This window comes from Adiantum capillus-veneris, chromosome 11, assembly GCF_014529385.1.
Source record: "Adiantum capillus-veneris isolate H3 chromosome 11, ASM1452938v2, whole genome shotgun sequence".
Classification (NCBI taxonomy): domain Eukaryota; kingdom Viridiplantae; phylum Streptophyta; class Polypodiopsida; order Polypodiales; family Pteridaceae; genus Adiantum; species Adiantum capillus-veneris.
In genome coordinates this window covers 98,758,236-98,902,414 of record NC_140941.1, presented here as the reverse complement: position 1 = coordinate 98,902,414, position 144,179 = coordinate 98,758,236, and the positions used below count along the sequence as shown (strand labels likewise).

The 144,179-nt window shown below is 42.7% G+C and overlaps 1 protein-coding gene across 1 annotated transcript; it reads left to right on the top strand.

Moving 5' to 3' along the window:
- The first annotated feature begins 61,444 nt into the window (after positions 1-61,444).
- On the top strand, positions 61,445-132,472 carry LOC147447717 (actin protein 2/3 complex subunit-like protein). Its single transcript, XM_086523431.1, has 12 exons — positions 61,445-61,744; positions 61,823-62,015; positions 98,024-98,086; positions 98,173-98,281; positions 118,278-118,382; positions 118,467-118,531; positions 118,606-118,714; positions 120,492-120,570; positions 131,093-131,281; positions 131,388-131,511; positions 131,808-132,035; positions 132,137-132,472. Exons 1-12 carry the CDS (start codon positions 61,647-61,649, stop codon positions 132,209-132,211), a joined length of 1,437 nt encoding a protein of 478 aa, XP_086379557.1. The 5' UTR covers positions 61,445-61,646; the 3' UTR covers positions 132,212-132,472.
- Positions 132,473-144,179: the final 11,707 nt, after the last annotated feature.

Genomic DNA, 144,179 nt, shown 5'->3' with positions numbered 1-144,179 from the left:
GCTATCTAACTAGGCGTTATGCTTTTTGTTGCTCTCTCCACCCAAGCACTCTTGTTATTCTCATTAGGAAGCTATTCTACTGAAATGCTCACTATGTTCATGCTATTTTCCACTGCAGACAAGTTACTAGACCATTAAATGTTACAGAGAAAGAGAGAAAGAGAGAGAACACAAGCGAATCTTTAAATGCCCCATTCAAATGGAACATGCAAGCCATAAATTTATGCTATCAAAAATTTGGGTATACCAGAAATGACTCGGTAGAAGCATTGAACCTTGCGTGGGATTGACCGGTCCACCCATTCACATTTGCTCCTACTACGGATAGAGAGAATTTCACTTCATCGAGAGCAAGCCAGAACACCTCCAACTTACATGATACATACATAAGTCGAGGCCTGCACACACACACACACACACACACACACACACACACACACACACACACACACACACACACACACACACACACACACACACACACACACAAGTGGAGGGTGAAATAGAGTGCATAGACGACACAAAACCACAATCTTAACCATAAGGTATCTTCAACCCTTGATCATAAACCTTAGTTCTCATTGAATCCAACTCCCACACTTAGAGTTTTGACTATACTCACTGTAGTCAACCAAGCCAATACGCATGACCTTCAAAGATCAAATTTTTATGCATAAAAAGAAAGATCTGACCGCAACTAAACATAATCTCAAATCACCAATTGAGAAGTGTTTAACCATAACCAAGTGGTCTACATGACCGCACCTCACCCCCCTTGCACATAGAGTCAGATTTGACGTAGAGGGTGGAAAGAAGTAGATACATGCACATGAGACATCCACATCTATCTTTTGAGGTTACATGCATGATATAACATCATCACACAACGTTAACCATGATGCAAAATAGCTCCGTAGCTTTGATCAATTATATGCCATAATTTCACATGTAGGTTCAAATTAACTTTTTCCTATTTTTGAATGCACATACGACATACAAGAGGAAGTGTTTGACCTTATAACAATGCATCGAGCTCAGCCCTATAACATAAACTATCACCTTGTCACATTAGCTCACTCATATATGACTCGTGCCAATAACCGTGACATGAAAAGAAAGTTCTTTTATGCAAAACTACCCATACAGTTTGGGTTGGCTACCGTACATCCACACATAAGATTATGTACATAAAACACATGAAATCAACTCACCATAAATCCATAATATATATAAATAAATAAATAAATAAATATATATATATATAAATCTCTCACCAAACCCTTGACTCTATATGGTGCCCCTCCTAGGTAGCACCCCTACACGTATAGGTAATCAATCCTGTACAAAGAACGATCGCACTCATGAAGTGAAAACGGTGCTCTAAATATACAACTATAAGCATGTCTAATAAGGTCCTTGATTTGGTTCAATGGGTTTACCCATCCAATAAGTCTATATAGTGGCTCTCCAAGGAGCTTGGGGGTCCAAAATATTGAATGTAGAATGGATATTAAGCTATATTTTGACCATAACTCTTCACAAAAGAGGAATTTCACACACACATACATGAGAAAAATCTCTAAATGGTGTGGTAAAGGTTTGATTCAAAGGACTCAACTTAATTCATAAGGGTTTAGGAGATAGGGCCAAAATACTATCCCTATCGCTTACATGACGTGAAAACAAAGAGTTTTTTTAGTGTACCTACTTGACCATAAACACACCGTGTGCATATATTAGCATACTAAACATGATCATACAAGCATGGATCATTGTCATACAATTTGGCAAGCCCATACATGCCTATGTATACAAAAAGGTAACTACCAAGAGCGTAATTTCCATACACGTGACGGAAAAAAAAGTAGATAGAGAAAGAGACGGTGGCTATGAGAGCTACATAGAGGATTCCGCCACGAAGTTGACATAGAGCATGTATACCGTGAAAAGAGAAGAGAATATAGTAAGAGAGTAGAGAGAGATGGTTCTTCTTTTTCTTCTTCTTCCCGCGCAGGAGACAAAGGTTCTTATAGAGATGGTGATGAAGAGCTTGCACCACCTCCTTATAATACATACGTAGAGTTTCACTGTATTCTATGCAATCAACAACACCAAAAATTGAGTACTAGTACCCCTTATATAGTTTACTTGCATGCTGAAATGTGTCCCTTTCATCTGCATGCTAAAATGTGTCCCAAGCCAAAACATGGCACCTTCTCTCTTGCTACAAATAGCCCCTGCTTTTGGGAAAGCTCCAGTCTTTTCTAAAAACATGTTTTTTGCTTCTGGAAGTGAACTATGGCAGCACATTTCAGCTTTCCTGCATTAATCCACTCAGTAAAATGGTATCTGAGCAACTATTGAAATTGTAAGTGCACTAGACGGCACCGCAGCGCCTCAATATAATCACGCCACTTACCATATTGCCTTGACGTACTTATAATGCCACTTGTTATAAAAATAATCTTCATAAAAGTTTTGTTCAATCCCAATCCTCCATCGTATGTTCGTTTTTCACTTATACATTGACTAAAGAATCTATTTAGGTCTAGACAATATTAAAAGCACCTTGCTTTTCAAAAACGCCAAAAAAGCTTCTAAAACAGCGTTAACAATTTTGCTATAAAAAGAAAATGAAATTGAACCACGGCTTCACCTAGCACCTGAACTAAGAAACAAACCTACTTTTCATCAAATAGCACAAAACGCGCAAAAAGCACTCAAGAAGAAAATTTTCACAAAATTGAACCTTAGCGTCCTTGGACCTTAGCAAAATTTTCCAAAATTGATCCAAGTGTTTGGGTGACCTACTAGAACATGAAAACGACCTTGCTTTCCACTTTAAAACCTCCCATCATTGCACAACAAGCATTTTAGACCAAAAATAAAGTAACGTACGCTGGAAATCATTTTTCTTATTTTTAAAAGAGACCCAAAAATTGGGGATCTTACAAGTTGACAAATCGAGTCTCATCTCAGCTCCAGGCCAACTAAGGAATTGTATAACATGCCAAGGGAAAGGCACGCACATTGCTCATTGCTTCGATTATATTTGCAAGCATTTGAGTGGTATCACTTGATCTATTTGAAGCTTTTGACCATTTTCTATCAAGGCCTCCATTTGGCCTCTATGCTTCACCTTAGCATGCCATACTTAGAGGAGCATTTTGTCCTAATCTAAGGAGTAAATGCACAAAGTTTCAAGGCTTGGACTTCATCCTACAAGGAGCTATCCCGCCACCTTCTTGAGTCTGTTCATTGCAAAGAAGCCATTTGTTTAAATCAATTCTAATCGATTTTTGCTTCAATAAAATCTTTAAAATAATCATCTCGACTATCTACAGAGGCACAAAGGTTTTGCTCCAAAGAATTAGAAATCTCTCTTGTGTACTATTGATTATCACCAAAGCTTAGCTTGCATAAGGAGTCTCAAATAATCTATTTAACTCCCTCTGTTGGCCACAATACTACGTCTATCTGTCATCATTTTGGTCTGAACATTGTGGCATGATGTGGGTCCCATGCACCTTGAGACTGATTGAGAAATTTGCTCCTTCTTAGGTGCCCTTCCATTGAAATATTAATGCTCTATATGTATTAGGCAAGTTCTCACCATTCCTTGGTTCTCTATGCAGCATTGTTCTTCGTGGTTAAAGCTTGATTACTATTTATATCTGGTTTAATTAAACTCTAGGGGAAACCACCTTCTTTTCCTTTAAATCTACTATTGACATGTGGAAGAATATAGCTATGTGCTTGATGTGGTGGTCCTGACCTAAAAGTGTTGTTTATTCCTGCATAACTAGAACTATTATAAAGGATGACTTGTTTTAGTTCGTTACTAGTTTATATATTTGAAAAAAACATAGGAGAAAGATTACAAATGACTTGAACTTGCACTTTGAAACTAGATACATTCTGCCATTTTATATTTTACAGATAAATTTTTTGCCATATACTATTAGAGTATGCCTATAAAGGTTTGACATGCTCTATCATGTGGTTTTTTAGGTTCTAGATTTTTTGGCACACTTACTCCCTTGGGGGTAGTACTTGGGGCTTACTCCCTTGGGGTAGTACTTGGGATGTTTGGCATTCCTTCTGATAAACCTTTTTAATTGATACCTTCAGTTCTGTTGAGCCTACTTTAGTGATAGATATTGCAAATGCTGGCTAGTGCTAGGTTTCTAACGATAAGATAAATCTCTAACCTAATTTACATTGGTATCTTATAAAGAATGTGGGATTAGTTGGGCTCCTAAATTTTTTAAAGTTTTGATTGTGTGGCACTTTTTAGCTGACCTTTTTAGCTAAAATTTGAAACGTTCCTCGAGTTAGACTGAACATTAGGCTTTTACCCATAAAAAGAGCCAGCATCTGTTTGGGTTACTTAATGCTTTACTTGTCCCAAGATAGTAGTTATTCAGGTAATTGGTTGACTTTTCCAATCAAACTGGACTCCGATCTGTGATATGATTATGTTTAATTTAGTAAGTAGCTGGTTCATCGATGGATGACGAGTTTGAATGGTTGTTTGGTTGGCTTAATTATCAAGGTTACATGTAAAAAAACTTGAATTGGCTACTTATGCTGAATATTTGTTCAAAACACTTGCATCAAATGAAAATTAGCTTTCAGCTTTTGATACAAAGCAGGAGGATGTGGCTTTTAAGACCAGATTGTTAGTCTCTTTATGAGTGTCTATTGGTACCATTTGGCATGCATTGTGACTTTACTTTAAAAACGGACATTTTAAACATATAACCTTAAGTAGAAGTAGTATGGATAATCCAAGACTATATTGAATGATTAAACAAACTTGTTTAGACTTAATTTAATTAATAGTAGGTATGCCACTTGAATCAAAAGGGGGTGATGGCCTTCTAATCCACATAACAAAAGTTAACTATTACATTTTTTAATGTAAAAAAAGATGCATTACCTATTTGGTTTTTAATCCAAAAAGTTACACCGTGTTATAAAAACAATATTTAAAAAGATATATATCTTTAACACTTGGATTAGAAGGGGTGGTGGCCTTCTCGTCAAAATAAATTCACTGTAAAATTAAGGGGAACTTTGGACATTTGGGTTAGAAGTGGTGGTGGGGCCTCGTGATTACTTTTTTTCAAAATAGGTGGAAACACTCCTTTTGGTTTAAATACTTACTCTTTGATGGTGTGTCAGTCTCCCAAAAACTTTGCATTACTTACCCTTGTTTTTTCTAGTACACATTTCAAACAAGCTGACTGCTCGTATGAGGGTTATCCATGGCCCTCTGAAACAAGCAAAGACAATGGAAAATATTTTGCAATACTTAGAGGACCACCCTTTAGATAAAACCCCCCTCCTCCTAGAACTAGGTCTTTTCTGGATAGAAAAGCAAAAAGCAAAAAGATCACTTATCCCAAGTAAATACAATATAATCTCTCACTCTTTTGTTTCACACATTATCCCTTTTCCAAGGGCTTGAGTTAGCTTCAAAACCTCTTTTTGTTGCAAGATCCCTTGTTCTTTGATATATTAGCAATCTAGATGCTTTGCAACTTATATATGATTCTACCCTAGCAACCGACAAGAAGTCTTCTATCTTACACATGTACTCCTTCAATGATTAGATCAAGATTTTGGCTACTCTTGATAAAGATCTTGAGGATGGTGTTGCTATGATCTCACAATACATTACACAACTACCTGTATTAGCCCAGCAATATAATCAAGATCTTGCTCAATTCTCTTCTTTTGGTGCTGAACTTGCCAATTTTCTCAAAAAATTATGTGGGCTTAATCTTGCTTTTGTTAGTACTCCAGCTACCCTTATTGTCCCACAAAATGGTGGCATCTTCTATAGTGATAATGCTACTAGGAAGCTTTTAAAAAAATCCAAAATAATTAATGTACTCTCAATGACTCCACCCTTCTGGAAATGGTTCCAAAGTTCTCTAAAGTTTTCCCCTTTGTACTGGTTTAACAAATCAAAGTAGAGTCTTTTGGAGTGGACCGTTAACTTTGGATTTTCCCTAACAAATCTTTTTCAGCACCCATACTCAATGAAACCTGGGTATACCTTGCTAACCTACCAACATCTACTGTTGAAGACTGTCATCTCAAGATTCTTAAAGGTGTCTAGTTTGTGGACAAAGGAGATCTTATAAAGTCCCCTTTCAAACTCAATTTTGTTGATCAAGCTACATGTGCCTCTAATGCTAGCCTCTATATTTGCATAAAAGGGAATATGGAGTTTGTGAAGAGAAATCCCGAATTCTACATTGAATCAATCTGGAATGTCTATCACCCTACTTAACATGTGCTTGCAAATTTCTTGACCGAAAGGCAGCTTGTGATTCTAGCATTACGTGATTTGACCATGCTATCTGGTACATTCTTAATCATTTGGAACAACTCTTCCATGAGAAACCTGTAGACTTCAACTTGTTTGTTATTTTCTCTTAGGTTTTTGATTTTCCCTTGTTATTTCCCAGATTTCTTTCAATGTCTTCAAAAGCTTGATGCTCGACATCCTCAAGGAACTCAAATATGGTGAACCTAGCACCTATCTTACCAGTTAGGCCAACTAAAAAGTGGTCAAAATAGCTAGAGGTCTACTTAAACCATGTATTGAAGATGATATTTCTCCATCTCTTAAAAGGCCAAATTCACTAACTACTTCCAACAACTCTTTTACGTCTTTTCTAACTCCTGGCACTTCTACTAGCTTTAATAGAGGGAAATCTCGTAGTTTTACTAGAGGGAAAGGAAGGAGTGCCCCTATTAGACACCTCCTTGACATGTAGCTTATTTTGGTGTGCAGGTTATTTTTGGCCCTTGTGGAAGAAAGACAATTTTCAGCAAAACTTCAGCGATAGATCGGATATATGTACATTGTCTATACTATAATGAACCCTTGACTAGTTTCCTCCACCAAAGTCTATCTTTTGTGAATGTTTTTATATAGTTTTTGGTAACCATAACATGTTGAAAAATGTCATGATAGTTGGACTTATCATCAGCTTATTAAGAAACTTATTTACAACATAAAATTTTTACGAGAATAAGACACTTGGATTAGAAGGGTTTATGGCATTCTGATAAACAATTAACCTAATTAAATAAATATCCTTAAAAATTTGGGATACTTATTAGTAACTTTGTTTATAACCTATAAATCTCACTTGGATCTAAAAGGAGTGATGACATTCTTTTGATCACAAGTTAAAACAAATCTAAAAGGAATTAAAAGAGACACACCTTGCACCTAATCTGACGAGTAACAACTTTAAGATTGTTAAAAAGACTAGTAATAGCCTCATATCAATTGTCTTTTGAGAATGGTTATTCACAATGTTTTTTTGGATAGTAGGTCTAAGTTAAAAAGGTTCTAAGTAGGACATGGATAAAAACTGATAGGGCTCGTCGACACCTATAATAGGTATTCAAGTCTAAAAAAATTGTTGTCTTGTTTATATGGATGCAGGTGAGGACTCTATCTTTACTTATGATCTTTTTGGCTTAGCTGTTGTCTGTCATTGATTCACCTATCCTCTTTCACTCTCTGAATCAAGTAGTCCCGATTATCCTCTGTACAAGAAAGCTTGAATGCTACCTCATTCTTACTTTAATGTGCAAAAATGAATCAAACACTGAGTTATTTTTATGCTACTCCTTGTCCCTTGTCTAAAGCCAACTGTCTTTTGAACTGCTATGTTCTTTTGTGTATATGTTTTAGTTTAAAAACAAAAACACACACATCCTAAACACAAGGTTCTCTTAGTTTTATGGAAGATCAAGACGCCAGCTTTAGATATTTATACGACTTTAGAGCTATGATGGACCCACTATCTATAATTCTTGTTTAGGTTGATTGGTGTTAGGGTGTCCATCTTAGATTTTAGTTTTAGATTCTTGCTCATGGCTATCATAGTCTTTGGACTTTGCCGATTTTAGATTTGCAGGTTTATCCATGCTTACTTACCTTGGCTCTGATTGGTATTTCATATACACATTAATGACAAGATGACTGCTCACATGAGAGTCATCCATGACCCACTGAAACATGAAAAGACTATGGAAAAATTATCATTTCTTACTAGAAATATGCTTGCAAATCCCTCAACCCAAAGGCCTCCTGTGATTTAGCACCACGTGGTTTGATGATGCTATTTGGTACATTCTCAATCATTTGGAACAACTCTTTCCTAACAAATCGATAGACTTTCATTTATCTCTTTTTTCTCTTGGCTTGGTGGACATGCTAAATCCCTTGTAGTTGCTAAGATTGTTTTCAATGCCTTTCAAAGCTTGACGATTGACATTCTCAAAGACATCAGGCACATATCTCACCACCTATGCCAACTATAAAAGTGTTAAAATTGCTACTAGATTATGCAAACCCTTTGTTGAGGATGATGATTCTTCATCTCTCAAAAGACCCAACTCACTAACCACCACTAATAGCTCTTTTACATCCTTCCTAACACCTGGCACTTCTTCTATCTTTAATAGAGGAAAGTCTCCTGTTTCACTAGTGGTAGAGGAGGGAGCACCCCTATTCGACACCTCCTTGACATCTAACCTATTCTAATATGCATGTAATTTTTTGGCCCTTGCGGGACGAAGTGTATTTCCAGCAAATCCTCTACGGTAGATTGTATGTATGTCCACTGTTTATACGACAATGAGCTCCTCGATTGGTTTCACCCAAATCTATCTTTTGTGAATGTATTGATATAATTTTTAGTAACCATAACTTGTTAGAATATGTCATCATTAGGATGGACATATCATCAGCCTATGAAGAATTTGATTTATAGAAATGACTTTTTAAGGAACAATGTTATTCCAAAATGTTATTTTTTGGAGTATGATATTTTTTGTAGAGACTTTGGTGGTTTGGGTAAGCATGTTTGCACTTGTGATCTTGGAGCTATTAATGATCCTACAGTTCAGAGGATCCTACATTCTATTTTCCCCAAAAATCCTTACCTTGCCCTTCAGTTTTACTTAGCTATTTGACTAAGCTAGTCAACACTCTTCGACTGGAGAAGACAATCCTACTAGAATTAACCAAACTGGTTAAACAATGTTTTTTCAGAAATTTTATCTCGAGTCACATAACTAGTTATCTACTGATAGCACTTGGATTACACTTGACTTTAGCCTAAAATTTCAAAAACTCTCACATAAGTGGTTTATTGATGGTCTACACAATGCCGCTAATTGTGCTACTCTTATATGGAAAACCCTTGCATGGAAGGCTTCTCACTTACAAGTAGTTGGGGACGAATTTACCCTACTGAACTTGTCTCCTAATGATGCCACTACTATTATCACTAATCATTGTAGTAGTCTTGGATATTCTCTTGAGGAAGTCAAATTACCCGTGTTATTCCTAACTTATAAACACCACAAATATAAATTCCGATGACTTTGGATGCTTTGAATGGTATCTTTACAAGTATTACTAAGGACATTACTTTATGCTTGGATCTCGTATTAACTGAGTTTGAATTAGTTTGGGCAAAAAAACAGAAAGTATGTTTGGATTTTCTTAAGATCCACTACAATCCATTTTGGCCTGTAAAAAAGCTTTACAGAAGTAACACTCAACCTCCTCAAACAAATTTTCCTTTCTCTATTGACATTACTCAATGTTACAAAAACATTCCCCTCAATGGTGATATTGGGTTAAAAAACATTTTGAAAGAAATGATCATAATGCTAAACTGAGACGTCTATCTCACATTTCTCTTGCAAATAAACCCAGATGGATTAAGAAGGCTAACACAACATATATTGCTCACTTTGGTGAGAAGAAGCTATATGACTTTATTTCATGACTTCTTGATGATTGTTTTGTGCATTTTGGTGGCAATTGCTATAACCAAAGCCTTGGTATTCCAATGGGCTTTTCTTGCTCATCCCTTATGTGTAACCTATACCTAGCTTACTTTGAGTATGAATGATTTCTTAAAACCATGGAAAAACAAAACAAATACCACAAACTTTCCCTCTTCACTCATACCTATAGATATATGGATGATATTCTATTAAGCCTTAATAATAGATCCTTTCACAACAAATCAGATCTATATATCTAAAATGCCTCACAATAGAACCAACTCTGGGTAACGGTTTTGATACTCCTTTTGGATTCTTTTCCACCTCTATACAATTCTTGAACTTCTCAATTTTGTTACACAACCCCCACAATGGTAACTTGGATCCCCAATTTATTTGAAAAAGGGATAACGTGAATACCTCCACTATAGAGTTTATAAAAAAGAAAAGTAATTGACCACCTAAAGTTGCACTAAATTCTTGTATCAATTTACTCTACATGATTTTGTATTCCTCTTTTGATAGCTTCATTGCATGGGAAAATATCTATCGTCTCATTAACAAATATTACCTCAATGGTTTCAAAAGAGTCAACCTAATTAACACCATCACTAAAGCTATCTCACGTAACAATTGGTCTAACTTAAGAATTAATCATTCTAATCTCATCACATTAATTAGGGAGTAGGCCCATACTCAATGGGCCTACTGCTGATGCATTGAGTATGGTGTCTGGGTTAGGGTGGGCGCGCGTGCACGCACACACACACACAAACGTCACTTTTTGTTATGGCTCATTTTTTAAAATTGGACATGACCCTGATAACACACACACACACACACACACACATATCACTCTATCCTAGCAGAGTGTTGGAACCTTGGTTCCTTAGCTTGATACAATCTGTGGTCTTGGAACCTCTAGTGGTAGAAACTACCTCTCAACACAGCTAGTCTTTTTCCCCAAGTAAGTGGATGGGAGCAAACCCTTAAGGACTATTTAGCTACCATGACTAGGTGCACACATGGTTCTCCTACCGAGTAGATTTTGGGATTCATCTCGCTTTGAAATAGCAACTAATGGAACCCCCTTCTTAACCAATTCCCCAATAAAATGGTGGGAACTTAAAACTTAAATGGAATTATTGGCCACTATCATGTTCAAGTACATCTCATTTATCAGTGGGCTCCCCACAATGGGGCAGAGTAATGGACCGCCTGATTTGGCCTTGCAGTGATTGTATCTCCCTCTTTGTCCCCCCTACACCAACACCCTTTGCCCCTTGCAAGCTATGTAGCTCGCACACCCATTCAAACCTGAGGCGCTCAAAGTCGTGCTACTGTGTGATAATTTCACATCCCTCTCTTTCTCTCTCCTACCTGGGCCTCTACCTACTAACCCGTGTGCGTTGCTAACTATCTTGGTTCCTCACCCAATCTTGTAAGCGGCTTACGGGGGATTATCTGCTCACTTAAAACGTTGGCAAGACCTCCTGGAGCTACTATAAATTGAGGTGAGGGATGCCCTTGCCCCTCACTTAGCCTTGATCGCATTGTGTCTATCTAGGAAAGAGAGTTTGAGGGCATTTTTTGTTGTCTGGCATACTGTGTGGTTGGATTGCTAAACTACTTGCATTTATGGAGCTTCTCAAGCAAGGCAGAGCCTCTCAGGTTGGAGATTAACGTTGTGTGTTTTTTCTCATGTAGGATGTTTCTCTGGTTTACCATACCCTTAATCAGCTACGTTTTATTAACCCATCACTTTGGTTTGAATGGTAATGACCTACTCTCTGATGTTGAAGAGGTTTTTTTCTCTCCTCATAAATATGTTTTCTATTGCCTGGGAGGATCGTTAATGAGGTTCTTTGACCGTTGTAAATGAACTTCTTGGTCTAGCTACTGCATACTGTTGGTATTTCAAATGGTTAGCTTTGACGTTGATATCACTTTAATGTCATGACTGGCTATGATCTATCGATGCTAGATAAAAAATAGATAAATAAAATCTTTAAAAAGGAGGGACACTTCAGATGTTTTTTTTGGAATACCTTGAAAGTGATTGAGTAAGTGTAAGCTCCTTCTCATGGTATTGATTATTGATTATTAAAGAAAATTTTTTACAAACGTAGGGACTAAAGTGACTATGGAAGCTGATTGCTTTCTTGATTGATTATATGCTACTTCCTTTGGGTTGGATGAACAACCTTTAAAAACCAAAACTTTGGGGTTGTTTCTCATAAATAGTGGTTATGGTCACCTTAAAATTATGTTCTTAGCCGTATACTACACAATCCTTGAAACATACTACACTCGTTGTATATTTGATGTGTATAAAAGTTATTCATGTCAGTATTTTTTTGTAAGCTTAATCCAATGCTGCTTATTTGTGTCATGATACGGAAAGATTTTGTGTTCTTACAATCACATTTCAAAAAAAACCCTTCAAATTCTTTTTGTGACTCATACAAACACTCAAAATTATTGCTCACAGTTGGTCTTTCTTTCTATGTTTTAAAAATGGCAAGCCTGACTACTTCGATTTTTTTACATAGAACTAATTTGAGGATCAAGAAAATGGGAAGTTTTCAGCTTTGTATTGTTATCTTAGTTCTATAATACACTCAATAGGGTTGTCCATTATCACACATAAATGGTTATGTCTGCCTTAAAAAAGTTGACTTTGGAAATCATTGAGCACTCAAAAGTATTGTCTGGTTTGAAACGTCATACAACTTATAAACTTTGACCTTTGAATACTTGAAGTGGCTCAACAAGAAAAAGCTTCACAAACACAAAACTTTATGGGACAAAAATAGGGATAAGACACTTGGATTAGAAGGGGTAATGGCCTTTGATCAGAACTTAATCTAATTGAATAAATATCCTTAAAAAATTGGGATACTTAGTAACCTTATTTATAACCTATAAATCTCACTTGGATCTAAAAGGAGTGATGACCTTTTTTTTAATCACAAGTTAAAACAAATCTAAAAAGAATTAAAACAAACACACCTTGCACTTAATCTGATGTGCAATGACTTTAAGATTGTACAAAAGGCAAGTGATAGCCTCATATCAATTGATTTGTGAGAATGGATATTCACAACTATTTTTTTGGATAGTAGGTATAAGTTTAAAAAGGTTTTAAGTAGGACAAGGATAACAACTGATAGGTTTCATCGACACGTGGAATACGTATTCAAGGCTAACAAATATGTTGTCTTGTTTATATGGATGCAGGTGAGGACTCTATCTTTACTTAGGATCTTTTTGGCTTAGTTGTTGTACGTCATTGATTCACCTATCCTCTTTCATTCTTTGAATCAAGTAGTCCTGATTATTCTCTATACAAAAAAACTTGAATGATACCTCATTCTTACTTTAATGTGCAAAAATGGATCAAAGACTGAGTCGTTTTTGTGCTACTCCTTGTCCCTTGTCTAAAGTCAACTGTCTTTTGAACTGTTATGTTCTTTTGTGTATATGTATTCATGTAAAAGTAGCAACACACACACACACACACATACACTTTAGTGATTGCTGATGAAATATTTTCCCTTGAAAATACCTCTACCCTCCACTTCCATTTTTTGATGCATTTTCACCTTATCTCATTGATCTCTTCTTTATAGTAGCTTCAATTTTGGAATGGGCACATACACACAATTGTCATATGGTTTGGGCAGGTGTGCGCACACACACACACACACACAAACTTTGCTGATGAAGTATTTTCCCTTGAAAATTCCTTTGCCTTCCACTTACATTTTTTGATACATTTGCACGTGTGTGTGTGTGTGTGTGTGTGTGTGTGTTTGCACGTGTGCGTGCGTGCACGCGCGCACACACACACACACACACACACACACACACTTTGTTGATGAAGTATTCTTCTTGAAAATTCCTTTGCCCCTTCCACTTACATTTTTTTGATAAATTTGCACCTTATCTCATTGATTTCTTCCCTATAGTAGCTTTAATTTCTAATTGGGCACATACACACAAATGTCATATGGTGACTATAGAGTGGTCACTTTGATAGCCATCTCCCTTGAAAGCTTTCTCTTAACACCTAGATTATCTTGGCCTCATAACCCCATACAATCTATGGGAGTAATTAATGGCTCTTACCCCATAGCATAAAAACCTTAGATGTTGGTGGGACACATCTCCTAACCAAGTTCTTCCCCCCTTATGTGTGACCCTCCCCTTAAAGTGATTAATTCTATCCATCACTCTTATGTGTGACCCCCCCCCCCCCCCTTAAGTGATTAATTATACCCATCACTCTGCCTAGCGTGGCATTTATTCTGGCCCGCTTCCTTTTGTTGGTTTCAAGCAATCGTAATGTTGCTTTCTCTTCTTTGCTTATCGACCAACCCTGCAGATCTGTCATTCTATTGTACCATACCCCCCTCTCTCTTCCCCTAGCCCACGTGTTTGTGTTTCTCACTTGATCCTTCTCTTTGCCTCTCCCCTGTAACTTTGTATGGGCCGGTCTACAGGTCTATAGTTCTTCTAAGGCTCTAGCCCCTGCTACCTCAAATTGCCTCCGGATTCTCTGTTGAAGGCTGTGTAACTTTAATGGTGGTGGATGTGGATGTGGATGTGCTCTACCTGCACCTATATAAATAGGCGCAGGTGGTCGATGTTGATGTGCTCTACCTGCGCCTATATAAAATAGGTGAGGGTGGTTTTTTCCCTCACTTAGCCTTGAATAACCTGTGAGAGAGGGTTGTTGGGTTGCTTGCTATTCTACATACTCCAATATGGAAATGGCTGAGAAATTGAAGGCTTCACAGGTTGGTGATGAACCACCTGTAGTGGTATTTTTGTTTAAACAAATTACTCTAGCTTTGTTGCTTGATCTGATGTCTTTGATAATTTGCATAGTAGACATTTTAGGGATTTGCTTATTGATTTTTTAAATATTATAATTCTTTGGGGGCTTAACCTATAAATCTTTGAATATTGGCAGTAGCATCTGCTTAATAAATTCCTAGCATTATAAATGATTGTTTATCTCATGGATTTTACTGTAACAACCTTTGGTATTGCTATACATTTGTTATCAAAGGGGTAGAATTCCATCGAGAATCTATGAATTGCAAGTCTCAAATAATCTATATAACTTCCTCTGTTGGCCACAATGCTACGTCTATCTATCATTATTTTGGATTAAACGATGTGACCTTGGTCCTATGCACCTCGAGATTGATTGAGAAATATGCTCCTTCTCAGGTGCCCTTTTGGTGAAAAAGTTAATAAAAATTGGCCTAACAAAGTCAACTTGAGATTAAATGCATTGTCAAGCCAAATAAAGCATCAAACATCCAAGCTTTGTGGATTACCATTAACAAATTATAATGTAGCCCTTAAGACATATGAAGTCAATATAAATAAAAAAATAAAAAAATATATATATATACACACAGAGAGAGAGAGAGAGAGTTCATCTTACAAAACAAAGATGGGAAATTTCTTCTAAAGAATTTCAATGTTTTCCAAAGTGGCATCTTCTTCATGTCTATCTTCCACATGTCTAGCACTTGATGTTTGACATCATGTCGTGTGCATAACTTATGAGAATTCATAATTTGTTCAAGTTCATACGGTAAGCTAGGAGGTTCAAGGAAGTCAACCAAGAAATCTTGATGAACAACATTGTCATCCCAATGTAAGCAATGTTGTAAACCATGTGCCTTTGTGGTTCTAAGTGTGTTCTCACACATCACTACATGCCAAAAATTAAAAGGTATTCCTAATCGCTTCAAAGAAATTAAAAGGTATTCCTAATTCAAAGATTCTCTCAACAACAACAAAAACGATGTGCTAGTCTATAGCACATAGCAACAGGCAATGATGAAGCTCATAAATTTGCAACAGTATTACCTGGGCAGGACGGATACAACATTGAGAGAGAGAGAGAGAGAGAGAGAGAGAGAGAGAGAGAGAGAGAGAGAGAGGACACTTTGAAGAGAAGAAAACACTAAAGGGAAATAAAAGGAGGAGAAACACCTCTTTATATGGACAGAAAAGGTCTTTTGACTTTTCACCTTCATATGTCTTTTGACTTTTCACTTTCCTGTGTCTTTTCATTTCCTAAACTCACCCTTAACTTATGCACTTAATATGTTTTGAAAGAAATTTTATTTTTCTGAGATTGGGGAGACCTAATGCCATGGGAACAAATTCCCTGTAGGAATGATGCAATGAACATTAGCTAACACTCATGTTGTTGGGGAGGGGCCAACATGGCTGATACCAGGTAATACACCCATCTCTTCATGTTTATCTTTAATTTTATATACAAAATGAATAAGGGAGTAGCTCATAACATTAGAGCTACTCCAACCCAATGTGTGTGCTCTTTTTCTTCTTTCACCTTCCCACACATGCACAAGCATAAGGAAAACCCGCCTAATAACTTGTATCAAAGTTGGCTCCCCGCGCCCGAGCCCAACCTCCTGATCCCCCTCCCACACCATGCATGTAGTTCCCCAAAGAGCGGCTAAGGATCAAGCTTGAGATGGTATATGTAGGTGAATTGGCATCTACAGGAGTATCCAATAGCGCATTATTGAGTAGCAGAGAGGAGTCGAGTAGCAAGGAATGAGTTAGGTAGAGCGAATCAACCCGATGAATTGAAGTTGGCTAAACTTTGGGCAAGGACAGATCAAGGCAATAAATAAACAAGGCAGCAATTAGGATCTATACCAGACAAGCAGAGCAAGCAAAAGGATCTCTTCAAAAATCGATAGGAAAGAGAAATTTTTTGCTTTAGAGTGTGGTTGTCCACACACACACACACGCATTGTGATTTTTGAATCGGGCTAAAGGCACCGGATCGTGCAAGGGTAGCGTTTTCCTTTCACAAAAGGTGGGCATTGAGGTCTTCATTACATAATGTAGCACTGCATTAGGGAAAATCGAGCAGTACAAAAAATCAAGCTTCTGCTTTAAAATTGAAAACAACAGTAGACCTACAGAAATTGGACAACCTTGGAGCATTGAAAGTGAGCTGAAGCAAGAGTGCACACACATACACATGCACACTTGCTCTCTTGGTAGAGAGAGAAGAGAAGTTTTCTCTTCGATGCGTACATGTCTCCGGTCAGCGGCCTCTTTGAGCATTGCAAAGCCCAACCTTGGCATCAAGCATTTCTGCTCAACAAGGGTACACACAACACACTTTTTCTTTTACATATCTCTAGTTGACAGCCTCTTTGAGCATCGCAAAGCCCGACCTCGGCAAGGATACATTTTTCCTCGCAAGGGTACACACACACACACACACACACACACAGGTCATGTATAAAGACTACTCTTTCTTAGACATCCTTAGACAAGGAGGCCTCTTCATTGGTAGCATCTAGCTTCCCAAGACCTCAAATTGAGAGAGAGCGTTATAGACTCTCCTCTAGCACGCATGGCTCGGCTCCAGTGTAGTCTCCTTGATGACTACCTCTGCATAGACTTCTTCCCCGACAACACACATTGACACTTCAGCTTGGCATAGACTATCCTTGAAATTTTCACAACATGCAACCCCCATCATTGGCTAGTGTGCTTGCATATGTACACACATACACATACTCTGACTTTTGCCTTTATTTTGGCTTTGAGCATCGGTGTTTTTAGGACTTTCGTTCGATGGTGGAAGTCAGCATTATATTCTAGTCTACACGGACAACATGCTTTCTCATAGCAGGTTTATAGGAGGGATTTTGAGCCCACATATATCTACTCTCTTTGTGGCCTGACTCATTTCAATGATAGGCTTTGATGTACATGCACCTATCTCCAGGTTTCAGACACATGCACGTACAGGGTCTTCTTATGCATTTTTGGTAGTATTTTTGATACTAGTAGTTTGTTATACACTGACATATGCATCTTTGTTTAGCACTTAGAAGCTCTTTTGAGAGCATGTATCCCCATAGGATCTTATCTGTTGTTTGCATCAGTTCTTGGTGCCTATTTGTGCACTTGCCGCTTTTAAGACTCAGATCAAAAGATCCCTTTTTGAGAATATGGCTAGTGTTTTGTGTCTGCTTAGCCTTTTGGAGGGTCTCGCGTGAGGTTTCATTGATTTGGGGTATTCTTGAATGTTGAGATACCTTCAGTGATACATGTTGTTGGAGTTCCCATTTCGGTACCCTCGCCATAGGTTATGTATTTGTTGATGGGATATTTTCCTTGCCGCCATGTATGGTAGTTGTTTGTTATTGATAATTGATAGTTTATGCCTATATTTTCTCTCTTGAGTTAATTTTATGCATTTTAAGCATCATTTGGGTCAAGTTTTCACTCCTTGTACAAAGGAGACTCTATTGACTTTTTTCTGTCATTTTATGATGCTTTGAGCACCGCTTTGGCTTGAGATTTCACCATTCTTACAAGGGAGGTTTTGCCAAATCTCAATAGGCTTTCTCACCATAACTTTTGGCATTCTCACCGTACTGCTCAACTCTTGCAAAAATGGCCTCTTTTGCTGGAGAAGGACATTTGCAGTATTAGAAAGTTCGATGGCACAAATTTTTCTATGTCGAAACAACAAATCCAGGCTGTGCTAACCCAAAAAAATCAATCGGAGCCAATATTTGAGTGTGAAGAGGGAGATGGCTATACAAAAGTGTGATGCAAGATTCCAGATGTAAAATTCAGGTCCACTATTCGCTTACGCTTAGCCGATTCTATTTCACCATAGCGGGTGAAGTTATTGCTAAATTCGTATGGGACAAGTTGTTAGTGAAGAGTTTGATATCTTCTGGTCAGCTTGACAACTTGGATTACACAACCACATTTGGAAATGGTTCATGGTCAATCAAGAAGGGAAATCTTGTGATTTGAAGGGGTCAAAAGCATGGAACGCTTTAGGTGTCAACATCAATAAGTGAACCTAACAAGCAAACGTGCTAGTCTCTATAAGTGATCACCAACACCAAGATAGAAAAATCTACTTATGTCCTTTCTCACAACTCTCGTGGTCATGACACTCTTCAATTACTAGAGGATTTGAATAGCCACAAAACTTTATGGGAAGCTATATTAGGACTAAGGGAACAAGTCTACATATTCTAATAGCATTCCAACAAGGCACAAAAATCACGATACATCACTTACTAGGTCATAAAACCTGCAACATAACTGCTCAAACAAGTCGCCCTAAGGTCTAATAACACTCTCTTATTGTCAAAATGTCATAAAACATTGATTTAAGCACTCAAAATTGAAGATAAGTTTTGTAGACATGATGTCAGAAACCACGATAGAACTTGAAATGCTTACACTTAAATGAAAGAGTAAGAGAAGAGGAACACAATGCAAGTTTTAGAATTTGAGTTAGACTACCCAATCATGAGATATGTTAATTACAAGTTTGAAATGAGTAGCTTCTTGACTGTATGTACCATAGAGATCCTTTTTTTTAATCCCAAAAATGTCCTTTCAAAATAGAGTTATTACCTATTATATCTAGGGCTTTCGAAAATGACCAATGGTCGGCTACTTTGAGCCTTACGTACATAAAAAGACTTTACATCTCAAAACTCATTAGCTATAGGATCAAAATTTACATAGCTCATGTACATTGTTCCCAAAAAAATAAGGGACAATCTATCAAAAACTTGGTTTTGAAATGTATGTCCGACTAAGAGGGTGCTCGTAAACTGTACTGGCCAAACACTCCCCCTTTCCTAGCCAATGTACATCCTCGTGCATGTTGAACAAAATCATCAATAGTTCTCAAACTGTCACTTTTTCAAGGACTTCAGCACATTGTTATATTTTGTTGCTCTTGCCATGATGTCCGCCTTGAAAGATAGATCTATGAGAGGGCTATTGAGTAGTGTGCATTGGTAGGCCACATGTCGTGCTTGTAGCTCCTTTGTAAATGGATTGAAAATGTTTAGATCCATCTCAAAAATCTTATCATGAATGCCCTTCAAAGGTTTGCATGTAGTGTGAAGGCAAGAACATGATGCATGCATACATTCCTATGATGACATTCTTGGATGGTGCCTCTTGCACATCCCAACTATTGCAGTGGTGCCTTCAAGAAAGACTACCCATGGATGCCCTGCTCTGTCAATGTCAATGAAAGCTTCTATGCAAGTGATTATCATCTATGCTATTTTGCATATCATCTGGCATGTCAGATCTAGCACATCTCGTAGCATTGTTATTGTAGCCCTGAGAGTGTGTAACATATATGCTTCTATGGGTTTGGTGTTCTATTTTGGATTTGTGAGGACATGGTAATTTGGCACCATCTTTCTTCTGCTCTTCCACACTGCGTAGGTCTCCCAGGACCACCTTCTAGGGATTGGACAATAAGTAGGTTTGATCCTTAGATGTTGTGGTGCCTTTTTGTAGATGGTTTCACATTGAGTCCACGTGTCAAACCATCTCTTCTATATAGTGGCTGGCTCTCAAGGATGAGTAGTACTTGTTCTTTTATGACTGCAACTCCTTCATTATCTTCGTGTGCATTTAGCTCTAAAGTTGAAAGTACTTCTTTTTCCATAAGATAGCTTCTTGCTTCATTAAGAGTAGTGCTAGCATGTTGTGGCCCAAGCTTTTAATTTTCTCATCTAGTTGGATCATTAACAATGTTGCAGAGTCCAAAACCTTGAGCACATACTCCATGTATTCTTTAGCTACTTTGTTAGGCATGTCTACTATCCATCGCTTAAGATCATCTCAAGCGTCCACTTATGGTCGGTCTTCATACAAATCATGAATTTCTCCCTTGATTAAAGTACCAAGTAGGTTTGTAAAGGGAAATTGGTCAGCACTTTCAAACTCTAATTGTATGGTTTTGGTGATAGGTACATGTGCAGGTACTTGGGAAGTGCCTCCCAAATCCACAACTTTGGCTTTCAATTCTCAAGCATGCAACTTAGCTTGTGCAGTCAAATCTGCCTTTGCTTTAGCAAGCTATTCCTAAAACTCTTTAAATTGTTTCTCTTTCTGGGCATTGGTCGTTGTAAGCATGCCAACCATCAATTGTCGCATTTGCAACTTCTCTTGTTTCAACTCTGGCTTGAGTGCTTTAAGTTCATCGAAATTTGTTGTCGAAGGAGAGAAGCAGATGCTGCTGGTGTCACATCTTGATTGGCAGGGAGAGTAGAGAGGGTATGCTTCACAACATCATATGAGGCACATAGCTTTGAATACTTCCTCCTCTCCTTTTCCAATTGCTCTTCAATTTGTCCCACTCTGCTTGAAAATGGATTTATCAACCATGGCTGAACCCCCTAATGATGTCATGGATGACACCACTCCTCCTTCTTGCTCCTTGTTTTTATTTTCTTGTTTTAGTTGCTCTCTGGTTTTTTGCAGCTTAATTTTTAAGACAATTTTCTCTTTTAGGCTTTTTTATTTCATTTTATCTTGTTTAGATTTCCATGATTTTCTTTGAGTCCTCATTGATATGCTCTCAATTTCCAGTCGAATAGGTAGTTTATATTCGTCTTCAATAGGTTTGTTTCTGGTATCTTCTTGAGCTTGATCTCTTGTCACCACTTTTATTAGAATTGTAGGCCCAATTTCAGATCCACTTGAGCAAGACAAAGTCCCAATAATATTCATTGTTGTCTTTCCTTTGTTATCAAGATTTTTTGGACACTCCTGAAGAACATGATGGATTGCACATTCATCACAATATCCAAAAATCTTTACATGGTCACTCTTGTGTGGATAACTCTTGTGTGGATAACACTCCTTGCCCAATGATCACCTCCACCTTCATAGCACTAACCAACCTGTTGGGATGCTTGTGGAGCCTCGTTGGCTATCCAGACCTAGGAGGACAACCTCTAGGTTTAAAGTCCTGGTTAGCTATGAACATGAGCATATTCTCATCCATCATATAATTACTTTTTGTTGGTTTTGTAACATATGATGGTTGTGTAGCATCATCTGTACAAATCCAAGAAGGATGACCTTTTTCAATATACTCGTTATTCTTGGGTTGTCTCTCATAGGATTCAATTGGCTCTTCAAAGTATGAAGTTGGTGGCATCAATCTCTGAGTCGCAAGAGTTTCTATAGGTTGTGTGTACCTTACAATTTCTTGGTTCTCTTGAGGTAAAGGAAGTTGCTCGCCCAACACTGGTTGAGGCTTGTCTCCCCATTGGGATGCATTGTCTGGGCCTATTTGGTATCTCGATGGTGGTGGCAATGGTTGCACCTCCCGAGGTCCATATGGCCTTTCTCTCACATAATTCTTGTTAAAAAAGCACTCACTAGTTTCATGGTTTGTCCACTTTTTCTCAATTGAACACCACTTCAAAATATGTTGCACATTTATGGCTGTTGTTCTTGGCTAAGTGTTACACCATGGGGTGAGATGATTCCCTCCATAAGTGTCACATCTTCTCATTAGTTGTTGTCATACATTTGAGTCTGTCTATAGCCTTGGTTCATCCTCATTACCACTTCTTCAGCCAATTGATCAGTGTTTGGAATGGTAGGAGTTTTAAACATTCCGCTTTGTTGTGTATTCGCTTTGTTGTGTATTCGCTTTGTTGTCTATAGCCTTGGTTCATCCTCATTACCACTTCTTCAGCCAATTGATCAGTGTTTGTCATACATTTGAGTCTGTCTATAGCCTTGGTTCATCCTCATTACCACTTCTTCAGCCAATTGATCAGTGTTTGGAATGGTAGGAGTTTTAAATATTCCGCTTTGTTGTGTATTCACTTATCGTAGAAGAGGCACTACTCATCCCATTTTTTGTGTCTTCTGTCACCTCTCCGTAGGACTTACAATTGTCAACTAGATATAAAGCTTCTCTAGTGACTTGCTCAAACGTTGTGCATGCTTTCAAATGCATGTCCTTTTTGAGAGTCTCGTTCCTCAACCTCTCTATAGAGAAGTGATAGTCTCTCATATTGTGGTAATTCTCTCACATGACACCTCTCTATATACTCTTTGAAGCAAAGCAAAGCTTTCTTCAGTTTCTCATTCTCTCTTTGCTTGAAAGCATAGATTTGGGACACAATATTATGCTTGATTCCCCTTTTAGAGAATTATTTAGAAAATTCACACAAAAGTTGTATGTTTAGAAAATCTCCTATGTTCAAAGGTTGGAACCAAGTCAAGGCTATTCCTTCTAATGTCAGCCCAAATCTTTCATACTATGTGTGGAAATTCATAACCTGTTCAACTCTCAAATTTTTTTAAAGAGTGAGACATGAGCATATGGATATCTTGATCCATTGTACTTCTTGACAACACACTTAGCTACCTGAGATGGTCTCATTTGTCATGTTTCTGCAATCATTATCACTACTCTTGGCTCTCCTCCTAGGACATCTCTTGCTTTGTAACCCCCGCTAGAAACTCTAGTTGGAATTCTCTCTATGGTCCTCTCCTTGGGATGCACATCTCTCTCTTTCTCTCTCTCTCTCTCTCTCTCTCTCTCTCTCTCTCTCTCTTTCTCTTCTTCAAGGTAATTGGTTCTCTCGCAGTATGCATCATGCTAGGAGCTTCATTGCCCCTATGCATAGTCACCACATTTGTGCATGTCCTTAAGGGTTTTTAGAATACCTCTCAAGTCATAGATGCAACCAGTGATATGTTCATCAATGCTCAATTTGTCTCTCCTAATCGCCGTGGTTTGTGGTGCCTCTGAAGATGGTGACCCTTGTTCCTTGGATCCATCTAGGCATTGTACATCTACTACCTGGCTAAGTGCATGAAAAACTATGAAGGGTTGGGAGATTAGTTTGCAGATGAGGGAAGTGCCTTTCAACTATCAACCAGATCCCATAAAGGTGCTTGCACTTTGATCCCCAATTTGGACAATCACAATAGTTGCATTTCATACTCACATGATACCACTGCAATGCAGATGACATGCTAAGGGTTTTGAACCTGAAGTGCTCTTATCTATCACTTCAAGCATGGAGGAGCCACTCTCAAATATTTTGGGGATCGCTTCACTTGCTACCAATCTAGCTGTGTGTTGCTTACTTGAATCAAATTGGTTAAAATGGCAAGAATCCACTGAAATAAGAGCCAAAAGGCATAAAACCTTGAGAGTTAGATCCACTTTGAGTTCAAATGCCATAAATCTTAGTGTTTTTGCTGGCTCTTACTAATTTCTTGCTTTTGTTGGAAGAACTTGAGCAATGTTCCACCAATGAGCGACTGTTCCATGTAACGCATTTTCGACAAGAGATGTAAGAGAGCCAAAATGGACCTATTTATCTTTGAATCTGGTAGAGTATACTTGATATATTGCTATAATCTCTTTTGATACAGACTTCTAAGATGTAATGTCCATTTATACATAAGGCCCAGAGTAGCCAGCCATTGGCCATTTTTGAAAGCCCTAGGTATTAAAGCTTATAACTCTAGTTTGAAAGGACATTCTTTTGGATAATGAAAGGAGCTTTGTTTTACATACAATCAAGTGGCTACTTAGTTCAAACTTGAAATCAACATATCTCATGATTGGGTAATCTAATTTGAATCCCAGAGTTTGCATTGTGTTCCTCTTCTCTTGCTCTTTCATTCAAGTGTAAGCATTTCAAGTATTGTCATGGTTTATGACCTTGCATTTTGTGAGCCTTATCTTTAGTTTTGAGTGCTTAAATAATTGTTTTACAAAATATTGACTATAGGAGAGTGTTCTTAGACTATAGGAGTGTTATTAGACCTTAAAGTGTCTTGTTTGAGCAGTCTTGTTACAGTTTTTATGACCTAGTAAATGATGGATGTATCGATTTTTGTACCTTGTTGGAATGCTACCAAACTTTGTAGACTTGATCCCTTAGACCTAATATAGCTTCCCGTAAAGTTTTATGGCTATCCACATCCGTTTGTTCATTGAAATAGTGTGATGACTGAGAGTTGTGAGAAAGGACATAGACATATTTTTTTATCTTGAAGTTCGTAAGTTACTTATAGAGACTTACACGTTTGCTTGTTAGGTTCACTTCTTGAGTTTGACACCCTCAAAGAGTCTTTGTACCCCATCCGAGGAACTTCCATGAATATTGACATGAGTATTTTAGTGCTAGAAAGCTATGGTATGGCGTCCATCACGGTGACCCACTAACATTGGCGCCATTCTCGAGGAATGATCCTTAGGTGCTGAGTGACCTAGTGCATGTTTAGAGTTTTTGTTATCCAGAGTTTTGTCATCCATTCCATACACATTAGTAGCAATGCAGCAAGACATGGTTTTAGTGCTTGATAGAGTCTAGAGTCGAGGGATTGGCTAGATCTATTCTTGAAGGATAAAGAGAATTGTGAGTAAGATAGCCAAGGGCATTTCATTCTATAAATTTTCTCATTTCTTTGAGAGAGTTGTTCCGAGTTTCGTTACAACTTTTATTTATATTGTTTTGTTTATTTTTGTTTTAAGTTTCTCTCCAGCATATATGAGTAGGTTAGTAACTATCATCATCAAATTGAGCTGAAAAGATAAGGGAGAAAAGGGGCTACAAACCATATTCTGAGTAAGAAGACCATAACTATAAATTGTTCAAAATTTGATGGTAGATTCCTAAAAGCTGATCTAACATCAAAAAGAGGGTGCCAAAGGACCTCAAAACCCAAATCAACTTCCTTGATCTGTCTCTCTCAATGCGCATACCAAGTATATGACTTGCCTCACCCATGTCTTTCATGTCAAACGATTTTGCCATCTTTGACTTCAAAGCTGAAATTTCTTCCGAGTGCTTGCCAGCAATCAACATGTCATCCACATACAAAATAAGGATCAGCCAACTGCCATCCTTAGCCTTCTTTGTATATAGACAGTGATCGAACTCACTACGTTTGTAGCCTTGAGAAAGCATAAACTTGTGAAATTTATGGTACCATGCCCTCGGTGATTGTTTTAAGCCATAAAGACTCTTTAACAACTGGCATACCCAATCTTCCTTGCCTTTCTCAACAAACCCTTCTGGCTGCTGCATGTAAATTTCCACATCTAAATCACCATGCAAGAACGCTGTCTTGACATCCATTTGGTGCAACACCAAATCTAATATGGCAACCAATGCAAGAAAGCATCTCAATGTAGTCATCTTGACCACCGGAGAGAAGACTTAATCAAAGTCAATGCCTTGTTCTTGCTTAAAGCCCTTGGCAACAAGCCTTGCTTTGTACTTTGGCTGACTATCATGAGCGGTGATCTTATACCTGTAAACCCATTTATAGGGTAGAGCCTTTTTGCTCTGTGGTAATTTAACTAGCTTCCATGTCTAGTTTTTATGCAGAGCTGTAATCTCTGATTGCATGGCCAATTGCCAATTCTCGGAGTCCTTCATTTGCACTGCTTCCTTGTAACATGAAGGCTCATTGCAATCAGTCAACATGACATAGTTCATAGATGGAACAAACCTATCAGGAGGTCGTGTGACACGTCCAGATCTACGCACAATAGGTGGCTCAAGCTCAGCCACAACCTGTGGTTCCAATCTATCCTGTCCTTGCTCCTCTTGAGCCCTGACATTTTGTCTTGCACGTGCAGGTCCATCTTCTTGGAAGACAACTCTTCTAATCTCCTCAACCCTCTCTGGTTTAGAATGATATTTGGATTCATTAAAGTGAACATCATTGCTGCGGACAACCTTTCTGGATTCGGGATCCCAAAGTCTGTACCCCATCTCACCAGAATTACCATAGCCTAGAAAGATGCACTTTCTACTCTTTGGCTCAAGTTTGTTCCTAAATCCCTTTGGAACGTGAGTATATGCCTCATAGCCAAAGACTCTGAGATGCTTGTATGAGGGCATTTTGCCTGACCATACCATCTCTGGCACTGAATCCTTCTGCAAAACCTTGCTAGGAGATCTATTTACAAGTTGAACAGCTGTTGATACAGCTTCAGCCCAAAACCCATTTGGTAGTTGTGCATTAGACAACATACTTCTGACCTTCTCTTGTATGGTCCTATTCATCCTCTCAGCATCACCATTTTGAGGAGGATTGTAAGGAGCAGTAAGTTCACGTTTTATACCTTTTGACTCACAAAAGTCCCGAAAGGCCTTTGAAACATACTCTCCACCATTGTCAGTGCGTAAGCATTTAAGCTTCTTGCCACTCTGATTCTCCACAAGTGTCACAAACGTTTTGAAAACACTAAACGCTTCATCCTTGTGCTAGAGAAAGTAAACCCATACTTTCCTCGAGTAATAATCTATAAATGTCATAAAGTAAGAAGCTCCCCCTAGAGATAGGTTAGGCATAGGTCCACACAAATCACTATGAACAAGTGCCAACTGTGTATCTCTTCTACTGCTTCTATGCTTATGTGGCTGCTGTGTTTCCTTACCATACAGACAATGTTCACAGAATTCAAAATCATTAAATGAAAAGCCAGTCAAATAACCAGAACGAGACAAGATTTCCATTCCCTTCTTGGACATATGTCCTAACCGGCTATGCCACAAAGAAACGTTCGGTTGCTCAATTACATTGATTACATTTTTAGAGACATTTGATACATAAATCATGTAAAGTCCTCCAGACTTTACTCCATGTGTTACTGTCATAGAACCCTTGGATATCTTCCACATGTTCTGTCCAAAAGTGGTGACGTAGCCAGCATCATCAAGTAAACCTGTGCTGATCAAGCTCTTTGTAATTGCGGGAACATGTCTTACATTCTTCAGCATGAAAGAAGAGCCATTCTGAAACTTCAATTGAACATCTCCAACACCTAAGATCTCACATGTCTACCCATTGCCTAGCCGAACATGATCTTTAGTGGTCACATAAGAGGTAAACCACTCCTTGTTTGGAGACACATGAAGTGATGCGCCTGAGTCTATAATCCAGTCACTCAGTGCATTTCCATCAGATGCTGTAAGAAGAGCTGAGTCCATTGTATTATTCAAGAAGTAGATGTCTCCTGACACTAGACTGTCATCCTCTGCAACAGTGTTTGTCACATTTATTTCTTGAATCTTCACTGAGGACTTGTTCTTCTCACCATGGTCTTCAGCTTTCTCTTTGCCTTTTTCTGCTTTCCATTCTCTGCAGTCTCTTTTCATGTGACCCTTCTTGCCACAATGGTAGCATTCTATGTCACTCTTGCCTTTAGCACTGCGGGACTTGCTACGAGACTAATTCCTCTTTCCACCTTTGTACTTTTCTTTGGTCCTTCCCCTGACAACTAAGGCTGCTCCTTTGCCTTTGTCCATTGTCTTTCTATTGGTTTCTTCAGTAAGCAGAATTTTTTCTACACCTGCTATGTTCAAACCATCTGGAGGTGCAGAATTACTCAAAGATGTGCGAAAAGTGTCCCAACTTTTCGGCCATGTGATCAACAGGAACATAGCTCTAACAGGTTCATCAAACTTGACACCTTGAGCTGACAACTGACTATAGATTGTGTTGAATTCATTCAGATGATTGGACATAGGTGTCCCTTCTTTCATCTTCAAGTCAACAAGCTTCTTAAGCTAGTAAACCTGTGAAGCTGCACTCTGCTTCTCATAAAGATCACTCAGCTTTAACCATGCTTGATAAGCCGACATCTCGTCTGCTACATTGAAGTAAACTCTTTATGCCAAAGTCATCATAATGGTAGAAAGTGCCAATTCATCCATTTCGCTCCATTCATCTTCGTCCATATCTTCTTGTTTTATCCCCTTGAGCTTTATAGGTTTTATCTGCTTCTTTTGTACCAACACGTGCCAAATCTGCTTCTTCCACAATGGGAAATTTGTTCCATCCAGCTTCTTGATATTGTAAAGAGCAGTATCCTGTGATCCAGCCATAGCTACGCTTCACAGTAGTTTACTTTTCTGGCAAAAATTCGGGAGAGTTTCCCCTGTAAACTGACCTCTGAACCAATATCAACCTGTCAAATGAACCAAGAAAGCTTCAGATTCTGCAGAAATTTTGGCAGAGTCTCCTTTGTAAAATGGCTCTGGTGTACTAAAAACAGACCAAAAAACAGCTCAAAAAACACTCTCTCTGACACTGTAAGCTGCGGGTAAATCTGTACTGCACCTGTACTGTCTCTCACTGTCCTGTAAGCATAGACTGTGACAATGCCTCAACGGCAGTAAAGAAAAGATGCAATCCCAACTGTCTAACTCATAGTCAATACACCCTAGCTGCCTATCTTAGGGTGCTCGAGGGATCGCTCCAAGACCTGTATCACCGAAAGGATCTCAACATTCGAGAATCCCCCAGCTCAATAAATCCTCACTCGACCCTCAACAGAGGCTGCAGTAAATCTGACAGTACATAGACTTTCCACAAAGTCATACATCCACAAATTTCCCACTATATGCTGTAACCGCTGCGGCGGTTGTTTGCTGCGTGACTCACAGCCAGCAAACCCTCAACAAACATACATCATCTCTGACAATACATCCCATGTGGAAGTACCTGCAATGTTAGGATGAAATCTGGAATATCAAGCAGCAAACACAAGCTACCTGATGAACTAGTGGATGTCGCCTACAGTCTGTGTGTAGATGCGCCCGTGTCGTATGTGACACGCCTCCAAGAACTGTGAGCCGTCCTTCGATGTGTAGATAGCCACAAATCAACACTCTGGGAGTGTCAATATCCTCAGCACCTGCAGTCGTAGGCCAAAAACCCCAAATTTGCAGAGTCGGATGTGTACCCGCCGAGACCATGTAGTCGAAAATGGCCTGCGCAGACCTTTATCAAAGCCGAACGGTGGCCGAGATGACCTCAGAATGAAATTCTGACAACACCAAGCCCTTTGGGCTTCCCACGAGATTTGGGGCCGTGTCTTCGCCTGTCAAATTTCACTCCAATCTGAGTTGGTGACTCTAGCCTCCTGCAGTGCTGCCCCGAGCTTCGATCTGAGCTCTGATACCAGTTGGAGGAGTACGAGCGGAAGTGCGATGCGAGAGAGAGTGCGAGAAGAAGAGCACGACGATATGGTGAACTCGCTCTACTGTAATGTGTAGAGCGTAGTGAGTTCTTATTAGGTTTTTACAAAAGAATATGTGTACATACCTGGCGGCCCGCCCACTTACCTGGGCGACCACATTGGGCTTTATACCCCAACAGACAATAGAATGGAGACAACTTAAGAGGTATATATATTTTGGGGGTCCACTCCATCAATATTATATCACTCCTAGTACCATAAGGCTTTTTGTATCCAAAATTAGACCAGAGATAAAAAGATTGAGTCCAAAAAGATTTAAAAAAATTGATTCAATGAGCTAACATCAGATTTAGAAGGAGGTCGGCCACAACAAAAACACAGTTTTATTGTGAGAGACTTACAATGTCCCAAAGAGCTTCCACTTGTGAATGCGATGAAGCAAATGGCACTTTGACACTTCATGAGGGATTTATGAGCTTGAGAAGACGTAGGAGAGGACACAATGCTCTTTAGAAACATTGTATGCTTTATTATCCAAAAAAATTGCTTTAGGTTTTACAAAAAGTGGCTTTCATATCTTAGGCAAAGGTATTTAGGTAAAAAAAGAGTAATCTCCTAACTCTTTTATAGCTTAGGGATTCATTGATACAATCAAGAAGCATTTAGCCTCGCTTTTGTTGGCCAAAAGTTTGGCTTTGAAGTTCTATACCACCGGGCCAAATATTCGGGATTTGAAAGTGAAGACTCGTGTGTAGAAAGCCTCCTCAAAAGTCTACATGTAATATGAGGGCAAGAACATAAGCCAAGCATAAAAGCAATAGAGCACTTCATCCGAGGGCTGGCTAGATAGATTTATAACACAAGCCTTTGTTGCCCTCAAGGAAGGACATCCATGCTGTGTCACTTTGCTTGGCCTCCTGGAAGGTCTCAATGCATGTCAACAACATTCGTGCTATTTTGATGAGCATGATACTTGAGCCAAGTATGGAATCCTCTTAAACATCTACATTGCCTCTATGAGCATTTGGACCATGTATGCTTCAATGGGCTTCTTATCTTTCGGTGGTGCTAGTCTTGGGTAGCTAAACTAGGTTAGATGTTTCTTCTTAGATGACCTTATGGTTGTCCCAGGTATACATTCTTGGTACTAGGAATTGAGTGGGATCCTTTCTGATATCTTCAGGCATATTTGTGTAAAGGATGATATATCAGATACTTTGCCAACCAGATCCGTTGCTAGTTGGGATTTTTGACAGACGGATCAACCTCTTACTCTTTAACTAAACTTTCCTTAATAGAGAGAAGCTCAAACTTGATCAGTCGATAGGGAAGAGACCGTTGATGCCATTCTTCATTGATCATTTTGGGAGTGATCATGGTAGCATTGAGGGAATGGATAATTCGTTCTTCCCACTAGATGTTTTCTTTCCATATCTGATCAAAAACTTCAACTGCTAGCGTCTTGAGCTCTAGTTGAGGCAAACTTCTTAAACTAGGCGCTGAAGAGATCCTGAATTTTTTTGGTATGATCTATGATAGCTGGATGGACTCACTACTTGGATTCGTCAAGAACTTCATTAGCTATAGAGCTTTGGAATCCCCCATGGGCTACTCTAAAGCTTCATCATCCTTGTCAGTCTTCTTTCCTTTGTTGGCCAATGCAGCTTTGAGTGAACTTTTAAGGCTCTCTATTTTTGCAGGGTATTCTTGTTTCTTTTGCATGAAGTTGAATGCTAACTCTCTCCTCTACATTTGCTCAATCTTTAGTTCCATCTCTAGGTCTTTACTCCTTTTCTCTAGTGCTTGATAGGCCACGTCTGAACATTGTAGTGCTAATACTATTGGATTGGCTTTAAGTTTTGCAAGGAGCTCATTTTGATCCTTCACTCTAGCCTACACTTGAGCTACATGTAGTTTTGCTACCTCTAATTGAGTCTACAGCCATTGGACATCTGCATTTGTGTCCACCAATAGACTTTGTTGGCCTCTTGCAGCTTCCTTTCTTGATCTTTTGTTGCCAATGTGAGATGTTTCACAATGGCAGCCATGGTTTGCATCTCCAATGTATGTTTTTGTTCTTTCTCTCTTGTAGGTCTTTGATTGTTGCATGTGATTGATCATGCATGTTGCTCTACTCATCAAGGAGAGCATCAATGATTGCAACCCTTGTGGCCCAATAATGTTCCCTACTCTATAGAGTGCGGATGCTTTGTTGCCAAGAGTGTACTTTGGTTTTCAGGAGATCCACCATTGCGTGAATGTGCTCAAAAAAATAAGCAATGTCATTTAGAGGAGCCATTTGATTAGCAATAGATGAGCTTGCCTCCTCTCAAACTTCTCTTTCTTCAGCTTTAGTTTCTCACTTTGCTTCATCTTTAGCTAGTGTGGCTTCGATTGGATTTTGTGTTCCTTGGTCCTCTATGTTATCTTTTTTCTGATTGAGTTCCACATCCATGGGCAACTCATCTTCTTGGGGGTCCTCTTGTATTGGAGACAAAGCCAATTGATGTGTCTGCACTGCAATGTTTGTTGCAGGTATCGCTTTAGATGTTGCTGCTTCTGAAACAAACTCTAGCTCCTTTATAGCGTTAGAAATGGTGGTTACCTTGGCCTAGTCAATGTGTTCTTCATCTTGATCAGTCGTTTGTTTTCTTCTCTATCCTTCAAGGCCTTAGAGATACTCAAGCCCTACCAGTGGCTCATTTGCATGTATGGGCATAGCATTTTTAGTGCTGAGATTTTTGGGGCTAGGTTGCCAATATTCTTCAAATCCCCCCCTCTATAGCTTGAATACTTTTCGTTCTCTTTGTAGTCGAGCCCTCTGAGATGGTTCTTTAATGCGGAATGGTGAGGACACTGGTGCTCTCTTGCTTTGCCTTTCTTCCACCTTCTGCTTGCCTTTAGTTGCTCTTTTCTTCTCCTCTTTTAATTTTTATGGGGCAGATTCTTCCTCTTTATCCTCTTGGTCTTCCTCGTCCGACTCCTGTTTTTCTTCTTCTTCGAAGCTTTCCACTAGTTTCCTCTTTGATCTAGTAGCTAGAGACTTGGTAGCTTCAATCTCTTCCTCCTTGTCTTCTTCGTTGCCCATACCAACAATTAACCATACATTATGGTTGGGTGCATGTGACAGATTCTTAGTCATGCCCACTGCATGATAAGCTATCCATGTAAGCACTTCTAGAGCCCCAACATAAATAGTTTCCCCCTTCTTTGATCATCAGCTTATATAATCCCACACTAGGATTATCAATAAGCACTCTCTCCAACTCTTCCATGGCTATAAATTTAGCTCTCATGTCATTTTCCAAAGTCGGTTTCTCTACCTCCTCATTAAACTTGTCCTTGGTTCTAGTGATGCCCATTCCATCTACAAGATCAGGATTATCTATTTAGGAAATCTCTCTCTCGTCTATGTAATGGTCTCCATTATCAACAACTTCTACTTGTTCTTGAAATGCAGGATTTTCAAAGTCCTCACGAACATAGCATCTGTTATGGCCATCCACATAAATCTTGGCTCCTCTACCATTAATGTAATGGTATTATAAAACATGGTCAACCTAGCTTATGGTCTCCTAGAGGTACCAATCATATCTCCCTCACTATGATAACTCATACTTGGTTCCCTATCAGCCATAAGGATAGGGAATGCTTGTTTGGATGAAGTATCTAAGACTACCTCTTCCTAGATGATTGATAAATACTCAAAGTCAACCTGATTGACACTCTCTTTAGTAGACACATGACTCAATTGATCTCTGGCTAGTCTCTCACCTACTAAATACAAAGGTCCCGACCTTAAGAACATAAACTATGTATGTGAATGAAACCTAACATGTTATGTGAAACTTTTTAGATTCCTTGGTAATCTCTACCTTGCTCCAACTCCACTCGTGCACTGGACTCCTTATTTGCATAAGACTCAACACAAAACTAAAGTAGTGATTGACTTATGTCAGGCTAACAATTGATCTGTACACAATTTCTACATTTAACAACACCTTATGCACAACTTTTTCTTGATCCAAAGGACTAATGCTATGCAGGGATATAGGGCTTGAATCACTATTTGGAATCAAACTTTATTAAAAAAATGTGAACTCCTGACTTTTGACTTGATTTTCACGCCATCTTTTTCACAGGCTTGCAACACACCTCTATGAATGCAATCATGCATCAATTCCCATTTTATAGCTTTTTGATGGTCATTGGCATACACTTATACAATTTTCTATCACTTTTGACTAGGATTTGGTGTAATCTAGTGCATAAAATCCCAATTTCAATTTTGACTTCATAGGGGTGATCCTTGCATCAAGATCTTCCTTTGCTCTGGACAAAACCTCAATGGAAATTCCCTCTGTAGCAACTAGTCACGAAAAAATCGTGTTTATTTCTTCTACTCTTGCTTTGGAAATTTTTTGTAACCTTTTCAAATTCCCAAGTGTTTTACTCTCTTCAAAGAGTGCACTCACCAAGTTTTGGTGTTTGAACAAATGGCTTGAATTTGACTCCAATTTTAGCAATTTTCTCAGTTTGAGAGCTAAGATTTGACTTCACACTCAAACTACATATCCAAAATCACTTTTGATTTGATGGTTGATTTCTTGGGTTTAGGACCTTTGTCCCAAGTTTTGACCCCTGTTAGCAGATGGTTGGAAAAAATTCAATTTTTCTCTCTCCTTCCTGCCGTCGAGTCCAATTTGGTTTCTGACAATTATGTTGTACTTAACAGTATCAAGCGCTGTTATACACCCACTTTTGGTCAAGTTTAACTATCTCCATAGTCTGTTGTGCTTTTGTCACTCTTTTTTTTGGCTCAAATATTTCCACGTGTGAGTTTCCACTATCAAGTGTGAAATTTTATAGAACAAACTAGCTTCCAAGAATCCAATGAATACATGTTCTCATACAAAATTTAGAGTTTTGACTTTTGGATTTGTCTTAAGAAAAAATTATGCTTCTTTTTATAGAATTGTTTAGATATACCATATTTTTCTTTTTTTCAACTTTTGTGCTTCTATCACCTTCTATTAACCACAATGGATGGCATGTACCCTATTTTGACCTTGTAGTTGGAGGCAACATGTTTAGGACCTTACTGACACCATGGCACTTGGCTCTCAAACTATGCTTCCTTTTGCAACCAACTTTCATGCAAGTGCTCAAACAAACTAGCAAAACACTCTTATCAAGTCAAAAAGTGCACAAATCCCTCATATTATCTTCACGAAAAAAATCGAGGTTTTTTTCTCATGGAGGCTGATGATCAATTTTTTGAACTTTTTGTTTGATGCTATGTACTAAAACACTCCCATGAATGCAATCTATGCCCTCAAATCACAACTTGTAATGATGCGCTTCCCTTATGGGACCTTCACCACACTTTGGGTTCAAAACTAAAATGATGGTATCTCACTCAACTCAGATCTAAAATGATAAGAGTACTTATGAAAAAATTTCTACCTACTCCGCTCCTATGACAAAATAGCATAAAAAACAACTCAAATCAACAACTTACTACACAAAACTCTAACATTTACATTTTCTTACATTTTTTAGCTTAGTGCGAACTCCGCTGCTCATACAACCTACAAAGCTACACACCAAGCTTCGCACTTACTCTCAACACTCTACCCAATCTCTTTATCATTTTTATGGCAAGAAACTTGCCTCAAAAAACAAAAAGATCAAGGATGCCTCAATCTCTACTATTATATCTTATCTAAGTAGCCTAGCTCAAGAAACCCTTTTGGTTTTGTATGTGTCCACACTAGTCTAGGTAATCGCTCCTCGGCAATGGCACCAATGTTTGGGGGCTTATTACCTATCACATCACGATGGACCCAAGGCTAGTCTAGATACTCATCAATGTTTAGTGGTTTATCACCTATCACATCTCCACATACTCAATACTATAATGTCAATCCTAGGAAGCAAGTGACTCAATTGGGGAATGGAGACACATCAAGAGATTCTCAATCTCTTGTTTGAACACATTATACACCGTTAAAACTATCTATTTGTGCTCTAACCACAAAAAACCTGGCTCTTATTTCTATGATCCATTCACGCATAAAGAGGCAGATCCAATAGCAAATCCATTCCAAACGACACCAAACTTAGTAGGTACTATGCTTGTAAGTTCAGAAACACTTCTAGACCATCAGATCTTAAGTTTTCACTTTGAAAAAAATACAATTTTTCATAGCCACAAATTTCAAGTCACTAAATCTGGAGTTTAACGCACCTAACAGGTGCTCCTAAGTGCCAGGATTCTGATTTAACAGTTCGCTGTGTGAAACAATACTCAGAATGAGAGATATATCACTTGTAAGATTATGGGAGTAGATGTTCAGATCTCATGATACACTTGCAATGTTGATATCCATGCACAGAGCTTCTCGAGGCTAGCACAATGGTGCTTTTGAAATTCCGATGTGATGGTGATCGTGCAGTGTGTTGCAAATAGATAAAGACACAGTAGCAAGATTTGACACACGACATACAGAGAGAACCTCATCTGCTTACTTTCATTAAAAATAATCTCCACAAAAACTTTACAAAAATTGCCTTTTATACCTTAGCTAAGGGTCTTATATGTACAAGGGCTGAACCGCTTCAAAAGTAACTTAGGATACAACTCAAAAAACTCATAGCCTCAAATTATTCATAAATATAAGTAGACAAAATCTAATGGCTTTCTGGTAAGATAATTACAACCACTTTTTGTTACAAGAGCTCAAAAGTCCTTTCAACATTTCCTTGTTGGAATCTTTCAACATCCATGTTGGTAGATCTATCTTCTAGCTGGTAAGCTAGGAGCTCTTCGAGTATTTGATTTAGGGTCTTCTTCTTTTGGCCAAACCCTGGTGATGTCTGGATTGAACCTGTAAGTCAGAAACATAGCTTTGTCAGAGGTACGCTTCAAAGTGAAAATATTTATACAACTCCTCATGTGGAGCTTGAAAGTGCCAATATAGTTTTTGATGCTTAAAGAACGTTCCTTAAGTTAAGTAAACATGATGCAACTCCAAAATTATCGACTTGAGCCAAAAATTTGCAAGCGAGATAATAATCGCACGTATTATCTAGGGCTAGCGTTAGGCGTGATATTTGGACTTTGACTGCATGCATGGGTCAAGGGTATTATGAACATACATTGATTGGCTTTTGGAAGGATTTGGTTCACCTAAGTGAGAGAGGGGGTGATTTTTGGAAATAGATGGCTCTAAAACTTGCTAAGTGTAAGAAGGTATGCATTGGGTGTCCAAATTTGTTCAAACTTGGTGTAATGACATGGAAAAGTAATGTGGATCAAAATTTTGTGGAGTTGGGGCCATTTTGGACACGTAGATATTGATCGAGCTTATTATCTCACTCTCTATTTTTACAACTTCTTGGCATTTTGACCATATACATTGGTTAACCATGATGAGATAGAGCTCTGAAAGTAATTTTGGTAGATTTTGGATATTCCAAGTGTCCATGCGGCTCAATTATGCAAGTGAGAAGCCTTGGTGCGTTTTCTGGCTAAGTGTAAAGGTGAAAATGATTTTTTGTGGTTTTAATGCATGACTAGACTCTTAATGACATGTGGAAGCAAGGTGTAATGGAACTTCGGCAAAATTTGGTTATTCTGGGCTCAAAGATAATAATTGCAATTATTATCTACCTATGCAAATGAAAATTTTCATCCAAAGTTCATTTTTTTTGGTCACACACATGCTAACTAGGCCTAATACACAAACTTTAACCATTTTGAGCTGGAATTGGTTGTAATGGAGTCATCTTCTCCACTTCTTCGATATTTACAATATTGTCCCCAACTCTGGTCACGACGACTGTTTGCCACCTCAAAGAATTTAGGCTTGTCTCTCATGTCGAGAAGAATCTCCATGTTGACTTGGTTTAGTTTGGAGTTGATTTGGCAACTTTGGTAAAAAAATAACGCTTTGCATACCTCCCAGCCATTTTCTCATGCCATAGGCCCCAAATGATGTTTTATTTTGATCCCACCTAGGTACATTGCTTATGCCACCTATGGGAGAGCCTTTTGTGAAGTCGGAACTCAATTCTCATTCTGGGACAAATATTGGGCTTATTATCTACAAACCCCCCAGCCCCGAATGAAACGGTCATCTCAACTTGTGGAAATGTTCTATATACCTATGCTATAGCTCCTTTCAAGTTTGGTTGGGTTTGGTGTACTGGGTTGGTCGTTACAATCATTTTTTCCCTCATTCTCTCCTAACAAGGTTCTGCTAACCTAGGGTTTTTCTAGACTACCTCGACCCCGTGAGTACAATCAAACATGTTCATTAGTAGGTCAAATACTTACCCCTCATGTCTCATGTGAGATTGAACCCTGTGAAAGTCGTTAGAAGCTGTACAAAGCACATGCAAGGAAGCCTCTAAGAGCTCTCCCAAAAGGTGGCAAGTACAGACTAGACTGTTTTTGGCTGTTTGCAGGTCGCCACGATGGACGTCCATAGCATAGCTCTCAAGCATCAACATAACATTATCGATACAGGGGAAGCGACTCGGATGAGGCATGGAAACTCATTAGGATGTCAACCCTAATGAAGTGAACTCGAAGAGATGCAACTACTAACTCTACAAGCAAATCAATCGCACTAAAGCCAAGTAATCTATGCCTATGTCCTTCTACACAGCTCTACAGTCATCATGCCCGTTCACCATGCAAATCATATCGGAATCGCACCAAAACTTGAAGGGAAGCTACAGGGGACTATCAAGAACATATCCTATCATTGTCACAGCATTCTGGAGAGATACAAAGATCGCGATCGTTCGTCCCACAGTACGCAAAAACAGTAAACGAATGATCCTAAAGGGTCGTTTTTGGGTCCCTAAAGCCTCTCCTAGGGTCAAAACAACATAAAATACGCATATAAACACTCAAACAACGATTTAAGGCCTAAACGGATGCGTTTGAAACCTTTACCGAATCTTGAATGCTTACACTTGAATGAAAGAGCAGAGTAAGAAGAACACAATGCAAGAAACAAAATTGAATTTGGATTACCGTAGCCACAGAAGCGATGATTACAAGTTTGAGCAAAGAGGCAACTCTCTGTGCGTAACGCAATAGTCACTTATCTTCAAAAATAATCTCCCTTAAGTGGCCGGAAGCCAACTTCTCATGGACCTTTACATACATCATTGGAAAAATTACATCTTTGACTTAGACTTGACATAGACGATTGTCATTAGGGCTTTTACAGGGTTTGATGTATTAAACATCGGAAAAATAATGTGACCACATCAAAACTTTGGTCGGATGACCCAACGGGCGCCTTGGCTAGGTGGGCTCTTGTATGTTGTTATCACCTCCAAACATTGGCCAAGTAGGACTATACATGCCTAGGCTTCCTGACTCATTTTCTCTCCAACCCCCTTGATTATTCCTAGTAGATCCTAAACTATACTTCCTTGTCAAAATTTTCTTCATTTGGATTCCAATTGCGTTGTTTTTTAAGATTCCACCAAAGTAGGCTTCACGAGCCGAATTTACGTCTCCCCTCACCGTCCTCAAAATTGAATAAGATTTTGTATGCCTATTTGTCCATTCTTCTTGATCATCAGGGTGCCTTTCATTCTTTTATCAAATCTCATTTACTATTTATTCTTATTTTGATATTTTTATTAGGAAAATTAAAAGAACATTACAAAATCAATCTAAAAGACTGAAAACAAATCCAAAAATGATCTAAAAACACAATAACACTACTATTGGCCATATTTTTGTGGATTTCTCCATTTTGATCACTTTTTTGGCCAAAACCATACAAAAAGAGTAAAATCTACAATATTTTTGGCTTTTTTGCTAATATTTATGCTATTTACATACATCTAGGGGTTAGCATATTATATTATCCCCTATCTCTTTACGTATAAGGGAATTTTTCATGGATTTAGCAAAAAATATCACAAGTCACCTTTCTATAGGCTGGATAACTTACTGCGTTTATCGTGGCACTTATATTTGCGAATGCTTTGACTTTGAATCCTATTATCCTCATGCCCTATACATCTAGCCATTTTTGTCATCCGTCTCTACATCTTCTGTTGAGGCTTGAGTGACATATAGAGTATGAACTTGAAGGATATTGACTGGCAGTATTTTAGGGTTTGGCCGCATTGCCACTTTTCTTTTTAAAACTCAAATGTGAGCTTCTTCTTGAGCTTATTCAATAACCTACCGTTGCTTAATTTTGTGCTCCTTTTTTGCATGTATCCTCTCTAAGAGATTATTAGTCAATGGAACATTATATTTTTGCAAACAAATCCCGCTAATGTAGTTTTTCATTAATTCACCATCCAAGGTGGCCAATTTAACTATCCTGCTTGGTGAAACACTTTCAATTGAAAAAGGACCATGCCCTGTATTCTTAACTTAGGGATGTGTTGCATCAAAGAATAGACTAATACAAGATCTCCTTGCTTGAAGATTTTTGTCAATAGATGTGAATCTAAAAACAGTTTTTGTTTCCTTTTCTGAGCATAGATGTGCGCAATAGATGCTAGGCTTTTCTCGTCTAATGGTTTGAGATTTTTGAGTCGTTCAAATAATTCATGGCCCGTCCATTTTAGTTTGTGTCAATCTAAGGGTTGGTAGTAAAAACTCCATTGGCAATATAACATTGAGTTTGTAGACCAGATTAGATGGAGTGGTGTTTAGAGATGCTTTGTACAAAACAGATCTAAATGTAGATTCATCCCCCACTTTATTCTTCTTAATGAATTAACACTAGGTTGGTAATGGGACACTTTTATGTCCTGAGACATTTTTATGTCCTATTAAGTGACCATTTTACTTGAATTGCTTGAAGAGTTTGAAAATGAATTTCTAGGTGCTATATATTCACAAAGTTGTGTTTGTGAGCTGAAAAAAACTTGTGTGAAAAAACGGGTCCTTTTTTTTCGAAGTTTTGCAACTATACCACTCTAAAATTCAGGTTTGTGAGGTTTAGATTTATAGAGGATTAGCCTTTGTAGTTCTCAACATGTTTTGAAGCTTCTAGGGAGAATTAACTGTCAAAGTTGAAAGTTATGACCAAATTAAAAGAATTGCCTAATCCTATTTTTTGGTCAAATTTAACACTTTCATGATTTTTTTGGTGGCTTTCTTGATATCCAAATGTAATTTTGGTTATGTAAGTGGCATGTGTAACATAAAGCTAATATTCCTTGAGTTTTGGGACACCTAATAACTTATATAGCATAGTATATGACGATGGTTGAGTTTTTCAATTGCAGAAGAATACAAGACATTCTAGTGTAGCAAGTATAACTTTCTCAATACTACTAGTTTATTAGACCAATTGTGTGCATTTTGTAGGTAGTAACCATATCTAATCATAAACTTCAAATTGAGCTAGATACTAAGTGATTTCTATGGGATTCTAGAGGTCATAATGCTAAACCCAATTTTTTCATGTTTGTTGTATTTAGCATTTCATCATTGTCCCCAAGGTTTCACTTGGTAAGAGATCTATTACTCTTTTGGCATGCTCCATGGCTCCTTTTGAATCCAAAGGTCGAAAGGGAACTAAGAAACCATGTATATAGTATTTGTATTGAGCATAACTATTGAAACTTTGATTATAGGCCCCATAGAATGGCAAAACTGTAACTTTTTTGTACCTTTTTTTTTCCAAATAAAAAACTAGCGAGGCAAAAGAAGCCATATGTTGGATCACCAACCCATTGAAGTCAATGGAAAATTTTATCTCATGCTCTACAAAATCCCTAGTCTCATTTATATGCAATAATTCGTAAGAAATGGCTGTTTTGGGAAAACTGGACTAATCCATCAACTTTGGAGGCTTGTTGTGACCAAGAGATGAGAAATTTTACAAGTTTCTCATTTTTTGCGCATGAAGATGGAACGCAAACTATATTGCGTAGGCTTTGAAAAACACACAGGCACTCTATTCACACCTGATAGCGCAAGTTCCAGTTTGTGTATTGGGTAGGCTTTGAGAAGCACACAAGACCTCTAATTACACTTGATGCAGTTGGCTAATGTAAACGCACGCATTATCTTGCTTTTTCACCATACGAGTGGCCCTTGAGCTAGTGTTAAAGATATTATTCTTTTTTTCCATAATTGGGGGAAAGGGATAATCCTAAATGGCTAAAGGGATATTTTATTTCCCAAGAGTACTACTTGCACATGCTTAGTTAATGCACAGTTTGCAAGATTTTTTATAAATAACGTTTTGCGCATGAAGCTTGAACGCAAATTGTATTGCGTAGGCTCTGTGAGCACACAAGCTTACTATGTATTAACACCTGATAGCACACGGACTACCATTAGCTACAATAAAGCACGCAGTGTCTCTCTCTTGCTCACCTTACCATTAGCCCTTCAGCTTACTACGCAATCTCCCTCTCACCCTAACAAAGGCCCCCTTAGGCTTGCTGCGCAACTTCCCTCTCACCCTAATGAAGGCCCCTTCGGCTGGCTACGCAACTTCCCTCTCACCCCAACGGGCTCGAAAGTACGCACACACCAACCAACAAAGACAAAATACAGCACTTTGAGCCTCCAAATACAAACAAGCAAGCAACTAACGTCATAATACGAAAGGTAATTGAGGTTTTTTTCTCAAAAACCGCACACACACTGATAGAAGCACAAGGGGAGGCATTTCCATACCTAGTTACACAGACACAAAGGGTTTTAGATCTCCACAACATAATACGTAAGATAATTTATGTTTTTTTCTTTTCTCAGAACTGCACACAATTAGATATACACGGGAGGGCGTTTCCAGACACATACACACACACATAAAGGGATAAAAAAAACTATGTTTATAGCCATTGTTTCATGTATGGCACTTATATTACATTGTCACATCAAAAAGAGGTTGAAACGCCGATTTGTTCATAAGTTATATAAACATAAACTCACACATGTAAACACATGCACATGCATGATTATTAAAACGTTTTATTTTCACACACATATGCATATACACGGGTATATACACATGGAAAGTGTTCACATAACACATATGCACATGCAAAAGTAGATATACAATCATACGCATAGTATAGCATTAAAGTAAAGCATAGATGATAATAATGAGAAAACGTAGTAATAATTATCATCATAAAGCTAATACCTATATCATTTGAAGGGTTTAGCAATGACGGAATTGCAGTACCTTGGACAATAAGTCTATACAGGAAAGATAACATAGATGACGATAGCAAGTAATAACCAGGTATTGCGGTACATGAGCTCTACTTACATTAAGTTTCCTTTGTTTTGGGATCATGTACTTAAACAAAGTTGTTATTTTCTATTATGTTCTTTTCTTCAGAAAGGTTTGAAATAAAAAAAGACCCCTTGAGAATTGTGCCATGAAGCATAAATATAGATGTTGGCAAAAATATGAAGCATTAGTCGTGACAACCTCGTGTGAGGAAGAAAGTCAATGTTTACTTCAGGCTTTTGCTATCAATTTTTTTTTTAATTAAGAAACTTATAAAGAAATATCATAAGTAAACAAAGAATTGGTTGACTCTGGATGGTTAAAAGTAAGTGTATATACCATAGAATGTAACAAATGGGGTATTCATACATATATATTGAAATACTCACAAAGTGAGGGCAAGAGGTAGAACTATTACATAAGGATATTAACCACATATTGCTGATAAACAGGGTTACAGGCAGACGGCTAGGATGAGAATCACTCGAGATGTATTTAAGCTACAACAGATTCGGGACAAGCGAATGGCTACACATAGTAGGCAAAAGGAAACCAAGCAAATAGCAATTAGGGATCCTATCTCCAAACCATGTAAACCCATCAAATTTTTCAAAGACCGTAATAGACCATACTTACCTAGACGAGCTAAAGAAAACATAATATATATTTAGGAGTATGGTTGGGGTCTCGGATGTGACAACGATAACAAGCAGTGGGGATTGCTTGGATATCTGTCACCCATTTAGCGTCATATATCAAAGTATCTTGTAATGAATTTTATATGTATCAAGAAATTCTCCATTCTTTTTGTTCTTTACACAATATGTTTTGCAAATAGTATTTAAGTCTCTCAGTATATGATTTTGGATGATGGGATTTTAAATTCAAACACACACACACACACACACACACACACAATTATCCAGCATGATGTGCAGAACATCGAAAATGGTGAACACTGTGAGCTAATGTTGCTAGTTGTGTTACATGTCCTAGCTTGTCTTAGATTGTATGCTATGGCAAAATAAAATCCACCTTTTACTATTTCTAGATTGCATGATTTGATTGCTAACATTAATGCTATTCTTGAGGAAGATACCCGGGAGCAGAAAGACTGGCGGGAACACTCCTCCTCTGTCATGCGACGTTTCATGGAAATACGTGGGAAAAAGCTAAGGAATGACCCTCTGATGAGGCAACTTGTGAGGCCCATGATAGGGATCATCAACTGCACCATCTCCAAATGGATACACCATGATTCCTGACATCCCTCCCGCTTGAGACCGACACCAAGACAAGACTCCTCCTGCTCTTCGATGCGGGGTGATAACTTTTTCTCAAGGTGGGATTTTTCTAATTCACCTTTGGTTCAAGGTCACTGACACTTTTTTCTTGGTAGTACTATGGTACTAGAAAAACAATATTCCAAACATATCAAACCAAGAATACACTCAAGCATTTGAAAGCAGCGTGCGAACTATTCCATACCCTTGCAAGTGTGCATTTGTTAGGTCGTTCCCACATTTTTTTAAATATATTTTAGTTTCTTTTTCCTTTCGCATTATTAAAATTATATAGTTATCTTCCAAAAGCAATCACACATACTTTTCCAAGTATATCCTTGTCCTCGTTCCTGGATTTAGGTATCCTGTCTCCTCCACCACGTGTGGAGGCAATTCCTTTATACAATTTTAAATTCTTATTTTTCTTTATCTTGTTTGAAAAAGGCTTACAAAATTAATCTACCTTATGTTCCTTTTAGATAAATATTCCGAGAAGCATAGCAAAGGTCCGACTGATGAGGACAATTGCGAGATAGACCATTTAGGTTCCTAGCCTTTCCAAGGCTCCTTTTTACCAAAAAATTAGAAGAGTTTAATGCCTTAGTTAAATTAGATCTTCCTCTCTTATTCTATCCCTTCTTGGATCCATTTTTCTTCCTCCTTTCTCGTTGGCATTAGGTCTACCTGGACTAGACCAGTTTCCATACGCATCCATGGATCCTCCCACCCAATCGAGACTCACTCCCATCCAATCCTAATTCCAAGGTATTGAATGAACCTGAGCTCAAAATATAGACCAATGGTTATCCATCCTAGCTAAAAAGGACCATCCCCAGTTGCATCCCACAAGTAAACAACTGCACCGGTCTTTTTCCACATTTAAGTCAAATTTCACACTTAAATCTTCTATACAAAACTTTTGAGTGCACCAACTTGTAATCTTAATGAAAATAATCTTAGAACTTTCTTTGATTGATTATACAAGAGTAGATGTTTGTTTATACAGAAGTAGAACCCTTCAATGAATGGTAGTGTAAAAGTAAAATGCAAAGATCCTAAGAATGGACATATGTAGTGAAAAATGCTCATGCAATGGAATATGAATGACTAGCAAATTCTTCTTTAAGATGGAATTTAGGCATACCTTTACCACCGTGGGGAGGATTAATCACGTGGTTAGGAGAAGCTTAGAGATTTAGGATTTTTCATTTGATGAAAGAGGGATAACCTTACTTGGAAGGGAAATCCTCTTTCAAAGAAAAACTTTGATTATGGTAAAATTACCCTTCAAAACTCAACTTCTCTTGTAGAATTAGATATTAACTTAATTATATCACTAAAAATCTTACACATGTATAGTTTATAGAGAGGAAAAAAAAACTTTATTCATTTAACAAAGAAAAAGTTGTGACCCTTTCATAAGAGCATTTCATTTTGAAGAAATTATAATGGCTCTTTTGAAAAATAAGGTTATTTCCAAAAATATTGATATTTAATCACCTTTGATTCATGGCATTTATCTTTATTAATTAATTTAGTTAAGAGAAAAATAATAACTTAAAATCGATGAGAAATCTTTGCGAGGCTTTATGGGATAAGTATAGATATTAGTCACCATTCATCATGCATACTATTTAGATAAGTATGATCTCTAGGGAAGGATTTAATATTTATGTGATCACTCAAAAAATTTACGTGATCACAAAGCATTAATTAATGTTAACAACCATATTAAAACTGGTTTCTTCCCTCTTCATCCAATAGTTTAAATGCATGACGTTGTGAACATTCACAAAAGATTCACCTTACCAACTAGATGTTCACTCTAATGTCATCTTGAGTGATTACAACCGGGAAGGCACCGGGCCCCTGGTTGTGAGAGGTGCGAGGAAAAGAGTTGCAACAGGCACAATTAATGGGAATAGAGCTTAAAACAGACAGTTTACTTTAAACCAAATGCTCAACAGTATCCCAGCTTAATCAAATGTTAGTGGAAGCATTTATGCTCTTTACAAAGTTTAACCTGTCTTAATCCAGGTGCTAATCAAGAAAATCAATAATGACCTGCCTTGTACTGCCTTCAGCTTCTTCCCACCATGGTTTAGGAGCTTCAATTTCCAATTGCCTTGGGTGGTCCGATGCGGTTTAAGGTTACCGGCATAATTCCGGATTGAATGGGCTTGGAGATTATGGTTATCAAGGCTAAAGATGACTAAGGGAAATCGAGAGCTTTGGCTTGGCTAATGAGAGATTAGGCTCAGATTGTGATATTAGGCTTAGGCCTGGCTTATGAGATTAAGAATAGGCTTAAGGATTAAGGTTTAGGCTTGGCTAGCGAGAGTTTAAGAGATCTGAGCTTATGCTTGGCTTATGAGATTCGGCGTAGAGAGCTTAGGAAGATCGGCTTAAAGCTGTGACAATCCGGGCTTAGGCTTGGCTTGGCTTAAGAAAGCTTAATGAAATGGAGCTTAGGCTTGGCTCGGCTTAAGCGAGCTTAGGATTAGGCTTGGATTAGGAGTTTGAGATTACGCTTAGCTTAAGATTTGATGAGATTAAGAGCTCTGGCTTTTTCTCTAGAGAGAGAGAGAGAGCTCATGAGAAGAGAAGAGGAACCCAAAAAAAAACAACACGAGTGAGCCCAAGAGAGCCCCCCTTTTCCTTTTATATGTTGCATGGCTTTTTTCCTTGCTAAAAAAAGCCTACCCATTAGCGATGTCGCTAATGGGTAGCCTCTCTATGACATGGCAGGTGCGTTTTTGGAGCAGCATCAAACACTGCGAGAGTAGCACCAAAAGGCAACAACATGAGCCTCTAAGTACTTCTCGCTTCTTCGGCGTCCTCAACTAGCCATCCCTTCGAGTGGTACGAGCTCAAACGGCGTTGCGCCTCTTCTTGCTCGCTACCGCCACGCCTTGGCTTCTCATTTCCCCATTGGCTTCACACCCTTAAGCCCTTAATTTTACCCATTGGGCGCGCGGCCTTATTAATTTGGCTTTGGGCATACAGTTTAACTCCTTGAGGCTTTAGGCCCTTGTAGGGACATTTGAATTTGGCTCCTTATTGGGTGGGCGGCCTTCGGGCACCACATTAGGCATACATATCGACCAAAGCAAAGCCGCTCATGACTTCCTTTTCCAACATCCCTTGACTAGCAATATCTCCTTGATTTATGTTGCCCGCTCTAGTGTTTTGAATGTCACCATAAATTTTGAGATGCAAGTATCAGTGTCCGTCAAGGCAAGGCTTTAGATATAAAAAATGCTTCCGCATCGAGCCACATTTGGCATACGTATCGGACACCCAATTGCATTAAGCCTGTATACTGGCCCACTCAAAAATACACTGCTAGTGGAGACGGTTCTTCAGTTGCCACCAATTCTGCTTTCACGGCTCCATTTCCCAGAATCTGTATGAAGCTCAAAAATTACCAGATGAATTTGATTGATCAAGGCAACGAGGGCGGTTCGGAACCGGCCCCCGGTGATACTTAAACTGGCCATATCTTGCCAATCGAAACCCCGATTGACAAACTAGAAAGATTGACAGGCTCCTGGAAGTGAGCACTTCGGACCCATGCATTCCTATCATCTTTGGCCTTTTCTCAGCAGGTGTGCAATCCGGTACGGATCTGCTACTGACTCAACTTAAAATTGTCATAACTTCTTACCGGTAGCTTCGATTGACGAGCCGTAAAGGCAGGCATGTAGAGCCCTTCAAGTAATTCAACTTTGATTAATAAAATCCAAGCTATGACCACTTAGAATACTCACTGTTAAGCATCACCAAGACATCTTTTGGCCCTTGGAGCCGCATCTAGCACACTTTTAGCTTAAAAATTGGCTTGTTAGCAAGCCCTTATAACTGCTGAATAATCATGCAGGATTCAAATACACCTGATTAGCATCCCTTTGCTCATTTTCTTGTCATGGAAGCGGAGCGGCACGGCAACGTAAATTTTAAATCCCTGTCTCCAGGCATCTATAGATAAAAAGAGTGCTTTCTAGTCTAGGCCATATTAGCCCGGGCGCACTCTAAAGAACTTGAAATAACATCATGGTTAGTGGTTAGCAACGTTGTTACTTAACAATAATTTTTTTAATAATTTGTTCTTCTAAGTAAGAGGAAAGCTTTATTATTAAAACATGAGAGCTTAAGCATGAATTAACTTAGAATGAAAGGTAACCCAATTTTTTTATATGTGCACTGGTATGAACATGACAAGAAAACATTACCCTGGTGTATGTACGGTAGTGTATCCTTCTCTCATTACACTCTCCCTCCCCTCTCTCCTAACCCTTAAGTTTTCTCCTCACTTTGGTGATTATTGAAGAAGCTTATTGACCAGTCATCTCTCTCTCTCTCTCTCTCTCTCTCTCTCTCTCTCTCTCTCTCTCTCTCTCTCTCTCTCTCTCTCTCTCTCTCTCTCTCTCTCTCTCTCTCTCTCTCTCTCCACCTTCACTTGAAGACCACCAATTGCACTACTTGAAATGAGAGAAAGGAATGAGACGAGGGAGATTCAAGCTACGGAAATGTTGGAATTAGGGTTGCAGAGAAACGCACACAGCTTGGAGAAGACGAAGGAAGCTCAAGGCACACAATAGAGAGTGTGTTACTTAGTGTGCAATGGAAAGATAGATAGCCCTAGAGTGATGGGCGTATATACAATGCACGGGGGAAAAAACCTCCTAAAGAGGGAAAAAATGCCCCGGCGGTCCTAGTGTGTTCACACACATCACTACCACATGTATATGGTAACAAATCCCCCCTGGAGTGATGTGGTGAACGAGAGCTAGCACATGAGTAAAGGGAAGTGCCATGCCCTAAGGACATGATCAGTCCACAAAGGGGAGTAAGCCCAAAGCTTTGCGGAAAGCTTCAAGCTTCTCACGAGACAATAAGATCTGCAAGGTTGTCCTGTGTTGGCACAGAAGCCAAGCTGATCTCTCCTGTTGAGAGCCTCTCCTTGACATAGTGATAATGCACCTCAATGTGCTTTGTGCGAGCATGAAAAACTGGGTTCCTCGCCAACTGCCAATGCGCTCTGACTGTCAGTGTAGATAGTGTTGGCAGTGTCCTGTCCAACACCCAAATCAGCCATAAGGCGCCTGAGCCACACACACTCAACCGTAGCTGTGAAGACTGCCCTGTACTCAGCCTCACAACTCGAAGTGGCCACAGTAGGTTGCTTCTTGCTCAACCATGATATACATGAACTGCCAAGCATGAAACAAAAACCACTTGTGGACACTCGCGTGTCAAAACAACCAGCCCAATCTGAGTCCGAAAAAGCATGTAAGTCTGGCGGCAATGATCCTGCCTTGGGATAAAACAAGCCAAGATGTAAAGTGCCACTAAGGAAGCGGAAAATCCTCTTGACAGCCTGCCAATGCTTAGACCCTGGGCTATGCATAAATTTGCTGACCTGTGAGACTGCAAACTGAATATCCGGCCTCGTGTTGCATACATAGATGAGGCAGCCAACAACAGTTTGATAAAGAGTGACATCAGCAGGATCTCCAACATCATGTAGACTCAACTTCAAACCTATTTCCATGGGAGTGGCAATAGGTTTGCAATCCTCAAGTCCAAATTTAGATAGCAATGTCTCTACGTAACTTTTCTAACACAAGGCAATACCACCATCACACTGCTTAAACTGTATACCCAAGTAATGATGCAACAACCCCAAATCTTTCATCTTAAAAGTAGCATTCAAATCAGCCTTAAATTCAGCAATACCTCTCTCATTTGGCCCAGTGATCAGCAAATCATCAACATAAAGAACCACAATAAGAAGTACATCACCCTCACACTTTACATACAATGTGCTTTTTGTTGGACTGTTATGAAAGCCTTGTTTGACCAAATGAGTGTCAGCTTTCTCATACCAAGCACGAGGAGATTGCTTCAACCCATACAAATCCTTGTTACATTTGCACACTTTGTCCTCTTGTCCTTTTATGACAAAACCGCGAGGCTGCATTACATAAACTTCCTCAAATATGTCACCATTCAAGAAAGCAGTAACAATGTCTGATTGATGTACATCCCAACCAAAATGAGCTGCCAATGCACATAGAAAATGCACAGTAGTCATACGACAAGTGGGAGCAAAAGTCTCTTCATAATCTATGCCTTTTTGTTGTGCATAACCCTTTGCAACAAGTCGAGCCTTATGGCGATCAAATCTCACCATCCGGCTTGCGTTTCAACTTGTAAACCCACTTCGTACCAATAGCCTTTTTGCCAGGAGGCAAATCACATAAAGTCCATGTGTCATTTTATATGAGTGCATCATATTCTGATTACATGGCAGCCATCCAATTTTTTGAATTTTGTGCTTCATCAAAAGACAGAGGCTCCTCAACATCATGTAAGCTAGACACAGCCAAAGCATAACAATCTGATGTATAAGATGCATGGCGAGAGCCTGAACGAGTACGACTAGACAAAGGTGCATCCAATTTACTGTCACGCAAAGTGTGAACCAGCCATTTTGGCATACCTCTAGCCTGCTCATTTTCAGCCCTTTCCTCATCAGGTACATCATGTACATCTGCATCAGTAATAGGCTGATCTAAAACATTTTTAGAAACCCCCATAGGTTGTACATTTGCCTCATTGGAACTTACATTTGTATTTCCACCACTGAAAAGAGGCAACAAAGTGTCATAAATGTCATGTGAGCTTACATTACTGTCTCTAGTACATGACAGCAAGGGCTGAACAGAATCTTCCACAAACGCTACATCCCGTGAAACCAGAATACGTTTTGTTTGCGGATGATACAACCTGTAACCTTTGCTTTCAGCACTATAACCAACAAAAATACATTTGACAGCCTTATCATCCAATTCTCTGCGCTGCACTTGTGGCACCAAAGCATATGCCTAACACCCAAAAACACACATGTGCTCAATAGAAGGCTTTCTATCATGCCATGCTTCATATGGAGTAATAGACTGCAAAGCTTTCGTAGGACACCTGTTAAGTACATAAGTGGTACACATGATGGCCTCAAGCCAAAAAGAATGCGGCAAAGCTTGACTTTTGACCATACATCGTGCCATTTCCGTAAGTGACCTGTTTTTCCTCTCAGCAACACCATTTTGTTGAGGTGTATAAGGCACTGTACATTGGTGTTTTATCCCACGACTAGCCATAAATGAATTAAATTCATGACACATATACTCCCCGCCTCGATCGGAACGGAGGGTGCCCATAGTACATTTCGAGACATTTTTAGCCATAGCCAGCAATTGTTTGAAGCACATAAAAACTTCAGACTTCTCTTTAAGCGGAAATACCCATGCATGCCTGGAGTAATCATCAATGAAAGTCACGAAGTACAGGTAATTGCCCAAGGATGGAGTTTGCATGGGTCCACAAACATCACTATGCACAAGCTGCAACCTGCATGTGGCCCGAACTGAACCGTCCTTTGGAAATTTAGAACGTTGCATCTTACCCAAAATACAACCTTCACAAACATGTTTGATAGGTGCTTCAAAAGGCGGCAAAGAAGCAACCATATTAGATTTCGGCAAACGCAGCAAACTGGAAAAATTCAGATGACCAAAACGTGCATGCCAAAGTTTTGCATCTGAAATAGCCCTTGAATCTGCAACAGCATTTGCAAAATTTTGTCCACACTTGTCATACAAAGTGAGCTTATATAGCCCACGACACAAAAGCCCAGATGCAACAATTTCATCACCAAAACTGAGATCATGAACTGTACATCTGTCATCCACAAATTTGACTACAAGTCCAAGTCTAGCAAGTGCGGATACAGACAAGAGATTCTTCTTGATCCCAGGTACATAAAGTGCATCAACAAGTGCGAAGGAGTTGCCATTAGCAGCAGTGAGCACAATCTTTCCAACTCCCTGAACTGGATAAGAGGCGTTGTTGGCACAAGTGACTGAATTCCCATAAGGGACAGACTCGAGAGAGGTAAACAATTCACGATGTGAGGTAATGTGCTTTGTAGCACCATTGTCGAAATACCACACATGTGAATCTGCAGCAACTGACAAGCATGCATCATGGATAGCAGGATTGTAAGTGCACTCTGCGCTAAAAGCCCATTCTGCATCAACATCAGCAACACGGTCTCCTTTCACAGAAGACTCAACAATGGCTACATTTGTAGTGGAACCAGCATTTGCAATGGAACCACCCTCTTTCTTCTTAGCCTCTTTGGCCTTCAACTTAGGACAAGACTTGATCAAGCGATCATTGGCTTTACAATAATGGCAACGCATCTTCTTTTTGCGCTTATCCCCAGAATTGCCAGACGAAGTGCTGCCAGCAGAAGCATTAGGAATAGAAGTTTTGCCACTCGCAGTAGAACCATAAGAAGTGGCTAGATTGATGTTACCACCCTTTCTTTGAGAAGCAATAAAAGCTTGTTCAACTGCACGCAACCTAGTCCTGTTTTTTCTGGAAAGTGACTCTTGCAACAGTAATGTGCATAATGCATCAAACTTGACAACTTCAGGATTTCCTTGGGTCATAAGTCTCCAAGTAGCAGCAAAAGTAAGAATCTGGTAAGGCATCAAGAACAGTCTGCACGAGGGAACTGTTTGAAATGACTTCACCTGCAGAAATAAGTTGCTCATTGATATCCTTGACACCAACAAGAAAAGTGTCCATATCATCTTTCTCATGCATAATCTTCCAGTCCAGCTCTTTACATAGTAAAGCAATTTTAGCCTCATTGCGGCTTGCATAAAGACCTGCTACAATATCCCAAGCCTGTTTTGCAGATTTTGTTGAACGGATGTGAGGAACAATGGTGCGCTTCAAAGAAAACACAATCAATGCATGAGCCTGCAACATCCTCAACATCGCCTATATCCTCAGATTCAGGACGTACATCAATGCCCTGCACAATGTTTCAGACGCCCTTTGACACAAGAACGTGTTGCATCATATAAGCCCACATAGGGTAATTGTCCCCATCCAACCTGTCCTCAGCAGCAAACATCTTGAACACATCTGTGTTGTTGTTGTCAGCCATGGTAAATGATGCACCTGATGTGAAAACTGCCCAAAAATAGGAGAAATGGAGCGGGAACAACACGTGCTATATAGCACAAACCGTAGAAGACTGTAAGGCACCTGTTAGCAGAAAACGGCACTGACAGAATTTTTGCACAAAATGATGAAATTGCCTGTGCAGACCTGCCTGAAGTGGAAACGGAGGTCGAAATGAGCCCAAATCAAACCAGACCATCAAACCACCTATTGCTTGTAGCCGATCTGCTTACAATCCGGGATGTGCTCAATCAACTAAAAAAAATTGTATTTCTAAATGGCAAGTCATAGTTAAGGATGAACTCGGGAGAAAGCAGCTAGCCCAATGATAACCTATCCCCCCCCCCCCCCCCCCCCCCCCCCCCCCCCCCCCCCCCCCCCCCGCGTATATCATCTAAAATATATGAATGCATGTTTGGATGTACCCTCTATAAGAGGCTTTGTTGGTCTTTTTGTCTATGGATCATGAAACAAAGGTACATGTAACCTTAACCATAGCTGTTTTGGATGGTCTTTTTGGAATCTATTAAGGATAAAATCTACAATGCAAAGGCGGTCTTTTGTCTTGAATCACAACACACATGTTTTTGTAAACTGGGGAGCATGGGTTTCTCTGAAGATTTCAACCACATATGAAATTATGACTTGAATTCCTTTTATCCATACATTCAAAAGGTTTTACATAAAGGGTTAAATCACATACCTACCCAATCCTTATGTATACATACTGCTTGTGAAATCCTACGGAATCTGATACTCACCTTACTAACTGAGCAAGTGATTTCAATTGACTACCCCATAAGTACCATCAAGAAATTTTTTGGGGATTTTTGTCACATCAACATACCAAGACAATGATGTATAAGAAAACATTCAGGACCTAGAACTAAAATAAAACGCAAACCAGACCATCAAACCACCTAATGCTCGTAGCCATTATGTCACATGCAAACCATGCAAACCAGACCATCAAACCACCTAATGCTCGTAGCCGATCTGCTTACAATCCGGGATGTGCTCAATCAACTTAAAAAAATTGTATTTCTAAATGGCAAGTCATAGTTAAGGATGAAGTCGGGAGAAAGCAGCTAGCCCAATGATAACCTATCACTAAACCCCCCCCCCCCCCCCCCTATATCATCTAAAATATGTGAATGCATGTTTGGATGTACCCCGTATATCATCTAAAATATGTGAATGCATGTTTGGATGTACCCTCTATAAGAGGCTTTGTTGGTCTTTTTGTCTATGGATCATGAAACAAAGGTATAAGAGGCTTTGTTTGTCTTTTTGTCTATGGATCATGAAACAAAGGTACATGTAACCTTAACCATAGCTATTTTGGATGGTCTTTTTGGAATCTATTAAGGATAAATCTACAATGCAAAGGCGGTCTTTTGTCTTGAATCACAACACACATGCTTTTGTAAACCGGGGAGCATGGGTTTCTCTGAAGATTTCAACCACATATGAAATTATGACTTGAATTCCTTTTATCCATACATTCAAAAGGTTTTACATAAAGGGTTAAATCACATACCTACCCAATCCTTATGCATACATACTGCTTGTGAAATCCTATGGAATCTGATACTCACCCTACTAACTGAGCAAGTGATTTCAATTGACTACCCCATAAGTACCATCAAGAAATTTTTTGGGGATTTTTGTCACATCAACATACCAAGACAATGATGTATAAGAAAACATTCAGGACCTAGAACTAAAATAAAACGCATCAAAGAAAACTTTTTGTTACCTACTTGGATAAAGCACCCAATAATCCCATCTTGGTATGTAAAGCATATGGTATCTCAATATAAGCAAAGGCTAGCAGAACCACATTCTGTACCTCCTAATGAAACCCAAGAGAAAGCCCTAGAGAGGATATACTTTACATGTGAACTATTTCACATTACAAACACTTCCCCTCTCCCCTACCTAATGGCCAATTATAAGGCTCATAAGAAAGCCTTTAGATGGATAACTAATGGAGCAAACTGCTGCTTTTTAGATTATTCTTACACCTAGCATGCACCCTAAAAACATGCATCCCCCTCATTAAGAATATAGATTTTTGCTTAAACAAAAAAGCCTTACCTTACTATGCCATAACATTAAAATCCAATCTTGGTGGATAGTCGACTCATTATATGATGTAATATATCTACCAATTGAAGCTCCCACCATTTTCTCAACATACATCAAAAAATGTAATGAGAATATCCCCCATGAAGGAATCATTGGGCTAAAAACTAGGATGACTCATCTCATTTCTTAGGCATATGACCATGCACACAAACATTACATCTCCTTCAAAAAGTTTCCATCCACCTGCATTCTGGCAATTGGTCTAATCAAGAGTACAAGAAAGGTATATCCATTACCCAACAACAAGCTCTTTTTATCAATTTTCTTGGCTCATAGACAATATGATTTTCCAATGCAATGGGGATAGCTATAGAAAAATCAGTGGCATACCTATGGGATTGGCTTGTTCCCGGAAGTGTTGCAACCTCTATCTACACTCGCTTGAATATGATCATATCTCAATAACACTACATACCCAAACAATAGAGAAAAACTAGCATCACTACAGACTGCCTTCAAGTATTTCAATGATATATTATGGGTTAACAACCATGAACATTCCTTCTTCCTCAACCTTCCCCCCCCCCATGTATCCTCAATCTCTCTATGTGGACATCTATAACATGTGTATTAATCTTATGACACCTGTAGTCCACAAATTAAGAGGCTAATTTTAGTTCTTCTGGTTTATGATGGATGCAGGTACCAAGATTAATACTTGCATAAGCTGAGTTTGTGGATAAAAGTTGAAGGGGTTATATTGTACTCAATGGCCTTGTTTATGAAAGCATCAAGTTTTTTGAGCCACTGTGTTGGGTCTTGATTAATGTAGTCACTGTAATATTCATTGCTTACACACATAGAGTTATTTTTTCTTAATTTTGATGTTGAATAGCTAGTAAGTGTCACGGATTTTGTGTCCACAAAGCGATGGAAAATCCATTAAAAAATCTAGGGAAGAAGCAATAATTGTTACACATATATACAATCATGGACAAGAAGAGCATGATGGACACAAAAGGAGGATTTATACCAAGTCACTATGATGAACACTAAGATGCGCAATATTGGGTGATTTCAAAAGGATTAGGGAGCACATTGGTGAGCGTGTATGCCAAATGTGGTACCCTCATGATAGCACAAGAAGTTCTTGATGGGATTTGCAAACTTGACGTCATGCTTGAAGACCTCCCAGTCAAGAGTTGGAAAATGAGGTTCTCCCCCCCCCCCCCCCCCCCCCCCCTTCTATCACACACACACACACACACACACACACACACACAGAGTTCTTTTTTTTTCAATTTTCGTGGTTGCTAAATATTTTGGAAGTGTCACCAGTTTTATGTCTACAAAACAACAACAAATCCATTGAAAGAAAAGTTCTTGATCCTCTTTCAGAAGTCATCCTTGGAGCGTGTTGATTGCAGGATATACCAACATGGTTGTTGCAAGAATGCTTTGGGCTGTTTTAATGAGATGCAAAGGGAGCGCCTTTCTCCAAAAGAAATCACCTTTGCTTGAACCTTGAAGGCATGTGGCCTTATGCAAGATCTTCAAGGGCTTTTAAAGAAATATGTTATGCTTGGCAATGCTTTGGTCAAAATGTAAGTCAAATGCTTGACGAAACCACATAAAGTGTTTGATGAGCATTGTGTTCAACATAACAATAATGAGTGCATATGGGAAATGTCATAATATGATGAAAGTACTAGAAGTTCTTCTTGATGGGCTTCCAGTCCAGATTGTCATTACTTGGAACATGTTGATTGCGACAGTTGGCCAAGAATGGCTATGGCAAGGAAGCTCCATGCTATTTTAACTATATGCAAAGGAAGACCTTGCTCCAAACGCTGTCACTAATTGCACCTTGAAGGCATCTCACCTTATGCAAGGCCTTCACAAAATGTGAATTCACAATGAGATTGCTAGTCAATGGTGACCATTGGAAAAAGAAGTACTGGGTGGTGCTTTGTTTGATATGTATGCCAAATGTTGTGTCCTCATGAAGGCACATAAACTTCTTGAAGGGATTATTCCCTAGGATGTCGTCTCTTGGAGTGTGTTGATTGCAAGATATGCCCCGTGTGGCAAAGATGATGTGGGCTATTTTAACCAGATGGAAAGTGAGAGTTTCTCGCTAGATGAAGGCTATTGGAGTGCTCTTATCGAAGTGTGATGCCTAGCTCAATATTGAGAAAGCTCTTAACTGTTCTTTTTGGATGCAACACAAGGGAAACTCCTCAATTACAATTACTTTTCTTCAGCTACAAGTACTTCTCTTAATGTGCTCAATGTATATAGTCACTCGGGTCTGCTATATGAGAGCCAAGTAATTTCTTATAGCATGAGGGAAAAATATGACATTATTTCACACAAACTATGAGATTGCAAGTCAGAGATTGTTGGAGAAAGATGTTGTGCTTGGCAATGCTTTGGTTGATATGTATGCCAAATGTGGTGCCCTTACAAAGGCACAAAAAGATCATCAACAATATGAGATTGCAAGTCTAGGACTGTAGGAGAAACATGTTATGCTTGGGAATGATTTGGTTGATAAGTACGCCAAATCTGGTGCCCCTACGAAGGCACATAAAGCTGATCAAAGTTGTTTCTTGTGTTGTTTCTTGGAGTGTATTGATTGCAAGATATGCGAGTGCAAGTATTTGTACCGAGTCAAGAGGATAAACACTAAGCTACTCAAATAGTGTGTTACTTAAAAAAGACATAGATTTAGGGAACACATTAGTATGTATGCCAAATGTGGTACCCTCACGAATGCACAAGTTTGTTCTTGATGGGCTTCTTATCTCGAATGTCATGGCTTGATGGCCTTCTTGTCTCGAATGTCATGGCTTATATGCCCAACATGATTGTGGCAAGGATGCACACCACATGAGAAGGGAAGGCTCGTTTCCATATGCAAAATGACATGCTTGGTGGTGCTTTGCTTGATTCTCTCTGGACTGTTATCACTTGGAATGTATTGACTGTAGGATATGTCCATCATGGCTAAGGAAAGGAAGCACTAGGCTGTTTAGATCAGATGTGAAGGGAAGGCCTTTCTCCTAATGTAATCACCTATGCTTGCACCATGACGGCCTATACTAACGCAAGACTCTCACATGTGGTACCCTCACGAATGCACATTTGTTCTTGATGGGATTCTTATCTCAAATGTCATGGCTTGATGGGCTTCTTGTCTCGAATGTCATGGCTGATATGCCCAACATGATTGTGGCAAGGATGCACACCACATGAGAAGGGAAGGATCGTTTCCATATGCAAAATGACATGCTTGGTGGTGCTTTGCTTGATTCTCTCTGGACTGTTATCACTTGGAATGTATTGACTGTAGGGGAATGTATTGACTGTAGGATATGTCCATCATGGCTAAGGAAAGGAAGCACTAGGATGTTTAGATCAGATGTGAAGGGAAGGCCTTTCTCCTAATGTAATCACCTATGCTTGCACCATGACGGCCTATACTAACGCAAGACTCTCACATGTGGGAGAGAATTCACGATGAGATTGTTAATCATGCGAAAAGATGTGCTTGGCAATACTTTGGTTGATATGTATCCCAAATGTGGTTTCAGTTGTGAAAGTACAAAAAGTTATTGTGACGGGGCATCATTTTTGGTTTGTTGTCACTTGGAATGTGTTGATTGCAACCTGCCGTTATGCATAATGTGGTTGTGGCCAACAAAGTCCTTTCTCTAATGCATTCATCTATGCACGTATCTTGAAGATATGAGGGGATTTAACCAAAATTTTACAAGGGTGAGAGAATTTATGGTTAGATTGCTATTCAAGGACTGTTGCATAAAGGTGTCATGTGTGGAGGTGCTTTGGTTGATATATATGCAAAATGCAGGTGCCATCACAAAAGCACAAAAGATCTTGATGAGAATTGCCTACCAAATGTCGTCATTAGGAACACATTGGTTGCAGCCTACAAGATATGCCCAACATAGTTGTGGCCAAATATGATCTGTTTGCATGAGATGCTCATGGGAGACCTCTGTGCATATGAAATTGCTTAGATATCGAAGGCCTTTCACCTACTGCAAGACATTTGCATGTGTGCAAGAGTTCACAACGAGATTCCTAGTCAGCGACTCTTGGAGAGAGATGTTGTGATTGCTAATGCTTTGGTCAATATGTATGTTAATTATGGTGCCATCATAGAAGCAGGATAGCTTTGCTTAAATTTCATTAGATGAGAAGCTAGGCCTTCTATTAACACGTGGATAATTTTCATTTTGGAAATAAGTGGCATTTTGTAAGAACAAGGTGGATTATAAGGTCAACAGGCTTTGAGCTTGTAAACCTTTGCATTACTTTTATTATCGGTCTCTATCGTCATGCATATATTTATGCTTGCTTCTTAAAGGTAATTAGCATTTTGCAAGATATTGGAAATCCAAGTCACGATAAGTGGCATTTTGCGTGAACTTTAAGATCAACAAGCTTTGAGATGCTACAACTTTGCATTACTATGCTTGCTTCTTGAAGGTATTGCCATTTTGGAAGACATTGGCTGATCAAGGCACAATAAGAGTATTAGTTAGAGGTTGTTGAAGCATACACCATTCCTAGCAATAATGTGGATGTCGAGACAAGGTCTCTTGGAATGGCCGATTTGAGGAAAACCTTAAACAACATATGAATTAATATAATTATAAGTATTAGAAGAGAAGCAAGTCCCCATGAGATTGTTAGTCAACATCTCCTTGAGTAAAATGGTTAGGTTGGGGATGCTTTGATTGACATATATATGTCGAAAGAGAAGTCTTTTGGAATGCATTGATCGCATGGATATACTAATGGGGGGAGGATATGAAAAATGTCACCAAGCTCAATGAGAAAGGTTTGACTCACAACACTTCATTGGTTATGACAATCAAGTGAACATCAAATTAGAAATGTACATGATAGTCTTTCAATATTTCACTTAGTGCTAACAACAAAGTGAAACAAAAACACTGAAATTTGCACACTGCCATGGGAATGGTATGTTCCCTCGTATTATGAAATTTGGGAAGGACTGTGTAAACTCCCCTATGTAAGGGAACTTGCATGTTTTTCTTTTCTTTTTAACAGATAAAACGGAAACAATACTATAAAAACGTATTAGAAATGATCCAAAGTATTAATTTACATACTCTAACCTCTATTATGGGTTTTCTGCAAGTTATACAAATAGAAATTGGGACATCACGATTGTGACACAAGAGACATAATACGACATTAAAAACAAGGTAACATGCTTTTGATGAAAAAAAATTCAATATGTCTCTCTCCAGTTCTCTTCTTGATGGATGTGTATTCTTGTTGAATGTTGAAACGACACAATGGACACAATTTCTCTCTCTTTTTTTTTTCATTTGGCTTGACTTGAATTCAACCACATTCTTATACAAATTGGCTAGAGAAGTGATATTGTTGGAGAAGCATTATTAGATGTGCTCTTTACTTCAACTAATCTCGCTTCACTTCTATTCAATACTTATACAAATACCAAAGCGCTTTAGGAAGTGGATGTTAAAAACAAAACATCCTACTTAACGGTATACAAATAACAAAGCACTATAGGAAGTGGATGTTAAAAACAAAACATCCTACTTAACGATGATTTAATTACATCTGCTTGTATTTTGAAAGAATCTAACAGTAGGAAACAAACTCACGTGCTTGTTCATCGAAGGTTCTTGAAAAGAAAAAAGCTTTTATTGGGTTATATTTCGTTCAACACATATGCAAATTGTGGTGTTCTTTTTCTTTAATGAGTGCAAGGTATGTCTTGGGCTTGTCCATGGTGCAATTTGTTGGATTTGGTTGATTTGAGTTGATTTAAGGATGTGATTGGATCGATTTGAAGATTTGCTCTTGCTAAAAGCAGGATTAACAACATCCGAGTTCTTTTCTTTGAATCCAAAGAGAGGATTGTCTTCAAATGGAAACAAATGCACTATCAATTTGAAGCAAGGTGCAAATAGGCAAGACGCTACACTATTCCACCAACTAAATTCTAATACAACTAAAGAAGCCCTTTAGAAAGGATTTTCTACATGATTATGATGTGTTGTAGTTCTATTGCTTCTATGACTGCTGCAGCTAACGAAGCACCATACCATCGCATTCACCCTCGCGCCATTTAGACTCCCCGATCCTTCTTAGCACACCTCAGCATTCGAGTATCCACTGTATCATTCACCGCAATTCTCAAGTTAGTTTGGCACCGGGTATTTGAACAAGTCTATTCTTGTTGGGCGCAACCGTTCTGCATGCAGGATGGTGTCTGCTGACTTCGATGCTATGATGGAAGACGATAGCTGGCTTCAAGATAGCCCAACTCGCTTATCAGAGCCTGTTTCAAAACACCTCAAAAAGTTAGTACACGTCTGCTCTGTGCGCGCGCGGGTGTGTGTGTTTTTGTGTGCACTGATTCAATGTGGGTGACTCTAAAGGCGCTCCAAAGCTTGCAATATAGATGAGCTCCTCAAAGATCACTATAAAGACAAGAATAGAAGTTTGGACAGAGAGGCAAAGCGATTCAAGACGTTTGTCTCTGATTCTGAAGACTCTGAGGATGAAGAGGTCCAGCAGAAAACCCACAAAGAGGTGCAATTTGAGAAGCTTGTGGAAACTTGTGAGAAGCAGGTATGTATGCTCTTTAACACTCTTACTTAAGTTACTACGGTTTATTGAGCTTGTTTTCAAACAATGCGCATACACCAAAAGAAGATTAGTGCAGCCACATCTAGCATCCCCTTGAAGTTTTCTGGATATGAATTTTCTGCAAACTTTAGAAGAGAGAGTAGATCAATAGACACCAAGTCCTTCGTGACTTCATCCTTTCTACTTTGTGCTAAGGGAGAGCTGGACATTACGAATTCTTTTTTTGAAGAGTGTGTTAGGCGTGATCAAAATAAGCCTGTGGTAGTCCACAGGGATGTGCAGCCTAAAGAGCAAATAACGACATGTTTATAATATGATTAAACAGAGCCCTCGTTGTTTATTTATACGAGCAAAGTAGCTCGACTAGCCTTGTAATCAACATGTTGCTAAAAGCTCCTTGAAGAGCTTATTATTGAACGTGAGAATTGCCCATTTCCTCCATCTACAATCATTGTCAAGGCCAGAGAAAAGGATAGTAGGTTCTTATGATCCCATTTTGTGTGTGAAGCTTTGGTTAGGTTGGGCCATCCAAGTAAAGAAAACTATGGCATTCAAGGAAGCCATCAATTGCTATTCCCATTGAGATCTAGAACCTTTCAAAGAAGTCCTTCAAAGGTTTGATCTATGCTAATGGATCTCTAGATTTTGTAGCTCAACATCCAGTACTATTAGTGAGTTGAAAGAAGGGAAGTAGCTCTCAGCCTTGCCGTGTTAGAATTGTTTTTTCTAGGATTCAAGCTGGTTTTCTCATTTGCAACGTAAATATATCGTTGTTCTAGCAAGTTGCATGTGCTTTGGAAAACACTATGAAATGAGCACTTGGGAAAGAAGATTCTCACTTGGGAAAGAAGATTTTGAGGCTCTTATCAATTTCTATACAAATTCGGTAGTGTGTGTATGTCTACTTTATTTTGAAGGGTTTAGGCCCCTCGGTTGGTTCCATAGGTTGTTGGGGGTTGGGATTTTTAATCCTAACCCAATTTATATTTTGGGCCACTCGATGATGATTTGCAAGTTGGTAAATCCTTCTTCTTCTTTTGCTTCTGCCAGGGTTAAGGCCCCTCGGCCGTAATCTGCAGGTTGGCTAGAGTTAAAAATCCCAACCCAATTTATATTTTGGGCCACTCGATGATGATTTGCAAGTTGGTAAATCCTTCTTCTTCTTTTGCTTCTGCCAGGGTTAAGGCCCCTCGGCCGTAATCTGCAGGTTGGCTAGAGTTAGGCTCAGGAATTCCTAACCCTCTAGGTCTTCCGTGGCCTGACATGTCTGCAGTTTATGACATCCTCCCTTCTTGAATGAAGATTAATTGTCTACGATTATATCTGCAAAACAACTCAAACTAGATAAAAAATGTTTGAGGGTCATCCCGAGGGTCAATCTCGAGGGTCATTCAATTTTCTCATTCCATATCGAAGCTCTTGATATTCTGGCGTAGCAAAATTAGCCATCAGACCTAGACCGCGCTAACCTTTAGAGGGGTGTCTTGATGCACTAAATTTATATACCCAGGCTATCTCACCCAATTAGGAATATTCAATAATTGACACATCACGATGCAACACAAATGCTTACATACGCATGTTACAAGACATAAAAACAATGAGCGCCACTGAGCACTCCTTCCAGATAGACGGTTCTTAGGCATGAAGGTACTCAACGACTACCTCCTCACTTCCCCCGCAAATAACCTAAAAAGATCTGGGCCATGAGCTCAGAGGACTGATACAACCAAACGCTCCCTAGACCGCAGCCTTTGTCACTCGAAGGCTCCAAATCCAGCTAAATGCTCCCCAGACCATCGGCCTGTGTCGTTTAAGCTTTTCCAGATTACAACTAAACGCTCCCCAGACCACCAACTTGTGTCGTTCATAGGTTCCACATCAAACAAGAACATTCCTCTTAGAAAAGCCGGAGCCGAAGATATTTAGAAGACAACATAAAAACCAAGCATTCTCAAATTGGCACCAAAACTAGTTCAAAATAATTGATTCTTATTTTAAACAATTTTTCAAATAGTATTGTCAAACAAAGTTCAACGAGTATCTTAATACAATTAAATGTTAAAATCATTTGGGTTTGGTTTTTGTCAGTCAAACTTTAAGGATAATTGGCTTTTTGTTTTGCTGTAAAATATTGGTGCGGTTCCAAATCTAGATGGTTGCATCGTTCTTGTCGTGCCAAGGCATGCCCAAAAGAGCATCACAATTGCCCAACTTCATGATGTGAAAACCTGCTTTGCCATGGTACATTTGGATGGTGACCGGAAGAGCACCAATGAGAGGTACAACTTTTTGAGTTTGCCCGGTGGCTAGCTCGGCTTCAAGCTCTCCAGCGAGTCGATCGTACTCAAAATCCATCTGTTTCAGGAATTCTGGATGGATGAAATTTTCGGTGGCTCTTGGATGGTCAAAGAAGTGAAGCTATTTATCTTCCCATATGCAATTTATCTTTCTATAGGCTTTGCATAGTTTGTTGGAACCTTCCAGAGCGATGCCGTAAATGTTGGGGACAAGTCCTACCGCAGTTTTGGCTCTCTTTGCAGGTGGTGATTCTAGAGGCGTATCCCCTCTAGTAGGACAATTGTTATAAGTGTGTCTTGTCTAGAAGCATTCAAAGGATCAGCCTTCTTGGAATAGGGCGTCTTGTGGACGTTGAGTCAAACGAGGTTTGGCCACTTGAGTCGAGTTGTCATGAGAATCCCGAGAAGTGGCTCGTTGGGTCGAGGATTTTGGGTGTTGTTGGTTGTGCTTCGGTAACAAATTTCAATTGTCCTTTCACAAGTTTGTAACCAACTGCAGCATGGTCCATGAGTTCTTGCATAGTAGATACTTATTTAGAGAGACAATATTCCTGGAATGTGATGGCAGTTTAATTGTATAGCGCTCACATTGGTCCTCAAGCCCGACTTGCCCTGGTCATTGAGCTTCTAGATTATCTGATCCAGGCCTCGCTTAAAGCTCCATTGGCTCTCTCCTAGGAACTTGCTTGTGGTGGTGATGATGCGTGTTACCCCATTTTAGAAGTTTCCGATCACATTGGCTACGCTCACACTAACCTCTTGTCAAGAAAATTTGACACCCATCCTAACAATGTCCTAGATTTGATCCTCCCCTATGAACAACCTTGAAACTCATGGTTGAGTGAGTTGTAGATGATCCACCTTGAGAGAGACAAGATTTGACTTGTGATCCTCATATGACCTACGATCCTTCAGCTTCAAGATCGTCTGATCCATGGCCTCCTAGACTTTGCCAATGCCTAGCTGAAACCGGCCCGTGGGGTGGTAGGCTTTGGCTTTCACCTGAAATTCTTTACTTTAGACACACACACAGAGAACGTGCAAAGGAAACCTGCGACGGGAATTAACACTTAAATACACACACGGCTCGGAAGCTAGAATGCCTTGAGCAGACGCCGACAACCTGTAGGCCCCAAAATTGGCGCCCCTTTCGGTATTTCTTTATTCTTTAGTAGGGTAAATTACAAAGAAGAGTCCTGGGAATCCTTCACCTGTATCCGGCTAGATACCATATGTTTTGGCCAAATTTCGGCAGCATAACAGCCCCAAAACTTGCGCGAAACCAATACCCCTGCTAGAACTCACTTTCACTGACATATACCCTCTGATTCCAGCCCAAAAACAGTAAATTCAGCTCGCTGTATTTACTGGTTTTTGCCCTGTTTTCAGCCCCAAACAGTCCCTTGTCAGTGGGGCACGATTCCCAAGGGTTCTGGCGTCCGTATGGCTGAAAAACAGTCAATTTTCTGCGCATACACAGCGCTGAATTTGCACCTGTACGGTGAGGTTATGACCCTCACCGGTGCCTGCTTTGGAGTAGCAGCTAGCTACCCCTGTTCCTGCTCAAGAAGGCTCTTGCCTCAACACAAAAGCATGAACCCAGACAGCTGTACATCAGTCAAATGAAGAGCCCTCTTGTGGGGCATCACATAACTGCACGTAGGGAGGAGGATTAGAGAGAGAGAGCAGTGTGTAGCGTGTAGGGCATCACACCTAGCACCACACTAGACATGAGAGGGAAAGAAAGCACTCCATAGCTCTTAACCTGTGACAAATGCAAAATGATGCTCCTCTCAGCTTAAAATTCAGCGCCAACTTTTCTATATGAGGCAAGTACATGAAATTCTGCCACTTGGCGCATTTACAAGCATTTGCCCGTTTCGGGGTTGCCGCTTAAAAATCTTCCGCTGGTTGCCCAGTTGACTTCGCGGCAGCGTTGTAAAATGTTCCCCTAGTCATACCGGAGGTAATGACGCAAACACATTTTACAGCCCAACATAGCAGTTTCCTAAATTTTAGGAAATGATTCCGTTGGGCTCCCATTGGTCATCTGACCATCTATCCTCATTGGGACCGCATCCAAATGTGCAATGTGGCCCAATTGTCGGATACTTTCTGTTGGTAATCCCACCTTGACTTTATGCCTTTATTGAGTTCACTTTCTAGTATCCACCAACTTGCTAAGTGCGATGGGGGGACCTACATGATCTTGCTATGAGCCTAGACATCCTCTTACTATGCGCATTCTAGTGCCGACCACTTCCTGTCTGCGGGTGAAACTACCGTTCACATTGGTCATACAATGTCCGACCGTTTGCTACTTCAAAAAGAGGGTCTCAAAAATAAAACAAAAATCACTGGAAAGAAACCAACAACTAAGGTTAGCAGTTCCACGTCCTTGTGACATAGTTAACAGCTGCCACATCCTCGTGACATATCCCCCTCTTGAAATCGCAAACGTCCTCGATTGCATACCCTAAATACACGCCACTGATGATCTTGTGCTATTAACACTCTTTTATCATCGCATGTATCCGCAAGAAAGGTCGTAACACATAGATACAAATGACTTAATGAGATCTCCACACTTTTGTCATTTCCATCCATTACACTGAATTCATATGTACATTTGATGTACTAGCTCTATCATTACCCCTCCTTTGCACACGTTGGGTTGGGGCATAGGTAGGTTGTAACCCAAAGGCTTTAAGGTAAAGCTGCAATACATTTGGTGACTCTGACAGTTCATGCTCTTCCATCCACTTTGCATCCATAGGCGGATAGTTCTTGAACTTCACCAAATAAGGTCTTGCAACTTGTCCTTTTAACTTTTCTGGTCCTTATGTGGCAAAACTTGCTTAGGTACTAGGATCTTATCAAAGTTCCTCAACTTCTGGCTTGTTCTCATCTGGCATATCTTCTGGCACATCACCCACGAAGGGTCTTAGAAGGCTCATGTGAAACGCGTTATGAATCTTCCACGCATCAGGCAATTTTAGCCTGTAAGCCATATGGCTGATCTTGTCAAGCACTTGAAAAGGCCCATAGTAGTGCATGCTGAGCTTAGGAAACAACCGTTCCTTGCCCTTCACATCTTCTTTAACCTTGCCTTTTCGAACCTTGACAATACCCAGTCACCAAGTGATAATAGCAATTCACGACGGTGACGATCAACAACCTTTTTTTGTTTTTCCCGAGTCTTCTCCAAGGCAACTTTAATTGTACATTTCATCCATGTTCTCAACATGTCGATCTGCCTCAAAGAACTTGTCCTTTGTATGCAAAATGGGAGGAACCTTTTTGCCGCCTTCAACAATCTCAAAAGGTGCTTTGCCAGTTGACGGATGCATCGTATTATTGTACGCATACTCAAGCATAGGCAAAAACTGTTACCACTTGTCCTTATTATCTGACACATAACATTTCAGCAGATCTAAGACAATAGAATTATCCTCTTTTGATTGTCCATCAGTTTGTGGATGAAACGAAGACGAGAACTTGAGCGTAGTGCCCATGTTCTCAAACGATCCTCTCCAGAACAAACTGGTCATGCGAGGATCATGATCACTGATAATCGATTGTGGCATACCATGGTACTTAAACACATTGTACATAAACAAGCGTGCCATCTGATCAGATTTTATCTTCTTCTTGACAGGGATAAAATGGGCCTGCTCGCTGAACTTGCAAATAATGGTCCATATACCATCATTCTGAAACCGGCCCGTAGGGCGGTAGGCGTTGGCTTTCACCCGAAATTCGTTACTTTAGATACACACACAGAGCACTTGCAAAGGAGACCTGTAACGGGAATTAACACTTAATCACACACACGGCTCGAAAGCTAGAATGCTCCGAGCAGACGCCGACAACCTGTAGGCCCCAAAATTGGCGCCCCTTTCGGTATTTCTTTATTCTTTAGGAGGGTAAATTACAAGGTAAGGTCCTGGGAATCCTTCACGTGTATCCACTTAGATACCATTTGATTTGGCCAAATTTCGGCAGCATAACAGTCCCAAAACTTGCGCGGAACCAATTCCCCTGCTAGAACTCACTTGCACTGGCGTATACCCTTTGATTCCTGTCCAAAAACAGTAAATTCAGCACGCTGTATTTACTGGTTTTTGCCCTGTTTTCAGCCCCAAACAGTCCCCTAACTGTCCTCTGCCAGTGGGGCACGATTCCCAATGGTCCTGGCGTCCGTATGGCTGAAAAACAGTAAAATTACAGCGCATACACAGCGCTGATTTTGCACCTGTATGGTGAGGTTATGACCCTCACCAGTGCCTGCTTTGGAGCAGCAACTAGCTACCCCTGTTCCTGCTCAAGGAGGCTCTTGCCTCAGCACAAAAGCATGAACCCACACAATTGTACATCAGTCAAATGAGGAGCCCTCTTGTGGGGCATCACATAACTGCACGTAGGGGGGAGAGAGCAGTGTGTAGTGTGCAGGGCATCACTCCTAGCACCACACTGTACATGAGAGGGAAAGGAAGCACTCCATAGCTCTTAACCCGTGACAAAAAACTGAAATGAGGCCTCTCCCAGCATAAAATTCAGCGCCACTTCTTCTGCAAGAGGAAAGTGCATGAAAATTCGACACTCGGCGCATTTACAAGCATTTGCCCATTTCGGGTTCGCCGCTTGAAAATATCCTGACCGGTTGCCCAGTTGACTTCGCGGCAGAGTTATAAAATGTTCCCCTAGTCATACCGGAGGTAATGACGCGAACACATTTCACGGCCCAAAATAGCAGTTCTCTAAATTTTAGGAGATGCTTCCGTTGGGCTCCCACTGGTCTTCTGACCACCTATCCTCATTGGGACCGCATCCAAAAGTGCAATGTGGCCCAACTGTCGGATACTTTTTGTTGGTAGTCCCACCTTGACTTTATGCCTTAATTGAGTTCACCTCCTAGTATCCACCAACTTGCTAAGTGCGACGGGGGGACCTATATGATCTTACTATGAGCCTAGACATCCTCTTACCATACGAATTCTAGTGCCGACCACTTCCCGTCTGCGGATGAATGTACCGTTCACATTGGCCATACAATGTCCGACCGTTTGCTACTTCAAAAAGAGGGTCTCAAAACAAATAAAATAAACCCCATTGGAAAGAAACCAACAACCAAGGTTAGCAGTTGCCACATCTTTGTAACATGGTTAATAACTGCCACGTACTTGTGACATACCCCCCTCTTGAAATCGCAAACGTCCTCGATTGCATACCATAAATACACGCCACTGATGATCTTGTGCTATTAACATTCTTTTATCATCGCATGTATCCGCATTTACGTAACATACATAGATACAAATGACTTAATGAGGCCTTCATACTTTTGCCATTTCCATCTATGGCACTGAACTCATATGTACATTTGATGTACTAGCTCGATCATTACCCCTCCTTTGCACACGTTGGGTTGGGGCATAAGTAGGCTGTAACCCAAAGGCTTCAAGGTAAAGCTGCAATACATTTGGTGACTCTGACAGTTCATGCTCTTTCATCCACTTTGCATCCATAGGCGGATAGTTCTTGAACTTCACCAAATAGCGTCTTGCAACTTGTCCTTTAACTTTTCTGTCCTTATGTGCCAAAACTTGCTCAGGTACCAGGATCTCATCAAGTTCCTCAACTTCTGGCTGATCCTCAACTGGCATATCTTTTGGCACATCACCCACGAAGGGTCTTAGAAGACTCACGTGAAACGCATTATGAATCTTCCATGCATCAGGCAATTTCAGCCTGTAAGCCACATCGCTGATCTTGTCAAGCACTTGAAAATGCCCATAGTAACGCATGCTCAGCTTAGGAAACAGCTATTCCTTGCCCTTCATCTTCTTTAACCTTGCCTTTTCGAACCTTAGCAGAACCCAATCACCAGGTGATAACAGCAATTCACGACGGTGACGATCAACAACCTTTTTCTGCTTTGCCCGAGTCTTCTCCAAGGCAACTTTAATTGTACATTTCATCCATGTTCTCAACATGTCGATCTGCCTCAAAGAACTTGTCCTTTGTATGCAAAATGGGAGGAACCTTTTTGCCGCCTTCAACAATCTCAAAAGGTGCTTTGCCAGTAGACGAATGCATCGTATTATTGTACGCATACTCAAGCATAGGCAAATACTGTTCCCACTTGCCCTTATTATCTGACACATAACATTTCAGCAGATGTAAGACAGTAGAATTTGCCTCTACTGACTGTCCATCAGTTTGTGGATGAAACGAAGACGAAAACTTGAGCGTAGTGCCCATGTTCTCAAACAATCCTCTCCAGAACAAACTGGTCATGCGAGGATCACGATCACTGATAATCGATTGTGGCATACCATGGTACTTAAAACACATTGTACATGAACAAGCGTGCCATCTGATCAGATTTTATCTTCTTCCTGACAGGGATAAAATGGGCCTGCTTGCTGAACCTGCAGATAATGGTCCATATACCATCATTCCTTGTTGGCGTCCTTGGAAGATCAAAGATAAACTCCATAGCAATGCTTTCCCATTGCTTATCCGGAATCGGCAGTGGTTGTAACAACCCTGGTGCCTTTTGCCTGTCAAACTTGACCTTTTGGCAAACTATGCATGCTCGCACAAAGGCATCCACAACTCTCCTCAAGGTAGGCCAATAGAAGAATGTCTCTACCGCTTTAACTGTTGCATCAATGCCACGATGCCCTACATACGGTGGGACATGACTCTCTTCCATGACCTTATGTCGCAGTGGCCTAGTGACACAAAGTCTGCCATGCATCATCATAACACCATCTCTGAGAAGGTAGTGCTCGTGACGTTGCCCCTTTTGTAACTGTTCAAAGATCCTTGCAAAATCTTCATCAGCAGTATACTGTTCCTTCATGTCATCTAACTCATGATGATAAGGAATTGACACAGCTGAAATTTGTGGCTTTCTTGATAACGCATCAGCCACAACATTCTTCTTGCCTTCCACATGCATAATCTAGAAGTGGAACATGGAAAGAATGTTTGCCCATCGCATATGCTTTTCGGATAACTTTGACTGTGTCAAGAAGTATCGCAAGGTCTGGCGATCTGTTTGGACAACAAAATCAGCTCCTAAGAGGTAGTGCTTCCAGCTAGAAAGCGCATGAATCACGGCCAAGAGCTCTTTCTCATAGACTTGCATAGTCCTCTCTGGCCCTTGCAAAATTCGGCTTTCATAAGCTACTACCCGTCCGTCTTGCATTAGCACTGCTCCGATGCTATTGCCACACGCATCACACTGGACCACAAATGACTTCCTGAGATTTGGCAAAACAATAACTGGATCTGAAGTCAACTTTTCCTTTAAGAGACTAAAAGCTGAAATCTCTTTTTGGGTCCATCTCAAAGTGACCTCTTTCTTTTGCAATGCGTGAAGAGGCGATGCTATCTCTGCAAAATTTCTGATAAACCTTCTATAGTAGGAACACAATCCCAAAAAGCTTCTGACATCGTGCACAGTCTTCAAGTCTGGCCATGTCTTGATAGCTTCGACTTTTGCGGGATCCATTCTAACACCATCCTTTGAAACTATGTGGCCCAGAAAGTGGATCTCTTCGAGGAAGAATTCACTTTTCTTAGGATCGACAAGTAACCTTTGACTGCGCAGCTCTTCGAACACAATGGTCAAGTGACGCCTACGCTCCTCTTCATTCTTCGAATACACTGTCATGTCATCGAAGAACGTTCCAACAAACTGTTGATGCGAGCGGAAAATCCGGTCCATCATTCTGTTGAACGTGGCAGGAGCATTTGTTAGCCCAAACGGCATCACTAGAAATTCATAAAGACCAAATGTCGTTCTAAACGCAGTTTTGTGCACATCCTCCAGCCTTATACGAATCTGATGGTACCCACTCTTAAGGTCTATCCTGCTGAAAATTGCAGCACCCTCTAAACGATCGAGAATATCATCAATTCTAGGAATAGGGAACCTATTCTTGATGGTATTCTTATTCAACGCACGGTAATCAATACACATGTGCCATGAGCCATCCTTCTTCTGCACTAGGAGCATTGGGGAGCAAAAGGGTGAAGAACTAGGCTGAATCAGGCCCTTCTCTAATAACTCCTCAACCTGGCCCATAATCTCTTTCTGCTGCGCCGCACTAACCCTGTAGGGAGGTCTATTTGATGGGCTACACCCTGGCACCAAATCTATCCGATGGTCCTCAGGTTTCTCTGGCGGCAATTGCGACGGTAATGAATCAGAAAAACAATCACTAAACTTTTGCAAAAATGCTGACCTTTCTTTATCTAACACAGATAAATTTGACTGATCACTTTCTGAGACATCACGTGCAAAAATCAAGTACACAGAAAGATGATTCTTTATTACAGAAGTGATAGCATAAGCAGATACAATAGGGACTGACTCTCCTTTAAGCTTTACATCGAAGATGTGAGTTTTGCCCCTATGCTGTACAGTGATCGTTTTGTTGTAGGCATCCAAGAGTCCATGCACTCGGAACATCCACGGGATCACCAACAAGGCGTCACAACCTTCCAGCGGCATGATGTAAAACTCTTCAGTGTCCACATACGACTGAATATGGAGACGCAGTTTTCCAATGATGGGAGTAACACACTCTGAGTGGCCAGGACATGCCAACCCTGCCTCTACTGTGTACCCCATCTCTTCAGCCGTGATGCCCAGCTTCATAGCTAACTCTGGTGAGCTAAAGTTGGCTTTGGCACCTGGATCAAAGAAGATGAGTGCCGTCTGATCGCTAACTTTATCCGATGCCCTGCATAACTCACTGGCATCTGTGCTGGGCCTGTCACCCACCATGTCTGGCACTAACCCTGCCATGGGTTTTGGCTTCTTGCCTTTCTGGTCTTCTTTATCCTCTGAGTTAGCTGGCCTTTTCGTTTGTGAACAATTGATAGAAAAGTGACCAAGCTGCTCGCATATAAAGCATTTGTTCTCAGCCATTAGGACCTTCTTTTCCTCGAGCGACTTGCGCACAAAAGGCTTCCTTTTCTGTTTCTTTGCTTGCGCTCCAGAAGTCCCGACTGAATCCTTGTCTTTGGTGGCCTTTTCTGACCCCTGTGACGCATCAGGAGCCGTTTTCACAAAGGGCTTGTTCGTTGAATTTTTCTTTGGCTGCCCTCCTTTGTCACTGCTCGGAAATCCACTGTCCTCTCCTTTCAACAAGGCAAGACCAGTGTTCGCAACTTCCATAAGCTGAGTAAGGGTAGCCACTCTGTTCCTTGTACAGTAATCGCGAAGCCCTTTAGGCAGCTCACAACAGTACTTCTCTATCTGCTCTGTCAATGGCACAAATCTGTAGGAGGTCACTGAGAGTAACGCTTTACAAAACCTCCTATTGTACTCCAGCAAGCTCTTGCACGAAGCTGCAGTAAGCTGGTGCCAATCTGTCAGGACATCGGTTGCAAATTCATTTGATAGCCAAGCAGATGCAAACATTTGCTTGAAGTAAACCCAAGTGGCGGGTGCCTGTCCTTGCATTAACAATGTCGTCCACCATGTAAGCGCATTGTCCTTTAAGAAAGTGGTAGCTTTCCTGACCTTCGAGGCCTCTGTAAAATTCCCTCCCGCATAAGCTGTATCAAACTGCTGGAGGAAAGTGAGTGCCTTTGTCTTGTCCTCGAAACCACTGAAGGTACTGAACTTTACCGCTGCACCACCTTCTTTGTAAGCCTTCGGCTTCTCTAGTGCCCCCAAATTGTCATACGGAATGGTCTGCAACATGGGCACTGTAGTAGGCATGATCGGCACGTGTTGGCCATTCACATTTTGCGTCAGAGGTGCGATATCTGGCTGCTGTCGAGAAAAACCAGCCATGCCAAAATGACCCTGTGGCACCCCAAACTGGCTGTGGTTGCTCTGAAAACCCTGCTGCATGCCGATACTACTATACATGGGGTTTGGCATGATGCCTTGCATACCCCTGAACACTGTTCCTGGCATGTACGGTTGACTTCCAGACGCATAACCAGCGATACTTTGGAACACTGATCCACCCCCGAAATACCCATGATGTACCGTGGGTGGTGGAAAAACTGAGTGCATAGTCTGGTATCCAGCTCCCTGTCCATTCAAGACAGCATGCTGGCTCTGAAAGGTGGCGGGCTGAACTGGCATAACCTGCGGAATAGGCGTTCTAGCCACCTGTTCAAGCACGGGAGGAACCTGCTTTGGAGCCCCCGACTCCGCAACATGCGAGTGTTCCCTTTCCTCCTGCGTCACATGAAGTACCTGGGCTTGAGCATCAACAAGCTTCGTACGCGGCGTAGGTTTCCTATTTTGCTGTTGCACTGGTGGCGCTTGCAAGAATTCCATAAACCTCGGATTCTGCACCAGCTGCGAAAAGACATTCACCGCGGCAACTAACTGAGTCTTGAACGCATCATCCTCAAGTTGCCCTGCCATAAAGCCCTGTACTACTGGAGGGACATTCACGTTGACAGGAGGTATAGACTGACGTGGCCGTGAGCTTTCGCCAATCTCAAAAACCATAGGAATCTCCTGCCTGTCCTTTGAAGAGGAACCCTCTTCCATAATTCCCTTCCCCTTGTCGGCCATAGTGTAATCCCCGTGTTCTTTCACTGTGTGTCTTTACCCTGAACAATCCAGGCTCACTCTTTGAGGAAAAAGTGATTGATGTCCCGGCTGCGGAACCATGAAACCGGCCCGTAGGGCGGTAGGCGTTGGCTTTCACCCGAAATTCGTTACTTTAGACACACACACACACACACACACACACACACACACACACACAGAGCACTTGCAAAGGAGAACTGTAACGGGAATTAACACTTAATCACACACACGGCTCGGAAGCTAGAATGCTCCGAGCAGACGTCGACAACCTGTATGCCCCAAAATTGGCGCCCCTTTGGGTATTTCTTTATTCTTTATGAGGGTAAATTACAAGGTAAGGTCCTGGGAATCCTTCACGTGTATCCACTTAGATACCATTTGATTTGGCCAAATTTCGGCAGCATAACAGCCCCAAAACTTGCGCGGAACGAATTCCCCTGCTAGAACTCACTTGCACTGGCGTATACCCTCTGATTCCTGTCCAAAAACAGTAAATTCAGCACGCTGTATTTACTGGTTTTTGCCCTGTTTTCAGCCCCAAACAGTCCCCTAACTGTCCTCTGCCAGTGGGGCACGATTCCCAATGGTCCTGGCGTCCGTATGGCTGAAAAACAGTAAAATTACTGATTTTGCACCTGAATGGTGAGGTTATGACCCTCACCAGTGCCTGCTTTGGAGCAGCAGCTAGCTACCCCTGTTCCTGCTCAAGGAGGCTCTTGCCTCAGCACAAAAGCATGAACCCACACCACTGTACATCAGTCAAATGAATAGCCCTCTTGTGGGGCATCACATAACTGCACGTAGGGGAGAGAGAGAGCAGTGTGTAGTGTGCAGGGCATCACTCCTAGCACCACACTGTACATGAGAGGGAAAGGAAGCACTCCATAGCTCTTAACCCGTGACAAAAAACTGAAATGAGGCCTCTCCCAGCATAAAATTCAGCGCCACTTCTTCTGCAAGAGGAAAGTGCATGAAAATTCGACACTTGGCGCATTTACAAGCATTTGCCCGTTTCGGGTTCGCCGCTTAAAAATGTCCTGACCGGTTGCCCAGTTGACTTCGCGGCAGAGTTATAAAATGTTCCCCTAGTCATACCGGAGGTAATGACGCGAACACATTTCACGACCCAAAATAGCAGTTCCCTAAATTTTAGGAGATGCTTCCGTTGGGCTCCCACTAGTCTTCTGACCATCTATACTCATTGGGACCGCATCCAAATAAGCAATCTGGCCCAAGTATTGGATACTTTCTGTTGGTAGTCCCACCTTGACTTTAGGCCTTTATTGAGTTCACTTCCTAGTATCCACCAACTTGCTAAGTGCGACGGGGGGACCTATATGATCTTACTCTGAGCCTAGACATCCTCTTACCATACGAATTCTAGTGCCGACCACTTCCCGTTTGCGGATGAATGTACCGTTCACATTGGCCATACAATGTCCGACCGTTTGCTACCTCAAAAAGAGGGTCTCAAAACAAATAAAATAAACCCCATTAGAAAGAAACCAACAACCAAGGTTAGCAGTTGCCACATCTCTGTGACATGGTTAATAACTGCCACGTCCTCGTGACACATTCCCTGTTGGCGTTCTTGGAAGATCAAAGATAAAGTCCATAGCAATGCTTTCCCATGGCTTATCCGGAATCGGCAGTGGTTGTAAAAACCGTGGTGCCTTTTGCCTGTCAAACTTGACCTCTTGGCAAATTATGCATGCTCGCACAAAGCCATCCACATCCCTCCTCAAGGTAGGCCAATAGAAGAATGTCTCTACCGCTTTAACTGTCGCATCAATACCACGATGCCCTACATACGGTGGGACATGACTCTCTTCCATGACCTTATGTCGCAGTGGCCTAGTGACACAAAGTCTGCCATGCATCATCATAAAACCATCTCTGAGGAGGTAGTGCTCATGATGTTGCCCCTCTTGCAACTGCTCAAAGATCCTTGCAAACTCTTCATCAGTAGCATACTGTTCCTTCTTGTCATCTAACTCATGATGATAAGGAATTGACACAGCTGAAATTTGTGGCTTTCTTGATAACGCATCAGCCACAACATTCTTCTTGCCTTTTCTTACCCTTGTGACGCTTTAGGAGCCATTTTCACAAAGGGCTTCTTCGCTGAATTTTTCTTCTGCTGCCCTCCTTTCTTATTGCTTGGAAACCCACTGTCCTCTCCTTTCAACAGGGCAAGACCAGTGTTAGCAACTTCCATAAGCTGAGTGAGGGTAGCCACTCTGTTCTTGGTACAGTAATCGTGAAGCCCTTTAGGCAACCCACAACAATACTTCTCTATCTGCTCTGTCAATGGCACAAATCTGTAGGTCACTGAGAGTAACGCTTTACAAAACCTCCGATTGTACTCCAGCAAGCTCTTGCATGAAGCTGAAGTAAGCTGGTGCTAATCCGTCATGACGTCGGCTTCAAATTCATTTGACAGCCAAGCAGATGCAAACATTTGCTTGAAGTAAACCCAAGTGGCGGGTGCCTGTCCTTGCATTAACAATGTCGTCCACCATGTAAGCACATTGTCCTTTAAGAAAGTGGCAGCTTTCCTAACTTTCGGGGCCTTTGTAAAATTCCCTCCTGCATAAGCTATATCAAACTGCTAGAGGAAGGTAAGAGCCTTTGCTTTATCCTCAAAGCCACTGAAAGTACTGAACTTTACAGCTGCACCTCCTTCTTTGTAAGCTTTTGGCTTCTCCAGTGTCCCCAAGTTGTCATACGGAATAGTTTGCAACATGGGCACTGTAGTAGGCATGATCGGCACATCTTGGCCATTCACATTTTGCGTCAGAGGTGCGATATCTGGTTGCTGTCCAAAAAAACCAGCCATGCCAAAATGACCCTGTGGCACCCCAAACTGGCCCTGGATGCACTGAAAACCCTGTTGCATGCCGATACTACCATACATGGGGTTTGGCATCATGCCTTGCATACCCCCAAGCACTGTTCTTGGCATGTACGGCTGACTTCCAGGCGCATAACCAGCCATACTTTGGAACACCGATCCACCCCTGAAATACCGAGGATGTACTGTGGGTGGTGGAAAAACTGGATGCATAGCCTGGTATCACAGTTCCCTGTCCATTCAAGACAGTATGCGGGCTCTAAAAGGTGGCGGGCTGAACTGGCATAACTTGTGGAATAGGCGTTCTAGCCACTTGTTCAAGCACGGGAGGAACCTGTTTTGGAGCCCTTGACTCCGCAACATGCGAGTGTTCCCTGTTCTGCCGAGTCGCATGAAGTACTTGGGCTTGAGCCTCAACAAGCTCTGTGCGCGGTGTAGGTTGCCTATTTTGCTGTTGCACTGGTGGCGCTTGCAAGAACTCCATAAACCTTGTCTTTACCCAAAATAACCGAGGCTCACTCTTTGAGGAAAAAGTGATTGATGTCCCGGCAACGGAACCTTGAAACCGGCCCGTGGGGCGGTAGGCTTTGGCTTTCACCTGAAATTCTTTACTTTAGACACACACAGAGAGAACGTGCAAAGGAAACCTGCGACGGGAATTAACACTTAAATACACACACGGCTCGGAAGCTAGAATGCCCCGAGCAGACGCCGACAACCTATAGGCCCCAAAATTGGCGCCCCTTTCGGTGTTTCTTTATTCTTTAGTAGGGTAAATTACAAAGAAGAGTCCTGGGAATCCTTCACCTGTATCCGGCTAGATACCACATGTTTTGACCAAATTTCGGCTGCATAACAGCCCCAAAACTTGCGCAAAACCAATTCCCCTGCTAGAACTCACTTCCACTGACATAAACCCTCTGATTCCAGCCCAAAAACAGTAAATTCAGCTCCCTGTATTTACTGGTTTTTGCCTTGTTTTCAGTGCCAAACAATCCCCTAGCTGAATTCTGCTAGTGGGGCACGATTCCCAAGGGTTCTGGCGTCCGTATGGCTGAAAAACAGTCAATTTTCTGCGCATACACAAGCACGTGAACGGTGAGGTTATGACCCTCACCGGTGCCTGCTTTGGAGTAGCAGCTAGCTACCCCTGTTCCTGCTCAAGGAGGCTCTTGCCTCAACACAAAAGCATGAACCCACACAGCTGTACATCAGTCAAATGAAGAGCCCTCTTGTGGGGCATCACATAGATGCACATAGGGTGGAGAGAGGGCAGTGTGTAGCGTGTAGGGCATCACACCTAGCACCACACTGTACATGAGAGCGAAAGAAAGCACTCCATAGCTCTTAACCTGTGACAAATGCAAAATGAGGCTCCTCTCAGCTTAAAATTCAGCGCCAACTTTTCTGTATGAGGCAAGTACATGAAATTCTGCCACTTGGCGCATTTACAAGCATTTGCCCGTTTCGGGGTTGCCGCTTAAAAATCTTCGACTGGTTGCCCAGTTGACTTCGCGGCAGAGTTGTAAAATGTTCTCCTAGTCATACCGGAGATAATGACGCGAACACATTTCACGGCCCAAAATAGCAGTTTCCTAAATTTTAGGAAATGATTCCGTTGGGATCCCACTGGTCATCTGACCATCTATCCTCATTGGGACCGCATCCAAATGTGCAATGTGGCCCAACTGTGGGATACTTTCTGTTGGTGATCCCACCTTGACTTTATGCCTTTATTGAGTTCACTTCCTAGTATCCACCAACTTGCTCAGTGCGACGGGGGGACCTACATGATCTTGCTTTGAGCCTAGACATTCTCTTACTCTACGAATTCCAGTGCCGACCACTTCACGTCTGCGGGTGAAACTACTGTTCACATTGACCATACAATGTCCGACCGTTTGCTACTTCAAAAGGAGGGTCTCAAAAATAAAACAAAAATCACTGGAAAGAAACCAACAACTAAGGTTAGCAGTTGCCACGTCCTCGTTACATAGTTAACAGCTGCCACGTCCTCGTGACACTAGCTCCTTGGGATGGACATTCATCACTGAGCCAGAGTGTTTAAAGACTCATGGTGTCTCCATTGGCACTTTGCTTGTGGTGTCGTCATCACAAATGAGGCATGTGGCGCTCTTTTAGAAGTGTCCTGCCACACTGCGGTACTCACAACAGTGTTCGTCAAGACAATGGACACCCATGCAGCAATGTCCTCGACACAATCCCCTCTCCTATGGTGTGGACATAACAAAGCCCAATCTTCTTCATGCAAAAGCAAGTGAACACCATCCATACAGAACTTGAGATCCGAATGTACCTTCTTTGTTGTTGGGAAAAAGGATAAGGTTTTGAATGCCATGAATAGAGATAGTGGTTGCACCGTTCATAAACATTTTTCTCTGTTGAGGCCAGAAATTCCAAAGATCTTCATGCAAGGAAACATGCGCCCATAGCCATTGCTATCCATGAACCATTCTTGTGCCAAGGATGCTATGACAGTTGGGCCGTTGGAAGCTCTCACGCTCAAGCCTGTTAAGTGCACAAGGCTCAATTCTCTATGGCTGCTCAAGGATCATATTGTACTGCAGTGTAGACGCAACTACACAAGGCAGATTTGAGTTTGTGGTATGAATGGAAGTTCAGGATGTGTCACGGGGACGTGGCAACTGTTAACTATGTCACGAGGACGTGGCAACTGCTAACTTTAGTTGTTGGTTTCTTTCCAAGGGGTTTTGTTTTGTTTTTGAGACCCTCTTCTTGAAGTAGCAAACGGTCGGACATTGCATGGCCAATGTGAACTGTAGTTTCACCCGCAGATGGGTAGTGGTCGGCACTGGAATTCGTATGGTAAGAGGATGTCTAGGCTCAGAGCAAGATTATATAGGTCCCTCCGTCGCACTTAGCAAGTTGGTGGATACTAGGAAGTGAACTCAATAAAGGCCTAAAGTCAAGGTGTGACTACCAACAGAAAGTATCCAATACTTGGGCCAGATTGCTTATTTGGATGCGGTCCCAATGAGTATAGATGGTCAGAAGACCAGTGGGAGCCCAACGGAAGCATCTCCTAAAATTTAGGGAACTGCTTTTTTGGGCCGTGAAATGTGTTCGCGTCATTATCTCCGGTATGACTAGGGGAACATTTTACAACTCTGCCGCGAAGTCAACTGGGCAACTGGTCAGGATATTTTTAAGCGGCGAACCCGAAACGGGAAAATGCTTGTAAATGCGCCAAGTGTCATTTTCTCATGAACTTTCCCCTTGCAGAAAAATGGGCGCTGATTTTTAAGTTGGGAGAGGCCTTCATTTGCAATTTGTCACAGGTTAAGAGCTATGGAGTGCTTCCTTTCCCTCTCATGTACAGTGTGGTGCTAGGAGTGATGCCCTGCACACTACACACTGCTCTCTCTCTCCCCTACGTGCAGTTATGTGATGCCCCACAAGAGGGCTCCTCATTTGACTGATGTACAGCTGTGTGGGTTCATGCTTTTGTGCTGAGCCAAGAGCCTCCTTGAGCAGGAACAGGGGTAGCTAACTGCTTCTCCAATGTAGGCACTGGTGAGGGTCATAACCTCACCATACAGGTGCAAAATCAGCGCTGTGTATGTGCTGTAATTTTACTGTTTTTCAGCCATATGGACGCAAGAACCTTTGGGAATCGTGCCCACTGGCAGAGGACAGTTAGGGGACTGTTTGGGGCTGAAAACAGGGCAAAAACCAGTAAATACAGCGTGATGAATTTACTGTGTTTGGGCAGGAATCAGAGGGTATACGCCAGTAGAAGCGAGTTCCAGCAAGGGAATTGGTTTCGCGCAAGTTTAGGGGTTGTGATGCTGCCGAAATTTGGCCAAAACAGACGGTATCTAGTGGGATGCAGTCAAAGGATTCCCAGGACTCTTCTTTGTACTTTACCCTCCTAAAGAATAAAGAAATACCGAAAGGGGCGCCAATTTTGGGGCCTACAGGTTGTCGGCGTCTGCTCGGAGCATTCTAGCTTCCGAGCCGTGTGTGTGATCAAGTGTTAATTCCCGTTACAGGTCTCCTTTGCAAAGTGCTCTGTGTGTGTGTCTAAAGTAAAGAATTTCGGGTGAAAGCCAACGCCTACCGCCCTTCGGGCCGGTTTCATGGTTCCGTTGCCGGGACATCAATCACTTTTTCCTTAAAGAGTGAGCCTGGATTGTTTAGGGTAAAGAGACAGAGTGCAGGAACGCGGGGATTACACTATGGCCGACAAGGGGAAGGGAATTATGGAAGAGGGTTCCTCTTCAAAGGACAGGCAGGAGATTCCTATGGTTTTTGAGATTGGCAAGAGCTTACGGCCACATCAGTCTGTACCTCCTGTCAACGTGAATGTCCCTCCAGTAGTACAGGGCTTTATGACTGGGCAACTTGAGGATGATGCGTTCAAGACTCAGTTAGTTTCCGCGGTAAATGTCTTTTCGCAGTTGGTGCAGCATCCGAGGTTTATGGAATTCTTGCAAGCAACACCAGTGCAACAGCAAAATAGGCAACCTACGCCACGTACGGAGCTTGTTGATGCTCAAGCCCAGGTACTTCATGTGGCGCAGGAGGAAAGGGAACACTCGCATGTTGCGGAGTCGGGGGCTCCAAAGCAGGTTCCTCCCGTGCTTGAACAGGTGGCTAGAACGCCTATTCCACAGGTTATGCCAGTTCTGCCCGCCACCTGTCAGAGCCAGCATGCTGTCTTGAATGGACAGGGAGCTGGATACCAGGCTATGCACTCAATTTTTCCACCACCCACGGTATATCCTGGGTATTTTGGGGTTGGACCAGTGTTCCAAAGTATGGCTGGGTATGCGTCTGGAAGTCAGCCGTACATGCCAGGAACAGTGTTCGGGGGTATGCAAGGCACCATGCCAAACCCCATGTATCGTAATATCGGCATGGAGCAAGGTTTCCACTGCAACCAGGGCCAATTTGGGGTGCCACAGGGTCATTTTGGCATGGCTGGTTTCTTTGGACAGCAGCCAGTGTAACAAACTTGGACACTCCAAGTCAAGAATCAACCGCGACAGCACCAAATAACCACTTCAAAACAATTCACAGATCACAATAGATTTGCACTGGCCCGGCGGAGTTCCGTGCCTAGAGATATTGGCCCCAAAGACTGGCGCCCCTTTCGGTATTTCTTTTTGTATTAATCAATCATCAAAGTACAAGAGAGCGGTTAGGGTTTCACTCTCAGACTCTGCGTCCAGATGCTCTGAGAAGTGAGGCCCTCACCACTAATTTAAAGGTTACAAGGGATGCCCAAAAGCAGAGCCCCAAAAGCTTTTAAAATCAAAAGCATCAGTTCTCTCTCTCTCTTGAGAGTCTTTTCTCTTTTTTTTAATAAAAAAAAAGCAAAAGCAAAATTCGCGTCGCTCATCATTTTCCAAAAAAAATAAAATTATATATATATTTTTAATAATCCGCCTCCGCGATTTCCGGAATTTAGGGTTTTTGGCAAAAATTAGGGTTTGCAGGAATTTTAGGGTTTCTGCTGTCTGCCACGTAATCACTTTGTGACATACCCCCCTCTTGAAAGCATTGTAATCGACCGCGATTACGCCTGCAAAACCGACAAAAGCCATAAACCGTCTTAGCAGACACTGACTGTTAGTACCTACGTACTAGGAACGCACATCTAGCACATGTACAAAATCGACAGTCACATCACACGACATCACAGGACATCACGAGACATCACAGGACATCACATGACATTCAACATTCATTCGGATCTTAGACCATGATTTATCGGCAATGTAGCTAGCAATCACATCTAGGTCCAATCGGGACCTCATCGATGTCCGATTGACTAACCCCTATTGCAACCATGTCTATTCGAGATCAATCAGACCAAAATGCTGCAGTCATTTCGGCATCAGTTCCTGCACTCACAAGAAGTCAAGAACAAATCAGTATCATAATCAGGAATTCCATTTCATAAAGTCATCCAGCAGAATACTGTCAGCTCTTAGTATCCCTGAAGCTCAAAGAGACATCAGTGACTTTAGTATCAAAATCGAGGCATCTGTTGACAAAGGAGTGGAGTGACTCCCCTCTTGTGCATCCCACTGCACCAGATCTCCGGCCAAGCTGAATTCTGGGTTCCGTTTGGAGTAGACTATGCTAAACCAAAACATCGAGGTAAAGTTTCACAATCCGAGGAGTATCTGCTAGGTCCTCCTCCTCCATCCACTTCGCATCAAATGCAGGAAAATTCTTGAACTTAACCAAGAACCGCCTTCGGACTTTACCCTTCTTCGTATCATTATGTGCCAAAATCTGTTCAGGAACAAGGATCTCCTCGTTTTCTTCCACTTTGGGTTGCTCATCAGGCTCCCCATCATCAGGCACATCACCCTTAACAGGGTTCAAGAGACTCACATGCAATGCATTATGAATCCTCCAAGTATCTGGCAGTTTCAATCGGAAGGAGACATCATTTATCTTGTCAGTAATCTGGAAAGGTCCGTAGTATCACATACTAAGCTTTGGAAAAAGCCTCTCCTTTCCCTTTTTCTTTCTTAGGCGTGCCTTCTCAAAAGTAAGAGCACCCAATCATCCTCCTTCAGTTTCCAGTCGCGACGATGGCGATCCGCTGCCTTTTTCTGTCGTTCTTGAGACTTCTGTAAAGTCTCGCGAACCTTGGCAAAAGCCGTATCCAAATCTCGCGAATATTCATCCGCTTCAAATTTCTAATCTTTCGTGCTCAGGAAGGATGGAACCTTCGCAGCAGTTTCAACAATCTCTCATGGCGTCTTCCCCGTCGAAGAGTGTATCGTGTTATTGTAGGCAAATTCCACCAAAGGTAAGTTCTTTTCCCATTGAGTCTTCTGATGTGAGATACAAGACTTCAATAAATCTAAAATCACTGAATTGGCAATCTCAGATTGCCCGTCAGTCTGCAAGTGGAACGATGACGAGAACTGCAACCGCGTGCCAATGTTCTCCCAAATTGCCTTCCAAAACAAACTCATAAATCTGGGGTCTCTGTCGGAGACAATCGTCTCAGGCGTGCCATGTAATCGGAAAATCATCGTGATCATTCTGTATTCTCGGGAGATCAAAAAAAATGAAATCCATTTCAATACTTTCCTAGGGGCGGGTGGGTATGGGTAAAGGCTGTAACAATCCCTGTGCTTTATGCCTGTCAAACTTGACCTTCTGGCATACCAAGCAACTGCGCACAAACTCTTCCACATCCTTCTTCAGTCTCTGCCAAAAGAAATCTCTCTCTACCCCTTTCATGGTGGTAGCAATGCCGCGGTGACCCGTAAAAGGTGGACAGTGGCAATCAGTCATAACCTTTTCCCTCAACGGCTGTGTAACGCACAACATAGTCTTTTTCATCAAGTAGCCTTCCCGAAGGGAGTATCCAGCTACTGTCTCCCCATCCCGTATCCGTGTGAAAATATCTGCAAAACTTGTATCTGTGGCATACTGATCGACCATATCCTCGAAGCTCCTATGATGTATCGCGGAAATAGCCAGAACCAACGGTTTCCGAGACAAAGCATCTGCCACCACATTCTTCTGTCCCTGCACATGGACAATCTGGAAGTGAAAGTGTGACAAGATGTTCACCCACCGCATCTGCTTTTCCGAAAGCTGCTTCTGTGACAAGAAGTAGCGCAAACTCTGATGGTCTGTAAAGACAGTAAAATCCGCTCCGAGTAGGAAATGCCGCCACTGAGTAAGAGCATGGATAACCGCCAAAAGCTCTTTCTCATAAATCTGTGCTGTCATCTCCGGCCTAGAGAACAAACGGCTCTCGTAAGCTATGACATGGCCTTCTTGCATCAAGACCGCACCTAGACTACGACCACAAGCATCACAATATACTTCGAATGACTTCTGCAAGTCCGACAAAGTCAAAATAGGTCCCGTAGTCAATTTCTCTTTCAATGTCTGAAAGGCAGTCACCTCTGTGGGTCCCCACGAAAAAGGTACTCCTTGCTGTGTCAAGGTATGCAAAGGGGAAGCAACCTCTGCAAAGTTTCGTATGAACCGCGTGTAGTACGAACACAGTCCCAAGAAGCTTCTAACTTCATGGACATTCCTCAAATCGGGCCAATCACGGATAGTCTCTATTTTGGCCGGGTCCATTCGCACTCCCGCTGCTGACACAATGTGTCCCAAAAAGTGTATCTCTGGTAGGAAAAATTCACTTTTCTTTGCATTAATCACTAACTTGTGATCTCGTAATGCCTGAAAGACCTGAAACAGATGATCTCTGTGTTCTGCCTCATTCTTGGAGAAAACAATGATGTCGTCAAAGAAAGTGCCAACAAATAGCCTGTACTCTCGAAAAATCCTATCCATCATCCGGTTAAATGTCGCAGGAGCATTGGTTAAGCCGAAAGGCATCACCAAAAACTCAAATAACCCAAAAGTCGTCCGAAAAGCTGTCTTGTAGACATCTCCTGGTGCTATCCTGATCTGATGGTATCCACTCTTCAAGTCAATCCTGCTAAAGCACGAGGATCCCTGTAACCTGTCGAGTATATCATCGATCCTAGGAATCGGAAATCTGTTCTTGATGGTGATTTCGTTGAGAGTGCTATAATCGATGCACATTCTCCAAGATCCGTCTTTCTTCAAAACCAACAACACTGGAGAGCAATACGGTGAAGTACTAGGCTGGACAAGACCCTTTTCCAAGAGGTCTTTCACTGAGTTCATAATCTTTTCATTCTGTACTCGGCTCACACGATAAGGTGGCCGATTCGGTGGCGTGCTTCCAGATATCCGATCAATGGTATGATCTTCAGGCCCTCTCAAAAGCAATCGGCATGAGCGTGGAGAAAAAAATCTTGGCGTTGTTTTCTTCAGGTCAAAACATATTCAACCTTTATCCATCGTTCAGTTCTCCCAAAAGAATGAGTAAGAAAACTGAAGTTCATCAAGTACAATCTGTAAGCCCTTCATTTATCAAAGTCGCTTTCTCGGCTCGGTAGTCAACCACGGCGTAGTTCTTGTGGTACCAAGGGATCCCGAGTAGAACGTCACTCACGTGCCCTGAACACCCCTGTCATTGCAAACGAAGTTTGCCAATGCTCGGTGTAATGGCAACATCCCATCCGGGTGCCAGTCGAACTACCTCCGCCTGTGGCGTCAGTCTGTCGGGCGCATTTCCAAATCGAGCCGCCAATTCCAAGTGAAAAGAAGTTGGCCTTGGCTCCTTCAAAAGAGCTTCCTGATCCTTCACTTTGCCCCAAAAAAAAACGGCAAAGTTTGTACTTTCATTCATTTGATTCGGTGCAAGTCCCACGCCATGTGGTACAAGTTCTGCTTTTCTATCTGCCTTTTCTGCCACATTCCTCAGCTGCTCTCGAACTCTCAGACCTGTCGTCGTCTTTATCATTCTGTTCTTTCTGTGCCTTATCAGGGCACTTCGCGGAAATATGTCCATGTTCCTCGCATCCAAAGCACTTCCCCTCTCTGATGAAGCGAGCTCTCTCCTCAGGAGTAAGCTTGGGTCGTGCATCCTTTTTTTTTCTCTGGGTTGCTCTTTTTCATTCTACTTTCATTCCCAGAAGTCTGTTCGGCTCGTTGTGTCATGGCCTCATCTGTGGGGTAGGTCAAACTGCCAGAGTGAATGGCAAAGCCCCGCTTCGCATGACTCATCAACTCTTGAATAGAAGCTGACTTCTGTTCCAAGCAGTGATCTCGGATCTCTGTAGGTAGACCCAAGGTAAACCGCTCAATCTGTTCTCTGAATGAAGAGGCGGGTAGAAAAGAGCTCCAGAATCTTTCACAATAAGAATTCACTGTATCGCTCTTGGTCATCCGGAGATGGTTCCAAGCAGCTCGTATATCTCGCTCAAACTCTTGAGTCAACCAAGAAGAAATAAAAAGCCTCTTGAATTTCAGCCATGTAACTGGCACAGTCTTGCTTAATAGAAGCGTGGACCACCAAGTACGAGCATTCCCCTCAAAGTAAGAGGCAGCTCTCCGAATCTTGGAGTGCTCTGAATAGCGTCCTCCCGCGAAAGCGATGTCAAACTGCTGTATAAAAGACAAAGCCTTCGAAGCATCTGAGTATCCTGAAAAGTATCAAACTTGATCGAGTGGCCACCTTCCTTAAACTCTCGGACTTTCTTGCTTTTATCTTCGAGAAAGTCATACTGGTTGGCTTTGTAAAAATTCTTCTTGTTCGCATAAAACTTTCCGTCATCGGAATCTGAGCTGTCTGTAGACGAGTCCTCAGTAGAACTGTCAGTCTCTGGGCGAGATGTAGCCTTCTTTGCCTTTTTCTTGCCCGTTCCGAAGCTTTGTGTCTTGCTTCGCTTTTTGCTTTTTTCTGTCTTCTTCGCTCTAATCCGAGGAGCTAGAAGACTTGTCAGAAGAAGAAGAAGAACTGGGTACTCCTTCAAATCGAACACGCTTCTTCCGTTTCTTTGCTTTGTCGAATGTCGACTGCAACCCAAATATCCCGGGAAGTCAGTACCTTTGTTCTGCTTTTTGCCGTGCTTTTTGCCTTTCTTTTGCACGTCGAAAAGCTGAGCAATCCGTGCATCAACCACGTTCTCCAGTTCCTTCTCCGTATATTTCTTGGAGGCAGAAGGTTTCTTGAGAGCGGGTTTCGGGAGTGTTGTGGTTCTCTGCCACTCCATCTGTACCTCTTCCAAAGAGGTCTGGTTCATATATTTTGCCATCTTCGGGTCCTTGGCAAAATTGAGCATCATCATTGTTGCCTCGCTGATCAACTGGCGACGCTCTATCTCTCGCCGCTCCGCCTAAGTAGGCCAAGGCGGGCCATACTCTGTCTGAATCTTCGTTGTGATCCCAGCCCGCATCTCCAGATGCAGAGGGAGTCGCCTGATCATTGCCTGAAGCCATAGGTGCCGCAAAAAAAAAATTCGGGGATCGGATTTCCCGTAGAAGAGAAATCGGCCGTGCTCTGATACCACTGTAACAAACTTGGACACTCCAAGTCAAGAATCAACCGCGACAGCACCAAATAACCACTTCAAAACAATTCACAGATCACAATAGATTTGCACTGGCCCGGCGGAGTTCCGTGCCTAGAGATATTGGCCCCAAAGACTGGCGCCCCTTTCGGTATTTCTTTTTGTATTAATCAATCATCAAAGTACAAGAGAGTGGTTAGGGTTTCACTCTCAGACTCTGCGTCCAGATGCTCTGAGAAGTGAGGCCCTCACCACTAATTTAAAGGTTACAAGGGATGCCCAAAAGCAGAGCCCCAAAAGCTTTTAAAATCAAAAGCATCAGTTCTCTCTCTCTCTTGAGAGTCTTTTCTCTTTTTTTTTTATAAAAAAAAAAGCAAAAGCAAAATTCGCGTCGCTCATCATTTTCCAAAAAAAAATAAAATTATATATATTTTTTTAATAATCCGCCTCCGCGATTTCCGGAATTTAGGGTTTTTGGCAAAAATTAGGGTTTGCAGGAATTTTAGGGTTTCTGCTGTCCGCCACGTAATCACTTTGTGACAGCCAGATATCGCACCTCTGACGCAAAATGTGAATGGCCAACACGTGCCGATCATGCGTACTACAATGCCCATGTTGCAGACCATTCCGTATGACAACTTGGGGGCACTAGAGAAGCCGAAGGCTTACAAAGAAGGTGGTGCAACGGTAAAGTTCAGTACCTTCAATGGTTTCGAGGATAAGACAAAGGCCCTCACTTTCCTCCAGCAGTTTGATACAGTTTATGCGGGAGGGAATTTTATAGAGGCCTCGAAGGTCAGGAAAGCTGCCACTTTCTTAAAGGACAATGCGGTTACATGGTGGACGACATTGTTAATGCAAGGACAGACACCGGCCACTTGGGTTTACTTCAAGCAAATGTTTGCATCTGCTTGGCTGTCAAATGAATTTGAAGCCGACGTCATGACAGATTGGCACCAGCTTACTTCAGCTTCGTGCAAGAGCTTGCTGGAGTACAATAGGAGGTTTTGTAAAGCGTTACTCTCAGTGACCTCTTACAGATTTGTGCCATTGATAGAGCAGATAGAGAGGTACTGTTGTGGGCTGCCTAAAGGGCTTCGCGATTACTGTACAAAGAACAGAGTGGCTACCCTTACTCAGCTTATGGAAGTTGCGAACACTGGTCTTGCCTTGTTGAAAGGAGAGGACAATGGATTTCCGAGTTGTGACAAAGGAGGGCAGCAAAAGAAAAATTCAGCGAAGAAGCCCTTTGTGAAAACGGCTCCTTATGCGTCACAGGGGTCAGAAAAGGCCACCATAGACAAGGATTCAGCCGGGACTTCTGGAGCGCAAGCAAAGAAATAGAAAAGGAAGCCTTTTGTGCGCAAGTCGCTCGAGGAAAAGAAGGTCCTAATGGCTGAGAACAAACGCTTTATATGCGAGCAGCCTGGTCACTTTTCTATCAATTGTCCACAAACGAAAAGGCTAGCTGACTCAGAGGATAAAGAAGACCAGAAAGGCAAGAAGCCAAAACCCACGGCAGGTTTAGTGCCATACATGGTGAGTGACAGGCCCAGCACAGATGCCAGTGAGTTATGCAAGGCATGGGGTAAAGTTAGGGATCAGACGGCACTCATCTTCTTTGATCCAGGTGCCAAAGCCAACTTTATCTCACTAGAGTTAGCTATGAAGCTGGGCATCAGAGCTGAAGAGATGGGGGACACAGCAGAGGCAGGGTTGGCATGTCCTGGCTACTAAGAGTGTGTTACTCCCATCATTGGAAAGCTGCGTCTGCATATTCAGTCGTATGTGGACTCATAAGAGTTTTACATCATGCCGCTGGAAGGTTGTGACGCCTTGTTGGGGATCCCGTGGATGTTCCGAGTGCATGGAGTCTTGGATGCCTACAACAAAAAGATCACTGTACAGCATAGGGGCAAAACTCACATCTTGGATGTAAAGCTTAGAGGAGAGTCAGTCCCTATTGTATCATCTTCTGCTATCACTTCTGTAATAAAGAATCATCTTTCTGTGTACTTGATTTTTGCACGTGATGTCTCAGATAGTGATCAGTCAAATTTATCTGTGTTAGATAAAGAAAGGTTAGCATTTTTGCAAAAGTTTAGTGATTGTTTTTCTGATTCATTACCGTCGCAATTGCCGCCAGAGAGACCTGAGGACCATCGGATAGATTGTATCTGCTTCTGCTATCACTTCTGTAATAAAGAATCATCTTTCTGTGTACTTGATTTTTGCACGTGATGTCTCAGATAGTGATCAGTCAAATTTATCTGTGCTAGATAAAGAAAGGTCAGCATTTTTGCAAAAGTTTAGTGACTGTTTTTCTGATTCATTACCGTCGCAATTGCCGCCAGAGAGACCTGAGGACCATCGGATAGATTTGGTGCCAGGGTGTAGCCCACCAAATAGACCTGCCTACAGGGTTATTGCGGCGCAGCAGAAAGAGATTATGGGCCAGGTTGAGGAGTTATTAGAGAAGGGGTTGATTCAGCCTAGTTCTTCACCCTTTTGCTCCCCAGTGCTCCTAGTGCAGAAGAAGGATGGCTCATGGCGCATGTGTATTGATTACCGTGCATTGAATAAGAATACCATCAAGAATAGGTTCCCTATTCCTAGAATTGATGATATTCTCGATCGTTTAAAGGGTGCTGCAATTTTGAGCAGGATAGACCTTAAGAGTGGGTACCATCAGATTCGTATAAGGCCAGAGGATGTGTACAAGACTGCGTTTAGAACGACATTTGGTCTTTATGAGTTTCTAGTGATGCCGTTTGGGCTAACAAATGCTCCTGTCACGTTCAACAGAGTGATGGATCGTATTTTCCGCTCGCATCAACAGTTTGTTGGAACGTTCTTCGATGACATGATAGTGTATTCGAAGAATGAAGAGGAGCATAGGCGTCACTTGACCATTGTGTTCGAAGAGCTGTGCAGTCACAGGTTACTTGTCAATCCTAAGAAAAGTGAATTCTTCCTCGAAGAGATCCACTTTCTGGGCCATATAGTGTCAAAGGATGGTGTTAGAATGGATCCGGCAAAAGTCGAAGCTATCAAGACATGGCCAGACTTGAAGACTGTGCACGATGTAAGAGGCTTCTTGGGATTGTGTTCCTACTATAGAAGGTTTATCAGAAATTTTGCAGAGATAGCATCGCCTCTTCACGCATTGCAAAAGAAAGAGGTCACTTTGAGATGGACCCAAAAAGAGATTTCAGCTTTTAGTCTCTTAAAGGAAAAGTTGACTTCAGATCCAGTTATTGTTTTGCCAGATCTCAGGAAGTCATTTGTGGTCCAGTGTGACGCGTGTGGCAGTAGCATCGGAGCAGTGCTAATGCAAGATGGACAGGTAGTAGCTTATGAAAGCCGAATTTTGCAAGGGCCAGAGAGGACTATGCAAGTCTATGAGAAAGAGCTCTTGGCCGTGATTCATGCGCTTTCTAGCTGGAAGCACTACCTCTTAGGTGCTGATTTTGTTGTCCAAACAGATCACCAGACCTTGCGATACTTCTTGACACAGTCAAAGTTATCCGAAAAGCATATGCGATGGGCAAACATTCTTTCCATGTTCCACTTCCAGATTATGCATGTGGAAGGCAAGAAGAATGTTGTGGCTGATGCGTTATCAAGAAAGCCACAAATTTCAGCTGTGTCAATTCCTTATCATCATGAGCTAGATGACATGAAGGAACAGTATACTGCTGATGAAGATTTTGCAAGGATCTTTGAACAGTTACAAGAGGGGCAACATCACGAGCACTACCTCCTCGGAGATGGTTTTATGATGATGCATGGCAGACTTTGTGTCACTAGGCAACTGCGACATAATGTCATGGAAGAGAGTCATCGTGGCATTGATGCAACAGTTAAAGCGGTAGAGACATTCTTCTATTGGCCTACCTTGAGGAGAGATGTGGATGCCTTTGTCCGAGCATGCATTGTTTGCCAAAAGGTCAACTTTGACAGGCAAAAGGCACCAGGGTTGTTACAACCACTGCTGATTCCGGATAAGCCATGGGAAAGCATTGCTATGGACTTTATCTTTGATCTTTCAAGGACGCCAACAGGAAGTGATGGTATATGGACCATTATCTGCAGGTTCAGCAAGCAGGCCCATTTTTTCCCTGTCAAGAAGAAGATAAAATCTGATCAGATGGCACGCTTGTTCATGTACAATATGTTTAAGTACCATGGTATGCCACAATCGATTATCAGTGATCGTGATCCTCGCATGACCAGTTTGTTCTGGAGAGGATTGTTTGAGAACATGGGTACTACGCTCAAGTTCTCGTCTTCGTTTCATCCACAAACTGATGGACAGTCAGAAGAGGCTAATTCTACTGTCGTAGATCTGCTGAAATGCTATGTGTCAGATAATAAGGGCAAGTAGGAACAATATTTGCCTATGCTTGAGGATGCGTACAATAATAAGGTGCATTCGTCTATTGGCAAAGCACCTTTTGAGATTGTTGAAGGCAGCAAAAAGGTTCCTCCCATTTTGCATACAAAGGACAAGATCTTTGAGGCAGATTGATATGTTGAGAACATGGATGAGATATATAAGAAGATTAAAGTTGCCTTGGAGAAGACTCAGGCAAAGCAAAAAAAGGCTGTTGATGGTCACCGTCGTGAATTGCTACTATCACCTGGTGATTGGGTTCTGTTAAGGTTCGAAAAGGCAAGGTTAAAGAAGATGAAGGGCAAGGAACGGCTATTTCCTAAGCTCAGCATGCGTTACTATGGGCATTTTCAAGTGCTTGACAAGATCAGCGATGTGGCTTATAGGTTGAAATGGCCTGATGCATGGAAGATTCATAATGCGTTTCATGTGAGTCTTCTAAGACCCTTCGTGGGTGATGTGCCAAAAGATATGCCAGATGAGGATCAGCGAGAAGTTGAGGAACTTGATGAGACCCTAGTATCTGAGCAAGTTTTGGCACATAAGGACAAAAAAGTTAAAGGACAAGTTGCAAGACGCTATTTGGTGAAGTTCAAGAACTATCCTCCTATGGATGCAAAGTGGATGGAAGAGCATGAACTGTCAGAGTCACCAAATGTATTGCAGCTTTACCTTGAAGCCTTTGGGTTACAGCCTACTTATGCCCCAACCCAACGTGTGCAAAGGAGGGGTAATGATAGAGCTAGTACATCAAATGTACATATGATATGAGTGTAATAGATGGAAATGACAAAAGTATGAAGGCCTCATCAAGTCATTTGTATCTATATGTTATGATCTTTCTTGCGGATACATGCGATGATAAAAGAGTGTTAATAGCACAAGATCATTAGTGGCGTGTATTTATGGTATGCAATCGAGGACGTTTGCGATTTCAAGAGGGGGTATGTCACGGGGACGTGGCAACTGTTAACTATGTCACGAGGACGTGGCAACTGCTAACTTTAGTTGTTGGTTTCTTTCCAAGGGGTTTTGTTTTGTTTTTGAGACCCTCTTCTTGAAGTAGCAAACGGTCGGACATTGCATGGCCAATGTGAACTGTAGTTTCACCCGCAGATGGGTAGTGGTCGGCACTGGAATTCGTATGGTAAGAGGATGTCTAGGCTCAGAGCAAGATTATATAGGTCCCTCCGTCGCACTTAGCAAGTTGGTGGATACTAGGAAGTGAACTCAATAAAGGCCTAAAGTCAAGGTGTGACTACCAACAGAAAGTATCCAATACTTGGGCCAGATTGCTTATTTGGATGCGGTCCCAATGAGTATAGATGGTCAGAAGACCAGTGGGAGCCCAACGGAAGCATCTCCTAAAATTTAGGGAACTGCTTTTTTGGGCCGTGAAATGTGTTCGCGTCATTATCTCCGGTATGACTAGGGGAACGTTTTACAACTCTCCCGCGAAGTCAACTGGGCAACTGGTCAGGATATTTTTAAGCGGCGAACCCGAAACGGGAAAATGCTTGTAAATGCGCCAAGTGTCATTTTCTCATGAACTTTCCCCTTGCAGAAAAATGGGCGCTGATTTTTAAGTTGGGAGAGGCCTTCATTTGCAATTTGTCACAGGTTAAGAGCTATGGAGTGCTTCCTTTCCCTCTCATGTACAGTGTGGTGCTAGGAGTGATGCCCTGCACACTACACACTGCTCTCTCTCTCCCCTACGTGCAGTTATGTGATGCCCCACAAGAGGGCTCCTCATTTGACTGATGTACAGCTGTGTGGGTTCATGCTTTTGTGCTGAGCCAAGAGCCTCCTTGAGCAGGAACAGGGGTAGCTAACCGCTTCTCCAAAGCAGGCACTGGTGAGGGTCATAACCTTACCATACAGGTGCAAAATCAGCGCTGTGTATGTGCTGTAATTTTACTGTTTTTCAGCCATATGGACGCAAGAACCTTTGGGAATCGTGCCCACTGGCAGAGGACAGTTAGGGGACTGTTTGGGGCTGAAAACAGGGCAAAAACCAGTAAATACAGCGTGATGAATTTACTGTTTTTGGGCAGGAATCAGAGGGTATACGCCAGTAGAAGCGAGTTCCAGCAAGGGAATTGGTTTCGCGCAAGTTTAGGGGTTGTGATGCTGCCGAAATTTGGCCAAAACAGACGGTATCTAGTGGGATGCAGTCAAAGGATTCCCAGGACTCTTCTTTGTACTTTACCCTCCTAAAGAATAAAGAAATACCGAAAGGGGCGCCAATTTTGGGGCCTACAGGTTGTCGGCATCTGCTCGGAGCATTCTAGCTTCCGAGCCGTGTGTGTGATAAAGTGTTAATTCCCGTTACAAACTCCTTTGCAAAGTGCTCTGTGTGTGTGTCTAAAGTAAAGAATTTCGGGTGAAAGCCAACGCCTACCGCCCTTCGTGCCGGTTTCATGGTTCCGTTGCCGGGACATCAATCACTTTTTCCTTAAAGAGTGAGCCTGGATTGTTTAGGGCAAAGAGACAGAGTGCAGGAATGCGGGGATTACACTATGGCCGACAAGGGGAAGGGAATTATGGAAGAGGGTTCCTCTTCAAAGGACAGACAGGAGATTCCTATGGTTTTTGAGATTGGCAAGAGCTCATGGCCACGTCAGTCTGTACCTCCTGTCAACGTGAATGTCCCTCCAGTAGTACTGGGCTTTATGACTGGGCTGATTTTTAAGTTGGGAGAGGCCTTCATTTGCAATTTGTCACAGGTTAAGAGCTATGGAGTGCTTCCTTTCCCTCTCATGTACAGTGTGGTGCTAGGAGTGATGCCCTGCACACTACACACTGCTCTCTCTCTCCCCTACGTGCAGTTATGTGATGCCCCACAAGAGGGCTCCTCATTTGACTGATGTACAGCTGTGTGGGTTCATGCTTTTGTGCTGAGCCAAGAGCCTCCTTGAGGAGGAACAGGGGTAGCTAACTGCTACTCCAAAGCAGGCACTGGTGAGGGTCATAACCTCACCATACAGGTGCAAAATCAGCGCTGTGTATGCGCTGTAATTTTACTGTTTTTCAGCCATATGGACGCTAGAACCTTTGGGAATTGTGCCCCCTGGCAGAGGACAGTTAGGGGACTGTTTGGGGCTGAAAACAGGGCAAAAACCAGTAAATACAGCGTGATGAATTTACTGTTTTTGGGCAGGAATCAGAGGGTATACGCCAGTAGAAGCAAGTTCCAGCAGGGGAATTGGTTTCGCGCAAGTTTAGGGGTTGTTATGCTGTCGAAATTTGGCCAAAACCAACGGTATGTAGTGGGATACAGTCAAAGGATTCCGAGGACTCTTCTTTGTACTTTACCCTCCTAAGGAATAAAGAAATACCGAAAGGGGCGCCAATTTTGGGGCCTACAGGTTGCCGGCGTCTGCTCGGAGCATTCTAGCTTCCGAGCCGTGTGTGTGATCAAGTGTTAATTCCCGTTACAGGTCTCCTTTGCAAAGTGTTCTGTGTGTGTGTCTAAAGTAAAGAATTTCAGGTGAAAGCCAACGCCTACCGCCCTACGGGCCGGTTTCAGGATGTCGCAAAATTTTTTACACATGTGACGAGGCTATTCTAAAAAGATCCATAGCAATGAAGAGAAAATGGGTGGAGACCTCACAGAAGCATAGCACTTCTTGTTTTCTTGCATTTACAATTGAGTTTTCACCACAGACCCTATTGTCGATCATAGAATTTTAGCTTTCTGGATACCAGGTCAGCAGTTCTGTTCTCCTGATTTCGAGGCCTAAGCTTGGTACTTTTGGTGTTTGGCAGTTTCAGCTTTGTCATGAAAGGGTCCACTCATCCGTTAAGATGCATTAGTTGTTGTGTTTCTATGAGCTTGAAAGTTGCCCCTGAATGGTCTAAAACTCTTCGCTTGTCTGTAGAGTTTGAAAGAGGTAAATGTCACAAGACGGGCACCACGTGCCAATAGAAAAGAACAGACTTTTAGCACTTCATTAACAATTGAACGGAGAGAGAGAGAGACGACACGCGACACGGAGTGGCGGAATTCCACCCCAGAGTATTGGCCCAAACCTTGGCGCCCCTCTCGGTATTTCTTTATGTTGCATCAACCATGTACAAGCCGGTACTCCAGACTCTGCACCTTCTCCAGGAAGCATGCCAGAGAATGAGCCTTAGCCTCATATTTTAATGCCCTTGGCCTGAAAAGCAGTTACAATAAAAAGCTTTTAAAACTCAAAAGCTTCTGGTCCAAAAAGCAATCCAAAAGCTACCAGCGTAATTTACGGAAATCCGTACAGCCTGCCACGTCATCAGCCAGTGCAAAACGCGGAAATCCGTACAGCCTGCCACGTCATCATGCCAATGCAATTTTCGGAAATCTGCCACGTCATCAATTTTTGGCATGTGTCCGGATCTTGCTTTATTTTCTTCCTTTATGTCACTTGGGGCCCCAACGAACGGGGTCCCCATAAGTTGGTAGGACTTCTTCTGTTACTTGTCCTTCTTAGGGTTTAGGCCCCTGGGCCACATCTGTAAGTTGGCTCCATTCTTTAGGCTTTGACATGTCAGCAGTTTCTTATTGTAAAGGCGGCTAAAGTCTAGATAAGTAGAGGTGTGGGGAGTTTGCAGCATATTACATGGTATCTGGGTTAAGGGAAACATTTTGATGTAGAGTTGTTTATATGGGCAGGAAGAGAAGGGGCAGAAGCACAGTCCATGTTCTTTGGGTTGCTCTCTCCTGTTAAGGATCTAGCATGCTGTGGCCTCACCTTTTACTGAATTAGGTTATTTGTGAGCTCTAACTTTTTCTTATTTAAGGTGGTTTTGCACGTTTCTACAGTCCATGTGAACGTTTTCTTGCAATTTTTTTGGTGCTCATGGATTAATTCAAGCAGCAAATTACTGTACGTGAATTGATCTTGGATTTTATCTGCTTGGCTGCACACTGATTCGTGATAGATGGTCATTTTGGATTCAGGTCCATGCAGGTGGTGCAACTTTGGAGGTCCCTAGATGGGGGGAGAGATTATTTAGTGGCCAGGTCTTGTGGCAAACAGAATTTTGTTGCTTTGTTTTGCAAATTGCATGTGTCCTTGCGATAGTGACTATTGAAAATGTCTTACACAGATGTGCAAAGAATCTCCGATGCCCTTAAAGGTGGATAACCCTGTGGTGCAAGCTCTTGTAACTTCAAAGAGGCAATGCAGTTATGAGTCTACAGAGCCAGAGAAAGAAGGTATCTGGATTTTTTCTTTACTAAATAAAGACTAAATAGCATGCTGTAGTCGAAGAGTGTCGAATTCTATTGGTAGTTCTGTGAGGTAGAATGTACACGTGAGTGAGATTCTCATACTGTACTTTTAGCTTATGTGTTTGATGTGCTCACCTTACGAAGTAATGTTGGATTAGTCAATTGTAACCGCAGTAGATCATTGTCGTTTTGCATTCTTATATGCAAGACACACACTTATTAAGTGAATGTATGGCATTTTTGGAGTTTACATGTTTGATGAAATGTCTCGTGTTGGGTTGAGCTCATCACAAATCACCATACCATGTGACAAATGTCTGCATGATTGTTTCTTTTTTTGATGTATGGTGACAGCAGCTCCGCTTAGAAGAGACACTCCAAGACAAGTCCCTCTCATCAGGGAAAGGTGATTGCTTGTCACGGTTCACCTAAAGCCTTGCTTGACCTTTGTATGCTTTTGTGTCAAGTTAGTGGGCATGTATGACATGAACAAGACTAGTTATGCCACAATCAGCAATCCTTTCTTAGATTGGTTCCTTCTAGAGAATGTTTCTTTGCCCTTATGAGCTGGGTAGAGAGAGAAGGAAAACAGCACCACGATGGGCTCCCAACCAACCCTCGGAAGGCCCCTCCCACTCTCTTATCAAAGTGATGTTTCCGTCTTATGGCATAAACGACGATGTACAATCGGCAGTATCTGATGATCATGCAATAATGCCCCTATAAGATGAATTTATGATGAATAGTCTACTTGAGATCTCCTTCAACGTTAAATATTGCTCTTTAAAGAGGCTCCTCTAGGGCTGATCCTATGAGATCCGGGCTGATGGATAACGGGCAATAAAAAGATTCCAAAATCCAAGAGTATTTTTGGCCAGAGGGGCTGTTTCTGGCCTTTGTTAAGGTTAAGGCTATAAGCGCCTTGGTTGTAGACATCAAAATGGGCCGTGCAGCCTGCCTCATAGGCTGTTGGCTGAGCTTAGGAGCCCCAGATTAGCATCTCTGTGCGAGTTTTTGCAGCAGCAGGTTAGGGGAGGAGGATTGTCGAGCCACCATTTCTGTGTTGTATTGACCTAACTACCTGGAGTCTTGCAATTCCATTCACCTTGCTGAGTTTTTGATGCACATTCTCGACCGGATTGGCACAAGATCCGTACATGAGACTTATATGCTCTAAGCTACATGCTACCTGGTAACATGGGGTGGGAAATGGGACCGTTAAATGGCATTCCTTCAAAGTAATTTCTGAGTTTTTGACGCACATTCTCGACCCGATTGGCACAAGAGTCGTTTCATGAGACTTACATGCTCTAAGCAACATGGTACCTGGTAACATGGGGAGAATGGGAACCGGACTGCTAAAGGGCAGTGTTGGGCTGGGATGTAAACAACAATTATCAAAACTATGTTGCATCTACTTTGACACATCGAACACAAATTTTCACGGAGTATAAGAGAATAGAAAGTTATGTTTGCAGAATGGTAGAATTTGGTGCTGATTTTATCATCTCTCAGATTCATTGGTGTATGTTCTTCTCCCAGGAGCTAGATAGAGAGCGAGGGCTGTCTAGACTCTAGTGGCTGTACTGAATATTTGTGAGGTGGTTCTCTTGTGCCAAGTTCATGTAGTGAGACTAAGTGGGCCATGTTTGTGTTTGGTGGCCGACTTTGTGATGACTATTTTCTCTCTCTAGGCCCTCGGGCCTCTAGGCACGGGAGTGGTTTTCCCCCCATGTGTGCCTTTTTCCAGCTATTCCCCTTTTTTATGTCGTGGCTCTTTTGTGAGAGTAGGAAAAGTTGCGACAGCACAACCAAGTGCTACTTCGGGTGTCATTCATAGTGTCATTGATGTGGATTTCTCTTTGTTTCTTTCAGGTCTTACCTTGTAAAATGACCTTGTCGACAAACCCCAAGACTCTCAGCTGACCACTAGTTGGATGAAGACAAGCAATAACTCAATAACTCAAGAGATTTCTCATACAGCTGGATGATTGACAAGGGGGGGGGGGGGGGAGCGGTCACCCTTATACTAGTGACACCTAGTGTCTAGGAAAATGGGGGCTCCTTGTTTTGTAGGTGACTCAAGCTAAAAAAACTGCCTCATCGCAAAAAATGTGACACATGGATAAAAAAAGAGCCACAACAGCTGAAAAGGTAATGAATGGAAAAAATTGACATATGCAGGGCCATTGGGGCCATCCCATGACATGCAACCTAGGATGCCACTGTGTGACGATAACATATCACCAGGTGGTCCAACTCCACATTGTTGAAGAAGATAATCTAGTCTAGGTTGAGATAGAGATTGGTGAGAAGATCTGCAAGATTGTCGATGATGGGACAATACTTCAAGTTGATACAACTATCCTGAATGTAATCCCGCACGTAGTCGTAATGAACATCAATGTGCTTAGTGCATCCATGAACAACAGGATTATCAATAGCACTAAAAAAATTTGTATAAATAGTGGGAGGAGATGAAGGTGCAATAGCAAGATGATCCAAAGTTGTCGAAGCCATAAAGCTTCGACAAAGCCACAAACATACGAAGTACTTGATGAGCTCCGTGCCAATCAGAGAGATGAGGCTGACTAGCGGACTCAAGATACTTGTCATGGCTAATAACAGGTCGAGTGTAACCAAGAACAAGAAAGAACCAATAGCTGCCTTTACTAAGTAGCATCCCTCAAAGGAGTATCATCATCCTTGGATACCTTGGAATTTAGACCATAGACAAGAAACGGGAGAGCAATTTTTCATACCATACTTTTGAAGCGATTCTTGAACATACTTCCATTGACAGATGAAAATGCCATCAAGAGACACAACGACTAGAACCTACCCATGAATGTGTCACAACTAGGTGACGTGGCGTGCTGGCACCGGACTAGAGGAGAGATGAGAAGAGCCAAGCCCGATTAGTGCATCCGTATCTGAGTAAAGTAGCCCATGAAAGGCGCCTTGATTTGTGCCACAAATCATGGGCTGGTGACTTGGCAGCAGGGGTGTCAGCTTTTTGTAATAGAGGGCACCACGTACCAACTGAAAAGAACAAGCTGAAACACATTCTTAGCACTTCAAAACAATTGGAGAGAGAGAGAGAGAGAAATGAAATGAAATGAAATTTCATATTAATGTCTTCAAAAGGCCAAAATGACGTATGAGACCAATCTGTTACAAAATGGTGAATCTAATACCATGTCTGGGTACAAAAGAACTAGAACAAAGATACTACTACTAGAATCCATCCTCATTTGCACTTTGGATGTCGAGAGAGTATGGCTCAATCCTCTGCTGTAGTCTCCGTCGATGTTGTGTAGCCCCTCTCCTTAATTGTGGCCGTCTCGATCTCCGTAGCTCTAGTGCTCGGTCGATGAGAGTGCTGGTAGTGGTCGAATGATTGTGGGCCGAGCTCTGTAGTGATGGCTCCTCCTTTGGCTATCCCATATCTAGTGAAAAGAAACCTGTAATCTGTCTCTCGTACTGTCTCTCTCTATCTCTCCCTTAGTAAAGTGTCTCTATATCTGTGTAACTCAAGTAGATATAACCCAAGACATCTCTGATCCTCATAACTCATGACTTTAGAGAAAGGACCGAAACCCTCTCTAAATAACCAGTGGGAACGGCCCCGTATCTCATAGACACTGTGCAATGAATATTTAATATAGATTTGTCTCTAGCTCTAGCTGACATAAGTGGCATATCTTGATGTCTGCTATTATCCCTCTGAATCTACCAGTCTCAATCTCCAGCTGATGTGAGGATGTGCGTATTTGACCAATGGCACACCGCAAACCATGAGACATATGTGTGTCCATGTAGCTGGTCGAATCACAAACCCATCTCTTGTGAGGTGGAGAAGATGCTCTCTATAGAAAGCCATCTTCGTGCCCAACTCATGTGGCGGCTCTATCCATGTCCTCCTGGTATCTAGCTGGATCAGGTCCTGACGAATGAGTCTACTATCTAGTAATCTCCACCCGTGTAAGAGACATCGAGGGCGCCTCAAGAGAGTATTGGAAAGGGGGAAGCCTGTCCATGGTGAAGCCATGCGTCTGAAACCATGATGTCATCTGTGCATACCAGCCCTCAAGAGCTAACTGTCTGGAAGACTCAAGGGCCAGTCTAGCATATCTGTCTCTAGTAGTATCCCACAAGCTGTGCACAAAGGAGACTGATCTGGTAAGTGCCTCGGTCTCCATAGGAGGGGCAGCTAGCTCTGCTCGAATGATAGCGTGGGGTACGGAGGCCTTGCCTATGATCAGTCGAGAGATCATAGATACCAAGGGCCTCTCCATACGTCTCCAACCATCCTGGCCTATACAAGGTCCCCATATCTGCACCCCATACAACATAGCTGAGGCTACTAAAGTATCAAAGAGCCATAACTTTGTCCGAGGTTCTTGGAACTCAACCTGCGAACACGTCCTCTCCAAGCCTCCCAAGGCCACAAAAGCTCTAGTTAGTCTAGTCTCTGCTGCTCTCCCCAAAGAAAACCTCGGCCTAGTGAAGACAACCCCAAGGTAAGTGTGTGCATTTGTATACTCTACAATCTCCTGACCATATGTGAAAGTCGGTGCTGGTTTTACCAAAGTTTACAGACAATCCACTATCCTCTGCAAAACTATGTAATGCATCCAACTGTCGCTACATACCTCTTGTGAGTCAAAGATCAACACAATATCATCAGCATATAACAACAATGGGATCCACGTCCTTGCCAGCTGTTCACCTCTATCACCCTCTCTGTCAATGTAATCAGACACCTCTCAACATACATACCAAATAGAGTAGAATTGATCTGTATAGAGCCATAATCCCCCAAATCAACACTATGGGCACCCCCATCTCCTGCAGCTTGCACATCAATTGAGCTCTCGGTACAATGTCAACTGCTTTGCAGAAATCCATAAAGCTACAATAAATCCGTCTCCCATGTGACCTGCCCTCCTCAATGATGGCTTTGAGTGTCAGAATATGATAAAGAGTGGAGAAACGCCTCTTGAAACCGGCGTGGCCCTTTTTTAGTACACCCTTACCCTCCGCCCAATTACTCAACTGTTGCTCAAGAATGGATGCATACAACCGTGCCAATGTGTGCCCAACCATAATAGTGCGGTAATTCCCAGGCTTTGCAGGATCACTTGCTTTGAGGATAGGCACAATAGTAGACAACCTCCAAGTCTCAGGTAACCTTGAGAGAGAGAGAGAGAGAGAGAGAGAGAGAGAGAGAGAGAGAGAGAGAGAGAGAGAGAGAGAGAGAGAGAGAGAGAGAGAGAGAGAGAGAGAGAGAGAGAGATGATGAAATGAAATGTAATATTAACGTCTTCAAAAGGCCAAAATGACCTATGAGACCAAAAGGTTACACATGGTGAATCTAATACCAGGTCTGGGTACAAAAAGTACAAAGGACTGAAAAGAAAATAGTGGGTAGGGGTGGGGTGAAAGCTGATACAAAGGGAAGACAAAGGGTGAGCTGATACAATGGAGCTCTTTGACAGTCGAGGCATCATATACATATACATCATTATCCGGGACGGCTCTTATGTCGCGCCAGTATGGTATGAATCCTCTGTCGCAGTCTGCGTCGATATCGAGAGGGCCCTCTCATCCGTGGGCGACGGGACCGCCCCAACTTTATCGCCCAATCAAGCAGTATGCCTCTGGTACCTCTGGTGTTGTTATGCTGTGGGGGTTGCTCGAACTCCTCTGTCTGTGACTGAAAGAAATTTGTGATCTGCTGTCGCTCTCATTGTGCCCCTCTTCAAGAGGTCCTCTCTGTGTTTGCGAATCTCGAGTAAGTATAATCCGAGGCATCTCTGATCCTGGTATCTCATGACTATAGAAAGTGGCCCAAAACCCTCTCTTAATAGACAGTGAAAGCGGCCTCGTATCTCATAGTATACTGGGCAGTGACATGTCATGTAGCTCTGTCTCTGGCTCTATCTGACACACCTGACAAATCCTGGACTCAGCGGGTACTCCTCTAGATCTGCGTGTCTTGATCTCTAGCTGATGTGAGGATGTGCATATTTGACCAATAGCACATCGTATCCCGTGGGATAGATGAGTATCCATGTCTCCTGGTCTGATCACTAAACCATCCTCCGTGAGTTGGAGAAGATGCTCTCTATAGAAAGTCATCTTCATACCTAGCTCATGTGTAGGTTGTATCCATGTCCTCTTTGTATCCAACTGAATCAAGTCCTGTCTGATGAGCGTGGTAATCTTCGCCCTTGTGAGGGGGATGGAGGGTGCATCCAGAGAGTACTGAAATGGGGGTAGCGGGTCCATACTAAAGCCATGTAACTGAAACCAAGATGCTATCTCTGCATACCAACATGATCTATCTCCCTGCAATGCCAGCTGTCGCGAAGACTCTAGTGCTAATCGAGCATATCTGTCTCTAGGGAGAGCCCAAGTGCTATGCATAAATGAAACTGATCGAGTGAGTGCCTCCACTACCAATGGAGGAGCAGTGAGCTTCGCCCTAACAATGTCATGTGGTACTGAGGCCTTGGCCCTAATCATCCAAGAAATCGTAGACACCAATGGCTTCTCCATACATCTCCATCCATCAGTACTGCCAGCTCTGCTATGATGATCAACTGAGGGGCCCCATATCTCCACTCCGTACAGCATGGCCGAAGTGACCAAAGTGTCAAAGAGCCAAAGCTTTGTCTGAGGTTCCTGGAATTGAATTTGCGAACATATCCTCTCAAGTCTCCCCAATGCTACATAGGCTCTGGTCAATCGCGTATCTGCTGCACGCCTCAGGGAAAATACTGGACCATTGAAAACCGCCCCAAGATAAGTGTATGTATCTGCATACTCCACAGTCTCCGACCATATGTAAAAGTGGGGGCGGACCTCCTTACCCATTGCGCCGTGGTGTTAAACACCATTACCTTGGTCTTACCAAGGTTCACAGACAATTTACCGTCCCGTGCAAATACATGCAGTGCATCCAAATGACGCTGCATCCTTTCTGGAGAATCGGAGATCAACACAATATCATTAACATATAATAGCAACGGAATCCATGTTCCTGCAAGCTGAGCACCTCTATCACCCTTTGCATGTACATAATCTGAAAACTCAATTACATATATCCCAAAGAGAGTCGGAGATAGGGGACAACCCTGCTTCACCCCAATGGTGGAGTAAACCATGTTGGACATGCCCTGAGTAGTGCGTACCTGTCCTACCACTGTCCTGTTTAAAGCTAAGATCCCCCATATCCGCTCTGTGGGCACCCCCATGTCTTGCAGTTTGCGTATGAGTCTGGCTTGTGGCACTGTATCAAAGGCTTTGCGGAAATCCACAAAGCTACAATATATCCTCCTGCCATGGTGTCTACCCTCCTCAATAATGGCCCTAAGTGTCAAAATCTGGTCAAGAGTGGAGAAACCTCTCCTGAATCCTCCGAGAAAAAATCCTGGTCAAAATCTTGGACTGAGAGAGAGAAAAAAAAGAAATGTTATATTAACTTCTTCAAAAGGCCAAAGTGACCTGTGAGACCAGAAAGTTACAATGTGGTGGATCTGATACAAAGTTAGAGTAACAAGATGACAAAATGACCAGATCCTTTGTACATAAGTGTCTGTAGATGCCATCTATGTAGACAGAATTAGTCTCTGAAGTAAAAGTGTATTGGGTATGTGTAGATGTTTGTGCTAGTCGAGCTGTGCCGAACCGGAATGAGACGGTAAACATGAGGAGCGCATGATCACACACACACACACACACAGAGAGAGAGAGAGAGAGAGAGAGAGAGAGAGAGAGAGAGAGAGAGAGAGAGAGAGAGAGAGAGAGAGAGAGAGAGAGAGAGGAAGTTCCATTCCCAGAGTACTGGCCCCAAAACCTTAGCACCCCTTTCAGTGTTTCTTTCGTATTGCTTCACAAGGGTACAAGTGTCGGGGCTGAAGCTTTGATCCCCCATATCAGCTCTGTGAGCATCCCCATGTCTTGCAATCTCTGCGTATGAGTCTGGCTCGTGGCACTGTATCAAAGGCTTTGCAGAAATCCACAAAGCTAAAATATATCTTCATGCCATGGTGTCTACCCTCCTCAATAATGGCTCTAAGTGTCAAAATCTGGTCAAGAGTGGAGAAAGCTCTCTTGAACCCTGCCTGTCCTGCTCCTTGTATGCCCTCTCTCTCTGCCAATCCACTTAACTCATGCTCAAGAATTGATGCATATAGTTTAGCCAGAGTGTGACCAACCATGATGGTTCGGTAATTCCCGGGAAGCATAGGATCTCCTGACTTGAAGATAGGCACAATAGTGGACATACTCCAAGTCTCAGGGAAACCCTCATACATGGCTCTATTAAACATCATAGCAAGAGGCTCTGCAAGCATATCTCTGGCATGGATAAAGTGCTGTGCTACCAAACCATCATGATCCTGTGCTCTTCCTATCTTCATCTTGTCAATGGCTTTCCTTACCCTCTTAGCAGTAAAGAAAGTACATGTTTCTGGGCATGCCTCTGAAGGGTCAGGCAAAGGTGGCTGCCCCGATGCTGTATAGAGAGATGCAGCATATTCCCCCCATGTCTTTGTGGAAGTGATGGCTGGCGGTGGAGAGTGCTCATTGAAAAGCCTCCATGCCTCACTAGAGTCTTGACTCATAAATAGCTGATACAGATCTCACGCTCTAATTGAGATAGGTAAGCCCTCTTCTTTCGTCGCACTAGGCGGCGGGAGATAATCCGTGACTGCCTATGTGTAGTAGTACCCATGAGCACCTCTCTCTGTAATCTGATCCTCGTCTCTCTACACTCCTCATCATACCAACTGTTCTGAGGCATGCTCCCAGATTGTCTGCGTGTAGGCTGGCTGTGGGGATATGCCTCTGATGCTGCATAATGTAGCGTCTTTGTCAAAATCTGGGTGAGCTCATCTAGTGGCCGTCCTAGCTACTGAGTGCATAGCTGCCTGTATATCTCATCAGTGTACATGTCATCTGTCTCCCTCGTGAAGGTATACCGAGTATGTGTGGAGGCCTCTCCCAATGGAGTTGTGTTGAACTGGAACGATTGAAAGACAAGATAGCGTGATCGACTGCTATCCCAACCGGCCTAGTTCCCACCACGAAATCCTGAAAGGAAAGAATGAGTCCTGGCAGAGCCATAACATAATCCACTGTACTAGCGCCATGCCAATGTGGAAAGCATGTAAAACCACCAGCTCTGCAGGGAATCTCTGTAGGCCATTCAAAATGGCCAATCCATGTGCAGTCCCCATATCAATCAAGTATCTGCCATACTCAGTGTGCTCCTCATCCTGTGATAATCTAGACAGGCCCATTTCTGTAATATCAAGCTCCCGCATCAACTCTTTGCGGTATCATAAAATATTGTATGGTGATGGGCAGTCCTAGCATTGAAATCCCCCAAGATAATAATGTCGCCATCTTTGGAAAACTCCCATATATCATCATCTGAAATAGAGAAGGGGGACTACGTGATGCATATACTGACATACTAGGAGCGAAATAGCAAATAGCGATGTAGAGATATCTGCCTGTCTCTGCCTTCAGTCTCACCCACATGTACCTAGCATGCTCATCCCTCCGAGCTATATGTATCAGAGACTGAAGCTCCTCCCTGAATAAGACTGCCACTCCTCCTGAACCTCGTCCTCTGCGCTCTGATCGAGTCTCTTGTCTGCAAGTTGTCTCCCATCTGTATTCGCTCACATGGGGCATGGACTGCCCCGGGACCTGATGCGTCTGAGAGTAGAAAATGATGTCTCTCCCTGTGAAACTATCCTCGAAGGCCCCTACATCAAGGCGCAAAGATCCATTACAATTCCATGTAGCCACTCTGAGTGTGGTCCCACAGGTCTCGCACCGTCATGCGGGGCGCTTCTCTAGAATAACCACTTGGCCATCCCTGTAGAAGGTCACTTTCCCCTTCTCTCTCTCTCTCTCAATGAAATGAAATGAAATGTTATATTAACGTCTTCAAAAGGCCAAAATGACATATGAGACCAATCTGTTACAAAATAGTGAATCTAATACCATGTCTGGGTACAAAAGAACTAGAACAAAGATACTACTACTAGAATCCATCCTCATATGCACTTTGGATGTCAAGAGAGTATGGCTCGAATCCTCTGTTATAGTCTCCATCGATGCTGTGTAGCCCCTCTCCTCAATCGTGCCCATTTGGATCTCCGTAGCTCAAGTGCTCGGTTGATGAGAGTGCCGGTAGTGGTCAAATGAGTGTGGGTCGAGCTCTGCAGTGATGGCTGCTCCTCTGGCTGTCCCATATCTAGTGAAAAGAAGTTTGTAATCTGTCTTTGGGACTCTCTCTCTCTATCTCTCCCCAGTAAAGTGTCTCTATATCTGTGTAACTCAAGTAGATATAGCATAAGACATCTCCGATCCTCATAACTCATGACCCTAAAGAAAGGACTGAAACCTAGTGGAAACGGCCCCATATTTTATAGTACACTCTGCAATGACATATGTAATGTAGCTCTGTCTCTGGCTCTAGATGGCATAAGCGGCATATTCTGCTGTTTGTTGGTATCCCTCTGAATCTACTAGTCTCAATCTCCAGCTGATGTGAGGATATGCGTATCTGACCAATGGCACACCGCAAACCATGAGACATATGTGTGTCCATGTAGCTGGGTCGAATCACAAACCCATCTCTTGCGAGGTGGAGAAGATGCCTCTATAGAAATCCATCTTCGTGCCCAACTCTTGTGGTGGCTCTATCCATGTCCTCTTGGTATCAAGCTGGATCAGGTCTTGACGAATGAGTCTAGTAATTTCCACCTATGTAAGAGACATCGAGGGTGCTTGAAGAGAGTACTGGAAAGGGGCAGTATGTCCATGGTGAATCCATGTGTCTGAAACCATGATGTCATCTGTGCATACCAGCATGAAGTGTCCCCCTGAAGAGCTAACTGTCTGGAAGACTCAAGGGCCAGTCTAGCATATCTGTCTCTAGTAGTATCCCACAAGATGTGCACAAAGGAGACTGGTCTGGTAAGCGCCTCAGTCTCCATAGGAGGGACAACTAGCTCTACTCGAATGATAGCGTGGGGTACGGAGGCCTTGCCTCCGATCAATCGAGAGATCATAGATACCAAGGGCCTCTCCATAAGTCTTTAACCATCCTGGCCTACGGAAGGTCCCCATATTTTCACCCCATACAACGTAGCTAAGGCTACTAAAGTATCAAAGAGCCATAACTTTGTCCGAGTTCCTGGAAGTGAACCTGCGAACACATCCTCTCCAAGCCTCCCAAGGCTGCAAAAGCTCTAGTCAGTCTAGTCTCTGCTGCTTTCCCCAAAGAAAACCTCGGCCCAGTGAAGACAAACCCCAATGTAAGTGTATGCATCTGTATACTCTACAATTTCCTGACCATATGTGAAAGTCGGTGCTGATATCCTGATCCACTGCGATGTGGTGTTAAACACCATAACCTTGGTTTTACCAAGGTTTACAGACAATCCCCTATCCTCTGCAAAACTGTGTAATGCATCCAACTGTTGCTGCATACCCTCTGGTGATTCAAAGATCAACACAATATCATCAGCATATAACAACAATGAGATTCACGTCCCTGCCAACTGGGCACCTCTATCACCCTCTCTGTCAATGTAATCAGACACCTCATCAACATACATACCAAATAGAGTAGGAGACAATGGGCAACCCTGTTTCACCCCAAATGGTGGAGTGAACTAAATCAGATATCCCCTCCGAAGTGCGTACATGTCCCATCACTGATCTGTATAGAGCCATAATCCCCCAAATCAACACTATGGGTACCCCCATCTCCTGCAGTCTGCGCATCAATCGAGCTCTCGGTACCATGTCAAATGCTTTGCAAAAATCCACAAAGCTACAATAAATCCGTCTCCCATGTGACCTGCCCTACTCAATGATGGCTCTGAGTGTCAAAATATGATCAAGAGTGGAGAAACCCCTCGTGAAACCCGCCTGGCCCTTTGCTCGTACACCCTCACCCTCTACCCAATTACTCAACTGCTGCTCAAGAATGGATGCATACAACCGTGCCAGTGTGTGCCCAACCATAATAGTGCGGTAATTCCCAGGCTATGCGGGATCACCTGCTTTGAAGATAGGCACAATATTAGACAACCTCCAAGTCTAAGGTAACCCCTCACACATGGCACGATTGAACAACATTGCAAGAACCTCTACCAACATGACTCTAGCATGTATAAAGTGCTCTGCTACTAGACCATCATGATCATATGCCCTGCTGGTCCTCATCTTGTCAATGGCTCTCTTTACCATCTCAGTGGTAAAGATGTTGGTAGGTGGGCATGGCTCTGTAAGATCTGGAAGGGGGTCTTGTCTAGGAACCGTATATAACGATGACGCATACTGGCCCCACACATCAGGAGAAGTAATGTAAGGTGCAGCGGAATGAATGTTTGAACTTTGCTCAAGATGAGTGCTTCGAACTGTGCTCAAGGTTCCTTTTGTCCTTATGGAAGGGAGAGCCTTCCGTTCCTTTAGTGAGAGAGTGCAATGGACACAAACAAAGTGAATGGACATTGTGAATGAAGGTGCATGAGACCGAGAGATAGAGAGAGAAGAATACGACACCAGAGACGTTGTAAAACCCTCCTCCGAAGGCCCCACTCTCTATGGCAAGAGCGGTCTACTTATGATTGCACAAATCTCTACAATGCTTGGACTTGCCGACGATGTCGACGACGATGAGGACGACGACGAGACGGGCTGAAATCTGAAAATGCTAAGGGCTGAAATCTGCAAATCCTTATCTGCTGAATTCTGACTCTATGTCGATGACGATGTCGATGACGACGATGCGACGACGACGCGCTGAAAACGAAGACGCTGAAATCTGCGTTTTCCGGGCTGAAACTGTAAACCTTGCGGAAACTGATCGTGCGGTGAGGATCTGCTGCGGGAAGGTGAGATCTGCGAGGTTCGGGACTTCTTCTGCGACGTCTAAAGGCTGAAAACTGAAAACGTTGATGGTTCTTGAGTTTCCGTGGCGGAGAATTTGCAAAACGCTAGGGTGTGAAGCAGATGCAAAAACGCTAGGGCTGGAAATCTGCAAATCTGTAGCCGGTTGTCTTGCTAGGCAAAACTCTAGGCTGATCTGTTGTTCTATTGCAAAAACGCTAAGGCTCTTGCTGTCTTGTGGTAGCCGAGGCTGATCTGCTGAGCAAAACCGCCAGGCTAGTCTTGATGAAAAATGCTAGGGCTAGGGGAGTCTGCTTGGAGGAGAAAACGCCACCAAGGGAGGTTCTTGCTAAGAAGTTGCCTGTTGAGCACTGTGCTCCTGCTGCCTCTTCTGCCAATTAGTGCTAGTCTAGGTTTGCTTATATACAAACTTACTCAATTTGCCCTACCTACTTTTCAACAAAAGTCACTTAAAAATAATAAGTGAAAAATGTCAAAAATATGGAAAATAGGTTAAATGCATTGGAAAATTCCCCTGAAGGATTTTGATGGATTCTGATGGGAATGCTTATGATCATGCTGTGTGCAACCAGAGGATATGCATCTACTCTTAAGTGATTGGGCATGCACGGTCTGCGAACAGACTCACAGAAGTGCCAGATCACTTCCTATTCTAGACTGACTTGACTGACTGAACCCTTGTCGTGCTGTAGGTTGTCCACGGACACATAGGGTTGGATGTGTCACGTGACAAGTCATCACTGTGGGAGGGGAGTGCTCATGAAAGAATTGCCATGCCTCTCCTGAGTTTCTACTCCAGAACAGTTGATACAAGTCTCGCTCCATTTGGGCCAAGTAAGCTTGTTTCTTTTGTCGCTCAAGGCGCCGGGAAGCAATCCGAGATTGTTTGTAAGTGATGACTCCTAAAAGAAAATCCCTCTGAAGCTGGGCTCTCATCTCTCTGCACTCCTCATCATACCAACTATTCTGGGGCATGCTTCTAGAATGTCGCCTCCGACCTCGCCTCCGACCCGGCTGAGTGTGTGGGTATGCCTCTGATGCTACACCATGCAGTGTCTTAGTCAGTAAAGTGGTGCACTCCTCCATTGAGAAATCAGGATCAGCTGTGCAGAGCATAATTACCCGGAACGGGAAATCGGAACGGGAACGGGGAACGGCAACATGCATGAATTGCCATTCCCTGTTTTGAATACTCACGCCTAAAACACGGAACGGGAATCCGGAACGGGAAATTGGGATGGGAACAGGGAACGGAGACCTGAAAATGGCCATTCCCTGTTACTATGGTGCAGAGATGGCTATAGATCTCCTTTGTATAAACCGAGTCAGTCTCTGGTATAAATGTATAACGGGTATGTGACCTGCCTCCTGATGTCTAGGCTCTACTGTACTTTGAAACAGACGATGTCAAAAGAGCATGATCCACTGCTACGCCCACTAGTCTAGCTCTCACTATGAAATCCTGAATACAAGGAATAAAGCTCGACTGTGCCATAACATAGTCCACTATATTGGCCCCGTGTCCGTGTGGAAAGCATGTGAAACCGGCTGCTCTAGGAAATCGCTGTAAGACATTAAGTATGGCTAACCCATGTGTAGTTGTCATCTCCGTGAGGTATCTCCCATACTCCGTCTGCGCATCTGTCAAGCCTCAACTCACTCACATCCAGCTCTCTAAGCATCTCATTTGAAGTGTCGTAGAAGACTGTCTGAGAGTTGCCCGTGAAGTCCCCTAGGAGGATGATATCACCATCCCTAGAAAACTCCCATATATCATCATCCAGTATAGAGAAAGGCGATTGTCCTCTGAATGCAGCATATACTGACGTACTTGGGGGGGGGGGAGAGGGGGGGGGGGGGGGAATAACATATGGCAATGTATAGAAATTGGCCTGTGTCAGCTCTCAGCCTCACCCACACGTATCTAGCATGATCATCTCTCCATACAATATGTAGTAGTGGCTGTAAATCCTCCCTTTTTAGCACTGCTACTCCTACTGAACCTCTACTTCCATACTCAAATCTCGCGACTGTCCTGTGGGCTGTCTCCCATCTGTATCCCACCACTTGTGGCATAAGCTGTCCAGGGGCCTGATGACTCTCTAAGAAGAAAACAACGTCCCTGTCTCTGAAACTATCCTCAAAGGCACCAATGTCTAACCTCATAGATACATTACAATTCCAAGTAGCCATCTTCTGTGTGGTCCCATAGGTCTCACACCGTCATGTAGAGCGCCGCTCTACAATCACCACCCGACTATCTCTGTAAAAGGCCATCTTTCCCTTCTCCCTGCCGTTGTAATCTCTGGCATTACCTCTCTCATATGCGCAAGCTGTGAGAGAGTGAGATCATCACCGAGGAAAATACCTAGGGTCATGTTAATAAGAGTGGGTGTACAAGGAGCTTCTTTACCTTTCCCTTTCTTGGCAACCTCAATCCATTTTTCGGCCTCCTCTACTTTCTTTTGTGTTGCGGAGATGACCGCTGCCCATGACTTCTTCTCCTCATCTTCCTTGATAACCCGTATTACTTCTCTCATGGTATTTAGTTCTTCCACCATGGATGGTTGAATTCGACTTCTTCGAGTCACCCACTTTTTGCTTGTAGATTTCGGATGATGGAATCTTGGATGACCACTTTCTCCTCGAGCGAAGCGATCCTCCTACGCATGCCATCTCTTTCTTCGGTCCATCTTTGAAGAATAGTGCTCCTCTCCTTCCTCCACTCTTCCACTTCGTTTCTCCATTCTCTCATTTCCTTCTCTATTGCCGACATCCTCTTCCCTCTTCGCATGAAAGAGGCTTTGTGGACGATCGGCGATGGATGCGTCTTCTTACTCGTGGGGGAAGCCGTTGGCACTTCTCTGATGCTTCCACAGAGAGAGAGAGAGAGAGAGAGAGAGAGAGAGAGAGAGAGAGAGAGAGAGAGAGAGAGAGAGAGAGAGAGAGAGAGAGAGGGAGGGAGGGAGGGAGACTCTAAAAACAACAAAAAATACAAGAAACCCTAAAAAACAGCAAGAAACGCTTGTGAAACCTAAAAAACAAAGGCAAAACCCTAAAAAACAGCAAGAAACGGTGACAAAACCCTAAAGAATAGTGAGAGACCCATGAGAGAGAGAGAGAGAGAGAGAGAGAGAGAGAGAGAGAGAGAGAGAGAGATGAAATGAAATGTTATATGAAATGTCTTCAAAAGGCCAAAATGACCTATGAGATCAAACTGATACAATCTTGGTGGATCTAATACAATGTCTGGGTACAAAAATAAAATGAAGTAAAGTGAAAAACTAAAATCTTAACTGCTAGATGTGAACTAAGCAACTAGCTAGAACTATGTAGGATATGAGTAGGGGGGTGAAAGTAGTGACTGGCTAATACAACACAATGTGGGTGTGCGTGTGAGAATATAATGGGTGAGAGCTGATACAAAGGTTGATACAAGATGAGCAGGGTGTACAATCCTCAAAAGAGCTAAATCATAGGAGATCCATCATTGATCGTTGGCGGATCTCATCAATCTCCTCCATGGTCAATAGTCTGACTGGGCGTCGTGCATGTCCGGCCAAAGTGATCCGAATCCTCTGATGCAGCCTTCGTCTCAATGCCCTGTAGTCCTCTGTAGTCGTGGGCGTCTAGATCTCCCTAGCTTGATCGCTCAATCGATCAACGTGCCTTTGGTGTGAGGAGAATGTGAGCTCTGCCGTGGTAGTTGCTCCTTTGGTTGCCCAGTGTCCACTTTAAAGAAGTCTGTGATCCGTCTCTCAAGCTGGCTAGCATCGCCTCTCATCAGGTTCTCTCTGTGTCTGCACAGCTCGAGTAAAAACAGACTCAGACATCTCTGGTCCTCATACCCCATGACTCTAGCGAGAGGTCCAAAGTCCTCTCTGAACAGGCAGTGAAAGCAGCCTTGTATCTCATAACAAACTGGGCAGTGGCATGTGTAGTGCACCGTGCAACTCTGTCTCAGGCTCCATGTGACATAGGGGACATGTTCTGGCCTCTGCTGGTACTTACCTCCCGCGATGGTTCAATGAAGGCCCCCATATCTCCATAGAGCAATGCGGAAGCCACCAGAGTGTCAAAAAGCCAGAGCTTCGTCCGAGGCTCCTGAAATTGAATCTGTGAACACATCCTCTCCAATCCACCCAATGCTGCATGTGCTCTAGTCAGTCTAGTGTGTGCTGCTCTCCTCAATGAAAATGCTGGTCCACTAAAGAGAGAGAAATGAAATGAAAGGAAATGTTATTTTAACGTCTTCAAAAGGCCAAAGTGACCTATGAGACCAGAATGTTACAATGCGTTGTATCTGATACAAAGTCAGATTAACAAATAAATTAAACTAGGATAACAAAATAAAAATAGTGCGGGATCCTAAACTAAGCAGTACAATGTGAAGACAATATGGGAGGGGAGTAGAGATCAATCTTCATAGAGATTTATCTTCATCTGCACTCTGGACGACGAAAGAGTATGGCTCAAATCCTTTGCTGTAGCCTCCTTCGAAACTGTGTAGCTCCTCTTCTCCATTGGGGTCGTCTAGATCTTCCTAGCTTTAATGCTCGGTCTATGAGAATGCCAGTAGTGCGGGTAGACCTCTCTAGTGTTGGTTGCTCCGCTGTCTGTTCTTCTGGGTGTACAATATCTAGTGTAAAGAAATCTGTGATCTGTCTCTGGGGTTGTCTCTCTTCAGCTCTCCTCAGGAAAGTTTCTCTATGCCTGTGTAACTCAAGTAGATATATCCCAAGACATCTTTGATCCTCATAACTCATGACCCTAGAGAGAGAGAGAGAGAGAGAGAGAGAGAGAGAGAGAGAGAGAGAGAGAGAGAGAGAGAGAGAGAGAGAGAGAGAGAGAGAGAGAGAGAGAGAGAGAGAGAAGATCCACACGGTAGACATGGACTGATGGAGGTCCGCTTCCATAGCATTGGCCCCAAAACGGCGGTGCCCCTTTCGGTGTTTCTTTTGTATTGCTGCACAAAGGTGCAACTGTCGGGACTCAAGAGTCGAAATCTACTTCCACAAAACCTAGAATGCGAGAGTGAGTCTCCTAAAGTACATCTATAAAGGCCTTTGGCCCAAAAGCATTTGCACTGAAAAGCTATGCTTCCCAAAAGCTTTGTGATTAAAGAACTATGCTAGAAGATGGCTCCACATTTTGCGGGATCTTCGGTATAGCCTCTTTGTTTTACGGGCTGGTCCGTACAGGTTGCCACATCAGCATGTGTCTGCACAATTCACGGGCTGGTTCCGTATGATTGCCACATAGCAGTTTTTAGGATTTCTCGAGTCTCGGCCGGTCGTCCATAAGTTGGGTTCTTATATTCCTTAACCGCCTAGGGGTTGTGCCACATTACCCACTTGTGACACTTTTGGTGTTAGTTATTGAAAGCAATGACTTTTTGAGTGTTTTGGGGCCATTAGGTTTAAAAGCAAGTTGACTTTCATGCTTTTGAGCACTTGTAAAGGAGTGGCCAAGGCCTTTAATACATAGTTACTCGGAATGGGAAATCGGAATGGGGAACGGCAACATGCATGAAATGCCATTCGTTGTTTCGGATACTCATGTTTGAGACACGGAACGGGAAATTGAGATGGGAACGGGGAACAGAGACCTAAAAATGGTCATTCCCTGTAACTATGCTTTAATATGAGCCTTGGGGGAGCCTTCGACACACTGTTTGATGGTTGAGTGCTCCTCCCGGTAGCTGTATATGTGTAGAGCAATAATAAAGAAATACGGCAAGGGGAGCCTAGTTAGGGGTAAGTCCATTTGGGAGTGTTGCATATTTATTGGGGTTGTGCTAGAGTTTGTTCCAGTTGTTATTTTTAGTGGCCGTGCCCTTTCGGTTACAGTGGTATCAGAGAGTAGGTTTTTTTGGCAAGCAAGCCGGTCCTATATCAATTTACAACTTGAAAGTAACCTTGTCTTTGAGCTTGAAAAGGCCCAAGACCCTTCTACTAAGGATCAAGCCTGCCAAAATGGATCTGCTCCTAGAGATCATAAGTCAAGCTCAACAACGTCGTCCACGCTTTGCTTGAAGCCAAAAGAAACGCTTCAGCAAGAGGGCCAATCGTTGGAATGTTTTCAAACAGGCCACAATTGTAGAAACAGTCCTGACGAATCAGATAGACCAGGTACAAAACAATTTCCTGCCAAGAAGACAAAGACCGCTGTAGGATTAGTTCCAGATGTTTGTGCCCTAACTCTTTTGGATTCATCAAAGGCGTTCTGCCAAGCTTGTGGAAAAATACAGGGCAGCAAAGCACTTATCTTCTTTGACGAGGAGAAACTAAGAATCTCATTTCCACTGAAGTGGTCAAGAGTTTGAGAAATGACTATGATCAAGTGGCTCAGGAATTGAGGCCGAGCTAGCTACTAACAACACTAGTAAAGTTTAACGCCTTATTGGCTCTCTTTTAGTCACTATCCATGAGGATATCCAACCAAAGTGGACTTTTGTTTTATGAAGTTGGGGCATTGTGATGCATTGCTTGGCATGGCATGGCATCATCAGAATGATGCTAACATTGCGATTCGTGAATGAGTCATTACACTACAGCAAGACAGAAAACCAGTCACCTTCGAGTCAGTTTGATGGAGGGCTCCTCTGATTGAACTTGTCGTTTAAGTATTTTGTTTGTATATAAAGATACATTGAATAAAGATAACCAAGAAAGCCAAGGCACGAGTAGAATAGGCGCCTCAGAAGACATGATTACATTGAATAAAGATAACCAAGAAAGCCAAGGCACGAGTAGAATAGGCGCCTCAGAAGACATGATTTAGGGAATTGCAGAATCTCTTTGTGAATTTCCTTTTCAGTTATAAAACGACAAGTTTGCACCATTGGAAATGATTGGCATGCATTAAAACAGTGAACCCTAAAGATTAAACAGTGAAACAGATTATTGGATTTTGTGATATCATTCAAATTGGTGTTTTGTATTTTTCTTTTCTTTCTTAACTTTGATTGTCCATTGCTGTCTCTTTGACCATAGTAACACACAGTTTCAAGAATTATTTTTTATTTTTGCAGAGCAGTTTGCAGAGTCTCTTGTGGAAGAGCTTTTGGCAACTGGATGGTTTCTTTCTTTCAAAGTCAAACTTGACAATGACATGTTGAGCTGGATGTTTCATAGGAGTAGGTCCTTAGACCAACTAGCTAATGCAATTTTTAATAGTTTTTACCATATCAAGCCGTTTTTGAATTCTGGAATGATGACAGTGGTCTTCACAAATGATAATACTCTGGAAAAGGCTGCTTGTGACTTTCTGTGCCACACGTTGGAAGTAAGACAAAGTGCCAATCCACGCTTGTTGACTGTCACAATTCACCTCATTTACCTCTATCTTATATGTTGCAGATTGACTTTCTGAATTGCTCTTGGATCCCAAGCTACAAAACAATATCAGGGATTTTTGAGGCCTATGGCTACGCTAGGCCTCAGACTTTAGACTATCACACATCAGAAGGTGGTTTCTTCCTTTCTTGTTGTTCTTTGAACCACATATTGTTGCTACCTTTCTTTTAGTAAAGCATTTTTCATACATGAATGCAGTTCCCATTATGTGTGGATGGCTGTCGTAAGGTTTCTGGAAATGTCTTTGTGGAAAAGGTTTGCTTGCTCCCTCTGTTGGGAGCCTTGGGAAGTGCTAGTCTTTAGAGGACTCGCAGTTCACTGTTTTAGCTTTTATGAGTTGAAGTTTAAGCTGTCCCACTTTGTAGGAATTGGCTATGGATGCAATAATGGTGAAATGGGACATTCTTGCCTCACTTAGTTGAAGACCTCTGGGACATTCTTGCCTCACTTAGTTGAAGACCTCCATCAGTGTTGGTTTCAAGCCCGTCTAGCCTGTGGGAACATGCTTTGTCAAAGTGCACCACACCTTTGTTTGGTACATGCATGCAATCTGTAGTAGTCTTTTTAAGTCTATTTATATCTTGTAAACACATTTCAAAGTAGAAGAATATAGCGTGGAGTTTTATGGTTCTCTGCTCGCAATCTTTCTCTTTTTCTGCTCTCGACCTCTGTCTCTCATGGCTCAGCTAGGCTTACAGCCGCCACGGTCCCAACAATCAGCAGTGCTGGATGCTATGGGTCTTTGACAGTTTTTTTTTTGTCAATTATTTCATAGCTTTTTGTGATTATTGAATGGCAACGTGTTTGATAGCTTGATGCTGCCTCACCCACAAAGATAAAAATACTGTTTCGCAGATTGAAGGTTGCAAATGCTTCAGCAAACCAATTCGACCCCATACTTGTTATGTTCTGTTATATCTCATCTGTAAATTGCAATTGGCTTCTTTTTGTGGGGCAGGGGTTTTTAGGGAGCAGCTTCTTGCACAGATTCTCAGAACTTTAAATTGTGTTATTGGATATTTGATGGGCAAGTGAATGGACTGTGCTGAGATTGCAGTGACAGCAAGGTCTAAAGGACTGCTGCAAGAATTTATGGCACATGCATCGAGATTGGAAGAATTCTATAAATTATTCATGAGAGTACAATTCCCAGGATATGTGATTGGATTTAATGATTCCTGGGATGCAGATTGCACCGTTGCTCTTATGATTTTTCGTTTTGTCCTCCCAGAGGGATTCCTCTGGAACCTCTGGAGTTCATCCTCTCCATTGTTTGTAGAGTTTGCAGTGACAGAGGTCATGCAATTAGTGAGCGTACTTGACTTAAAAGTGTCTCTAGATCAGGAGGAGAAGACAGTGGAATTCAGCTTACAACGACAGTTATCGAAAGAAAGAAAGAAAGAAGAAACTTACACTATCTTCTTATAGATGCCAAAGGTGACCTATGGATGAGTGAAGTAGGATTTGACATCACTTATAGAGAAGTGAGGAGAAAAGAAGCCAAAAGGGGATGCATGTGCTATTTAAGTAGAGACGTTTCAGCAATTTGCCCTGTGTGCAATCTTTAAGCTTACTCCTTTCACAAAAGCCTGACTATATATTATCTACAAGTAAAGATAGAGTGAAGGCTGAGTGAATTTACGAGCAAAATTTCTGTGACTGACTGTATTTGAGAGAGGATTCTGTCTTATCCATCCAGAGTAGTTTCTTTCCTTGAAAGAGGCAATGTCTTAAGAATGATGAGCCTGGAGCCATTTTCTATCGTGGCTTTCGTATTAATCTTATGCATTGACGTATGTGCCTTTGAGGTATCTTTGGCAAAGTAATCTTGACTTGTAATGGAGGTTTCATTATTTGAGATGTGTATTTTGACATGTTTTGATGTGTAGGAAGTCTGAACTCACAAGAACGCCCACCACACAACCTTGGATCCCTTTTACGGTTGTTAATGACATCAATGAAACAAAGGTTAGCTTTCTATCTCTTTTAAGAAAATGTAAAGGCTTTTGTTATTAGCTATGTTTATTGAGAGCCAATGCATGCTTGCCGCCCCTCAAGAGCCCAGGCTCCTCACCGAGGGGTGAAAAGAGATCGAGACCAATGTAATGTGCAATGGAAATAGCTTAGGATGAGTGCTCAATGTGTACTCAAGGTTCCTTTTACCTTATGAGAGAGATGTGCAATGGACTAGAGAGAGAGGAGAGATACAGTGAGTGAAGGTTTTGTGAGTGATAGAGAGAGAAAGAAGACTAACACGGGATGGGGTCCCCAACCCCCCTCCAAGGGCCCCCCTCTCTATGCTACAGAGGTATTTGCTTTAGATTGCACAAATGCTGATACAATGGTCTTGGATGTTGAGATGTTGATGGGATCTGGCAGTCTGGTTGATGACGTGACAAAGATGATGATCAACATTGCGAAGGATATGAAATAGCAAATTTTTTGACTGAGACATCCTTCGAAGAGGTGCACACTCAGTGGCAGAAGGCCACAGAGTCACCCAATAAACCAACACTCAAGAAACCTCCTACTCCGAGGATGTTTACAGAGCAAGAATTGGAAGAGGTGGTTGATACACGGATCAGTCAGCTTTTGGACGCAAACAACAAAGCCAAAAAGCACGACAAAAAGCAGAAGAAAGGAACCGACTTCCCAGGTTATTTGGGTCGTCAATCTACCTTTGCATCGGCAAGAAAGCAGAAGAAGCATGTGCGATTTGAAGGAGTATCCAGTTCTTCTTCTTCTTCTTCTGACAGTTCTTCTAGCTCTTTTGACTTGAACGAAGAAGACAAGAAAGGGAAACAGCGAAGCAAAAAGCAAAGCTTTGGAAAGGGCAAGAAAAAGGCAAAGAAGCCTAAGCTTCGCCCAGTTTGCTGACAGTTCTACAGAGGACTCATCCTCAGATAGTTCAGACTCTGACGATCATAGATTTTACGCAAAGAAGAAGCATTTCTATAAAGCAAACCAGTATGACTTCCTTGAAGATAAAAGCAAGAAAGTTAGAGAATTTAAAGAAGGTGGACAGTCAATTAAGTTTGACACTTTTTCTGGATTCCGAGATGCTTTGAGGGCTTTGGCCTTCATACAGCAGTTTGATATAGCTTTCTCTGGAGGGCATTACTCAGAGCACTCCAAGATTCGGAGGGCTACCTCTTTCTTCAAGGGAAATGCTCTAACATGGTGGTCCACCCTTCTACTGAACAAGGAAGCTCCGGTTAAATGGTGGAAATTCAAAAGGCTTTTTATTTCTTCTTGGCTGACTCGGGAGTACGAATGAGATATACGAACTGCTTGGAATCATCTTCGGATGACCAAGAGAGATTCTCTGGATGCGTATTGTGAGAGATTTTGGAGCTCTTTTCTACCAGTCTCTTCATTTAAGAAGATCTCGTTTAAAGAACAGATTGAGCGGTTTTGCTGCGGACTTCCTACAGAGATCCGACATCACTGCGTAGAACAAAAGTCAGATTCTATTCAAGAATTGATGGGTCATGCGAAATGGGGTTTTGCCATACATTCAGGCAATTTGACTTACCACACAGATGAGATCTTGACTTAGAGAACCAAACAGACTTCGAATAATGAAAGTAGAAAGAAAAATAGCCCCCAAGAAAAGAAAGATAAGGATTCACGACCCCGGCTCACTCTTCGAGAGAGGGCCAACTACATCAAAGAGGGGAAGTGTTTTGGATGCAGGGAACAAGGGTGCATCTCCGCGAAGTGCCCCAAAAAGGCACAGCAAGAACAAAATGAAGACAAGCCAGAGCGTTCGAAAGCAGTTGAAGAACGTGGACGAAAAGGCAAGATGAAAGCAGGACTGATTCCAGATTGCATAGGTATTGACCCAAGCACAATTGATGAAAGTACAGAAGTTTGCCGAGCTTGGGGCAAAGTGAAAGATCAAGAAGCCCTGATTTTCTTTGATGGAGGAGCCAAGGCCAACTTCATTTCACCTGAATTGGCGGCGCGGCTCGAGATTACGATTGGATGGGACCACAAGTAGAGGCAGTTTCAGCGGCACCCGGCACGGACGTGGCCATTACACCTGTCATTGGCAAATTTCGGTTGCATTGTCAGAGGTATTTGGGGCACGAGGACTTCTACGTAATGCCCTTGGAAGGTTGTAATGTCCTCCTGGGAGTCCCTTGGTACCATAAGAACAACGCCGTGGTCGATTATCGGGCGAAGAAAGTGACATTGACTACTGAAAAGGGCCGAAACATTGTACTTCATGTGAAACTAAGGGTGAGTCTGTCCCTATTGTATCGGCTTCGGCCGTTACGAAACTAATGCAATCCAATCTGTTTGTTTACTCGATCTTTTTGAAAGAGTTGAATGATGAACATAGGACGAATATGTCTGAACTTAATAAAGAACGCCAAGATTTTCTCCACACTCATGCCGATTGCTTTTTTGAGGGCCTGCCAGACGAGTTGCCATCAGCTCGTCCTGAGGATCATACCATTGATCTGATACCTGGAAGCACACCACCGAACTGGCCCCCTTACCATGTGAGCCGAGCCCAGAATGAAGAGATTATGAACCAAGTGAAAGACCTCTTGGAAAAGGGTCTTATCCAGCCAAGTACTTCACCTTACTGCTCTCCGGTGTTGTTGGTTTTGAAGAAAGACGGATCTTGGAGAATGTGCATTGATTATAGAGCTCTCAATAAAATCACCATCAAGAACAAATTTTCGATTTCGAGGATCGATGATATTCTTGACCGACTTCAGGGATCCTCTTGTTTCAGCAGATCGATTTGAAGAGCGGATATCATCAGATCCGAATCCTGCCAGGAGATGTCTACAAGAAAACTTTTTGGACAATCTTCGATTTATTCGAGTTTTTGGTGATGCCTTTTGGCCTTACCAATGCTCCAGCGACCTTTAACCGAATGATGGACAAGATTTTCAGAGAGTACAGATCTTTTGTTGACACTTTCTTTGATGACATTATTGTCTTCTCCAAGGATGAGGCAAAACATAGAGAACATCTGCTATAGGTCTTTCAGGCATTGAGAGATTACAAGTTGGTGATCAATGCAAAGAAAAGTGAATTTTTCTTATTAGAGATACACTTTTTGGGACACATCGTCTCAGCAGCAGCAGGAGTGCAGATGGACCCGGCCAAGATTGAGACTATACGTGATTGGCCCGATTTGAAGAATGTCCATGAAGTTAGAAGCTTCTTGGGCTTATGTTCTTACTACCGGCGGTTCATTAGAAGGTTTGCAGAGGTTGCTTCCCCTTTGTATATCTTGACATGGAAAGGAGTCCCTTTCTCGTGGGGACCCATAGAGGTGACTGCCTCTCAGGCAGTGAAAGAGAAATTGACTGCATGACCAATTTTGACTTTGCCGGATTTGCAGAAGTCGAAGTATATTGTGATACTTGTGGTCGTAGTCTGGGTGCTGTCTTAATGCAAGAAGGCCATGTCATTGCCTATGAGAGCCGATTGTTTTGAAGGCCGGAATTGACAACACAGATATATGAGAAAGAGCTTTTGGCGGTTATCCATGCTCTTACTCAGTGGCGACATTACCTACTCGGAGCTGATTTTACGATCTTCACAGATCACCAGAGTTTACGCTACTTCTTGTCACAGAAGCAGCTATTGGAAAAGTAGATGCGGTGGGTGAACATCTTGTCACAGTTTCACTTCCAGATTGTCCATGTGCAGGGACAAAAGAACTTGGTGGCAGATGCTTTGTCCCGGAAGCCGTTGGTCTTGGCTATTTCCGCGATACATCATAGAAGCTTCGAGGACATGGTCTATCAGTACGCCATAGATCCAGATTTTGCAGATGTATTCGGTCGAATACAGAATGGGGAGATAGTAGCGGGATATTCCATTTGGGATGGCTACTTGATGAAGAAAACGATGTTGTGCGTTACATAGCTATTGAGGGAAAAGGTTCTAACCGAATGCCACTGTCCACCATTTACGGGTCACCATGGCATTGATACCACCTTGAAAGGTGTAGAGAGATACTTCTTTTGGCCGAGACTCAAGAAAGACGTGGACGATTTTGTACGCAGATACTTGGTATGCTAGAAGGTCAAATCTGACAGGCATAAAGCACAGGGATTGTTACAGCCTTCACCCATTCTCACCCGTCCCTGGGAAAGTATTGCTATGGATTTCATTTTTGATCTCCCGAAGACACAGAGTGGGCACGATGGTATCTGGAGTGTTATTGACAGATTTAGTAAGCAAGCTCATTTCATTCCAGTGAAGAAAACAGTCAAGCCGGATCATTTAGCGAGATGATTCATTGCTCAGATATTTAGATTACATGGTATGCTTGAGACAGTTGTCTCTGACAGAGATCCCCGATTCACGAGTTTGTTTTGGAAGGCTATTTGGGAGAACATTGGCACACGGTTGCAGTTCTCGTCATCTTTCCACCCGCAGACAGATGGGCAATCTGAGATTGCAACTTCAGTCGTAGTGAATTTGTTGAAGTCTTACATTTCGGATCAGAAGACTTAATGGGAAAGGTTTTTAACTTTGGTGGAATTTACCTACAATAACACGATCCACTCTTCGACGAGGAAGTGCCATTTGAGATTATTGAAGGTGCTGCGAAGGTTCCACCTTCTTAAGCACGAAAGATAAGATTTTTGAAGCCGACCAGTACACGAGGGACTTGGACTCTGCTTTTGCCAAGGTCCGGGAGGCTTTAGAGAAATCTTAGGAAAGACACAAAAAGGCAGCAGATCGACACCGTCGCGATTTGAAATTAAAGGAGAATGATTGGGGGCTCTTACGTTTTGAGAAGGCACACCTGAGAAAGAAAAAGGGAAAGGAGCGGCTTTTTCCAAAGCTTAGTATGAGATACTATGGACCTTTCTAGATAAAAGAAAAGATAAATGATATCTCCTTTAGACTGAAGCTTCCCGATACTTGGAGAATTTACAATGCTTTTCATGTGAGTGTCTTGAAGCCAAGGCGATGCGCCCGATGATGGGGAGCTAGATGAGCAACCCAAAGTGGAGAAAAGCGAGGAGATACTCGTTCCAGAACAGATACTGACACATAAAGATAGAAAGATAAAAGGTAAAGTGATAAGGCGGTTCTTGGTTAAATTCAAAAACTATCCCGCATTGGATGCAAAGTGGATGGAGGAGGAGGACCTAGCAGATACTCCTCAGATTGTGAAACTTTACCTTGAAGCATTCGGTTTAGCATAGTCTGCTCCGATAGAACCCCGATTTCACATGGGCGAATCTAGTGCTGCGGGTATGCACAAGAGGGGAGTCACTCCGCTCTTTTGTCGACAGATTGCCTCGATATAGTCATTGATGTCCCTTTGGGCTTCAGGGATACTCTGGCAGTATTCTGCTGTATGACTTTATGAACTGGAATTCGTGATAATGAAAATGATACTGATTTGTACTTGACTTGTTTAAGTGCACGAACTGATAGACGAAATGACTGCAGCATTTTGGTCTCATAAGTCTCTATAGACATGATTGCTATATGGATTAGTTAATTGGGCATTTGTGAGGTCCCGACTGGATCTAGATGCGATTGCTAAATACGTTACCGATTAATCATGGTCTGAGATTTGGATTGATTTTTGAATGTGATTTGTCATGTGATGTCCTGTTATGTCAAGTGATGTGATTGTCGATTGGTACATGTGCTAGATGTGTTGTTCCTAGTGCATCGGTACTAACAAATTAGTGTCTGCTAAGACAATTTATGGCCTCTGTGTGTTTTGCAGGTGTAATCGAGGGCGATTACAATGCTTTCAAGAGGGGGGTATGTCACAAATGGGTGACGTGGCATGGCCTTGGACACACTCATAGAGTGGGGCAGCAAACCCGGATACACACCCAGATACGCAGCAGTGACACGTGGCAATCGTACGGAAAATTGAAATCATAGTCACAAGGGACGCATTCCGGGACGGGAAACAGGGGACGGGGCTCAAATGGATTTTTAGTGTAAAAAAGAGGGCGTGACGGCAAAAGGGGACGGAAAAGTGGGGACGGGAGGCCCGAAAAAGGCCATCCCCTGTGACTATGATGGAAATCCTGTTTTTTGCGCTGCCTTGTTGACGTGGCAAAGCGTCCAGACTTTCGGAAATTACGCTGGCTGAATTTGGCAGCTTTTTGAGCCAGTTGCTTTATTTTGAAAGATTTTAAAAGATGAATGCTTTTGGGGCTTTGCTTTTGGGCATCCCTTGTAACCAATAAATAAGTGGTTAGGCCCTCACTTCTCAGAGCATCTGGACGCAGAGTCTAAGAGTGAGCACCTACCCACTCTCTTGTACTTTGAACACAGATTAATACAAAAAGAAATACCAAAAGGGGCGCCAGTCTTTGGGGCCAATATCTCTAGGCACAGAACTCCGCCGGGCCGTGTCGACTCAAGTGTGAATTTTGAATTGTTTTGAAGTGAATCTCTGCTTTGTCGCGGTAGAATCTTGACTTGGCGTGTCCAATTTTGTTACAGTTTGACGTGCCAAGAGGCACGGGCCTATCAGACAGAGAACGAATGAAGGAGGTGGATAGGGCAATCCCAAATAGAGAGACAGTAGTTGAGGGAGAGGGAGGGAGGGTTATTGAGGGAGAAGTAGCAGTGGGAAACACAAGCCATGTCCACATAAGTACCTGTACCAATCCAATCTCCTGCATCTTCCCGAGGGCAAGAGAACCTTGAGGAGGGAAGATCTGTAACGTCGAGGGAGATCCGTCCATTGTGCCAGAACCTATATCTGAGTCCACGTCTCAGTGTCGGAGAAGGAGCAAAGCTGAAATGCGATCTGAAAACACGCTGTGTAAGCGCCACACCGGTGCGGGTAGGGGGTAAAGACCTTTGAATCAGGAAGGGAATCCAAGAAGTCGCTGACGAGGCCACGGTAAGGTGCTGTCCATGCCAAAAAACGCAGCAAAAGAGGCTGAAAAACGCTGCTGTAAACAGAGTATTCAGCATCTCACTCAATGTTGAAAGGCACTGGATGCCGGAGCTTGGGGCAAGAGGACGGGACGTTCACCCAGTAATCGGCTGAAAATCAGCAAAACAGTGCCAAATCTGAAGTAGAAGGTCCAACAGTTAATACGGGCAGCAATGGAAGAAGCTTCTCGTGGCCGAGGAGATGTAGATCCGGCAGGGAAGAGGAGCATCCAGTCGCTGAGGATACCAAGGCTGAAAACGCTAGGTGTAAAAGTGTCACAAGACGGGCACCACATGCCAATAGAAAAGAACAGACTGAACAGACTTTTAGCACTTCATTAACAATTGAATTGAGAGAGAGAGAGACGACACGTGACACGGAGTGGCGGAATTCCACCCCAGAGAGTATTGGCCCCAAACCTTGGCGCCCCTTTTGGTATTTCTTTATATTGCATCAACACAGTACAAGCCGGTACTCCAGACTTTGCACCTTCTCCAGGAAGCATGCCAGAGAATGAGTCCTAACCTCATTTTTAAAGGCCCTAGGCCCCAAAAGCAGTTTACAGTAAAAAGCCTTCAAACTCAAAAGCTTCTGGTCCAAAAAGCAATGCCAAAAGCTGCCAGCGTAATTTACGGAAATCCGTATAGCCTGCCACGTCATCAGCAAGCGCAAAACACGGAAATCCGTACAGCCTGCCACGTCATCATGCCAGTGCAATTTTTGGAAATCTACCACGTCATCAGTTTTTGCGTGTGTGCGGGTCCTGCTTTATTTTAATCCTTTATGTCACTTGGGGCCCCATCAGACGGGGTCCCCATAAGTTGGGAGGACTTCTTCTGTTACTTGTTCTTCTTAGGGTTTAGGCCCCTCGGTCGGCATCTGTAAGTTGGCTCCATTCTCTAGGCTTTGACACGTCAACAGTTTGTTACAAAAAGACCCCTCTGCTGCAAAAAAACGCTAGGCCAGCCAAAAATGCATGGCACAATAAAACTCTGGCAGCCAGAGGTGTGTGAGAGGAGGAGGCGCTAGGAGGAGGAGAAGGATGGCGATGGAGAGAGAGTCGCAAAAATGCCACAAGCCACAAAAACGCAGCCCTTGCTGAAAAACACAGGGTGGCATGAAGGATTTCTTCGCGATGAAACTCTTCGAAATGGCCTCCTTGCTGATGGCGATGGCAGATCTAGCACCCTTGTGCTCTGATACCATGTCAGAGTGTGCAGCGGAAGGTGAGAGAGAAAAAGAACAATGGCACGAGAGAGAGAGAAGAGACATGAGAGGAGACAAATGGTGGAAAGGCTGGCAGCCCAATAACTCGAGATGGCTACATGGTGTGAGACAAGAGAATGAAAAAGAGGGTGCCCCCCCTCCTATATATAGGAGAATAGGGGCTCATCGGGCAATAATCCTCAATATACCCCAATGACCTAAAAAATATGACCCTTCAATATAAATGGGGGAATATGTGACCAAAACAAGTCTAAAGTGGGAAATGCGCTCAACAACCCTAAGTGTGCCTGAGATCCCTGTCCAGCAGGTGTACGGGTGGCCAACCCACAACCAAGGGCCAGTGCATGTGAGTGGTGAGGAGCCTGTAGACAGTGTGCGAAGCATCTGGAGATGAGAATCTAACAATGCTCACTCTATAGTCTCGTGTGGTCAGTAGATCCGCGGTGCTGTAGTCGGTGCATGGCTTGTGTTACCATATCTGTGGTGAAGAAAGTGGAGGTAAGTCGTTGCTCGTGTGGCTCTCGGATTGGAAGTTTCCCAGAAACCTCATACAGCCTCTCCGCATGATCATGCCATGCCTGTGGGTCCTCAATGGGTGTTGTCGGACGGGATTCCCTAAGAGTTTGCCATGCTATCACACTATCAATACTCAGATTCATGAATAGGTGCTAAAGCTCAAGCTCCTTTTCTGCCGCCGCCTCTTCGAGAGATGGTGATTTCCCCTTTTGCTGATGTGCTGGTGCTTCACACTTTGCACGACCTGCCCTCATGCCTAGTGTTTGTGATGCTGCTGCCATTGCCCCCGTCTTGCACAGGCCCGTTGGTTGCTGCGGACGCCCTCAGTTCCGACTGCCTGAAGCCGCCCCTACTAGGTGTGCCCTAGTGCTTACCTTCTTCCTTGGTCATAAACTGATGATGTTCTAAGGAGACGTGGGTGACCTGATAAACCACATGTTGAAATTTCTAGCTTGAGAACTATCTTACTTCAAAGCTGATGTATGGCATCCATGCGGTTTTACTTTCAAGTTTGGAGGTAGATGACATTCTTAGACATTACACTATTTCCCTACTTGAACTATGGTTCATTTCAAACTCATTGAAAGTGCTTGAAAAAAGTGGAGTTTGAAACTTGGTTTCAAAGTTGACCCAAGTTGGGTTAAAATATTAGGGTGTTGTTTTCAGCTTATTATCTTTGGTAGGTTTTTGAGCTATCAAGGCCCAAAGTTTTAACCTTGAAGTCTCTATTTTGTAATACCTCTTATGTAGTTTGCTATTTGATGGCATTTTGTTTTGCTTAGATGATTGGCCTTACTCTTAATGGAGTCGTCTTTCTTCGATATGGTCATCGATTTATGATTCATCGTAGTGCTAAATGTTACAAAGTTATGTACATGCTCCCTTTCAAATGCTCTATTCTTGTACTTGGTGGTCATTTTAGGATTGAATTATACAAAATGTTTGTCAAATGCTAAAAAGTTAGGGCCGTGTTCGATTCAGCCCAGATATTTGAGTCAAACTCGTTTGCGTGTTCTGAGTTTGATTGGCCTTAGAAAACACAGACTTACATGGAGTCTATGATTAATATATTCCCAGGTCTGAGCCTTGTGTATGATCCATTCATGTAGCTATGATCATCTTTGTGGTTACAACTTTATGCGGAGACATGCTCCAGTAGTTACTACATATGCTCATCACCTGTTGGGAGGGATCCACACCTCCCATCAATGAAGCTGTAGAGAGGGTCCCGATCCCAATTGGCTTGAAGGAGTGCATTATGTGTGGCTGAGATGTTGAGGCTGAGGGAGTAACTGCGGTGTTTGAATTAGTAACACTCTGTGTAGATGCAGCTATGTCAAAAATTCCCCTGAACATCTCCGATTGGCTACTTGATAAACCCCTTGATCCTCAGACAGTGGTATCTACCTTCCTCTGAAAGTAATATTATTGCACAGCAGTTTTGATATGGCAATGCAGTTCCTGCTGTGTTAATAGTTTTTTTTTACCCTCCCCATAGTCTCCTCCCTACCTGCTCAGTTGCCACTCCGCAAACTATAGTTATTGCTTTCCTTTTCATCTGAGTAGCTAGCGTGTTTTACAGGGGAAATGCCTAGCTCTCACGGTAGGCTTGTTGTCTTGTGTCAAGTGTTGACAGTGTTGGTATACTCATAAATGTGTGGCTTGTATAATCTTTATTGAAATGTATCTTCTCAATGTTGCAACAGCAAAAAGCTAGGTGTGTTTTGTAAAAGAAAAGCCACAGAATCGCTTTATCACCTAATTGTCTTGTAGAATCTAGATTGAATATGTGAATTGTAATTTGTGATTGGAATTGATTTTTACTATTTATACCATCTGCAGGCATCTCCACAAGTTTCATACAAGGGAAGATGTTGAAGACATTGCAGTACTTATAGCTTCTCTGTCACTGGATCGCAGCCTTCTATGCTTTGGTGTTCTCATAAAAGAGTCCTTGGAAATTATCTTAAATTCTCTTACACAGGATGAATGGCATATCTCTTGTGAAAGGATAGCAACATGTATGGCCATGTAAGAAATTGGAAACTTTTTCCTTCAGTTGGAATTTTCTCAACAACTGTTAACTTAAGCATCAAATTACATTGAATATAAAAGGTTTTCCTTTGAAACTCTGCAGGGTGGACAGACATGTTGTGAACTGCTTAAAATTGACACGAGCTTTGCATAGTAGAGAAGATAGGATGAAGCGTCTTCAAAGTGTGCTGGCGCTTCACTTTTTTGCAAAGATACCTGGTGAAAAGGCAAGCCTATTGGCATCAAATTGAGGATTTTGTCTGTGCTTTGGATTCTGTATTGCAGGGGTTAAAAATGCTTTCTTTCACATAATCTGCCAGACTTCTGATATTTTACTCACATTCAGCAAGTTGACTTGCACAATGCTGTAGAAAATTACTCATATTTTAAGCAGAGGGGACTAACATTGTAAGATGAGAAAATAATGGAGTACTTGGGCTCATTTTGTCTCTGTTTAAGTCTCATGTTTCATGGAAGCCGAAGATAATTGGTCATGGAGTTGAGGCTTTGTCTTTTGATGCAGGAGGTCTCCGGAGTTTGGGAGATGCTTTCAGTTTTCAGAAAGACTGATGTGAAGAGGACTGTTGTGGACTTCGGGAACCTCTACTACCAAATGTGTATGGCTGACATCTGGCTGTGGTCAAATACAGTTTTGGCTTTGGATAAAGGAGCATTGGAAGCCTGGCTACATTTTTTGAAATCTTGCTCTTTCCAGATATCAAGTACTGACTGGAGACCGTATGCAACGAAGGTGCTTTGCTTTGCCTTTTCTCCATTTCCTTCATTTTAGTGGATGAATGCATATCAATTGTTGTCACAGAAGGATGCTAATACAAGAAAGTTGTCTTATAGGTGCGCAACCAGGCTTCATACCTTTTGCAAGTCTATCAATGTCATTACCCTGGGGACGATTATGAAGAGACTTAATTTCCAATTCTAAGCTTCTTTTGACCACTTAGTTCTCCTCACAAAGCCCTGTGTACAGGTTATGGAGTGCCTCATGATATATGGATGTATAGCCTGTCAAATCGTTTGTACACAAAGCATGCGTGCATGTCTTCCCAAAATCCATTTCAAGGAATGGCTCATGTTGTTTTACGCAGGTGTAGCATATCAAATTTCTCTCACCCAAAAGCATAAGAGCATGTCTCTTTTTTTTTTCTTTTGAAGAGCTACCTTGTTATTTTCTCTCTTTGGGTTTTTTTTTGAGGTAAAATTCTTGAAGTGAGTTGTCTTTGCTTATTTGGCGTCTCCATCAAGGTTGCCTCTGAGAGGGAGAGGCCATTGAGGAGTCATGCATTTTCCTCCAATGGCGAGCCATGATGGCTTGAACATGCCGATGCTGAGGAAGCCATAAGTGAGGCTCCGTGGCCATGGATTTCGCGCTCTACAGATGGCAATGACCCTGTCCAATGCTACTCCTAGCGAGGCATCCTTAACAGGATAGGTCAGTGAAAGAGGGGAATAGAGACGTCAATTATTTGATACAAAGGCTTTAGTCACAGTTGCAATATTGTGACCAAAAAAGATTATTGGATATAGAGGCTTTAGTTACAATTGCAATATTGCAACCAAAAAATTCTGCGATGGATTTTGACATTAGTATCATGGGACCGGTCACTCTCGGCCTAAGAGAGGAATTTCTTTGTGCTCCAATTAAAAAAGCCCAAGGCACCTCTGATCTTCAAAGCACATGGTCCATTGCAATGGTGCAAAGTCTAATTAAAAAGGCAGTGAACTCCTTAGATCTCTTAATAAATAATGCAGTGGCATATATAGTGCTTTTCTAATGCCATCTCGTCATGACATAAATTACATCTCATGATTCACTACCCGTTTTCAATCTTAAATCACATGAGGAGGCATATAACTGCCCGATGACACCCTTGATACGATGTGAGAAGTGTGTGTCCTTGTGTGTAGGGAGTACGATAAACTTCATTGGAGGGGGTGTATTTTGTGCCTAGTGGTTGTGAGGGCGATCCATGTCATCTCTGTATCCAGATTGCTGCTACTTGTATCAAAGAAAGGGAAATTAAGTCTGTAAACCTAAGGCAGGAGTGTACCGATATTCAAGCCATGTAAAGCATGCCTACATTGGGTGTCCCCCTCATCAGCAAGCTGCTTGGAGCATGTAATAGCTAAGTAGGCTAAGCGGGGAGATCTCTGCAAGGATCGCTCCCTTCCCTTATTGTCTGAACAAAAGTAATTACACTGACTAGCGCCTCTGTGACCACTAGATTCATATGTTGCCATCTATTATAATAGTCTCCCTGTGGTAAATTGCATCCAGCCAATGGCTCCTCCGTTATTGGACTTGGGCCCCAAATCTCCGTACCATGAAGAAGGGTCAGTGTAATAATTGCCAAACAACCAACGCTTTTTGTTTTGGAACCATATACATCTGCACTCTTTCATGTGCTCCCAAAGTTGCAAACTCGTGTGCAAGCCTGGGCTTTGCTGCCTCCATTGAAGACAGTGGCCATTTGAGAGCGGCTCCCAAATACCCATAGGACCTCACATACTCAACTCGGTCTCCTCGAAATGTGAATGGCGGTTGTGGGGTGGTAGCCCATTCTTGTGTCTTGTTCAGCATCATAACTTTTAGGTCCTCTGCGATAATCCACAAAAAGGTACTTTCTCCTTCCTCGTGCATGACCATCCTCGGTTAAGGCGCTTAAAGTGAGTATATGGTCCAAGGTGGTGTAACCCTTCCTGAAACTAACTTGTCTCAAGCTATGTGCTAGCATTTATGTGTATTTTCGGAGTGATGATTGCAACCAGCCTCATCCTCCCCATAATGGTGTCAATCTTAGATGTATGTCATTGAATGAGAATTTGTATGATTTATTTATACACTAGAGTCAGTTGCGCCCCCCCCCCCCAACCTCTCTCTCTCTCTCTCTCTCTCTCTCTCTCTCTCTCTCTCTCTCTGTGGATAGTTTCCTACGACGTTAACACTCTTCTTCTCCGGTGTGTGTGTGTGGGTGTGTGGGTGTGTGTGCGCCAATGAAAGGAGGAAAATGGTATAACCTTTCTATCACCCAAGTGTGGTAGATTGGTTATGCCATTTCCCTCTTGAATAACAGGTCTTGAGTTCAACTCCTCGTCGGATAGATCTTTAAGGTCTCTTGGGATAGTTTCCTACGACGTTAAAACTCTCTTCTTCTCGGGTGTGCGTGTGTGTGCGTGCCAATAAAAGGAGGAAAATGGTATAACCTTTCTATCACCCAAGTGTGGTAGATTGGTTATGCCATTTCCCTCTTGAATAACAGGTCTTGAGTTCAACTCCTCGTCGGCTAAATCTTTAAGGTCTCTTGGGATAGTTTCCTACGACGTTAAAACTCTCTTTCACTTCTTCTTCTTCTTCTCTCTCTCTCTCTCTCTCTCTCTCTCTCTCTCTCTCTCTCTCTCTCTAGTCAGGATGAGGACTAGGAGAGCATATGATCACGATGGCTTGGTAGCAGAGCATTTTATACATGCCAAAGATCTGCTGGCAGAGCTTCTAGTAGTGATGTTCAACCGTGCCATGTGCGAGGGCCTACTTGATACTTGGAGTTGGTCCACTATCGTACCTATCTTCAAGACAGGGGACCCTATGGAGCTTGGGAATTACCGCACTATCATGATTGGACACACATTGGCACGGTTGTACGCATCCATCCTTGAGTAGCAGTTGAGTAGATAGGCCTCTTAGAGAGAGAGAGAGAGGGAGTACGGGCAATAGGACAGGCGGGTTTCAGGAGAGGTTTCTCTACTCTTGATCATATTCTGACACTCTCAACCATTATTGAGGAGGGGAGATCATGTGGGAGACGACTCTATTGTTGCTTTGTGGACTTCTGCAATACAGTGCCCACAACTAGATTGATGCGCAGATTGCAGAAGATGGGGGTACCCAAAGAGTTGATCTGGGGGATCAATGCTCTATACAAGTCAATAATGGGGCATGTTCGTACTTCAGAGGGGATCTCTGATTTGGTTCACTCCACTTTTGGGGTGAAACAGGGTTGCCCGCTATCTCCTACACTATTTGGCATGTATGTGGATGAGATTGTTGACTACATTGAGAGGGATGGTGATAGAGGAGTACAGTTGGCAGGGACATGGATCCCACTATTGTTATATGCTGATGATATCGTGTTGATTTCTGACTCCCCGGAGAGAATGCAATGTCATTTAGATGTTTTGTACACATTCGCCCACGATAGTGGATTGTCTGTTAACATGGGGAAAACCAAGGTTATGGTGTTTAACACCACACCACAGTGGGCCAGGAGGTCAGCACCCACTTTTACATATGGCCAAGAGACGGTGGAGTATACTGATGCATGCACGTATCTTGGGGTAGTCTTCAATGGACCGGTGTTTTCATTGAGGAGAGCACCAGAGACTAGATTGACGAGAGCTTATGCAGCCTTGGGAGGATTGGAGAAGATGTGTTCGTAGGTTCAGTTTCAGGAATCTCGAAGAAAGCTGTGGCTTTTTGACAGTCTAGTGGCTTCAGCTATGCTTTATGAGGCTCAGATTTGGGGACCCTCAGTAGACCACCATGGAAGATCTGGTAGCACTGATGGATGGAGATCTATGGAGAGGCCTCTAGTCTCTATGATCTCTCGGCTGATTCGGGCTAAGGCCTGAGTGCCACATGAAATTATTCGAGCCCGAGTTAGCTGCCCCCCCTCTCATAGTTGAGGCCCTTACTAGATCAGTTTCCTTCATGCATCATTTATGGGACCTCCCCAGAGACAGATATGCTCGGCTAGCCCTTGAGTCATCCCAACAGCTAGCGCTATAGGTGGGCACAACATGCTGGTATGGGCAGATGACATCATGGTTTCAATCACATGGCTTCAACATGGATAGACTGCCCCGAGTACTTCTTGGATGCACCCTCCCTTTCTCTTACACGGACATAGATCACTAGACTTATACGTCAGGATTTGATTCAGCTAGATACCAGAAGCACATGGATACAACCGGTACAAGAGTTGGGCACGAAGATGGCTTTCTATAGAGAGCATCTTCTCCAACTAACAGAAGATGGTTATGTGATCATTCCGGCCTATATAGACACTCATTTATCCTATGGGATACGATGTGCTATTGGTTAGATGTGCACATCATCGCATCAGCTAGAGATTGAGACTGGCAGATTTAGGAGAGTACCAACAGAAGCGAGGATATGCCAATCGTGTCATATAGAGTTAGAGACAGAGTTACATCACATTTGTCATCGTCCGGTATACTATGAGATATGAGGCCGCTTTCACTGTCTGTTCAAAGAGGGCTTTGGACCGTTGGCTAGAGTCATGAGATATCAGGATCAGAGATGCCTCGGGTTGTTTTTGCTAGAGCTCCGCAGACACAGGGAGAGTCTCTTGAGGAGATCAGGCAGTGGGAGACATTTACAGAGGGAGATCACTGACTTCTTTAGAGCAGAGACTCAACAACCAGACGAACATGCACAATAGAATTCAGAGCCCACTTATACCAAAGGTATATTAGTGGACAGAGCCACTGAGCTCGGGAGAGCTAGGCGTCCATGTCTACGAAGGCGACCACGACATCGACGGAGGCTTCACCAAAGGATCAGGACTATTCTAGCACGATATGGGAGACGCCCAGCACGACTATTTACAGAGGTGGACATTGACGAAGCTCTTCAAAGACCGATGCAATACTTTCTTGGACAACACCCATTGCTGGGCATCCTTGGTCGGGCATTGACGATGATGATGAGGATTTTAGTTTTTTAGTTTTAGTCTGTAGTCTTTCACTTCATTTTATTTTTGTACCCAGACATTGGATTAGATCCATAAGGATTGTATCAGTTTGGTCTCATAGGTCATTTTGGCCTTTTGAAGACGTTTAATATAACATTTCATTTCATCTCTCTCATGCAGGCCAGAGACCTACTAGCAGAGCTTCTAGCAGTTATGTTCAACCGTGCCATGTGTGAGGGCTTACCTGATACTTGGAGCCTTTCTACGATTGTACCTATCTTCAAGTCAGGAGACCCTATGGAGCCTGGGAATTATCGCACTATCATGATTGGACACACATTGGCACGGTTGTACGCATCCATTCTGGAGCAGCGACTGAGTAGATGGGCAGAGAGGGAAGGGATGCGTGCAGCTAGGCAGGCAGGTTTCAGGAGAGGCTTTTCTACTCTTGACCATATCTTGACACTCAGAGCCATCATTGAGGAGGGCAGATCACATGGGAGACGGATCTATTGTAGCTTTGTGGACTTCCACAAAGCATTTGACACAGTACCCAGAGCTAGATTGATGCGCAGATTACAGGAGATGGGAGTACCCACAGAGCTCATTTGGGTGATCGTGGCTTTGTACAGGTCAGTAGTGGGGCATGTACGCACCTCAGAGGGTTTGTCCGCACCGGTTCACTCCACTATTGGTGTGAAGCAGGGTTGCCCGCTCTCGCCTACTCTATTTGGTATGTATGTGGATGAGATTGCTGACTACATTGAGAGAGATGGTGATAGAGGTGCATAGCTAGCAGGGACATGGATACCACTATTGCTCTATGCTGATGATATTGTGTTGATCTCCGACTCTCCAGAGGGGATGCAATGTCACTTGGATGCTCTGCATAGATTTGCCCACGAAAGTGGTTTGTCTGTCAACCTTGGTAAAACCAAGGTCATGGTATTTAATACCACCCCACAGTGGATCAGGAGGTCAACGCCCGCATTCACATACGGCCAGGAGACGGTGGAGTATACAGATGCTTACACTTACCTTGGAGTGGTTTTTAGTGGACCAACATTTTCACTGCGGAGAGCAGCAGAGACTAGACTGACCAGAGCCCATGCAGCATTAGGCAGATTGGAGAGGATGTGTTCACAAGTTCAGTTTCAGGAGCCTTGGACGAAGCTCTGGCTATTTGACACTTTAGTGGCGTCTACATTGCTCTATGGAGCTGAGATATGGGGACCTTAATTGGATCATCACGGGAGGACAGGTCGCACTGATGGGTGGGGGGACATGGAGAAGCCTCTGGTCTCTATGATCTTGCAGCTCATTAGAGCCAAGGCTTCAGTACCACGTGCCATTATCCGAGCAGAGCTAGCTGCTCCCCCACTGGTAGTCGAGGCGCTTACCAGATCTGTCTCCTTCATACACCGCATGTGGGAACTTCCCAGAGACAGATATGCCTGCCTTGCACTTGAGTCCTCTCGACAGTTAGCCATGCAGGAGATACAACATGCTGGTATGGTGAAATGACATCATGGTTTCAGGCGCATGGGTTCAGCATAAATAGATTGCCCCCCTTCTAGTACTCATTAGAGGCACCCTCTCTGACTCTTACACAGTCCGAGATCACCAGGCTCATCCGACAGGACCTGGCTCAACTAGACATCAGGAGGACATAGATACAGCCAGCACAGGAGCTGGGCACGAAGATGGCTTTCTACAGAGAGCATCTTCTCCAGCTTACAGAGGATGGTTTTGTGACGAGGCCCAGATACATGGACACTCACTTGTCTCATGGGATACGATGTGCTATTGGCCAGATACGCACATCTTCACACCAGCTGCGGATCGAGACTGGGACATACAATTGAGTACCAGCAGAGGCCAGGACATGCCCCCTGTGTGGCATGGAGCCAGAGACAGAGTTGCACTACATATGCCACTGCCCCGTCTACTACGAGATACGAGGCCGCTTCCTCTGCTTGTTTAGAGAGGGCTTTGGACCACTCTCCAGAGTCATGTAGTACGAGGATCAGAGATGCTTGGGTTTGTTTCTACTCGAGCTGCGCCGACACAGAGAGAGCCTGATGAGAGGAGAGGCTAGCTAGTCTTAGAGACACATCACAGACTTCTTTAGAGCAGACACTGGACACCCGTAGGAGCTACTACCACAGCAGAGCTCGTTGGCCCGACATGCACGACGCCCGGTCAGACTACTGACCATGGAGGAGATTGATGAGATCCGCCAGCGGCGGCCGATGCTGGATCTCTTGTGATTTAGCTACCCCAGCTAGCTGCTCTGCCCCGCTCACACCCAGGATTCCATTCCATAGTATATTTGTTTTGTCATTTTGTTACTCTGACTTTGTATCAGATCCACCACATTGTAACTTTTTGGTCTCATAGGTCACTTTGGCCTTTTGAAGACGTTAATATAACATTTCATTTCATTTCTCTCTCTCTCTCTCTCTCTCTCTCTCTCTCTCTCTCGCTAGGGTTTCAGGAGACAGCAGGGCGCGCGTGCATGGTAGATCGCTCTCTCCCTCTCGCGCTGCCTCAATTCTGGGCGCAGACAGCATTAACGTCGCGCTAGGGTTTCAGGGAAGACAGCAGGGCGCGTGTAGGGAGATCGTGCTAGGGTTTCAGGGCAGCAAATAAGCAACATTTCAGAGCACGTGAGCAAGGCAAACGGCCACTCTCCGCAGGTCACGAGCAAGAACATCTAGAAAGTTAAAAATTCATAGGAATTTTAAGAATTTTTGAATTTTTGGAAAACTGCTAGAAATTGCAGAAATGTAGGCTTGATGTGGAGGATGGATATATATATATATATGTATGCATGATGTGGGGAATATTTGTATGCATATTGTGGGCTTAGCGTGGTTCTCTCCTGACCGCAAGAATCCTCCTTCCCTCTCGCGTTTGGCGGCTGTCAAGCATGAAGAAGCAAAATGACAAAGCTAACCCTCTAGAGGATGCCATTCAAAAGTGCAAAGAAGAAATGACCGAGACGATCAACCGCAACCTCTTGGGCAAAATCAAGATGCTTGAAGAACGCGTGGTGGTCCAAGAAGGCAAGATAACCACACTGGAAGATCATGTGATGGCCCAAGATGAGGAGATTGCACTACTCAAGGAGCTTGCCGAGGTGCAATCTTGAAACACACTTGAAGAGAGAGAATTGCAACCCTCAGTAATAGAAGAACTGAACATGATCAAGAGCAAGTGCGGGTCATCAAAGAGGGGGAAGAGCAACACAAAGAAATGACGACTTCTTGGGTGGATGTCATTACAAAGACTCAACAGAAAACGGATGAGGCTGAGAAATGGATCGAGGTTGCCAAGAAAGAGAAAGGCAAGGAAATAATGTCCAGAACCACCATTATTAACCTGAAACGAGAAGAGGAGCAAAGAAGACGTGTGCGCGCTTTACATGTGAGAATTTGTGGCCTTAAAGATAATGTGGACGAAGAGGTAAAAGAACTCATGTCTATGATGGGGTTTAATGAGCCGATGCACAGAGAGCTTGGAGAGTGGGCAGTAAGAAAAATAGAAGCAATGGGGAAACCTCGAAAGAAAGGGCACTCATCCTTCGTTTTCCCTCCATGGAAGCGAAGGACTTTTTGAAGAAGAGACCAACTCTGAGAAGACGGGCATCTTTCTCGGGGATTACCTTACCCTCTCGCAGATCGCTCATATGAAGGAGGTAATGCCGGAGATTAGAGCGGTGAGGGAAAAAGGTAAGATTGCGATGGAAGGGTGGTGATATTGAAGCGACGCCCCACATGAAGGTGCAAGACCTATGGGATCACACTCAAAGTTGCTACTTGGAATTGTAATGGATCTATGCGCCTTGATGTGGGTGCTTTTGAGGATAGTTTTACTGGGGGAGAGATCATTTTCTACTTTGAGACACATCAGGCCCTTGGGCAGTCTATGCCTCGCGTCATTGGATACAGATGGGAGACAGCTTGTAGGCAGGAGACACGATCAGAGCACAGAGGGCAGGGCTCAGGGGGAGTGGCAGTGCTATTCAAGGAGGAGCTACAACCATTGGTGCATATAGCCCGCAGTGATGAGCAGGCTAGGTACATGTGGGTGAAATTTAGAGCAGAGACGGGCAGATATCTCTACATTGCTATTTGCTACTTTCCCCCAAGTACGTAAGTATATGCACCACCCAGTGGACAATCCCCCTCTTCTATATTGGATGATGACATATGGGATTTCTCTAGAGATGGTGATATTATCATCCTAGGGGACTTCAATGCTAGGACTACTCACCATCAGATAGTTTTTAATGATACTTCAGAGGAGATGTTGAGGGAGCTGGATGTTGCAGAGACGGGCGTGTCTAGACTATCACAGGATGTGGAGCATACTGAGTATACACGACATTTGATAGACATTGGGACTGCACATGGACTTGCCATCTTGAATGGCCTACAAAGATGTCCTGCTGCGGGAGGGTTTACATGCTTTCCCCACAGACACGGAGCCAGCACAATGGATTATGTCATGGCACAGCCGAGTTTCATTTCTAGTATCCAGGATCTCACGGTTGGACCCAAACGTGTTGGTGTGGCAGTAGATCATGCCCTTGTGTCGATCACCATCTCTTTCCAGTTTAGTGTGGCACGAAGGCCATGGGTAGCAGCCCCTACTCGCTACACCTTCATGCGGGAGACTGACTCTGTATACATAGATGGGATCTACAGACGCTTGTGCACGGAGGAGCCAAGGCGACCTCTGGAGGAGCTTACTACTATACTGACACAGGCATTGCATGATGCAGCAACAGAGGCATGCACCTCTGGAGGAGCTTACTACTATACTGACACAGGCATTGCATGATGCAGCAACAGAGGCATGCATATCCACACACCCAACCTGAGCAGAGATGACATTTTGGGAGCATGCCACAGAACAGCTGGTATGGTGAAGAAGGCCATTGATAGGATGAGGAGTGGGAAAGCATATGATCATGATGGCTTAGTGGCTGAGCATGTTATACATGCCAGGGATCTGTTCGCAGAGCTTCTAACAATTATGTTCAACCGTGCCATGTATGAGGGCTTGCCTGAGACTTGGAGCTTATCTACCATTGTACCTATTTTCAAATAAGGTGACCATGGAGCTTGGGAATTATCGCACTATCATGATTGGACACACATTGGCACGGTTGTACGCATCCATTCTTGCGCAACAGCTGAGTAGATGGGCAGAGAGGGAGGGTATACGTGCAGCCGGGCAGGTAGGGTTCAAGAGAGTTTTTCTACTCTTGACCACATCTCGACACTCATAGCCATTATTGAGGAGGGCAGATCACATGGGAGACAAATCTATTGTAGCTTTGTGGACTTCCACAAAGCATTTGACACAGTACCCAAAGCTAGATTGATGCGCAAACTACAGGAGATGGGAGTACCTACAGAGTTGATCTGGGGGATCATGGCATTATACAGGTCAGTAGTGGAGCATGTAGGCACTTCAGAGGGGCTATCTACATTAGTTCACTCCACTATCGGAGTGAAGTAGGATTGCCCGCTCTCTCCTAGTCTATTTGGTATGTATGTGGATGAGGTTTTTGACTATATTGAGAGAGATGGTAATAGAGATGCATAGCTAGCAGGGACATGGATTTTGCTATTGTTATATGCTGATGATGTTGTGTTGATCTCCGACTCTCCGGAGGGGATGCAATGTCATTTGCATGCTTTGCATATATTTTCCCATGAAAGTGGTTTGTCTATCAACGTTGGCAAAACCAAGGTTATGGTGTTTAATACCACCCCACAGTGGATCAGGAGGTCAGCACCTGCATTCACATACGGCCAGGAGACGGTGGAGTATATTGATGCTTACACTTGGCTTGGGGTGGTCTTTAGTGGACCAACATTTTCATTGAGGAGAGCAACAGACATTAGAATCACCAGAGCCTGTGCAACATGTGGTAGATTGGAGAGGATGTGCTCACAGATTTTGTTTCACGAGCCTCGGATGAAGCTTTGGTTCTTTGACACTTTGGTGGCTTCCGCACTGCTCTATTGAGCTGAGATATGGGGACCTTCATTGGACCATCATGGGAGGTGGGGTTGCTCTGATGGATGGGGGGACATGGAGAAGCCTCTGGTCTCTATGATTTCGTGGCTTATTAGAGCCAAGGCATTAGTACCACGTGACATTATTCGAGCAGAGCTATCTGCCCCCCCACTAGTGGTTGAGACGCTCACCAGATCTGTCTCCTCTATACACCGCCTGTGGGACCTTCCCAGAGACAGATATGCCTACCTAGCACTTGAGTCCTCCCGACAATTAGCCATGCAGGGAGATACAACGTGCTAGTATGGGGAGATGACATCATGGTTTCAGGCACATGGGTTCAGCATGGAGAGATTGCCCCCCATCCAATACTCATTGGATGCACCTTTTTGACTATTACACAGTCCGAGATCACTAGGCTCATCCACCAGGACCTAACTCAACTAGACACGAGGAGGACATGGATACAGCCCGCACATGAGCTGGAGACGAAGATGGCTTTCTATAGAGAGCATCTTCTCCATCTTACAATGGAAGGCTTTGTGACGAGATCCAGATACATGGACACCCACTTGTCTCATGGGATACGATGTGCTATCGGCCAGATACGCATATCTTCACTCCAGCTTCGGGTCGAGACTGGGAGATACAGCGGGCTAGCAGAGGCTAGGATATGCCCCTTGTGTCACATGGAGCCTGAGACAGAGTTGGACTACTCATGCCACTGCCCAGTCTACTATGAGATACGAGGCCGCTTCCACTGCGTGTTCAGAGAAGGCTTTGGACCACTCTCTAGTCATAAGGTACGAGGACCAGAGATGCTTGGGATTGCTTTTGCTCGAGCTGCGCAGACATAGAGAGAGCCTGATGAGAGGAGAGGCCAGCTAGTCTCAGAGACGGATCACAGACTTCTTTAGAATAGACATTGGACACTCGGAGGAGCTACTACCACAACAAAGCTCACATTCTTCTCACACCAGAGGCACATTGATTGACCGAGCGACCGAGCTAGGGAGATCCAGACGCCCACGACTGCGGAGGACTACACAACATCGACGGAGGCTGCATTAGAGGATTCGGATCACTTTGGCCCAACTTGCACGACGCCTGGTCAGACTATTGACCATGGAGGA

Excerpts from the sequence above, each read along its gene's own strand:
- LOC147447717 (XM_086523431.1), top strand. The coding sequence starts at position 61,647 with ATGGTGTCTGCTGACTTCGATGCTATGATGGAAGACGATAGCTGGCTT. Across the intron at positions 61,745-61,822 it reads GTTTCAAAACACCTCAAAAA|GCGCTCCAAAGCTTGCAATA; the intron begins GTTAGTACACGT and ends GTGACTCTAAAG. Across the intron at positions 98,282-118,277 it reads TACAGAGCCAGAGAAAGAAG|AGCAGTTTGCAGAGTCTCTT; the intron begins GTATCTGGATTT and ends TTATTTTTGCAG.